We start from the raw sequence: 144179 nt of genomic DNA, 5'->3' as shown, positions 1-144179 counted from the left end.
AAGTGGAACTCCACATTTCTGATCAATTTTAAATTAAAGAAATCACTAGTAAAGCAGTGCAACCAAAATGAAAGCCAGTATGCCGATTCCTCAAAAAATTAAAAACAGAACCAGCTATGATCTGATCAAGTAATCTTACCTCTGGGCAAATACCTAAAAGAAACAAAAGAATTCCTTGAAGAGTTACTTATTTGCACACCCCTGCTCACAGGAACATCATTCACAACAGCAGAGACAAGTGCAATTCAAATGTCCATCAGATGAACAGATAAGCAAAATGCACTATCTGTACACTGACATACACAACAGAATATGTACACCAATGGACACACACACCCCAATATACACATCAGAATACTACTGTCTTCTTAAAAATGAAATACCAGTCTTTTCCCACTGTTTTTGACATTCCATATTACACACACACACAAACACACACACACAGACACACACATTTAGAGGAAAGGGAGAAAGGGAGTAAGTGGATACAGTGTTGGGACTCTCAATTATGAAATCCTGAGTTCGATTTCTGGCACAGAATGTGCCAGAATGATGCCCCAGCTCTCTATCACTCACTTACTGATGGATAAATAGATCTTTCAGAAAATCTATACCAAAAAATTCTATCATGTGATACAAAAATGGATGAACCTTCAAGATGCAATGTGAATTAAGCCAGTCACAAACACATGACTCCATAGAATGATGGTTATCATGAGGCTAACTGGAAGAAACAATTACTATTTAACATTATGCAATATTCTTTTTAAAAGTTCTAAAGATCTATTTTGAAGCAATGTGAAAACACTTTACATCACCGTATGCTTAAAACTGAGTAGGATAGTGTGAGGTGTTTTTCACAAAAGAAATAATTACAAAGCAAAATTTGCAGTACAAAATGCAACCAACAGCAATCCATAGCTTTACTCACTATACTAGTGTAGGAAACATTCAGAACATTAAGAATCCAGTGTTCCAGTCAACTATAACATGAGAAAGCTTTTCCTCCTAGGCATTCTATTCAAACATGTTAACACATTTCACTCAGTCTCAAACTGATAACTCCAAAACTGTCACAAAAACCTACTGCTGGTCAACACAAACTACAAATATTCTCAGTGAAGGAAAAGGCTAAATTTATTCAACATAGTGTCAGTAAGCGCTTTCCACTTTTCATGCTATTATTTTAAACACTTAAATTAAGAAACCACACTTTCTAGCCAAAACCACTAATACTTCATTCTTAACCTACTCTTTAATCTCACTGACTTAAAGTTAGCTGTTTTTTTGTGTGCTTAAAGTGCATCTACCAGACTGCACTTGACTATAGTTAATGGCTTAGTCTTTCCCTTTCATTGGAAAAACCACTGTTGTAGTAAAATTTACTTAGTGCTCTTGACTGCCACCTCCCAGATTCAAAGGAGGTCTCGAAACTTTACATCAGGCTCAACCTGACGCTGTTGACTGGCTACAGAAGAAGGGCAAACGCTCGAAGAAGAAGTGCTTCCATCTTCCCTTCATCCTCAAACCATTTGTTCTCGTCTTGAGTTTCTTGTTTCTTTTCCTTTAGTTTCCCATTCTCTTCTCCCACCAGTGTATCCTACTTACAGGACACATCCCATTCTTTATAGAGATGATCCACTAGGAGTGAGTGAGTGTCTTCAACTCCCACTCATCGGCATCAATTCTTATGTCTGAGTTTATACTTTAAAATTCCTACCTTTACTATAAAACATTAAGTTAAAATATTGCAAGGCAGCCCTTCATTTGACCCAGGAACAAAGCCTGCAATTTAAAATTCATTCTGACCCTCAAAATACTTGCCACTGTATTTAGATTAAAATTCAAACCCACAGAAATAGGCTCTCAGCAGGAAGGCGTTGCAAGATCTGACCCCTAACATGCCTGACCAAATAGATATGCCCAGACTCTCAGGGAGACTTTCCAGACTCCAAGAGCTCTACAGTCCCTGCACCATCCATTTCCCCCCACCTTAAGGTGTTTGCACAATTCCCTCCATGTTGAAAATACACCGCTCTCAAATTTAAAGCCAGTCTTCATTTGTTTGATTCCCCTTGTTCATCTTTCCCTTATCAGTAATTTCTAAGAGGCAGAAGGGAAAGGGGAGGACATATCACTAAACATCTTTCAAAATGGTGTGCGCCACACATGGCAAAGCAGTCTCTTTTTTTAAAGTTCTGTTAGTGTTCTGTGAAAGAACAACCAACCAGACCACCACTCAGCTCTGGCACACAGTGGTGGCAGGGGTTGAACCTGAGGCCTCAAGCATTTAAGTTCTGTACTCTAAAACCTGTAGTTTCTAATCATTACTATTTTTTTCTTTCAATACAGCACTAGAGACGAACTCAAGGCCTTAGGCATGTGTCATATTCAGAGCAGCCTCCCAGGCCCAATGTATTAATTTTTATTTAGACAAAAAAAGAGCTAGCTAAGCATCACTGCACCAACACTATCCATGAATCTCCACCCCACTGCCACCCAAGATGCTCTAATGAGGTGGAGTGGATCAAACCCAGAAGCTCTAGAACAGTAAGACCAGCCAGGTGGCCTGTCTCCACAGGCCCACACTCCCATCAAATCTTTGGGAAAAAGTGAGTGCTTATTACCTCAAATATAGATTACAGCCTATAATTACCTAAGAGATCTCACCTGCATCCATTTATTCCCACTGCATCTTCCTACAAATCATTCTTGTACAATGATGCCAATAATACATCTCCCTAAAACAAGATAAGAAACCAAAGCTATACTTGTTGGTATGCTTCTAGTTCTGCTTCTGGGATCCCTTCTGTTACACTGCTTGAAGTTGTGGTCTATTTACATGGTCATTCTGTTACATTGGTTTGGTCACTCCCCCTGCCTCCAGGAGATTTTGGTTGAGTCCTTGGCTTTTAGAGCTTCTTGTTTCTCCCCGGCCCCTATCCTAGGTACTTCCTTGGTTCCTGACGCTGAGGCAGGAGAGAGATAGAGGAGCACATTGTGTGGTATTAAGTTGTTGGACTGCTTGCCCGCTCGTAAATAAAGATTAAACTGTGCTCTCAGCTCAGCCATGAGTTTCTGGTCATCTATGTCTCCCACCTGTGAAGCCAGCCCGGCGAAAACGACATATACTAGTCCTCTCATGATTTTATCATGTCCTCTAATGAACTTCATTTTCCTCTTACTCAAACTATACACACACACACACACACACACACACACACACACCAAGTCACAGAGTAATATAGTATCTTATACTTTTCAGTCTACTATTATACCTACCTCCTTCAAACTGCTTTCTAAATGTCCAGTTCTCAGTATTATGTTGGTTCAGTGTTGTTTACATTTACCTTCTTCTGAATAATGCAAAAACAGAGGTCTAAGAATTTAACTGTAATCTAACAGATAAACTGCTTTCATTCCTACTAGACTGTTACTAAGTGTCAATAGGCATCTGTAGTCAAGAAGGTCATTTACTTTAAACCATTATGCACTAACAGATACTGATAAAAAAAAAGTCAGAAAGTTCTAATTCCTCTGACTCTGAGAAATAATCCACATTACCTGAAACATGTTGTCATCTCTGCTGCTGCTGCTCTGCTTAGAGGATGACAGAGCTCTTGAGGTTTCACCAGTCTTCTGCTTCTTTACAGGCTTCTCTGGAGTAACCTTTTTCCTCTTTAGCTTAGAAGAATGTGAATATTAAGAAAGAATAGTGTTAGAATTTGCATACAAATTAAAACATACCTCGAGGCAAAAGATTCCATAAATTTAGAATTAAAGAATCAAATGACAAAATATTAAGGAAGGATAAAAACATTCACAAGCAATTTTCTATAAAACTAGTATCTTATCTATTAGTTCAAACTGTTCTCAGACCCTAACAAAAATACTTCAAACAATAGCTGGTATGAGTAAGACTTGTCATTTTATACATCAAAATCTCACATGATTTCTTTGAAAGAAAAAGAAGGGGGGTGGTGGTAACCTATTGCTTTTGAATTGGAACCATAGCTACACTAACTCAGTTATTTGTTTTTCACAGAGACAATATACTGATCAGGAAGAAAATCACTGTTACATTTCTCTGTTGTAAATACTTATACCACAAGTGATTTGAATTTTTCTTTTCTTTTTTTTTTTCCTCCAGGGTTATTGCTGGGCTCGGTGCCTGCACCATGAATCCACCGCTCCTGGAGGCCATTTTTCCCCCTTTTGGTTGCCCTAGTTGTTGCAGCCTTGTTGCGGTTATCATTGCCATTGTTGACGTTGCTTTGTTGTTGGATAGGACAGAGAGAAATGGAGAGAGGAGGGGAAGACAGAGAGAGAGGGGAGAGAAAGATAGACACCTGCAGACCTGCTTCACCGCCTGTGAAGCGACTCCCCTGCAGGTGGGGAGCCGGGGGCTCGAACCGGGATCCTGACGCTGGTCCCTGCGCTTTGCGCCACATGCGCTTAACCCACTGCGCCACCGCCCAACCCCCTGAATTTAATTTTTCTGACAGAATTTATGAGTAGGTAACAAAAGCAACAAACCTATTTTCTAGCAGATGCCAGAAATAAATAACTCAAACACTTCATAATAATATAAAGAAAAAAAAATCAAAGCAATGCTATAAAAGCAGTTTTGGGTAAAAAAAAAAAAAATCTCAAAGAGCCAATAATTATCTATGAAAACTAATAGTTTCTAACCCAAACAGCAGAGGGCAGTCATGTTCTTTAGCAAAAAGTACAGACTAGTTGTAATCTTCCTAAATTACAAGACTCTGGGTGAAATACAATGTACAGATGGAAAATGGATTCTGTGATGTAAGTACCTAACAAGACTAACAACAGTATTTGGACATAGGAAAATTAACAGCTCAGTAAGCAGGAAACAGTGATTCTTTACATCAAACACTGGATAGTCCCTCTAGACTGGTGCATGCCTCATGAACAAAAGTGAATTAAAATTTGTCAATTGAAAGCATTCAAATGGTGCAATATGTAAAAAGTCAAAGATTTTATTTCATGAGAGAAGCCAGACTACTTCTGCATACGCAGTATGAAGAGTCAAACCCTGAGTCCTGAGTATGCATGTCCTGCAACTAGGGAAAGTCTCAAGTTGCTGGAAGGCATTTCTTTCTGGAGCACTGCTAAGTATACTTTGAGGACTTATTTCAAGGGGACATTATATTCTGCACTTCCCTATAAAGGTTCACTTCCAAAGTTCTCATTTAAATTCTCTCTTTAAACAGCGTTGCTAAACTTACAGGCAATTAAGTAAAAGCTTTCTAGCAAGAACGGACAGTTATTCACAGGAGAAACCCGCACTGTGCCGTGAGGCACTTGGTTAAGCAGAATGCATCCATATCAGCAATGGTTGTCACCTAGTACTGAAAAAGTCATATTCTAACAAAATAGGCAGTTTCATGTGACTCATAAAACACTGGGTATTAGACTAACCACAAGGGGCAGAGAAAATGTTTATCTACACTTGAAACTTATACTTTTAAGTCATTCTAGTGGAATGTTAGCAAAATGTTGACATCTATATCCCAAGGAATTCAGGTAACCTAGTCCGACCTCTACACACAATCACTACACAAATTAGAGTGATTTCTAATTTCACAAACAGTGGCTCTGCTACCACTCTAATGCTATTCCTCCAGAGTGTACGGTAGTACTGCAGCTTTGGGGTTTGTAAAAATTTTTAACAGGAGACTTGTTAAAGTCTGCCCTCCAATCAGGTTGAGGCCTTTCAGAGTGTAAACAATAAGCACCAGGTACTTCATTCAGTCAAGGTGTCCAGGGATCACCCACACTTTCAGAAACACCTGTCCAGGCTCTCACTTTAAGATTCTCACATGCCTTGCAGTCCTCTGAAACAAGATGTAGGTGATACTAACTGAACTAGGTAGCAATGAAATGAGTTGGTACAGGAAGTCACCTTTTTGTCAACTTCGCTATCAGAATCACTGCCAGAAGAGCTTGAAGAAACAAGTTCCTTTGATTTAGGCATTCTGGAAGAAAAATGCAGTATGTAAATCATTATTTGCATACTATTCTATCACCTTCAACTTCACTCTTCCACAAATAAAAAAATCCAGCATGTTCCATGGTTTATTCTACCATTTGTGTGATACTGAGTTGCTGTTACACTACATAAAGCTGAAGATATAAAGGGGGAAAAGGGGCCAGGCAGTGGCACACCTGGTTTAGCACACACAGGTTCAAACTCCTGATCCTAACCTGCTTCATGAGTGGTGAAGCAGGGCTGCAGGTGTCTGTCTCCCTCCCCATCTATCTCCTCCTCCCTCTCAATTTCTGTCTCCATTCAAAATTAAAATAAAATAAAGGGAAAAGACAAATCACTGTGTGAGTGAGAGACCAATGCACTGCTCAGTTACATGTAGTCTTAGGGATAGAACCCAGGACCTCGGGAAAACAAAACACTGCTACCCACTGAATCACATCCCTAGCTCCGCTTAAAGTTAGTATCTGCTTTTCCAAGTTGAAAACAAAACATGCAGAGTGAGTTCTGTGCCTGAGAAGCAAATATCACACATCTCACACTCCCACACTTAAATCTTTCTCAAGCCAATGAATTATTTTATACCTCATTTTAGCAGAATTAAATGTTTATGGGGAGTGCAACATGCAAGGAGGCAGCTGAGAGCAATCACTGTTAAAACCTGGAATATGAATATTCTTCTCTGTACAGCTTTACAATTCTCACTCATGATACATAACACAACCAGCCACGACAGGAACTGGGCTAAGCATTTAAAAAACAAGAGTAATAACTGTATTTCAAAGCTGCTGGTATCTAATTAATTCTACCACTTCAACAATATTTCTTGTAATTCAGTAGTTTTTAATTATTTTTGGCTCCCTGGCCATGCCACCAAAATCACAGGTGCTAGTTCAGAGTCAACAATGTTACATGTAATTCGCAATTCATTGCAATTTACACTATCAGGAACGTAACTAAATGGTGAACAATCTGCAAAATATTTTTCAAGTTCCTCCCATGGCTCTTGTTCAAGAGAACCCCCATCCATAGAGGTTTCCCTGTGTCTGCAGCTTTACAGCGATAAGCCCTGTTTTTTAAAAAGCCCAAACCCCCTATTTCTAGGAATTCAAAGGTATGCAGTTCCTAGGAATGAAGGCAAGACCCTTATTAAAACAAGTATCTTTTTAAAATTTTTATTGGAGGATTGATTTTTACAGTCAACAGTAAATACAGTAATTCGCACATATGTAATATTTCTGTTTTCCACACAACAGTACACCCCCCACTAGGTCCTCTGCCATCCTGTTCCAGGACCTGAACTGCCCCCAACCGCCCCAGAGCATTTTACTCAGGTGCAGCACACCAAACCCGGTCCAGGTTCTGCTCTGTGTAAAACAAGTATCTTATCCTCTCATCTCTATCTCAGAAGAGATAGTCCTGTTAATTTCTGTATGTCCTAAGTGGCCCAAAAGATACAACACAACAGAGTAAGTGAGGGGAAAAAGGCTTCATTTCCTCCTCAATAAATGAAAAATATTCTAGCTCTGGAAACTAGGCTGCATCAGCACTGCTATGAGTGTGTCCCACAGCAGGAGGCCAAGGTGAAAATCGGCCGCCCTCCTGCCGCTGAATTCAAGCAGCTCAAACCCTGTGGATCTTGGAACCTAGCAAAATGCAGAGGGTGGCAAGAGCCTCCACAGCCGCTTTTTCCACTTTAGTTTTGTTACTCCTCCGCCGCCCCCCCCCCATCAATTTGCTTTTCTCTTTACTGCTGGCTAATAATACCAGGAAACATTCTTTCAAGGTAATTAAACTGAACACAGCCTATTTTCCGCTCTTAAAAAAAAAACAAAAAAAAACGGTCAAGCATAACTCTGCCATCTGTTAACCAGAGGCGCCTGGGGCCGAAGATCATTTCCAAGAGCCACTTCGCGTTTAGCCCAAAGACCCATTCACTAAATTAAGGAAAGGAAGGAAGGAAGGAAAGAAGGAGAGGAGAGAAAAAAGGGTCACTATAGTCAACCTCTTTTGAGGGGGAGGGATTGCGTGTTTACTTTTCTCTGAATGAGCCTTTGCTGTTGTTTAAAGAAATCTAAGAAATAAAAGGTGGGCAGGGGAAGTCATCTACTAATTGAGGCAGGAGACCGAGCAGGCAAATGCGAGCTGTGTGGACAGAAACCGGGAGCGAAACCGCAGCAGCTCAGGTCTTTGATGGGGGGCTGGGGGTGAGGGTGAAGGGGGGGGGGCGGGGGGTGGGAGAAGGTGGTGGGAGGGGGTGAGGGGGAAGGTGGGGGCGGGGGAGAAGGCGGGAGGCGGGGACGGCGGATCTAGCCGAGAACCGCGCTAGGCCCCAGGGGCCCCGACTTCGGGGCACGCGGGAGCGGCACCGAAGGCCGCGAGGGGAGGTCACGCGGCGGCGGGAGGCTGCTCGGAGCCCGAAGCGGCGCCGCGGCCCGGGACGGGGGCGCGGAAGGCGGGGAGCAGGGCAGGCCGGGTGTGGAGAGGAGGGCCTTGCACCAAGCGCCATTTTCTCCACTCGCGGCGCCCCCTCCCCCACCCCGAGCCTCCCCCACCTGAATCTCAGGACAGGCCCCGCGCGCGCCCCCGCCCTCCCCGCGGCCGCCGCGCCCGCCGTTTCCGCGCGGCGCGTGCACGGGGCCGGGACCGAGAAGAGAGCCCTGAGAGGCTGAGGCCGGCAGGGGGAGGCCGGGCCGGGTCGCACCGCCATTTCCCCACAGCCGTAGCCCAGGAAGGGCGGAGGGCCGAGGACCGCTCACGGCCGGGCTGGAGCCGGGGGCCCGGGGCCGGGGGTCCGGGGGGAGGGGGGGCGGGGTCCCGCTCACTCACGTTCCGCTCTTGCAGCCGAAGTGCTTCCAGCGCCCAGCCTCGCGAATGACAGGAGAGGAAGTGACGGCAACCTGGAGGCTCAGGCCCCGCCTGCTTTTAAACCGCGGTGGGTCACGTGACAGACCGTGGCCTCCCTTCTCAGACCCTTTCCAGGGCCTTAAAGGGACCGACCGTCAGTCGTCCCACAAGCTAGCCAGGAAAATGAGGACGCCAGGAAAAGAGGGAAGGGGAGAGGAGGAGAGATTAAGTAAATTGTTCTGTCCGAGACTGAAACTTGCTTGGCTGGTGCCCCAGGATGTCAGAACTGTGCTCTGCAGGCTGCTTTCTCCTGCTAGCTCACTGTCTCTTCTCTTAAAAAATTGAATGTAAGTAAATATTTTATTTTTAATTAGGTGAATGTAGTTTCAATCCCCAACACCACCATAAACCAGAGCTAAGTATTGTTCTGCTTTTAAAAAAATTGTTGTTAAATTAATAATAAAAAATAAAGTGAGGTGCAGGGAAGATTGGATCTGAGCTGAGTAAGAGAATGAATAAAATATGAATGAACACCATGATGATGTGCACTTATTCAGTAGATATTCCTCCTATTAAAATGAACAGCCCATTATTGAGGCAGATCAACATTGATGACCCATGTTCCCATAATTGATTCTTCCCCTTTACTCCCCAGTAGGTGAATCTGATTGGCACTATCCAAAGGAAGCAAACAGAAGTCACAAAATCTGGTTTGTGCAAGGACTCTGCAGAGACCTGGAAAGTGGCACAATGAACTAAGGCTTCAGCTCTGGTGCATATGGTCATTAGTTCAACGCCCAGCATCACGCCCAGCCAGAGTGATGCTTTGGTTCTCTCTTTGTCATTAATAAATAAATCTAGAAAGAGAAGAAAAGAAATTTATTCTTTGCAGAAGACCTGTGCCTAAATTGAGATTCTGAGGTAGTTCATAAAAGGGAAAAACGATCCAAACCTCCAGCAATCTGTTCTTTATAGCTAAAAGATTATTTGTATATATATATATATATATGAGAATCACTTTCCAATGGATGGGCTATTTTCTCCATTTTATAGATGAGGAAGCCTAGGTCACCAAGGTTAAGTAAATTGCAGGGAGTGAGTCAAGCCCTACCTTACCTAATTCAGTGCTCATGCTGAGCTAGGATGTGAACGCTAGCCCACTCCCACTTCATGCAGTGTCAGATCAGATGACTTTTTTTTTTTTGGTGTGCGGTGGAGTGAAAAAAAAAAAACATGGGGCTGAGAACTCACCAGGGGAGCCAGGCACTGGTGCACCTCGTTAAGCACACACATTACAGTGCCCAAGTACCCAGGTTCAAACCCCTGGTCCCCACCTGCAGAGGGATCATGAGAAGTGAAGCAGTGCTGCAGGTATCTCTCTCTTTCCCTCTTTATCTCCCCCTCTCTTCTCAGTTTTTCTGTCTCTATCTAACAAATAATAAATAAAAAGTAAAAAAAGAACTGATCTAGTAGAGTGCATATACTATACCATGTGCATGCCCCTCAGGGCACCTTGAATGGCCCTGGAGATCCATGGATGGTGGATTGTCAATGTAGTGTCTCTCCTCTCTGCCTCTTCCTCTTTCTCACCCTTTCCCATTCTAGAATGGAAGAATGAGAAAATTGGCCCTGGCTGGGAAAGGTCACCCAGCTGTAGCAGTTTGTAGCATCACATCACAACAATAAACAAACAAAATAATCCCCCCCCCTTTTTTTTTTTGCCATTCCAAAAATGGAGCAAACTATCTATGGCAGGGATGAGGAACCTTTTATCTGCCAAGGACCATTTGGATATTTATAACATCATTCATAGATCACTGGCTTGGGATCCACACAGTGGTTGAAAGCACATGTTATAATGTTCAAGGGCCCTGATTCAGGCCCCCAGCCATCACCTGCAAGGGGAGGAAAATTAGCACTTAATATCACTATGGAAAAAAAGATCCTAGATTTATGGAATTTTGAGTCTTGCCTGCAGCTCCCTGAGCAGAGCCAGACCAACTGATTGCAGTGGGCTGGACATTCCCCTTCCCTGATCTAAAGGAACAGTGCTCTAGTTACCCCTGAGTGATATCACTTGGGAAAGAAACCTGCTGGAATGCTAAAAATAATCTTGGACTGGAAAAAAAATAATTAAGACCAAGTTGTGGTTGCATAGATATACAAAAATGTAATATGTCAGTCAACATTAGTGCACTTTATTAGGTAAAAAAGACTTTATTAAAATAAATGTCTGGGCAGAGGAGATAGCAGAGACTCATACCTGAGGCTCCAAAGTCCCAGGTTCTAGCCCTCACAGCATCATAAGCCAGAACAGTACTCTGGTAAAAAATAATAATAATAAATAAATAAATCATTAAATCAATCAATAAATAAAATATTAAAAAGTATTTTATTTAAATAAACAAAATAAAATAAAATTGTTTTATTTCTTAACTATAACCTTTTAGTTAAATAAATATTAAATAAAAATATTTATTTTAATAAGAAACAGATGCAGAGAAAGAGACTAGAGCACAGCTCAGCTCTGGTTTATTGTAGTGCTAGGGACTAAACCTGGGACTTTGGAGCTTCAGGCATGAAAATCTTTTTACATACCCATTATGCTGTCTGTCTCCCCTACCCAAGATCCCTCCTAAGGAAATAAAATTCTAGAAGTAGCTTCTGGAAAGATTAAACTAAAGATAATTGTGGAAAAGTATTGTGAAATTGTTGTGAACAGAGGTTAAAGGATTATCAGGATTATTGTAACAAGATTGCTTTGTACAGAGAATTCTCACCAGCTCCACCTTAACAATAATATTCTTATTTTCCTTCTGGTGGTTTCCATATGGTGGTTTTATCTCCTGCTTTTAGAAAGAAAAAGGGAGGGAGAGTAGAGTGTCCTTCTCTAATCTGCTGCTTTCTTAACTCCTTAAGCTCCAAACATTTTTTTCTTTTTTTTTTAATTTTTTTTATTTAAGAAAGGATTAATTAACAAAACTATAGGGTAGGAGGGGTACAACTCCACACAATTCCCACCACCCAATCTCCATATCCCACCCCCTCCCCTGATAGCTTTCCCATTCTCTATCCCTCTGGGAGCATGGACCCAGGGTCATTGAGGGTTGCAGAAGATAGAAGGTCTGGCTTCTGTAATTGCTTCCCCGCTGAACATGGACGTTGACTGGTCAGTCCATACTCCCAGTCTGCCTCTCTTTCCCTAGTAGGGTATGTCTCTGGGGAAGCTGAGCTCCAGGACACATTGGTGGGGTCTTCAATCCAGGGAAGCCTGGCTAGCATCCTGATGGCATCTGGAACCTGGTGATTGAAAAGAGAGTTAACATACAAAGCCAAACAAATTGTTGAGCAATCATGGACCCAAAGCTTGGAATAGTAGAGAGGAAGTGTTAGGGAGGTACTCACTGCAAACTCTAGTGTACTTCTGCTTTCAGGTATATATTTTGCAGTAGTTTATGGATACATGTGAACATAAGCTCTCTCTCACAGAAACTGGTGTATATCTAGGTTTTGGGACTTTGTTAGAAAGTGAACGACCTGAGATGAAATTAGAGTGTACTATAAAAGGAAAGGTCTCACCAAAGTAATGAAGCTGAAGGGTTGTCATTCCACACGTGAAGTCTCTGGACACAGTCTGAGCTGAAGCATGTTGAGGTGGCAATCGTTGTGTTGGTTAGGTTGTGATCGGCGGATGCAATATTATTTGATATGGTTTGGGAGATGCATACGGGAAAGTGAGCCCTATCCAAGGGTTCCAGGACTGGGGGAAGTAGGGGCTCTATAGTGGAGATGTGAGGTTCCTGCTGTCTTAGGGTTCCAAAAGACAATCGATAGTTAATGTTATCATCACATTATTTGGTAATTGGGTTAACTTTGAAAAGTCCTTTTGTTATGGTTTGCTGTACAGTACCCAGTATCTTGTATATAGCTGTGCTATTTTTTTTTCATACTCACCTCACAAAATAACTTTGAGATATAATTTGGGGTGACGTACTTTGGTTTCCTTCAAAGCAGTCAATTCCATTTAAATGAGGAGAGCAACTGCTGTATCTCTATCCTTCCCCCAGTAACAGAACTTTTCATTGTCATTCATTAACCAGTGAGGGCCAGGAGATAGTTCAGCCAGTTGAACACTTGCACCTTACCATGTGCGAAGTTCCAGGTTTGAACTCCTGACACTACATGAGAGCACCATAACCCCAGGGCAAGCTCCATGGATGGTGGAGCAGTACTGTCTGTGTCCTGTCACTATCTCTAGCTCAGCTCCATCTAGAAATTTAAAACATGGACCCCAGAAACTGTGATGCCACATATATTCAAAGCCCTGTTGTCACTAATAAACAAACAAATAAATAAATGACTGGTGGTGTGACTCAGCAAGTATAGCACTTTTTTTGCAAACCCGAGAAATTTGTGTCAATCGGAAACACCACATATGAGTAGTGCTACAGTCCTCCCCACCTCAAAAGTTTTTTGGGTTTTTTTTTCTGTTTATTTTCCAACTCACCGAGTATCTCTTGTCAGGTCCTGAGATCACTGGCACCATAAAGGAGTACCAAAGACAGCACCAATGACCAAAAAAGGGGGGACTCCATAGGTGTTGGGATGGTGATTTAGTGTCCTCACTACTCTGTCTCTAGAAAAAAAATCAGGAGAATAATTGAACTGGGATTGCTCCTGGAGGTGGCACAGTGGACAAACCATTGGACTTTCAAGCATGGGGTCCTGAGTCTCTAGCCTCGAATGTACCAGAATGATTCTCTGGTTCTCTCTGTTCTGATAAATAAGTAAATTTAATTTTTTTTTAATTGTACTGGGAGGTGATTCAGAGGCACTACGCAAGTATGAGGGAACTGGGAGGAGTATCTGTGGTAGGTTTGGGTTTTATTTCTCTGAGTCTTGGAAGAACCCTAAAGGAAGTATGAATTCTCAGAAGCAAGGAAACCTGATACTTTGCATGTCAATTCTATGAGCTCAGTTCTCTTAGGTCAGCATATTCAGTGAAGCTTAGGAAGTCCTTAATCATAACTGATGCCCATTTTACTTTACTTTTCAGAGCTGAGTCCTTGATCATGTACAATGTCATTGTGTCCCCCAGCATTGTGGGCCTTCTAATGTGGCGTTAGTGTTCAAACTGGGCTGAGATCGATAGATTGATAGTAGATAGATAGAAAGAAAGGGAGGAAGAAGGAAGAAAGAGAAGGAAGAAGCAAGGAAGGAATGAGAAAATCTTGAGTTTAAGCCAGAATTGACTAAGATAAACTTTCTGCATGGTGACCCCCACGCACAACCAGAGGGAAAAAAAAAGCATGAAAGTCTCATTTCTCATGAACCAGTTTGCAAGCAGAGCTGTAACTGTAATATGCAAAAAGCAGAGAAGGAATAATTTGCCTCATTCCAAAGCAAAGCTAAAACAGGGAAACAGCACAGCACAAAGGGACGAGAATATAACTGCCTTCAGAAGGCACATGGGAGAAGAAATGTAGAGAGGATTCTGGAAGCCCTGGAAACAAAAACTGAGCATTAGTGCAGTGGACTCTCAAGCATGAGGACCCATGTTTAACCCCCAGCGTCATTTGTGCCAGAGTGAGTCTCTGATTCTCTCTCTTTCATCCTCTCTTATAAATAAGTAAATTCATCTTAAAAATTAAAATGAAAGAAAATTAAGGGGGTAGTGACTCTGGGTGTTTCAAGGCTCTGGGGGCCTTGAGGATGTGATTGCCACCAGGGCATATATGCAAAAAAGAAAGCAGGTGACAGGAAACCATGGGCATCTGTCCAGCGCAGAGATTCTGAAAGGAAAGTGTACAATGTTAGGGGGTGGATATCCCAAGGGGAGAGGTAGGAAGTATCTCTCTTCACAGGCATGAGGTACAGCCCTCAGACACACAAAAATGAGGAAGATTAAGGAGGAAAATAGATGATGCTTGATCATGCCTTAAAGAAAATGGAGAAAAGTTGTTTCCTTTCTCCCTCTCCTCCCTGCTAAGAAAGTTAGACTAGGCTTAGAGACTGAAAAGGAAAAACCCAGAGGGCCAGCAAAATAGCTCACCTGGGGGGGAGGGATAGCTCCTGGAATGGCACCTGCTCAGATATGGTCATGACCCAGATTTTAGCCCAGTTCCCCACAGCACTGAGAGAAGCTTCAGTGCCATGGTGTGTCTTTCTCTCTCTCTCCCTCTCCCTCCCCCTCCCCCTCCCCCTCCCCCTCCCCCTCTCCCTCCCCTCCCCCTCCCCCTCCCCTCCCCCTCCCCCCTCCCCCTCCCCCTCTCCCTCTCCTCCCTCTCCCTCCTCTCCCTCTCTCTGTCACATACACAGGTGCTCCCCTGTGATGCCAAAGCTTAAAGCCAATTTCCTGCACAGAAAAGTATGCTATATTAGATGAGCTATCTCTCAGCCTGAACATCATCATCTGATGGTGTATTACATCATCTGATAAGCTATTGACAGGTAGGGCAGCATAAGAAAGAGAGGTGAGGGGAGTCGAGCAGTGGCGCAGCTGATTAAGCACACAAGGCGCAAAGTGCAAGGACTGGAGTAAGGATCCCAGTTCGAGCTTCACAAGCAGTGAAGCAGGTCTGCAGGTGTCTGTCTTTCTCTTCCCCTCTCTGTCTTCCCCTCCTCTCTCCATTTCTCTCTCTCCTATCCAACAATGACGACGTCAATAACAACAATAGTAACTACAACAATAAAACAATAAGGGCAACAAAATGGAATAAATAAATAAAAAGAAAGAGAGGTGAATAGTAAGATGAAAAATTTATATATTTTAATTTTTATTTTACTTGGTAAGACAGAAGGAAACAGAGGGAAGGAGGAAATAGAGAGGCAGAGAAAGAGGGTCCAGGTGGTGGCGCACCTGCTTGAGCGCACATTATAATACCCAAGGACCCAGGTTTGAGCCCCGAGTCCCTACCTGCAGGGGGGAAGCTTGCAAGTGGTGAAGCAGTGCTGCAGGTGTCTCTCTGTCTCTCTCCCTATCACCCCTTCCCTCTTGATTTCTGACTGTCTCTATCCAATAAATAAAGATAATACCCCAAAAAAAAACTTTAAAAAAGAGAGAGAGAAAGACAGAGAAAGATGCCTGCAGCACTACTTAATTGCTCATAGTTTCCCCCACCCATCCCCACACTTCCAATAGTGGGGGCCCTGGGGGCTTGAACATGGTAACATGTGCACTCAACCAGGTATGCCAGCAGCCAACCCCAAAAGTTTATACTTTATAAGGGGAGAAGAGGGCCAGAGATAAGAGGCAAAGCCTCATCCTTGAAGGTAAGGGTATATTGGGCTGTTGTGGGTAGATATGGTGGCAGAGTGGGGAAGGCAGGCAGTGGTAGCAAGTGTCTGTCTATTGATATTGATAACAAGACCTTGGTTCTTCCTCTCCGCACATCTTTGGGTGATTGTCATATTCCTTATGTCTGCAAGATATGGGTGGGGTTCACAGGGCAGGGTGGGGGAGCCTTCATGTGTTTATTGAATGTGACTGTCAGTTGTTTGTCTTTTTCCTTGAAGAGGAAAGTCCATTTCCCTGACACAACATGCACGAATTAGCTTAAAAGCCTCCATCTTGGTTCATCTTGACCCTGTTCTAGTGACAGAGAAACACATATAATAGTGTGTATACTCTACAAGGTAGGCCACCATGTACCCCCTCTGATGAGCTTCTCTTAATACGCTCGGGGGAAAAATGGCCATGTCATTTCCTGTCATTCAGAAAAATGGCCTTTCACACCACTCTCTTCTTTAAACACCTGTTGTTCGAAAGCTGCCAGTTCACTCTTTCAGTTTCAAAAATTTAACTGTGATTAATGAACCAAAACAGGTGTTCAGAAGCTAGCCTCTCTATTTTTGTGTAGGTCTACTTTTTAGTAACCCCTAATATGGTCACTGTTGTCTCTCAGTGAGTTCCTCACGATTGCCAGGTGTAGGTGGCAAGAACATAAGAGCTTCTAGTTTTATAATTGTCCTGATCTCACCTGCTCAGATAGGACAATGCTGCATTGGGAGACTCAGGAAGAAGTACATCTCACTAGGCCAGACTGCATATAGACTCGAAGGAAAATGTTATCCTCCACACACAGAATAAGAAGGTAAAGAAAAAAAAAAACACTTTGCTATTTCTATACTAATTTTTTCGAAGTTTTAGGACTTTATGCACCACTCACAGGTTGACTTTTTCATTCTTTTCCTTTTAAGATAGACAGAGACATCACAATACCAGTTTTCCCCCAGAGTTAGGATACTCCCATGTGGTGCTGGGGTCTGAACCCAGGCTGTGTGCATGGCAAGTCTCGTGCCTCCTGAGTGAGTTATCTTTTTCGTTTCCTTCCTTCTTTTTTTAATTTTTTTATATCATCTGTAACATAAAACAATCCTCAGTGTTGAATCATCATGTAGTCTTCTGTATAACTCTGTATTCAAAATTCTCATCTTTCTTTTTCTTTCCTTTTTTCCTTTACTCCCCCCCCCCCCAATTTCCCAGGCTTTACAAACAAATCCAGGTAACTTTTTTAATGAGAAGTAAGTGGGTGGCAAAATAGCTCACTTTGTGCATTGCTTTGCCTCATGAGCACTCAGATTGGACCCTGGCTATCATGTTGGAGGAAGCTTCGATGTTAGGGTCTCTTTCATTCTCTCTCAGCTTCTGTCTGTGTCTCAATAAGTCAATCTGGAGTGGTGAAACCCCAGAGAGGACAAAAAAAAATATTCGAATAGGTGTTTGGGGAACTGGTGCAGCAGATAAAGCATTGGGCTCTCAAGTAAAAGATCATGGGTTCAATCCCCAGCAGCAGATATACCAGAGTGATGTCTGGTTCCCTCTCTCTCCTTCCCTCCCCTCCCCTCTCTCTTCCTATTTTTTTCACTATTAAATAAGTAAATGAAATCTTAAAAAATTCAAATAGAAAAATACTGAGGGAAAGGGGGGAAGGTATCACAGTGCCTAAACTGCCCCCCCCAAGTTCAGTGGGGACAGGACTTGAACCTGGGTTGAGTGCATAGTGAAGCAGGCTCCCTCCCAGGTGAACTATCTTGTCAGCCCTTTCCTCCCCCTCCTTTATCCTCTCTCTCATCCTTCCCTTCTCTTCCCCACTCCTCTCTTCTTCTTCACTAGAGCTCTATCTTATGATGGTGCTGGGGGTTGAATCTGTAGCTTCAGGCATTAAAGTCTTTTGCAGAATCTTTTTTTTTTATCTATCTCCTCATTTAGCTCCCTCATGTCTTTACTTTTGCAGAATCTTAATGTTATCTCCCTAGCCCTTTCACCTTACTTTTAATTATTTATATTATATTATATTATATTTATTTATTTATTAGATACAGCCATACATTGTATGGGTGGTAACGCAGTGTGTTAAGCGCACATGGCCCAAAGCACAAGGACTGGCATAAGGATCCTAGCTCCCCACCTTCGGGGTGGCGGATGTGACTTCACTAGTGGTGAAGCAGATCTGCAGGTGTCTCTCTTTCTCTCCACCTCTCTGTCTTCCCCTCCTCTCTCAATTTCTCTGTCCTCTGCAACAACAATGGCAACAATAACAGCAACAACAAGGACAACAAAATGGGAAAAATGGCCTCTAAGAGCAGTGGATTCATAGTGCAGGCACAGAGCCCCAGTGATAACCCTGGAGGCCAAAAACAAAAACTAAGAGGAAGGGGAGGAAAGAGAGACATGCACCTGCAGCACTAGTTCCCTGCAGGTGGGAACTAGGGGCTCAAATCTGGGTCCTTGTGCACTGTAGCATGTGCGTTCAACCAGGTGTGTCACCACCCTACATGTGTTGCTCTGTCTCCCTCTCAGTGTCCTCCTTCCCTCTCAATTTCTCTGTGTCCTATCAACTAATAAAAATAAAATTAAAAAAAGAGAAAAGAAAAATATGGCCACCAGGAGTTGTAGATTCATGGTGCTGGCACCAAGCACCAGTGATAATCCTAGTGGCAATAAAATAATAATAGTAATGATGATACTAATAATAATGATAACACTTTCCAGGACTGGAGAAAAAGCTCACCTGGTAAGTCACCTGTCTTATCACACACCCAACTCAAGATTGAACCCCAACACCACACAGGAATTGCTATGGCAGTGGAGGAAGCTCCACTATGTGGTGTCGCCTCTCCTGTATTTCTCTCTGTCCTCCTTTGTCTTTTTTTTTTTCTTTGAAAGAGAAAGAAATTAACTTGAGGGGAGGGGAGGCTGCAGGAGAGAGAGGCAAAGAGAGACACCTGCAGCACTGCTTCATTAATCATCTAGCTTCCTCCTGCAGGGCGTGCAAGATCTTAAACCATGGTTCTTGTGTTAGGTACACTCAACTGGGTGTGCTACAGCCTGGAGCACTCTCTTTGTTTTTCTATAGTGGCCCAGAATAGTGAGTTCAAACTTATGTAAGACATTGGTTTGATGAATGAATGAATATATAAATTGACATTTTTTAGGTCATTTATGCAATTTTCATAAATTCTTTAGTGTTAGAAGCCAGGCTTACTGGTTAGGCAAAATTGGAATTTTAATTTAATTATGGGAATGTCTTTGTGTCAAATCTATATAGTGGGTATTTTTTCTTTGTAGCATAATTAAGTGACATTATCTGATAATGTTGTGTCAAAGGTTTGCTGCTACACCCAAACAGAACTTGAAGTATACAGAAAGGATTACCTTCCATTTTGGACTGAGGGAGAAGGGATGTGGAACTAGGGGCCTGGAGATAGCTCACACAATGAGCTGGTGTCCTACCCAGTGTAATGTGCCAGGTTCAAGCCCAGATCCCACATAAGAACACCAAGGACTGTACCAAGGGAACTCCATGCCTCAGGTCTGAGGCATCTTTCCCTCCTACTCTTCTCTCTAAAATAAAACATGAAAATAGGGCAGGGGAAATAGCATAACGGTTGTGCAAACAGACTCTCCTGCCTGAGGCTCTGAGGTCTCAGGTCCAATCCCCCCATACCACCATAAGCCAGAATTTAGCAGTGTTGTAAAAATCAGTCAATCAAACAATCAGCCTTGGGTGGCCACTTATTGATGCTATCACATACATGTGAAACTTTGGGCTCACTCCCTGACAGGACACACATATGGAGCCAGAAAGTGCAACTCAACAGTGATTCTCCAAACGGAAGTGGTAAAGAGACACATAGATGTCTTAGCTAGTCCTCCTTTAGACCCTCTGGTGCCAAGTTTAGTGGGCACTCACCCCTCCAATCTGAGAAATCAGTGACTAATATATGTACTGAAGGCCTGCTATATGCAAGACACTGAAGTTAATTTTAGGAACAATAAAGTCTGAGTGGGAGTTGACATTACCCATAAAGCACCAGGCATGTACACACATGTGTTAGCTCACTGACTGGCCACATCAACCCCCAGGGGTGGTGTTTTATTCTTTTATTCCCACTGTACAGAGAAACCAGATTGACAAAAGGAGCTACCAAAGTTAATGGGAGGTGAGCAAAATAGCTCACCTAGATAGTGCACTTGCTTTGTCATGTCCACGAATGATTTTTCACATAGAAAGAATGGGGTGCTGGAGAAGAAACTACATCACCAAAGCTTCCTTCGATGTGGTAGGGACGGACTCAAACCTATTGAGACATGAACATAATTAGCATGCTGCTGATATCAGCCTGATTAGCAAAAGTATGGGATTACACAAACCTACAAGGGACTGTGGGTTTATAGGAAGTGATTTAAGCTAGAACCTGCCAGAAATAGTTCTCTTTTCCTGCTGCCCTTGCCTGCTCTCTATCTCCCCAGGCCCCGCCACCAGACCACTTCCCCCGAGACCTGAACATGTGTAGTGGAGCACTAGTATTAGCTATGGACTCATGGCTCCCAACATCATGACTAGCTGATCTTTGCCTATTTGCTGTACATAAATCCCCATGATGTAATTAACCTCCCATTTGCTAAACCCCAGAGAAAGCTGTGTGAAGCTTTTTATGTTTTAATCCCTGGGTCATGCACATGACAAAGCAGATGTACTATCCAGGTGAGCTATTTTGCCACTGTGGCATCTTTCCCTCTCTCAGTCTCTTTCTCTATCTAAAAAAGAAAAAGAGAAACCCAGAGCATTAGAACCCCAACAACAACAAATTATAAGTTAATGTATTGAGTTGATGTCCCACCCCCCAATAATATGTTCAGATCTTAGCTAGGAATACTTACAAATATATCATCATTTTGAAATCGATTGTATATGTAATCATGATGATATGAAGTCATATTAAATTCAGTTTCTGAAGAGCTAGAGTCTTTATAAAATGCCAAAGGAGTAGTTGAGGAGGCAGAGCAATGAGTAAAATCTTGGGTTCTCAAGCATGAGGTCCTGGGTTCAGTCCTTGGAAGCACATTCCCCAGAGAGATGTTTGACTCTCTTTCTCTCCCTCCTTCTATCCCTCTCATTAATAAGTAAATAAAATTCTTTGGATAAAAAAGGTGCCATGTTTCAAAGACTTGAAAAAAATCAAGGTAAACCAGCTCAATAAAATTAAAAAAAAATTGCAAAGGACAGGTGTCTGCATAAAGAAACTATGGGATATATACTTAATGGAAAACTACAATAAAAAAGATGATATTGTAGCCTTCTAGATAAAATGAATGGAACTGGAGATTATTATGACTAATGAAGTAACTAAGAAGGCGAAAGGCAACTACCAGGTGGTTTCACTCACCTGTAGATTATAGGGAGTTGAAACGTGTACTTGAAATAAAAAAGAGGAATAGCTAAACAGTCTCTAAGACTTTGTGAGAACTTTGAAAATTACAGGCAGATGCACAGAACTTGATGGTGGGTACAGTGTAGAACGATATCCCTGTAGCCTATAATCTTGTAAACCATTGTTAGATAACTAATAAAGGTAAAGTAACAATATAAAAGATAAGATAGAGATATTTCAGTGCAGAGGCAGAAAGACAACCAAGATAGAGGTTAGAATAAAACATCTAAAACTGCTGAACATCAAGGTTTGCTGGAAATCACAAGAAATTAGGATGAGGCCAGGAAGAATTCTTTACTGAAGCCAAAAGAGAGGAAAGGAAGGAGAGAGAGAGACTGACTCCAGGCACCCTACTTTTGAGCTTTTAAACTCCAGACAGAGTGCATTTTTTGCTGGCTTATATCATCCTGATTTAAGCCATTGCCTACGTTAGCATTAGGCACAAAAACACCTTCAAGTAGTTGGTGAGCAGCAGTGCTGGAGTTCATCTCCATCATCTGTGCTCCAAATGCTCTGCATAAACCATAGCCTGAGCTCTCAACGAAGGTTTTTTGCTGCCACCTATTTCCCAAAAGTTTTTTTTTCTTTTTTCTTTTTTTTTCCCCTTTCTTGTTGGAGAGTGGGCCCACTGCACAGGAAGTCCAAGCAGTTGTTTCCATGAAGTCTGAGTGGGTTGACCCCAGACTTCCCCACACACACACCTCCTGGTCGAGACAATGGCAGGTTACCCTGACCTCGTGAACTAATGACAAATGGCTTCTCCAGATGGGAGCTACCTTTCTGCACATTCCCCTCCTCTCCCCTTAAAGGCCAATAGGTGTAAGGATCCCAGTTGGAGCACCCGGCTCCTCACCTGCAGGGGAGTTGCTTCACAGGCAGTGAAGCAGGTCTGCAGGTGTCTATCTTTCTCTCCCCCTCTCTGTCTTCCCCTCCTCTCTCCATTTCTCTCTGTCCTATCTAATAACAATGACATCAGTAATAACTACAACAATAAAACAACAAGGACAACAAAAGGGAATAAATAAATAAATAAATAAATATTTTTTTAAAAGATGGGGAAAGAATAACAAAGGCCATGAATTACTGTACATTGTGTATGGCCAAACTTGAAAACCACCACAAACGTCCTATTACTCAACTGCCCCCCTCCGCCTCCCTCCTCTGAAGTGCCTGTAATTTACCCCCAAGGAAAACGGCATTGTGAGCTTGTGATCAAACCTTGTATGGTAACCTTTCACTTGTGATCAAATAGTTTGTAGGTCAAAATGTCACTATGCATTGTATTGCTTTGTGTTTGGGTTAATGATTACCTTAACCTTCTCCCTGTGCAATGGGTATATCTGCTTGCTTTCTCTCAATGAGTTGCCCTACTGAGGCTCTCCCACAGCTAACTGCTTGTCTCTCTGAGCACTTGCCCTTGCCACGTGGAGCTACCCCAAGACTCCCAGAGGGCTGCTCTGACCTTCGCCACCAGTGGCCAAGGGAGGCAGGGGGATGCATTGGATCGACCTTCCGGTGGTGCATCCCGTGAGTACCCATTCATTGGGGAAACTGACGATCCTTCCTAGCCGACTGAATCCACATGGATCCCAGTCACTTTCAAAGCCAGCAACAAGCAGCTCCTGAAGCTGTTGACTGGCTACGGAAGAAGGGCAAACGCTAGAAGAAGGGGGGCAGGGGACCCGGAGTGGCAGCCCATACTTTCCTTTCTTACTTTTATTTATTATTTTTATTGGGGGGGTTGATGGTTTCCAGTACAGTTGTTGACACATGGGTACAGATTCTCATCTCACCAAGACAGGTGTCTCTAAAACACTCATGCCCAAATTAGGTGCATCATCATGTACCAGAAACCAAAAGTCCTCCAACCCCTCTCTACTCTCCCTCCTCCAAGTCCTTTGCTTTGGTGCAATACACCATCAGTCAAAGTTTTACTCTGTTTCTCCTTTCTGTTCTCATTTCCTTAGTTCTGCCCATGAGTGAGATCATCCCATATTCATATTTCTATTTCTGTTTTACATCATTAATATGATCCTTCAAGCTCCATCCAAGATGAGGTGAAGAAGATGACTTCATCATTCTTTTTTTTCTATTTTTTAATGGATAGGAAAGAGATAAATTGAGAGGGGAGGGCAATAGAGAGGAAGAGAAACAGAGAAATACCTGAAGACTTAACTTCACTGTTCATGAAGCATCATCCCTGCAGGTAGGGACTCAAACCCTGGTCCTTATGCATAATAACATATATGCTTAACTAGGCATGCCACTGTCCATGAGTGAGATCATTCCATATGCATCCTTATCTTTCTGGCTTATCTCACTAACATGATTCCTTCAAGCTCCATCCAAGATGAGGTAAAGAGGGTGAATTCATCTTCTTTATAGCTGAGTTGTATTCCATTATGTATATATACCACAACTTTCTTAGCTACTCATCTGTTGTTGGACACTTAGACTGCTTCCAAGTTTGGGCTATTAAAATTGTGTTCCTCTGAAAATAGATATAAACATATGTCTTTGGATGAGTGTGTTTGTTTCTTTAGGATATAGCCCAGCAGCCAAATAAAGAATGAGAGAAAATCTTTTTATGACATACATCAGACTAAAGGTTAAGAACCAAAATATACAAAGAGTTCAACAAACTCAGGGAAAAAATCCAAAAGTGGGAGGAACATATGCTTAGAATATTCACCAAAGAAGTGATCCAACAGATGTATGAAAAATGATCAAAAATCACTGATTATCAGAGAAGTGTAAATAAAGACAACAGTGAAAAGACAACAGTGAAATACCACTTCACTCCCATAAGAATGTCATAATAGGGGGGCAGGTGGTAGCACAACAAGTTAAGCACAAGGATGGGTTCAAGGATCCTGGTTCGAGCTCCCAGCTCCCCCACCTGCATGGGGGGGGGTCACTTCACAAGTGGTGAAGCAGGTCTGCGAGTGTCTATCTTTCTCTCCCTCTCTGTCTTCCCCTCTTCTCTCAGTTTCTCTCTGTCCTATCCCACAACAGCAACAATAATAACAACGAGGACAACAAAATGGAAAAAATGGTCCAGGAGCAATGGATTCATAGTGCAAGCACCAAGCCCCAGCATTAATTCTGGAGGCAACAAAAAGGGGGGAGGGCACATAAAAGAACCCTCTTATACTGCTGGTGGGATTGTAAATTGGCTCAATCCCTGTGGAGAGCAGTCTGCAGAACTCTCAGAAAGCTAGAAATGGACCTTCCTGAAGTTTTTTAAGGCTGCTCCAATCTTCAAAAACTAAGTAGCTGACTGGGTTCAAGGTCAAGAGTTACAGGTGCCTAAAGTCTGCCTGATTTCAGGCATGCAGAGAATTAACAAACCAGGAGCTTTGAAGGGTCGTGGAAAGGATACTAAGGAGTCCAGTCCAGAGACCAACTGTGGGACTGATGAGAATGGGCTCAGGGGAAGTCATCTCACCTTTCTGGGTCTCACATTCCTGCTCCATCAGAATTGGGGTTGATATTCTACATGGTTCTAAAAGCCTGTACAACCAGTAGCTGGACCCCACCATGAGCTGTTTTCATTTTCACTTTTGGTCATTTTATTCTGATTGTTCATTTATTTAAAAAAAAAAAAAAAAAAAAAGACTGGGAAGGTAGTCCAGCAGTAGAAGGCAGGGTATGAAAGTGTGAGGTCCCGAGTTCAACCCCTGACACTGCATGTGCCAGAGTTATGCTCTGGTTCTCTCTCTCTTATCTTTTTATTGGCAGTAAGACTATCACTGGGGCTCAATGTCTGCACGCAAATCCATGGCTCACTTTTTCCTTCTACTCTTTTTTTTCTTTATTAATAGGACAGATAGAAATTGAGAAGGGAGGTAGGGAGGGAGAGAGAGCGAGACCTGCAGCACCTACTTCACAGCTCATGAAGTTATCCCCTCCCCCCCACTGCAGGTGAGGACTGAGGACTTGAACCTAGGTCCTTGAGCATGGTAATGTGTGCTCTTAATCGAGTGCACCACCAGCCCACCCCAATAAAGTAAATCTTTAAAGGATATTTTGCTGAAGAGATGGTCACACACACACATTTAAAGATTGTTTCCATGAGTCAATTCATTCTCAGACATAGAGAGTTTACGCAATGTACCTCTTTTGCTGTCAGAACAGCACACACTTGTTTTTCTAAACTGAGCAGCAAATGCTTTTAAGGAAGGACTCAAGCCGGAAGGATGCCCTTGTAGCCACAGCAGATACAAAAGAGAACTGGGCCGTTTTAAAGTAAGGGCAATGAAGCGTCCCCAGAGTAAGTATAGTACAGGGGTGAACCTTCTGAAACCACTGAACTGTGCAAAGTAACACAATTACTAAATGGGGCTGCTGTCCAGGATGATCTTCCTTTAAGAATGCAAAGTAGTGGGGGGAGGGGTGTGCCAGGCAGTGCCCCTCCAGACTGAGCACACACATTACCACCTGCAAGGACCCGACCTGCTCCCCACCCACAGTGGCGGGCTTCACAAGCAGTAGGTGTAGGTGTCTCTCTCTCCTCTCTATCTCTCCCTCCCCCTCAGTTTCTCTCAGTCTTATCAGATAGAATAGAAAGAAAAGGGGGGAGTGGCCACCAGGAGCAATGGAATTGTGTGGGCACTAAGCCCCAGCAATAACCCTGGTGGCAAAAAAATATAAAAAGAAAAAAAAACAAAGTTTGCAAAAATGCATCTGCTGCTACAGCTATGGAGCTGAACAGAATAACCAGGTCAAACCCACGAAAGGTGCAGCCTGTAGGATCTGACAGGCATAGAAAAGAGGCATTCTAGGCTCAGGAGTAGAATGAGGCTATTTTCACTTTGACTCATCTTTCTTTGTGTGTGCCCCCAAACTGCACTATTTCTAAAATGTTCTGAGGTGAAGAATTAATACAAGCAAGGAGCTTTCGAAGCACCTGCCCACACACTGATCCAGTTTCTTCTCTGGCAGTTAACAGTGGCTGCCAGCAGGGACACAGGTAGGTCAGTGAAGGTGGGAGTCATGCAGAAACTGCACCTCTGCCCACCAGTCCCCTTGAGATATCTTCTTGAGGTGGCAGTGGCCATGCCTACAGGCCCTCAGAACTGTATCTGCCTTGTGTGCTGTCAGATGCACTACCAGTATCATTATCAAAAGGATTAGCATTTTAAAGAGATGTATTTTATTTATTTGACAGAAACAGAGAAATTGAGATGGGAGGACTTTCTCTCTCTCTCTCTCTCACCTATTTATTATTGGATAGGGACAGAGAGAATTTGAGAGAAGAAGAGGAAATAGGGAAAGAGACAGAGAGACACCTACAGTCCTGTTTCACCACTAGTGAAGCTTTCCCCCTGCAGGTGGAGACCAGAAGCTTAAATGAGCTCCTTGTGTACTATAATGTGTGTGCTTTACCAGGTATGTCACTGGCTGGCCCCAGGACTTTCATTCTCTCTCCCCCTTCTTCTTAATTTCTTTTTATTTCTATCAAATAAATAAAATTTAAAATATGTTAAAAGAAGAAGGAGGAGAAGAAGAAAATGTTTTAGGCCAGGAGCTGGCACAAGGACCCCGGTTCAAGCCTCTGGTTCCTACAAGGAGGGGAAAAGCTTCATGAGTAGTGAAGCAGGTTCTGTGGGTGTCTCTCTGTCTCCTTTCCCTTTCCCTCTTGATTTCTGTTAAATAAATAGAAATAAAAGCCTATTAAGATAAAATGGGAGAGAAATAAAGAGGGAGAGAGAGAGAGAGAGACCTGCAGCACTGCTTCACTATTTGTGACGATTCCCTCCTGCTTGGACCCAGATCTAGTGCACTGTAACATATGCACTCAACCTTGTGCTCCACTGCCTGTCTCCCAGCACTGTTTTTTTTGTTTTGTTTTTTGTTTTTTAAGTTTTTTTAAAATTTATTTATTTGTTAATGGATAGAGACAGAGAGAAATTGAGAGAGAAGGAGAGATAGAGAGGAAGAGAGACAGACACCTGCAGACCTGCTTCACCACCTGTGAAGTGACTCCCCTGCAGGAGTCCCCTGCAGGTGGGGAGTGGGGGGCTTGAACCGGAATTCTCATGGGTCCTTGTGCTTTGCACCACGTGCGCTTAATCTGCTGCGCTACCGCCCAACTCCCATGTTTTTTTTTTTTTTGTTTTTTTTTTTTGGTATGAGAGAATCTTATTTCCTGAGCTAGGATAGGATTTTGTCTGTTTTGTTTTGCTCTTGTTGTAGCCACCTTTTTCCTTTTGTTTTTCTTTCTTTCCTTGATAGAGACAGAGAAATTATTATTATTATTATTATTATTATTAATTATTTTGGTTATAATGTTTTACTTTCACATACACTCTAGTTAAAAGAGCAAGAGTACCCATCAACAAACACAGAGATAAGTCTTTGGTTGGAAAATAGAGACAGAGAAATTGAGAGGGAAGGAGAAAGAAACCTGCAGCGCACTTCACTGTTCATGAAATTTTATTTGTGCAGGTCAGGACTAGGAGCTTGGACCCAGGGCCTTTCGAATACACTCTTCCAGGTGTGTTACCACCTAGCCAGATAGGTGTTTTTGTTTATGTGTTTTTTAAAAAACATTTATTTATAAGAGGGAGAGAACCAGAGAATCAATCTGGCACATGCATTGCTAGGGATCAAATTTAGGACCAGATGTTTGTGAGTTCAATGCTTTATCTATAACACCTCCCAGGCTGCAGATACAAAGTATTTGTGATTATACATCTCTTTCTTGCTTGCTTTTAATTTTTATTTATTTTTATTAGTGATTTAATATTGATTTATAAAATTATATGTTAACAAAGGTATAGATCCACTTCATTCCCACCATCAGGGTTCTGAATCTCCAGTCACCCCATTGTAAGCCACCACAGTTCCCCTAAGGTTATAGACATGGGCCAGCCATCATCTCTACAACTGTTTGTCTACATTTATACATAATTGCCCCATTTTTCTTCCTGATCCAATTCTCTCTTCCCCTCCCAGCCACTTATGACAACATTACTACCTCCATATGTCCCTTTCCTTTTCCTTCTCTCTCTCTGGGTGCTGATGGAGCTAGAGTTCAAAGCCCTCTTATCTTCTTATCCTAACACTTCTCCCCCACTGGAAGTATGATCAAAACTGTTTTGGGGGTGCAGAAGGTAGGAGCTCTGTCTTCTGTATGTTTTTATTCACTGGATGTGGATGTTGGCAGGTTGATCCTTATCCCCAGCCTGTTTCTATCCTTCCCCAGTGGGCCAGACCTCTGGAGGTTCTATGTCTCTCTCTCTCTCTAGCTTTCTCTCTCTCTCTCTGTCACACACACACACACACACACACACACACACACACACACACACACACACAGACACAATCACATTACCAACTGTTGAATAAGCTAGAAATGTGTCTTAAATTCAACAGGATTAGCCAATAAAATTCAGAAGCACTGAGTCCTAAGAGCAAAATGCTCAAGGCCTTTGAGATAGTAATTACTCATGCAAAGGAGAATTAAAGTGACTGTTAATCAGATCCGAGGTTTCCTTTTGAGTGGTGAAAGTGTTCTAAAGTCATGGTGATTGCTGTATGACTCACTGAACTGTGTACATAAGGGTAAAGCTTATGATGTGTGAATTGTCTCAACTCTTCACAAGATGATGAAAAGGCAGCCCATGTGCATTAGAGACACAGCAGCAGGCTTCAGGTATAGCCTAGCTAGCTAACCCTTCTGAACAGTCTGCTCCAAGCAGAGTCTTTCTGTCCTTTGCTTTTGTTCTCTTCTTTACTCTGTATAGTCCCTCCCCACCCCCAAAGGAGGAAGCATTGCCCCCCACCTCCATTTTACAGCCCAGGAAAAGGATTTAGAGGGTCCCTTGATTAAAATCAACCACACATGTACAGACACATTATGGAGAAATTAGCAGTTGCACCTATGTGTCAACAGCTGCACTGTAAACCATTAAACTTCCAGTAAAGCATATATATGATGCAGGCTATATATATATATATATATATATATATATATATATATATATGTATGTATGTATGTATGTATGTATATGTATATGTATATGTATATGTATATATATATATATATATATATATATATATATATATATTGCCTCCAGGGTTATTTCTGAGGCTCAGTGCCTGCACTATGAATCCACTGCTCCTGGAGGCTATTTTTCCCATTTTGTTGCGGTTGTTGTTGCACTTGTTGTAGTTGTTGTTGTTATTGTTGTCATAGCTGTTGTTGTTGTTGGATAGGACAGAGAGAAATCGAGAGAGGAGGGAAGAAGGAGAGGGGGAGAGAAAGATAGACACCTGCAGACCCGTTTCACCTCTTGCAAAGCGACCCCCAGTAGATGGGTAGCTGGGGACTCGAACTTGGATCCTTATGCCAGCTCTTGCGCTTTTTGCACTTTGCGCCATATGCGCTTAACCCGCTGTGCTACCACCCAGCCCCCAACAAAGCATATTTTTAAATCACAGAACTGGATGGTGGCTCACTCAGTTAAGCACACATGTTACCATGCTCAAAGACCCAGGTTCAACCTCCCAGTTCCTAGTTACACGAAGAAAACTCCACAGGCAGTGACAGTCTCTCTTTTCTTTCTCCCTCTTTATCTCACCCTTCGCTCCCAATTTTTCTCTGCTTCTGATGTTCATATATATTTTAAAATCACACATGTGAAATTAGACAGAATTATATGAAACCAGAATTTTATAGGCTATTTTGATATTTATGTATCAAATTCTTTCCAGCCAATCTAGCAAGTAATCATGTGTGTCCAAGTTCTTTTTTTAATTTTTATTTCTATTCCTTTTTTATAGAGACAGAGAGAAATTGAGAGAGAAAGAGAGATAGATACCTGTAATACTGCTCTACCATGTGAAACTTCTGGGGGCTTGGACCCAGAATGTGAATGGGAACATGTGCCCACAACCAAGTGTGCCACTGCCCAGCACCTCCCACCCTTCAGTCTTTTTAAAAGTATTTATTCCTTTAAACAGAGCACTGATCAGCACAGGATTATGATGATGCCAGAGACTGAACCTGAGACTTTCAAATCTTAAGCATGAAAATCCACTGTGTAAACCTCTCTGCTCTCTCCCGGGGCCTGCTGTCCAAGTTCTTAATTGTGCACATTAGGAAACCGCTCTGGTGACTGGGCAGTGGCATGCCTGGTAGAGCTTATATGTTATAGCATGTAAGGACCTGGGTTCAAGCCCCTACTCCCTACCTGCAGGGGAAAAGCTTCACAAGTAATGAAACAACACTACAGGTGTCTCTTTTTCTCTTTTCCTCTCTATCTCCCTCATCCCTCTCAATTTTTCTGTCTCTATACAATCAATAAACTAAAATAATCAATTTGAAATCAATTTAGAAAACCACTCTAGTGGGCTGGGAAGACAGCATAAAGATGATATAAAAGACTTTAATGCTTAATTCTCTAAGCATCTAAGTCCCTATGATTGATCCGCAGTACTACCTACCATAAGCCAGAGCTGAGCAGTCCTCTGATCTTCCTGTAATCTCTCTCATTAAAAAAATAAGTAAATAAAATATTAAAAATGTTACATATGTACGAACTTACTGTTAACTGTAAGCCATTAATCCCCCCAACAAAGAAAAAAATTAATAAAATAACAAATAATAAAATAAACATTTTTTAAAAAGCACAGAGTGTGGCACAGAGAACACCCTTGCATGTAAGCACCAACAGCCATAAAAAAACGAAAGAAAGAAAGAAAGAAAGAAAGGAAGGAAGAAAGAAAAGGAAAGAGAGGACCAGGCAGGTAGTCCAGCAGGTTAAGTGCACATGTCACGAAGCACAAGGACTAGCCTAAAGATCCTGGTTCGAGCCCTGGCTCCCCCACCTGCAGGGGGTCACTTTACAAGCGGTGAAGCAGGTCTGCAGGTGTCTGTCTTCTCCTCCTCTCTCGATTTCTCTTTGTCCTATCCAACAACAATGACAACGATAATAATAACAACAACAACGATAAACAACAAGGGCAACAAAAGGAAAAAAAAATGGCCTCCAGGAGCAGTGGATTCATAGTGCAGGCGATAACTGAGCCCCAGCGATAACCCTGGAGGCAAAAAAAAAAAAAAAAAACCACTCTGGCAAGATGACACAGAAAAAGCTGAGACAGTACACGTCCAATTCCCTGAACAATGATAGATAGCAGAAAGGGTTTTAATGAGTGAGAAATAAGATTATGTTGTGGGAAGCCACAAAGAAGTTGTCATCACCTACTACAGTACCTAACCCTGTTTATCTCTGACAATCTACTAGGTCTATTGAACTCAGCCTGCTGCCACAAACACACACACACACACACACACACACACACACACACACACACACACTTCATGGGGTGTAGACTCTACAAAAGCAATTCACTATTTGCTTTATAAGGATAACAATATTCCTTTCCTACTACTGCTATGACAAATTGCCATCAGCTTGATTGGTTAAATCAACACAGGCTTATTCTCTTACAGCTTGAGGTCAAACATCTAGAATCATTTCCACTGAACTAACGCCATGGTGTGTGAAGAAATGAGTCCTTCTGGAGGCTCAAAGGGGGAGAATGTCTTTCTTGGCCTCTAGTTCTTTGGCTCATGGCCCCTTCTTTATGTCTGTCCAATCTCTCCTTCCATCACCATCACATCCCATACTCCCAAAGGTAAATTTCCCTCTGCCTTTTTTTTAAATTAATGCTTTAATATTGATTTACAAAACCATAAGACAATAGGGGTATACTTCCACATAGTTTCGAACACCAGAGTTTTGTGTTGTCATTTCTTCCATCGGAAACTACAGCAGTTCTCCCAATGTCACAGATATGGATTGACTATCATTTATATATTCCATTTTTTTCCTACAGTCCTGCCTTCTTTTCTTTTTTTAATATTTATTTATTTATTCCCTTTTGTTGCCCTTGTTGTTTTATTGTTGTAATTATTGATGTCGTCATTGTTAGATAGGACAAAGAGAAATTGAGAGAAGACAGAGGGGGAAGAGAAATATAGACACCTGCAGACCTGCTTCACCACTTGTGAAGTGACCCCCCTACAGGTGGGGAACCAGGGGCTTGAACCGGAATCCTTACTCCGGTCCTTGCGCTTTGTGCCATGTGCACTTAACCCACTGCGCCACCATCCAACTCTTCCTTCTCTTCTTTTCTAAGTCACACCTATATCTAGTACTACTTCTGAGTGACCTTTCTCTTTTCCTCTTCTCTTTCAATGTCCTGATGAAATTGCGTAGGGTTCAGAACCCTTTGGTCATCTTCCCATAATATTTTTCCCCCTCTGGGTGTATGGACCATAATTCCTTTTGGAGTGCAGAAGGTGGGAGTTCTGACTTCTCTAATTGCTTCCCCGTTGGACATGGACATTGCCTTCTACCTTTCGTTTATAAGAACTCTTGTGACCACACTTAGGGCCCATCCAGATAATCTGGGGAGATTCCCCATCTCAAGATCCTTGATTTAATCACATCTGCAAGTTCCCTTTGCTAGAAAGATAAAAATCACAATTTTAGGAGTGAAGATGCAGATATCTTTGAAGGCCACTAACCAGCCTACCACAAGATTCTTTAGTGCAAGAGAAAAAGAATTACAAAATTGTGTCAAAGGTACATTCATACATTTCCCCAAGATAGCTATCAGTACATTTCAACCAAATAAATCTTTAGTTTATTCTATCATAAAGTCTTAGGTCCCCACCCAACGTCTTCTCATTAATTCACTCTCATTAATGTGTGTGAGCTACCTCCTGATCCAATTCAGGAAATTTCAGTGGCGATCATTAGATAGTTGATAATTTTTTAAGTACTAAACTATATGTGTATGTGTGTGTGTTTCTATGTATATATAAAGCTTTTTATTTCCTACTGCAACCTAGCTATAAGAGTTTGCTTTCTCTTAACTATTCAAGGACAACAGTAAAATGGATGATATTGGCATAGCTTCAGGGACCTTGGCATTATTTTGCAGGAAGCTCATAGGAAGGTAGGCAAGTGACTATGTTTGTTGTGTAGCTGGTGTCACAACAAATAATAAACTTGTCTAATAAACCCCTAGCTGCCTCTGCCACCAGAGAGGACATGCAGAACATATAAGGAGAGGCACCTGTCAGGACCACTGTCTCTATGTAGTTCCTGTGTCCTGTCTCCTGGCTTTCAGAGAAGCCAGCCTCCTTGGAAGACTTGTCATACCTATCTGTTTCCCCTCTTCCAGTCCTTCCCTACTCTGGCTCTACAGTGCTCTTCTCCCAGGAATATTCATTTAAATGACTTTAAGCTGACCTCTGAGCATTCTTCAATAACACACACACACACACACACACACACACACACACACACACACACACACCCTGCACCTACCCCTTCCTCATCTGTATGTTCTGCTCGTAAAAGAGAGGCACCATATTGGTCTTGGCTGTCTCTCCCATGAATGTGGTGGGTGGTGCTGAGGGTGGGGGTGAGGACTCTTCTAGCTTGCAGATTCCCCCACAAGAGTGGGAAAAAGAGACAGCAGCAAAATGGTGAATAAGCCGAAAGCTGCAAAAGGGAATGAAGATTTTTGTTTTGTTTTGTTTTGTTTTTGTTTTTTTCTTCAAGTCAGATAGCTGTAATGACTCCTAGAACTGTTTAAATCAGGCCTTCACTGTTCATTGTATTTTTTCCTGGGCCTCCTACTGTTTTTTTTTCCCCCCTATGGGAAGACAGGGACTGAGAGCATCTCAGCTCCATCAGCTGACAAATGGCAAACGCTAGAAGAAGAAGAAGGAGAAGGAGAAGGAGAAGGAGAAGGAGAAGGAGAAGGAGAAGGAGAAGGAGAAGGAGAAGGAGAAGGAGAAGAAGAAGAAGAAGAAGCTGAGAAATATCTACCACAGCACCAGAGCACACTGATGCAAAGGCAAGATATCTTTGGAGTGTGTGTGTGTGTGTGTGTGTGTGTGTGTGTGTGTGTGTGTGTGTACAGAAAGGAAGGAGAAAGATTTTTTTAAATTTTATTTTAAGCAGTTGGCTCACACAATCACTGCAGTTGCCAAGTCTGAACTCAGCAAGGCAGGCCAACAAGCTAAAAACCCAGGGGCCCAGGAAGGAGCTGATGTTGCAGTCTTGAACAAGAAGCAGATCATCTGCAGAATTCCTTCTTCCTCTGGGTAACTTCTGAAGGCCTTCATCTGATTGAAGGAGGCCCACCCACAGGTCAAAAAGGAAGTATTCTGTGTAAGTAGCCCAGGAGAACTCTTAATTCTTTAAAGACAAAGCTAAATGCGGTGTTCCTGCTTCCGAGAGCTGAAAGTGAAGATGAGGAACAATTCTGCTAGGACTGCAAGTAACAGTATTCTGGGCTAACTATGCACTGTGGCACTTGTCTAGCATTTCAAAGGTGCCCCTAGCAAGGCCTCTCCCTCCCTCAGATGGCCAGGCCAGTCCCTTGAAGGGTTGGACTTACAAGTGCATGCTTATTTCACCTTGCCTGATCAATAGGGAGAGCAAAGGCTTCAGAGCAGAGGGAGCTCAGCCAGGTCTTCCATTCTGGTCTGAGACATTTGGCAAAACACTAGGTTGCCCTATTCTTCTCCTTTAAGCTGGCTGCTCTGCTATCTGTCTAGCTCTCAGGGCTGGTGAAAGGACTGAGTGAAAGAAAACACATTAAGCACTTAGCACAGGGCCAGGCATGTAGGTTTTTTTTTTTTTTTTTTGTAAGCTTGGAGTTAAGATTTTTATCTTATAACCCTAAATGGACTAAAGAGTGAAGTCAGAAGTAGGCCTGCATTTTTTTCTTTACTAACAGTTAGCACAGTGCCAGGTGCCCAATATGAAAGAATGAACATTTGAAGTGTTAATGTGCAAAGCTTGCTTATGTGATGTCCTGGGTTTGAGATGTAGGACCACATATGCCAGACTAGTATTCAAGTTTCTCTCCCCCTTTTGTGCTCATTAATTTTGTTTTAGAGACAGATAAGGTTAAGAGGAAGAGAGGGAGAGAGGGAGAGAGGAGAGAGGGAGAGAGAAAGAGAGAGAGAGAGAGGGAGAGAGAGAGGGAGACAGAGAGGGAGAGAGAGAGGGAGAGAGAGAGGGAGAGAGAGAGACTACAGCATCAAAGCTTTCTTCAATACAGTGGGGATTGGGTTCAAACCTGGATCGCACACTAGGCAAAGGAGTGCACTAATCAAGTGAGCAATGTTGCTGGCTCTCCTTAAATAAATTAGTCAGACTTTTAAAAAGAACAGATGAAAACAATGCAAGCTACTTCACAATCTCTGAAATAATTACTATAAAAATGAGAATAAAAACATAAAATAGCAAGAATCAGAGATAGATAAGGGAAATTGGAGCCTTTCTTGGCAGGAATGTAAAATAGTGCAGCCTCTATTAATAACAGTGTGACAGCTCTTGACAATATTAAACATAAAACCACCACAATTCCACTTTGAGTATAAACCCCAAATAATTGAAATCAGGGACTCTAATGAATATTTATATAATCATATCTATAGCAACATGATTCCCAATAGCCATATGGTAGAAGAATAGGTAATGCCCAAGCCTTTAGAAATCAAAGGATAAGCAAAATGTGTGTGCGCGCGCACGCACACACACACACACACACACACACACACACACACTCATTAAACCTTTTTTAAATTCAGCTCTAGGGAATGAACTTGGGGTTTCCCACATAAGCAATACTGCTGTGTCACCTCCCAGACCCAATCTTTTCTTTTGAATTTGGAGGTGGGAAGGGAGAGGTGAGAGAGAGTGTGCGTGAGAAACACTGAAACTCTGATTCACCATCCATGTGGAGTTCCCCTGTGCCATCTATGCTATTCATACGTGGTGCCAGACCTGAAAACCCAGGGTTTCCCACATGATAAAGCACACATTCTACCAGGTGAGCTATCTCCTGGATCATAGAACCCCCACTTCCATGGAGCCTTTGGATCACCTAGTATAGAGTCACTTCATGGCATAGGAGAAGGAGTGTTCTTTCTACTCTTCTTCTTGAAATGCCCTCCTGGGAATTCAATTTACTACTTGTCGTTATAATGATGCAATTTCACGTGATGCATTGAGAATGTGAAAAAGAAAAAAAAAAAGAACAATCACCCGAGAGGATAAACAAACAGCTGCCAATCAAATTCCTTGCAAGATGCTAAAAACAAACTTTTTTTTCCCCTCAATCAGCCCCTTCACAGACATGGCACAGCCCTCCCAAATGTGCATGGGAGCATATGGAGAAGCTGAGAAGTGACAGTGACACTCTCTGCAAAATGGCAGAGAACTATCCAAAGGAGAACCCCAAGGCAATCCTGAGGCAGAGAGTAGAACTATAATTCACTGGCAGGTCTTCCTTCCCACCTATGAGCCAAACTTCTCGCACTTAAAAACACTTTCTGGCTCCTGACAGAGTCTTTATCCACCATGTGAATTTCAGATTGCTTCCCTTAAAAACGTTTTCCACACCCACCCACAGGCTCCAGGAAAACAAATTCAAGGATCTCTGCTCAATCAAGGCTAGTGTGGCTGATGTTTGCTAGGCTAGTGTAAAGAATTCTTCTAGTCCCCAAGGTCACCGACCTATATGGCACCAGGACCTGGGGATGAATTTCTAACAGCCTCAATAGGCTTCTAGGACTTGGTCTTTGAAAAGCAATGAAGCAAACCAAGTACCTGAAAATGGCAAACTATCAGTACAGCTGGAATATGCACACACATATAAACCATCAGTATAAGCTGAAGGCAATGTGCTGAGGTCTGACACCACCCCCCTCCCCACACACACACAGTAAGAACTTATCTCACTGAAACAGACTGAGAGGATGTGCTGAGAACAAACATAGCCCTCACCCCTTCACACAGGAAGATTTGCTCCTGCCTGCACTGGGCACATCTGACCAGAAAGATCTCTAAATGATCATAAATCCCGTGACACCAATGACCCTTCCCATGCCAGATATAGCCAATACAAGGCCCATCAGCCTGTCCCACACTGGGCTTCTCAGCTCCCCCCACAGCTAGGTTCTCTCCTGAGCTCCCCTGGCTACTTTAGCTGGGCTTCTTAAGCTCTCCCCTGGCTACTACATTAACCCTTTCCTTTGCCCGAGCTCCTGACTCTATTTACCTCATTTAGGATCTCATATTTCTAACAGTTGCTTCTAGAATCTTGGAGGGGCTATGGAGCTAGTTCATCTGTTGTCCTTTGTGTCACACTTTTCTAACATAAACTCCTTTCAAAATTATTATTAGTGGTAGAAGAGTTTCATGAATTGTCACCCCCTCTTTTTTGAGAGGTGGAGAAACTCTCCAAGTGCCAACAATAGACTCAACAAGGTTTGTCATCTGAGGCCCAAGTTCCTTTCTGCAGAGGCCTCCAGGGTTCTAGCTGGGGTGCAACGGACTCTGGATTTTTTTTTAAAAAACTCTTTAATTACCTTACATAGGTTGACTTTATTCTCTGTAGTTGTTTCTTTAACTCTTTGGTTGAGATGTGTGTCACCCAGTAGATTTTAGTATCCCCATATAGACTCACAAGGTTGCATAGCTATCACCGCTGATTTCAGAGCTTTGCATCACCCACAAAGGAAGCTCCATTCCCATTATCAGTCACTCCCTCCCTCCTCCACCCCCAGCCCTTGGTTGCCTGGGGTTCACTTTCCCCTACACCTACTCTCATTCTCAATATTCCATTTAAGTGAAACCATGTGTGGGCAGGTGAAGTAACTTAATGGTTATGCAAAAAGACTTTTATGCCTGAAGCTCCAAGTCAGGCTCAATCCTCTGCACCCCCATAAGCCAGAGCTGAGCAGTGCTCTGACAAATAACAATAACAATATAAAATGGAACTATGCGGGAATCAGGCGGTAGCGCAGAGGGTTAAGCGCACAGAGCGCAGAGGGTTAAGCACACGTGGTGCTAAGCTCAAGGACCGGAGTAAGAATACTGGTTCTAGCCCCAGCTCCCCACCTGCAAGGGGGTCGCTTCACACACGGTGAATCAGATCTGCAGGTGTCTGCTTTCTCTTCCCCTCTCTGTCTTCCCCTCCTCTCTCCATTTATCTCTGTCCTACCAACAACTACAACATCAATAACAACAACAATAATAACTATAATAATAAAACAAGGGCAACAAAAGGGGACAAATAAATAAATATATTTTTTAATGGAGCTATGCACTATGTGGTCTGTGACTCGTTTCTTTTGTTTTGCAAGGTGTTACCAAGCTTTGTCTGTGCTGTGGCACCTGCCAGCCTTTCATTTCTTCTCTCACTAAACCATACTACAGCGGTATGGTCACTTGATATTGTATTTATCCATTCACCACTTGATAGACATGCATCTTCATGTTTCTTGGATTTATAACTAGGCTTGCACTGGATAAATCATATTGTATTCAAACTCCTACAAATTCTTTTTATCATTATTATTTTCTTTTTTCTTTATCTTTTTTTTTAATAGGATGGAGATAATTAGGGAGACAAGAGAAAGAGACCTGTGGCACTGCTTCACCACTTGTGAAGCTTCTCTCCCTGCAAGTGGGAACCAGAGGCTTGAATACATATCCTTGAGCATGATAATATATGTGAGTAACTGGGTGCACCACTGCCCAGCCCCCTTTTTATCCTTTTATTGGGACATAATAGTTTACAGGACAGTTGTTGACATGTGGGAACAGTCTCTTACCTGCCTGTGATAGGTGTCTACACAACACTCCCACCACCAGCCCAAGTCCCTGTTTTACCATCAAGTACTGGGCACCCAATATTTTCCCCCATGCCTTATTAAGTCCAGAGTCCATTGCTACAATACACACTAGTTACTTAGTCTGGGGGTGCCAGGCGGTGGCGCACTGGGTTAAGTGCACAGTACATACTACTTAGTCAACGGGTAGCAGACAGAGCTACAGGAGAAGTTTTATTAAAGTAGACAAGTAGAGGAACAGTCATCAAGGGAGGTGACAGGCAGGCTAGTAAAGGATCAGCTGCTCAAGATTAGGCAGAACCTCATAGCTTCAATACTTTAATACTTCAATCCCAATAGTGGGATTTTTTGTTTTTTGGTTTTTGTTAAGAAGAAATGCTGCCAACTTACAGTGGTTATCTTTGGAATGCAGGAGGATGGGGACACAGAACTTTGGTGATGGGTGTGATTTTACAATCTTATAGTCCACTATTACTTTTTATTAATAAATAAAGAATAGGAGACAATAGAAGAAACTCCTATGGGGACCCTTTTTAATTATTATTATTTAATTTATTTATTTTTACTAGAGCAATGCTTAGCTCTGGTTCTGGTGGTACAGGGGATTGAACCAGGGACTTGGGAGCCTCAAGCATAAGAGTCTTTTTGCATAACCATTATACTACCTATCCCTGCTCCTCCTTTAAAAAATTTTTACTAGTGATTTCATAATTATTTACATAATTATAAGGATATAGGGGTATATTTTCATGCTGAATCCACCATCAAAGTTCTGCTTTTTGTTTTTTTCCAAAGTGATTAAGTTATTTACTCCCTTTTGTGAAATGAATTCCCAAGTCATGACAGTTGTCACCAAGGATGGCCATAGTTTATATGCCAAGTTTACTCTCGCATAATGTTAAATCTTCATAATGAAGACTTCTGTAGTTGACTCAGTTCTAAGTCAAGATTTCTTTGCTTTTATTATTTTTATCTTTATTTAATGGGAGAGAGAAATCAGAGTACTGTCTAGACAGAATTAGTACTAGGAAGTGAACTTGAGGTCTCAGGTTTGCAAAGCATTTGCTCTGTTTTCTAAGTCACCTCTTTAGCCAATGAAAGAAGCATTTACTTTATTTTTAATTATATTGGTGATTTAATAATTATTAACAAGATTGTAAGATAATAGGGATATACTTCCATACAGTTCCCACCACCAGAGTTCCATGTCCTATCCCCTCTATTGGAAACCTCTCTATTCTTTATCCCCCTGGTAGTATGGACCAATCTAATTCAAGATTTCTTATGTAAACCCTATGCACATAAGCCTAGGGTTTCCCTAACTTTCCCCTCAGACTATGACTCATTTTTTACTTTCTTGCTAGGACTGTTAGGAGAAGCAAGGGATTAACCTGGGCTTTCCCCAGCTCCCTCCTCTGTATTACCAGATGAGACTCATAATTATTATACAGATTCCAATCTACTTATATTAAGTTTTTAGGTAGAAACAGTGCAGAAGTGAAGTTAGAGTGAAGAGAAAGCCCAGTGATAGGGTCCTGAGGGCCTCGAAAGATTCCAAAAAGGGCTTCTCTGTCTGAGTGTCCTCTCCTCTTAAAACTTATATACGTCAAACCTGGGCCAACTTCCTTTTGGCCTGCTGAAATCACCAGGTGTGGTCACCTTACCAAAACTCCTCCCACAATGTACATCTTTTGTACTCAAGTTTCCATTTCCCATGTGTGCATGTGGGATGGGCCGTTAAGTATTGTTTACCAGTGTTCAGCTAGATGGTGCAGGTCCCCCCAGAAACAGCTTCATTGGTCATGAGTGGGTGGGGGAAAGAAGATCAACAGGAATGTAGATTGTACTTGGCTTCTGATCCCAAATATATTTTGTGCTGGGGAACTTGAAGTCTGCTGACTCAAGATTTCTCTGGCTGGGCTTATTTTCTCATGAAATGCTAATGCCATCAGCCCCTCAAAAAGCCATATTTACTCATGTATGCCACAACACCTTGGAACATCCTAAGTACTGGGGGTGATTAAAGGTGTCTTTGTTTCCATAAATGAAATCTCTTTGGGGAAAGCACCTAAGGATGGGAGCTGGTTGCCTGAGAAGCCAACCTTGTGGTTAGCAGGTTGAGCTTCCATTTTCACCCTCTGAACTCCTGGCAGGGGAGAGTGACTGGTGGTTGATTTCAGTCCACTAGGAGTTAGTATGTAATGAAGTTATGCATGTATTTATGTAATTAAGTCAGCATAAAACCCCCCAAAGAGGGACTTTTGAAAGTTTCCAGGATGGTAAGTACATGAAATTCAGGGAGATTGGTATTCCTGGAGGTAAGTTCCACGCTATCCTCTATATATTGTTGTTGTTAATTTCTTTATATTTATTTATTTATTGGATAGAGACAGCCAGGAATCTAGAGGGAAGGGGGTGATAGAGAGGGAGAGAGACAGAGAGACACCTGCAACACTGCTTCACCACTTGCAAAGCTTTCCCCCTGCAGGTGGGGTCTGGGGTCTCGAACCTTTGTACACTGTAACCTGTGTGCTCAACCAGGTACACCATCACCTGGTCCCTTCCCCTATAATTTGTTCCCTACACCTCTTCCATCTGTCTATTATTGAATTATCCATTATGGTAAATCAGTGATCTAATGAGAAAAATGGTTTCCTGAGTTCCAGAAGCTGTTTTACCAAGTTAATTGTACCAGGTTAGGGCATCCTGAGAAACTGATTAATAACCAGTTGGTCACAAAAACAGGAAGCACTGTGGTCTCTTCACTGTCTAACTGTGAATTCTTTCAGCAAAGATGAAATAAGAATTTCCAGATGCAGAATATAAAGACTGAATTTATTGGAAGGATAGAACAGAGGAGAAACAAACAAACAAAGCCCAGCTAGTCTTGAGGGTGAGAGTATTTTGCAGACACCTATCACAAGGAGATGAGAAATTGTATCCATTATCAACAACAATACTGTAAACCATTAACCCACAGATTAAATAATATGAAGAATGTAAAAAATAAAATAAGGTTTAAATTTTTAAAAAACTGCCCTTCTGAGAACAGCATGGAGCACATTGTCAGGTGGGCTTAAATAGAATTTCTAGGGCTAGGGAAGCAACATAGTGGTTATGCAAAAAATTTTCATGCCTGAGATCCTGAGGACCCAGGGTCAATCCTGGCACCACCATAAGCCAATGCTGAGCCGTACACTGCTCTCTCTATTTTTTTCTCAGTCAGCAAAAGTGCATACTTTTTAAAATGTGTCCAAGTGAACATTGATAGTAATCTCTGCTCTTAGTTTGTCAGATAGACACCTCAAGACTTCTTTCCCATCCACTGTTTTTTTTTGTTGATCCATAGACAATCAAACCATTTGATAACTCTCTTCTCCATATTTTTTATTACATTTCAAAAATGTATATATTGCTTAATAGCATCAGTTTTTCCTTGGCATTTTCTGGCTGTATTCATGTTGGGTGTCATGGAACACATTACCAATAATGTTTACCAACAAAGTAACACTCCAATCAAGAAATCAACAACTACAAAGACATATTCAGAATCCCTCACAGGGGATGATGTTTCTCTAATAGTGGTCAAAGTCACTTAGACCAGTAAAGGCTATATACATATTTTCTAGCCAAACGGCCAAATTCTGGATCATTAACATCAGGATAGACCCTTGTATTGTTTTCAACTCTAATAGCTATTGAAATAGAGTAATATACACATGCATTCCAGTGGATAAATAAATATATATAAGTATATATATATATAACGTTATATATATATTTAGAAATTCTGAAGATGTTTGGGTAGTTTGTCCTTGTTTCTGTTCTTTGGGCTAACTCAAACATGCCAGAGACCCTAAAAAGTCTCCTCTACCCCCCCCCCCCCCGTTCTTCTTCTTCCCTGGGTCCTGGGTCCTGGGTCCTGGGTCCTGGGTCTTTTTTGTTTTTATTTTTACCATCTGACTTGATCTTCTATTCTTTTTCTTTTCTTTTTTTCTTTTTTTTTTCCTCCACTTGGTTCTTGGTCTTTGTTACTGCTGTTGTTGACATTGGAAAGTGCAATGACTGATCCCTCTGTATTGGTCCTCTTTTGTGTGAATCATTTCTAAAAGAACCTCTTACATGGGAATTTTCACTCTCTGATACTTCAGACACTGAGGCACTATCATCATCATCATCAGAAAAAGAGCTGCATGCTCCATTTTCCATCCCTCTTATTTCTTTTACCATGTCTGGTATAATTACATTGGAAGAGTTTATAAAGAGTGCTGTGTATTGATGATATTTTTCCTCATGACTAGTGTAATACCTGTGGCTTGGTGAGGTTTTGAAGAGATCCCACTTGTAAATTGTTGAATTTTCAGGATATTATCATTGCTTTTCCTAGTTGATAAGAGAGAGCAAAACACAGCTGCTGCTACTCCATAGCCACACCTCTGGAAGTCCTGTATCTTTCTTTCTATCTTTCCCTCATTAAAATAAAATATTTTTAAAATAGTATTCCTGAACAATTTGAATTCATTTGAACCCTGTTCTTCTCCAGCTATCTTACTAACATAGTCTGGGGAATACCTCGTTTTTCTAGTTTCATGGTGTTTTTTTTTTTTTTTTTGCAAATGTAATTGTTCCTTTATTTTGTCTGTGGGGAAAACAAATCAACACCCTCCTCCCTCTAAAGAGTTTAAACATAAGAAGTCTGCCACAACTGCAAAAAAATAAATAAATAATTTACCATATATATCCTGTAACTCCACCGCCCCACATTATTAAAGCACCTAAGGGGTAATCATATGTCCTACAAACAAGTTTGGGGTTTCCCTTCTCCCTCTACTCATCAGAGAGGGGCAGCAGTTCCAAAGGTTTAGTTCTTCTTTCAGAGTCTTTCAGAACTGTGTAGAAGTTTGTCGTGTTTCTCCCATTAACGTTAGACCTGAAGAGAAAAGGGATTCCTGATTCACCTTTATTTGCTTGATCAAGTTTCTCTTCCCCTTTCCTCTCACAAGGAAAAAGTACTTTATCATATTATCAAGTATAAAGATTTTCAGGGGCCATGCAGTAGTGCCCCTGGTTAAGCCACACATTACAATGCACAAGGACCCAGGTTCAAACCCCTGGTCTCCACCTGCAAAGAGAAAAGCTAAAGGAGCAGTGAAGCAGGGCTGCAGGTGTCTCTCTGTCTCTTTCCCTCTCTTTCTTCTCCAAGGACCTATCAATAATGTTAAGAAACTGCTTACTATTTCCATGAAGGTGTATGAACTCCAGTCAAGTCTGAACACATATGGAATTTAAGTCTTGAGATAACCTCACAGATCTACAAAGGTTAACAACACAGACCGTATAGTTCTTTGGTGTTTGTTGATTTGCTTGCTGGTTTTTACCAGAGCTCAGCTCTGGTTTATGGTAGTGTGGGGATTGAACCTGGGGCCTTTGGTACCTCAGGCATGAAAGACTTTTTGTATAACCATTATGCTGTCACCCCAGCCCCTATCCAGTTCTTTGTCACTCAGAAAGGTTCCCCATCCAATTCAATAAGACTCTCACAATTTTCCTCCCTTTTCTTTTTTTTCCCTTTATTGGGGGGATTAATGGTTTACAGTCGACAGTAAAGTACAGTACATGGTACATGTGTAACATTTCTCAGTTTTTCACATAACACTCTAGCCCCCCACCTAGGTCCTCCCCCACCATCATGTTCCAGGATCTGAACCCCCACCATCCCAGAGTCCTTTGCTGCAATACACCAACTCCAGTCCAAGTTCTGCTTTCTGTTTTCCCTTCTGTTCTTATTTCTCAACTTCTATCTATGAGTGGGATCATCCCATATTCATCCTTCTCTTTCTGGCTTATCTCAGCTAACATGATTCCTTTAACCTCCATCCAAGATGAGATGAAGAAGGTAAATTCACTATTTCTAATAGCTAAGTAATATTCCATGTGTATATAGACCACAATTTCTCAACCACTCATCTGTTGTTGGACACCTGGGTTTCTTCCAGGTTTTGACTATTACAGATTGTGCTGCTATGAACGTAGGTATATGCAGATCTTTTTGAATGGGTGTGTTTGGTTCCTTAGGAAATATACTCAGGAGAGGAATTGCAGGGTCTTAGGGTAGGTCTACTTCTAGCCTTCTGAGGGTTCTCCAAACTGCTTTCCACAGGGGTTGGACCAATTTACATTCCCACCACCAGTACAAGAGGATTCCTTTGATCCCACAACCTCTGACCTCTCCAGCATTTGCTGCTGTTACCTTTTCTGATGTCTGACAGTCTCACAGGAGTGAAGTGTTATCTCATTGGTTTCTTTCTTTTCTTTTCTTTTCTTTTCTTTTCTTTTTTTTTTTGCATTTCTGAAAAATCAGTGACTTGGATATGCAATTATTTCTGCTAGGGTTATTGCTAGGGCTCTACTATACTTCCAAATTATTTTATGTATATTACTTACTTAGTTTGGATAGAGATATAAGTTGAGAGGGAAGGGGGAGATAGAGAGTGAGAGACCTCCTCAGAATGAGGAACTGACTGACACAAAAATAAGATGCAACCAGGGCAAGTTAACCATTGTAACTCTGGGGTCTCAAAACAAAAACGGGATGTATCTAGGGGCAAAATAACTTATCTAGATATAATGCAGCCACCTCAGCTATACCTCTACCCCCACCCAAATTACAATACCTCACCACCACCTTTCCTGCATACAAAGCCCCTCCCCTTATCCTCTGCCCCATTTTTACCCAGGTATAAATCTTCCTAGCCTATAAGGGGGGATACTGTCTGACTCCTTTGTCTGCTAGTCCCTCCTCAGATCTTAACTCAATAAACCTACCTTGGATCTCAGATATACATGTTTTTCTGTCTCTCTTCCTCTGTATCTCAACCCCAGATAACTTTTTCTATTGCAGAAGGAGAGAGACACCTGCAGCGCTGCTTTACCACTCATGAAGCTCCTCATCTCCCCCACCCCTACAGGTAGGGACCAGGGACAAGGACCCAGGTCCTTGCACATTGTGATCTGTGCACTTACTCAGGTGTGCCCCCACTTTTTTTAAAGAGCAAGTGAGGGACTCATAAAATAGCTCACTTGGATAATGTATTCCTTTGCCATGTGTGCAACCCTGGCCCCCACCACATTGAAGGAAGTTTCAATGCTGTGATCTCTTTCACTCTTTCTCTGCCCCTCTGTCTCTATCTAAAATAAAATGAAACAAAACAAAAGTATAGGGGGTGAGACAGAGAAGAAGCGACCACAGCACCACTCTACTGTTGGTATGCTTCTAGTTCTGCTGCTGGGATCTCTCTGTTACATTGCTTGACATTGTGGTCTATTTACATGGTCATTCTGTTACATTGGTTTGGTCTCACTCCCCCTGCCTCCGCTAGATTTGGTTTAGCCCTTGCTAGTTTCGCATTTTCCTTCTCACCGCCCCCTATCCCTACATACTTTCTGGGTTCCTGACTCTCCTGAGGAGAAAGATGGAGGAAAAAATTGTGTGGTGATTAGATTGGATTAGTTTCTTGAACTGTTAGCTCCTGAATAAAGAAATACTACTTCTCCGCTCAGCTGAGTGTCCCTGATCATCTGTTACCCACCAGTGAAGCCAGCCCAGAGAAAACGACACTCTACCACTTATAAAGCCTCCCCCACGTGGGTGCTCCTACATGGTGGCCAGGGACTCTAGTCCAAGTTTTTGCACATGGTGAAGAGTGTGCTCTGCCAGGTCCTACATTCATTTTCTGGTGCCACATTGGTAAAAAGACTAAACACAGATGAGCGTGGGAATTGAAGCAATGCATGGACATGAAGGAGAGGTGTGTCAGTAGCAGCCCACATGGTCAATGGATTAATTATGGACTCTACTGTGAGACTCAGAGTTCAATCTTGGGCATTCATTGCATGTGCCAGAGTAATGTATCTCTCCCATCTTTTTTTTTTTATTTATTTAAGAAAGTCAGAATGTATGGTGAAATCTGCACAGGCTACATGGAAAACTGGCAGGACTTCAACTCAAAACCAGTAAATAGGGATGGATAAGCCCTGCTTTCCCATGTGCTTGACCCAGATTTGTGCCCAACCCTCACCACAATGAAAGAAGCTTCAATGCTATGGTTTCTCTCTCTCTCTCTGTCTCTCTCTCTCTCCTTATCTGCCTCTCTATTTTAATAGTTTAAAAAAAAAGAAAAGGGGGCTGGGTGGTAGCACAGTGGGTTAAGCGGGCGTGGCACAAAAACACAAGGACCAGCTAAGTATCCTGCTCGAGTCCCTAGCTCCCCATCTGCAGGGGGGTCACTTCACAAGCAGTGAAGCAGGTATGCAGGTGTCTATCTTTCTCTCCCCCTCTCTGTCTTCCCCTCCTCTCTCCATTTCTCTCTGTCCTATCCAATAACAACAATAATAATAACCACAACAATGATAAAACAAAAAGGGAAAAAATAGTCTCCAGGAGCAGTGGATTCGTGGTGTAGACACCGAGCCCCAGCAATAACCCTGGAGGCAAAAAAAAGAAAAGAAAAGAAAAGAAGGAAAGGAAGAAAGAAAGAATGAAAGAAAGAAAGAAAGAAAGAAAGAAAGAAAGAAAGAAAAAAAGAAGCAGTCAGCAGAGACCCAGGAAGAGGCCTGTGGGGAGAGCTCACATTTCCCAAGTATACAGTCCCTGATTCAATCCCCAGCACCATACATCATGAAGCAGGGTCCCAGTGTCTCTTTCTGTCTCTATGCATTTTCTCCCACTCTTTCATAAAATAAATATTTTTAATTAATAATTGCTTTTCAAAGAATAATCACCAGAGCAGGGATAATCTAATTTTTCAAAATGTGCTGTTTGGCTTCCCCTGCCAAGGGAAGAGACTAAACTATGCAGATTCCTTTCTAAATGCGGTCAACCTTAGATTATCAGTGATCTGAGATATTCCTGTCCCCATATCAAGCTTTCTTCCCAACCACCCACCCCCAAACTAGAGCACTGCTAGGAGTTGAATCTGGGATCCTGGAACTTCAGGCATGAAAGTCTTTTTGTATAACCATTATACTATCTCCTGGGTCCTTCCTGTTGCCATATGAAAAACAAGACTAATGTTACATTGAATACTAAAATACTCCTACTAGCATGTCTAATTTGAACTCAAGATGACATAGCACTGGCTTTTGGAAAAAATACTAGTCTTCCCCTCTCAGCCTCCCCAGTGATGAAGTGCATCTTTCTTGAGAGCTTGTTTGGAGGTTTTAGCAGGGGAGCACAGCTACTCATATACCCTCGACGGAAGACTAGTCAGTCTCTATTCCGTGAAGGTCGTCCTCTTGACTAGCACACAGTTTTGGGAGGGACACACATGGAGTGGTGAGGGAGGAAGGGGACACCCGCCTAGCCAGCCAGATCAGCTGAATCAACCCTGGCGATCAGTTGGGTGACAGATGTCGCAGCCGGCTCACCCTCACATCCAAAGTATGACTTTCTTAAAGTTTCAGGGTCTTTGCAACCTGAAATATCTGCCTTAGAAAGACTGATTCATATAGAAGATATTCATCCTGTAATTAATTATGGAAACAGGATTTTCAAACATGTGTCAGGAATAATATATAATAAGTGGCCTGCTAGCAACAATGGCACCACAACCTTCTTCTTCCTAAGGGGGGTACTAAGATGGCGGGAGAGACCTACTGATGGTAACACACAAGCCCATGCACACTCCCCAGACTTTATTGTTCCCATACAGGGAATTTTCCTTCTCCATGCAAAACACAGCATGGGGCTGAGTCGTAACATCTGGGTTAAGTGCCCATAGTACCAAGAGTAAGGGTTTGAACCCATGGATCCCCACCTATAGGGGGGTTGCTTCACAAGCAGCGAAACAGATCTACAGGTGTCTATCTTTCCCTCTCCCTCTCTACCGCTTCTCTCTCAATTTCTCTGTATCCTACCCTAAAATGAGAAGAAGAAAAAAAAAGGTCACTAGGAGCAGTGGATTCATAGTGCAGGCACTGAGCCCCAGCAAAAACCCTAGAGACACACACACAAAAAAAAAGATAAAACACAGCAGAATTTGACCTGATGCCAATCCACATCCACTTGCTGGGAACCTGCTCCAGTGCTCCCCAGGGGGTACCTCCTTAATCCTCCACAACCAGCCAGTCTTTCTTGTTCACTCTCTAGTGAATTCTACCAGCTACTAGCAAGCTTACAAAGTTCAATTAGGTGACTCAAATTACAGCCACCACCTCTGCCCCTCCATCCCACCCCACTTCCTCTTCCCTTTCATTGTCACCATCTCTGAGGTAACAGTGAGTGACTTTTCTGCTTAAACCTCTGAGTTGGGCTGCAGCATCTCTGTTATTATCCCATCACGACCAGATGGAGTCTGTTTTTATAGAAAGCCTAACTTGGGGCCGGGCTGTTGAGCGCACATGTTACAATGTGCAAGGACCAGTTCGGAGCCCCCAGTCCCCACCTGCAGGGGGAAAGCTTTGTGAGTGGTGAAGCAGTGTTGCAGGTGTCTCTCTGTCTCTCTCCCTGTCACTCTTTTCCCTCTCAATTTCTGCTGTCCCTATCTAGTAAATAAATAAAGGTAATAATAATAAAAAAAATAGAAGGGCTAACTCCAGTCATGTAGGCAGAGGAGTGATGTTAGTGGTGGAAGATGGCAGGGACATTGACCAGGGCTGCCAAGGTGGATGGGAAAGTTATCAGAGGAATATCATTAAGATGGAAAATTGTAGAGGGCTGAGTGGTGGCGCATCTGGTTGAGCACACATGTTACAATGCAAAAGGACCTAGGTTCGAACTCCCAGTCCCCACCTGCAGAGGGAAAGCTTTGTGAATGGTGAAGCAGGGCTACAGGTGTCTCTCTGTCTCTCATCCTCTCTATCACCCCTTCCTTCTCGATTTCTGGCTGTCTCTATCCAATAAATAAATAAAGATAATTATTTAAAAAGATGGGAAATTGTTACATGTAACACAGTTTCAGATGCAATCCCTCCAGGTCTAAGGCAGCTCCTTGTAAAAGGATAGAGCAATAACAGTAACAGAAACTCCACTGAGAGCACACCCTGACCCATTAAATCCAAGAAAGGATCAACTGTTGACCATGTCGAAGAGTAACAATGAGATCTGGTAGCACTTTAACCACATAGTACCATGTACCATGTACATAGTACCATGTAACAATTTATTATTGATACTACATGTTGCATTATTGATACTACATGTACCATTATTGATACTACATGTTGTATGTACCATGCAACCACATCATATACAGTATCAGACCAAAGCAAAAATGTTCAAGTTAGTGCCCAACTGACCTTAACTGTACCATCCAATCCAACTAGAAGGAAAGCCCAATAGAGACCCTTGTCTAGGGAAGAGCTCGGCATCTCCACCTCTGGAGTTCATCTGCTTTGCATTCTAGAAGTAAACTATCATGAGACTTTCCTCTCTTTTTAAATAGTATCTTTATTTGGTGATTTAATAATGTAAAGGCTAAGGTTTCGGGGGTGGAGTGTCACATGGCAAACACCATTGAAGTTCTATGCCCACTCCCTCCTCCTTCCCTTAACCACCATAGTTCTCATAGGCTGACAGCTCAGTTATTTATTGCTGGGAAATTGTGCAGATGCAGTCACATCTGCCATGTTGTGCCCTCAGGGCACTGTTGATTCCCTGCAATAGTTGGAGTGCTTTGGTTACTCCTCCCCCTTCCCATTCTCACAAGAGTTATTATCCTACCCTGGAGTGCTATGGTTACTCTTCCCCCTTCCCATTCCCGCGAGAGTTATTATCCTACCCTGGAGTGCTATGGTTACTCCTCCCCCTTCCCATTCTCATGAGAGCTATTCCCATAAAAGCTCTTCTTCTTCCCCCCCTCACTCTCTTGCCGGCCCTTCACTTCAGTGGTTAGATGCAGGTAAGGTTGCTGCATGAGGCGGCCATTTTTGCTACCTCCACGTGGCCCAAGCTGCTTCTCTCTCACCCAACTCTGAGGTGCCAGCACAAATAAAGATTTGTGTTCCCTCTTCGCTCCAGATCTCCTCTCTCTCTTCTCCGTGGCACAGCTCAACAATTTATTATTGATTTTGGCTTTTGGTTGTGTGGGGTTTTTGTTTTGTTTTGTAATTTCATATGCTTTGTTTATCTGTATTCCACATATGAGCCAAACCATCCAGTTGTTGTCTTTTACCTCTTCACTTACTTCACTCAGCATAAACACCTTTAATTCCATCCATTTGTCCCAAAGAACACAACATCTTTTTTCTTAAATCCTTTTTATTTGTAGAGTAGTAGTCTACTAGGAAAAGATGTGTGTGTGTATTCACCATACCATAACTTTATTCTCTCTTTCTCTAGCCACCATGGTTATAACTGCATTCAGTAATTTTGCCTTCTGTGCTGGTACTCATGTGGGTGGCCTCGCAACAGAAGTAAGCCACTGGCTTTCCAGTCACAGATTCTAGTGATTGCATGATGCAGAAAGAAATGCCAGGAGAAATTCAGGTATGAACTTCCAACTTTATTCTGAAAAGGACAAGCTTATATAGCAAGTGGAACAAAGAACATTTTTCACACATGTCAGTAATCATAGTGTTTTCAAAAGGTCAGTACCCCCATGGCAGGAATTGATGAGATACCAAAAGGTCAAAGCAGTTAGTTACTATGAAGCAAGAGTTGTTAATTATCTAAAGGTATTAAGGAAAACATGGTGGTTAAACCAGTAGAGTGAGATAAAGCAGAGAAGGGCAGAGTTTGATGTAAGTCATGGTGATCAAAGAATCTGGGAAGTGAGGTGTGGGGGTCTCACTGTTAAGTTTCTGGCAAGGCAGAATGATAAAGTATACTTTGTATGTGATCAAAAGATGGTGAACTTATAGTGAAATAGTGAACTTTAAGTGAACTTTCAAGCAGGCAACCATTTGGTCTGCAGTGGGGGAATGTGTTAAGTGTGAGAGGTTGCAGGCCTCTGTGAAGCCTGGGAGACTGACAAGGGGAAACTGAGTCAGAACAGTGTTTCCCTCCAAGCTCTATCCTTGAAAGGGAGAGACTGACGGGTGGGGTGTCTTTTCAGACCTCCATCTCAAGGATGGGGGAGTCCCCCTATACTCTACCATGCTTTCACATGGTCCCACACTCCTGTGTTATTTCTGGGGCTCGGTGCTGGCACTATGAATCCATTGCTCCTGGTGGCCATTTTTTCCATTTTATATGATTTGAATAGCGATAGAGAGAAATTGAGGGGGGAGATAGATAGGGCAGGAGAAATAGCAACACCTGAAGCATTGTTTCACCACTTGTGAAGCTTCCTCCCTGCAGGTGAGGACTAGGGGTTTGAACCCAGGTCTTTGTGCATCGGAACATGTGTGCCCTACCAAGTAGGCACACCACCGTCTAATCTCAACTTCTCTATTTTCAGTAGAATTTTAAGGTCTACTGTCAATTTCAATTCTTTTCAAGCAGCCTGTTGGCTTTTCTGTTTCAGTTTCCTCTGCAATGAAGCTCAGATCAGTCACTATGTGTCACTTAATTCATCTAGGATGAACAGAAAAAATCCAACCTACTGAGGAGAACCCCAGTGCCAAAGTGAGAGAGGGGATAGAGGGAAGTTACTGAAAATGAGAGAAGATGCTACAGTCCTGGATTCTGGTTGTTTGTGTGCCAAAGCTTGAGCACCCTTGGGTTCTAGGAAATACCATAGTGCTTCTTGTTGGCATTTTATGCCTCTGTCAGAGTGACACTCTTTCTTCACTTAGAGTATCTCACTTATTCTGATGGAAGATCTCCTTGACAAGAAATTTTTTTCTTTTTATCTTTCCTCTTTCTTTTTTTGAATGTCCCAAGGACCTCACCTATTATTGTTCCATCACTGAGCAGCCTCCCCAACTGACCCAATTTTTAATTTTTTACTTCAAAAGAGAAATTAAAACAACTGTTCCACTATCAAGAGAGTTGCCAGGGGACAGGTGGTAGCACAACGGGTTATGCACACATGACACGAAGCACAAAGACCAGAGTAAGGATCCTGGTTCAAGCCCCTGGCTCCTCACCTGCAGGAGGATCACTTCACAAGCCGTGAAGCACATCTGCAGGTGTCAATCTTTCTTTCCCTTTTTCTGTCCCCCCTCCTCTTTCGATTTCTCTCTGTCTTATCCAACACCGCCACCAGTGGCAACAATCACAACAACAAGGGAAACAAAATGGCCTTCAAGAGCAGTGAATTCATAGTGCAATAGTGCAGGCACCAAGCCCCAGTGATAACCCTGGAGGCAAAAAAAAAAAAAAAAAAAAGAGTAAAGAGTTGCCTTGATGCTGTCCCTGTCATTACCATCTGGTGCCAGAGATCGAACTCATGTCCTCAGATGAATGAGGCATATGTGCTATTACTGAACCAATTCCCGGGTCTTAAAGGACTTTTCCTTCTTTTTTCTTTTTTTTATTTATAAAAAGGAAACATTGACAAAACCATAGGATAAGAGGGGTAAAACTCCACACAATTCCCACCATCAGAACTCTGTATCCCATCCCCCCCCCTTGATAGCTTTCCCATTCTCTAGCCCTCTGGGAGTATGAACCCAAGGTCCTTGTGGGATGCAGAAGGTGGAAGGTCTGGCTTCTGTAATTGCTTCCCTGCTGAACATGGGCATTGGCAAGTCAATACATACTCCCAATCTGTCTCTCTCTTTCCCTAGTAGGGTGGGGCTTTGGGAACCAGAGCTCTAGGACACACTGGTGGGGTTGTCTGTCCAGGGAAGTCTGGTTGGCATCATGTTAGCATCTGGAACCTGGCGGCTGAAAAGAGAGTTAACATACAAAGCCAAACAAATTGTTGACCAATCATGAACCTAAAGGCTGGAATAGTGTGGATGAAGAGTTGGGGGAGGGCAGTCCATCTTGTAGATATCTAGTAGGCATATTTTAGTTCTATTCCAAAGGGCCTATGGCTATACTAGTTTTTTGGTTTTTTTCCCAAGCCTGAAATCTGATATGCAGGTGGATCCAAGTTATTGTCTGGGCAGACAATGTCATGTCTGGAAAAGAAACAGAAAGCTGGATGAGAGAAGAGTGTAACTCCCTAATATGGGAAAGGTATATAAATATTGTTGACTGTAAACCCCATTGATTTGATTTGGTCTGGAGACCATCAGGAAATTTTCTTTCTTCCTTTAAATTCATATTTGTAACTCCATTCCTTAATGTCTGGTGCAAATATAAGTGAAGAAAAAGACAAATGGATGATTATACGCTGTCCTGAAAGAGCATGTGCTTCATAACCAAAATTGTTAAACATTGCCTAGGGTGCTTTGAGCAAATGCACACAAAAAGAGAAAGATGATAGACATCTTTTTTCTGTCCATGGGATGCAGTTAAATAACATTTGCTTTTGGGCATCAGGCAGTGGTACATTCAGCACCTAGTAGAACACATATTCAGATTCAAACTCCAGACCACCACCTGTAAGGAGAAAGCTTCAGAAGGGAAAGAGAAAGGAAGGAAGAAAAGAAGGAAGGAAGGAAAGAAGGGAGGAAAAGAAAGAGAGAGAGAAAGGGAGAAAGAGAAAAAGAAATGGCTGTCAGGAGTGGTGGATTTTTCATGCTATTACCAAACTCCAGCAATAAATGTAGTAAACTATGTGTGTATATATTTATACATATACATAATTTATATATTTTGTATATAATTATATATTAATTTCAATTTATAAAACATATATGTTATTTTTAAGATAGAGGCAGGAAGAAACCACAACACCAAAGTTTCCTGCAATGTGATGGGCACCAAGCTCAAACCTGTGCTGTGTGCATGGCAAAGCAGCACACTACCCAAGTGAGCTGTTTTACCTGCCTAAATAATATATCCTGCTACAAGGAACATGGTTGTGTTTTCATCACATGAATTGTGAGTTTGTGTGTGTGTGTGTCAGGAGTGGCAGCTAAGACTCACGACCCTCGTGACTCTCTAGAGACAAGGGCTCTACAGGACCCTGTTCTTCTCCCAGGTAGCTGCACTCCCACTCACCAGTCAGCATGTGACCAGCCTCATTTGCAACTGGACTTCAGGTGGGTGACCTGGTCTTGCCTCCTGTGACCTTCTGTGGCTTTTACGAAGAATCTTGGGGGAAAGCAAGTCCAAAGAACTGAAGAAATGAGATGGGGACAAACTCTTCTTGCTGCAAACAGGGCTTTGTGAAGATGGCATGCTCAGAGTCCTAAGAGTGACTCATTAGTGTGTTTTTTTTTTTTGAAAACAGGTAATGGTGCACCTGGTTGAGTGCATATGTTGCAATTCACAAGGACCTGGGTTCAAGTCCCCAGCCTCACCTGCAAGAGGAAACTTCGTGAATAGTGAAGCACTGCTGCAGATGTCTCTCTCTTTCTGTATATTCTCCCTTTTCTTTAAAACACTCTCTGTCTCAACCCTATAAATAATTAAATAGTTCATAACAATTAAGGAATTGTTTAATATTTTTAAAGCTACATCTACTACAAGGACTGCGTCTGCATGTGCAAAACCCCTGGGCATTCATGCTTGAAGGTCTTAAGCTAGAGGTTCAGGAGGTGATGCAGTGGATAAAGTGTTGGCTTCTTAAGTATAAGGTCACCATATTTGATCCCAGGAAAGGCAATATCAGAGTAATGCTTTTGTTCTCTTTCTCTCCCTCCTCCTATCTCTCTTTCACATTAATAAATAAAATATTTTTATTATTATTCTTTATTTATTGAATAGACACAGTCAGAAATCAAGGAGGAAAGGGGGGACAGAGAGGAAGAGAGACGGAAAGTCATTTGCAGCACTGCTTCACCATTCGCAAGGCTTCTCCCCTGCAGGCGAGGACAGGTGGCTTGTACCTGGGTCCTTAACACATGCACTCAACCAGGTGCACCACCACCCGGCCCCAATAAATAAAATCTTTGAAAAGAAAAAAGGAAAGGAGAGGGGAGTCGGGCTGTAGCGCAGCGGGTTAAGCGCAGGCGGCGCAAAGCACAAGGACCGGCATAAGGACCAGCATAAGGAACCCGGTTCGAACCCCGGCTCCCCACCTGCAGGGGATTCACTTCACAGGTGGTGAAGCAGGTCTGCAGGTGTCTATCTTTCTCTCCCCCTCTCTGTCTTCCCCTCCTCTCTCCATTTCTCTCTGTCCTATCCAACAATGACAACAACAATAATAACTACAACAATAAAACAACAAGGGCAACAAAAGGGAATAAATAAATAAAATAAATATTTAAAAAAAAAAGGAAAGGAGAAAGAAAGGAAGAAAACGAGAGAAAGCAAGGAAGGGCAAAAGTCCTTGCACGCTACTTACTATTTCACCAACTACCCAAACTTTATTTTTTAATTAATTTATTTATTTATTGCCTCCAGGGTTATCACTGGGGCTCAGTGCCTGCACTACAAATCGACTATTCCTGGTGGCCATCTTTTTTCCATTGTTGCTGCAGTGGTTGTTGGGTAGGACTGGGATAAATTGAGAGAGGAAGAGAGGACAAAGAAAGGGGTAGAAGAAGAGAGAGAGAGATACCTGCAGACCTGTTTTACAGCTTGTAAAGCAACTCCCTGCAGGTGGAGAGTTGAGGGGCTTAAACTGGAATCCTTGCACTGGTCCTTAAGCTAGTCCTTACACTTTGTACTAAGTGTACTTAACCCAGTGCACTACTGATTTTAAAGCCATGAAAGGAGACCTCATCAAAACGTTGAGCATAGTGAAGCAGAAAAAATGATAAGAGCTCAGGTGTGTAACTGTGGCAGGGTGAGCCATGACCTTGAAGAGAGAAGATATTTTAAGACTCTGCAAATCTCACTTTAAATAACAAAAAGGACTTTGCAGATGTGGGTCTTCAGTGACTGAATCACATGTGTGGGCCTTGACATAATCTAGTATATTGTGTCCTTGTGAGAGGAGGAGGAAAGAGGTTTGATACATAAACAAAAACTGTGTTGATGAAGTGAGGAAGGGGTCAGGGCCAAGGAAGGAATGCAGGAGAGTTTCAGTGCCAGAGAAGGCAAAAAAATAGATTCTTTCCCAGAGCTTCTAGAAGAAGCCAGCCCTGCCAACTGATGTCTAGTCTAGAAAACTGATTTCAAACATCCAGTTGGAAGCAAATGAATGTGTGTTGTTTTAAGCCAGCAATTTTGCAGTCATTTGTCTTAGCAGTCATTTGTCAACATCAGCCCAGCAGTCAGTCCAGCTCACTACTTTCTAGTTTTGGACTTCTGAGCCAGTGGCAATTAAAAAAAAAAAGCTTTCATTCTTCAGCCGTATTCAGTGAGGTTTGTTACTTGTACCATAGTATTTAATAGCTTCCTAAATACTAGTGGCAATTTTGGCTAGGGTATTAAAATATATTGACTCATCTCTTAATATATAAATGATTTTCTAAGACCTAGTTTCTCTTTTTTTTTATTTGATAGGACAGACAGAAATTGAAATTGAGAGGGATTGAGGAGATAGAGAGGGAAAGAAACAGAGAGACACCTATAGCACTGTTTTACCCCTCCTGAAACTTCCCTCTTGCAAATGAAGACCCAGGACTTAACCCGGGTCTGTGCAGATGGTGGTAACATGTGTGCTCAATGGAGTGTGCCACCACCCAGCCCAAACTTTTTTATTTCTTTATGAGAGAGAGAAAACCATAGAATCACTCTGGTACATGTGATTCAGGGACTCAAGCTCAAGACCTCATGCTCATGATGGGTCCAGTTCTTTATCTACTATGCTATATCCTGGGTCAAATAAAATTTCTCTTTTATCTTTAAAAAGAAAATGAAACCTTGTAAAGCTGTTTAAGTTGAATAGTTCCACCCACAAGCAGGCTTTGTCATTTCACATATTGGGTATCACCCACTTAAAAAAAACTGATAAAATTCATAGTGTGGGAGAGGAAAGAAATCATTCTGTACTCCTCTGGATTTTTCAAGGCTAGGCAAGTGATCATGAAGCAGATGAATTGGGGGGGGGGGAGAATAGAAACATTAATTAGGAGCTCTGTCCCTCCTGAGCACAGGGGAAAGATCCAGGGGTGTGGAAAACTCACCCTATAGTGCTCCCAGACGATGACTGAAAAATGTTAGCAGAAAACTATTGGGAGTGGAAGGAAAGCATGTGAGCTAGCTTACCCAGTGGAACATATGCCTTGCCAGAGTTCAAGATCCTAGGTTCAGCTTGTTGGGGACCCTGTGATTCATAATGCCTGGTTAGTTGTGTATATGTCTTATACACTTTATTAAAAACTGTGTATTAGAACCAGTCACGTCATCTGTTGTTCCTATCTCTGTTGTATTAGAACCAGTTGCTTCATCTGTTGTTCCTATCTCAACCTCCAAGGATGCTTGATCAACATCAAGGTAAACACAGATCTGTTCAAAAGGCCCTGCAGGCTAAAAAAAGTCTCACCTGATACCCCTGCACTATGCCTACATACTTAGGGTAAGGTCAGAATTACATCACAGCAGAATGTGATGTAAGGGGACCTGGTTATGGTGCACCCTGTTGAGTGCACATGTTACAATGAGCAAGGACCCAGGTTCAAGCCCCCAGTCCCTATCTACAGGAGGAAAGCTTCACAAGAAATGAAGTAGTGCTGCAGGTGTCTCTCTGTCTCTCTATCTATCGTTACTTCCTCTTGACTTCTCTGTCTAATAAATAAATAAAATATAAATATATTTTAAGAGAGAGGAGTATGAGAGAAAGAGCTATTCAGAGCATTGACCAGCTATGGCATATGTGAAGCCAAAAATCATACCTAGGGCCTCAGGCATGCAAATCCTGTGATCTATCTCTGAACTTTCTCCCCATCCCCAGTAGCTGTAGCTTTGAATTACTACTAGCATGAGTCTCACTGGTCTGCCATCTCTGTGGTGATGACCCAAGGTGGTCTGATACTATTATAAGAGAAAAGTAGCAAAGGGGAAGTGGAATAGGAGAAAGAAAAGGGTTCCATTCAGAAGGCCACACTTCTAACCCTGGGGTCAGGCTCAGAACCCAGCCACAGGGCCATGCCTATGTGCCAGGAATACTGGCAATCTGCATTCCAGTGAGCCTGAGAAGGGAGGGCATATGAGAAGGAGAGGGTGCTGGAGAAGGGTTACTAGAAGAGGCCTGTTTTCCAGAGTCCTCCTAACAGATTACATGAGCATCAGTGAAGATCGAGAAAGACTGGTATCTCAGAGAAAGGCCGTTAATCAGTCTTATAGGTGAAGCTAAATGCAGGCCACATCTCCTCCTATCTACTGTTTGGCCTATGATTTATTTCCACCAGGGTTGTCACTGGGGCTCTGTAGGCACAGATTATGCTATTCCTGTGGATGCTTTCTTATTTGGCTAGAGAAGAGAGAAAGAGAGAGAGAAAGAGAGAGAGAAAGAGAGAGAGAGAGAGAGAGAATAGCACTGTTCCACAGCTCATAAAGCTTCCCCCATGCAGGTGTTCCCATACAGTGGCAGGGAGCCCAAGCCCAGGTCCTCATACATGGTAGACTATGTTCTCTACCAACTGAACTATCTTCCAGTCCCTTCCAGTCCCTAATATTTCTATTCAGTGCTGGGGCCTCATACTTGCATAGTACCACCTTCCTGGCTTTTCTTTTTATTCTTTCTTTCTTACTTATTTACTTTCCTTTCGTTTTATCTTTTTAATTGACACCAAGGTTATCACTGGGCTTCATGCCTGCATGTTAGGCCCACTGCTCCTGGTAGCTCTTTTGTCTTTTATTATTATTTTTTTATTTGATAGGACAGAGATAAATTGAGAGGGAGGAGGGAAAGAGAGAGAGGGGGAGAGAGCAAGAGGGAGAGAGAGAGAGAGAGAACTGGAAAACCATTTCACTGACCCTGAAGTTTTTCTTCTGCAGGTGGGGAGTGAGCAAGGTGCTTGAACCTGGGTCTTTGTGCATGGTAACAAGTGTGCTCAACTAGGTGTGCCATGACCCAACCCCATTTTTATTTTCTTGAAAGAAAGAGGAGAGAAAAAGAGACAAAGAGAGAGAGGGAGACATGGCACTGCTCTACTATCCATGAAACTAAATACTGTGCCAGCCCAGACCCAGGGCTTCACATATACCAAAGCCTACACTTTACTGGGGGAGCTCTCCCTCCTTCCATCCCCCACCCAGTTTTGTTTTGGTTTGTGGTAGCAGCAAAAACCTGCAATATGTAAGAAAACAACTTGTGCTGATGCTCTTGCTCCCTTCCCCCATTTCATACACACACACACACACACTCCCCTCACCCCCAGCCAAGAGTACTTCTCTGGAACATCGGTGTTCAGGGAACACACTTCAAGCAATGCATTGCTCTTCCAGAAAGCAAAGTCAAACAGTTAGGCTCCAAAGTCATACTGCTAGATGCAGCAGAAGCTGCACAGTTTATTTCTCCCGTGAGAGCCCTCACACCCCCTCCCCACTCCTCTAAGTGCTTTACCAAGGGGTAAAGCAGCTGGACTCATTCTATTGCTGCCTTGACTGGTGGGTATGTTTTAAGGGTTCCTAGCTGTGGAGGCTGGAGCACTGGGCTCAGCAAGTGCAAAGCCGTTTTCAATGCCATTTCAGGCTTCACTGTGCTATCTGGGGCCAGAGTGAATGCTGGTTGCCATGGCACCACTCTAAGTTCTGTCTGAGCTGACACACTGTCACACGCGCAGCTCCCATGCACCAGGCCACATCCATCTCTTCCTGCTGTTTGCCTGACACTTTGAGCTCTGCACCCGAAATAGACAAAGCAACAAGAACAGGCAGATGCCCTTCCTGTCTGCATTTGAACTAGGAAATGAGATCTCAAGAGATTGGTTCTGCTCCTGGTTGTCTATCTTGAGGCTGGGGATCAGTCCTTTCATCTCTGTATGCCTTGGATACCTAATACTGTCCAGTGAAAGAGAAGAAATCCAAGATCTCTGAGGTCTCCTGATGTAACATTTAATTCTGTGTGCTGAGCAGAGCAGAGCAGAGCATCAACATCAAAATGCAAGTGAGGCAATTCCTGTCAACTATTGCTGAGTCCCCTCCTGCACCTCAGGGCTGTTCCAGCTAGGCAATAAGCCAGGTCCCTGGCAAGATGCCCATTCCTACAGGTCCCTCCTGAATTACTAGAGGGACTGAGCTTGGATGGAGTCACTATTTGTCTTGGAAAGGATTTCTTCTAAGGGGATAACCTTGGTACAATGCCCAGGACTTTGGTCCCAATGACTGTTAACCCTCTGCCCTGAAGAAAGTCAATCTCAAAACTAGAGAAAGGAACACCAGTGAGGCAGGGGAGCAGCATCCCATGGGATGGAAAGAGCTGAGAGGAAGCAGCACTGATAGTTTTCCCATCATCACCACCACCACCACCAAAGTGTAACTGGGTGCACTGCAAAGGGAATGCAAAAGAATCATCTTGAACTTTTCTGATGAGGTTAATTTAGCCCTCACCTGCTGATTACAGGGATGGGAGTCCCCTCCTTCAAGCTTCTTTCTGCACCCCATCCCCAATTATCTCTGGAAAGTCCCACAGGGAATGTCATGGAAGTCCACAAAACAAGCCAGTGGCCTGAGTACTGGGGATATAACATAATAGTTATGAAAAAAAAAAACCTTTCATACTTGAGGCTCCAAAGTCCCAGGTTCAGTCTCTAGGTTTACCATAAACCAAAGTTGAGCAGTGCTCTGGTCTCTTTTTGGATCTTTCTCTCTGCATGCCTTTCTTTGAAATATATATATATATATATATATATATATATATATATATATATATATATATATATATATAAATAGATAGATGGACTGAGAAACACCCATGGGATTAGGTGGTCCTGACATAAACTAAACATATCATAGGAGAAAAGAAAAGTCTAGCATCTGAACAATGATCACCATCAGTGATAACCAGCCTTCACAGTGTTGATACTAAATTATTTTTTCTGCTCTGGGATTCCATGTAGAGTTCCATATTACATCATTTGTCATGTTTCCAAGGTCCTCTTCAGTCTGTGATAATTCCTTCCTCTCACCCATTTCTTTTGATCTTCATTCTCTTTTATTTTTTTTCTTTTTACATTGTTGTTGTTGTCTTGGTGCCCAGCTACCATGCACTTCACCTCTCCTGGACTGATTTTCACTCAGAGAGACAGAGGGGAAGAGACATTGCAACACTGGATCTATTGTGTCCCCACCCTACCACGAGACTCTAGTGTGGCACACAGCAAGGCGCTCTGCCCAGACTCGCTCTGTCTCCTGCCTGACTTTGACCCTCTTGGAGAGGTGCTTGTGGAATGTCTCTATATCTCAGTCTCAGTACATTGGACAAAGAGCCTTTCATCATCCTCTCCCCCATCAAAAAGGTCTCCTTTTCTATTCTTTATTTCAGTAATGGGACCATCACATGTCCTGGTGGGAAAGGAAATGTTTTCTCTCTCTAGGCCATTTTTTTAACTTTTTTTTTCTCTAGATTTTGTTTGTTTATTTACTTACTTATGAGAGAGATCGGCAAATAAAGAGAACTAGACATCACTCTGGTATATGCACTGCTGAGGATCAAATTTAGGCCCTCAGGCTTAAAAATCCAACACTTTATCCACCTCCTAAACCACTCCTTTTTTTCTTTTCTTTTTTTTTTTCTTTTTTTTTTCTTTTTTTTTTTTCTTTTGTTCATTTCTGTGGCTTCACCACTGGTTCAGATATGCATACAGAGAAGGCAAAAGACATCAGAGTATCAAAGCCTCTACCAGCATGGGGTAGGTTGGGGACAGGTTCAGATCTGGATTACACACATGGCAGTACACTATCCTATTGTGCTATTTGCCAGCTCTTCCTGTATCTAACAATGAAGCTGAAACAAGACAGATTAACAAAAGAAAAGCTTAATACATTTAAACTAATTGAAAACAATTTGTTACTTGTTTGTTACTTGTTGACTATAGAACCTCAGATTGGAACACTAATATGGTTATATACTTCCTAAAAAGGGGTAATACATTTGTGAAGGAGGGGTGACCAATCAAACCTTTACATTTAGGCCCAATTTAGAAAGGAATTTTGCAGGTTTATTTACACATGCAGACATAAACTTGGAAATCCTAGTCTGGGGATGATAAGGCTGTCTCCCACCTCCAAGTGTGGGGGTGGGGGGGGTGGGGAAGAGATTTATTTCCTCCTTTTAGGAAGACAAACTAATGGGTCAGGAACCATTCTGAGATCTGCCACTTCTCAGTTGCCTTCACAGCAATAGCAGGGCACTTTGGCAAATTCTGGAGCAACCTGCTTTGGGGCCTGCCATCTTCCAAACTGGAAAACTGGTCCAGAAAATATGTACCCCAATTTCTTCTGCTGTTAAATCTTTTTAGAGATAGAAGGTAGTTAGATATAGATAGATGATAGATAGATAGATAGATAGATAGATAGATAGATAGATAGATAGATAGATAGATAGATAGATAAGCACACCACCAAAGTTTTCTCCAACGTAATGGAGGCCAGGCTCAAACCTGAGTTGAGCACATATCAAAGCAGCACACTATCTAAGTGAGCTATTTCCCCAAACCTCTGCTGTTAAAATTTCACCCATTGTATAAGCCTATTTGCTCTCAGTTGCCCCAAATAACATACTTTCTCTCATCCTCTGTCCTCTGCACTATTATGGTCTCTCCAGGCAGGGGCCACTCTCTACAGTTGTTTATTAGGGTGACTCCTTTTTTTTGGGGGGGGGAGTAACTTCTATTTTAAACAGCAGGAATTTGTATGTTCCATGGGATTTCTGGTTTGGGATTTTTTTTGTTTGTTTTTTAACAAGGCAAATGGCTTTATTTGAGAAAGCTGGATTACAAGGATTTAAGAGTTGGCATTGGGGCCCTTCTTCTTTACAAAGGTAGGCACGACATTAACAAAGTGGCAGTTATGCTATATCCACCTCTTGGCCCAGCCAGTCTTCTCCTTTTTCTCCTTCTCCTCCACCTCTTCCTCCTCCTCTTCCTCCTTCTCCTGTTTGGCCACCTTAGGAGTCTGATCTCTTACTTTCCCAGTACAGGCCAGGGAACCATGGGCTTTACCTCCCAGCATGTGGCCAGCTACTTCCAGTGTGGTCAGAGCTTCCACCACACATTGGCTCAGGATGGCCTTATCCTCCAGGGGTGTGCCCACCAGGATCAGGACCTAGTCTTCCAGGGTGATGCCCTCCAACAAGGCTACATGAGCATTGATCTGGGTGACAGTCTCCTGGCTGGTCACCTTAAGGGTGTGGAGCTCTTGGGCATGAACAGCTGCATGTCGTTGACTAGAGTGCTGACCTGGCTGCAGCTAACTCAAAGGTAGAGTGCAAAAAGACTTCCCATGGAACTTGTGCACATTGGCTGAAACCAGGACAAGTCCCAGGCTTCACCAGAAATCACTCACCCTAAGAAAAGAAAAACATTCAGTGAAAGCTTCCAGTGAGAGAAAAACAAAGAATCACCTACAGAGGAAAACCCATAAGGTTTACAGCAGATGTCTCCACACAAACACTACAAGCCAGAAGAGAATGGCAAGATATCTATCGAGTGCTCAATGAGAAAGGTTTTCAACCAAGAATAATATATCCTTCTAGACTGTCATTCAGACTAGATGGAGGCATCAAGACCTTCTCAGACAAGCAACAGTTGAAGGAATGAACTATCACCAAGCCTGCCCTGAAAGAAGTTCTGAAAGGTCTTCTATAAACAGACCATCATAAATAGGACATATATCAGAACATTCTAAAACTCTACAAGAATGGCGTTAAAATATATTCAATCTTTGATATCAATAAATGTCAATGGCTTGAATTCACCTACTAAAAGACACAGAGTAGGAAGATGGATCAGAAAATACAACCCAACAGTATGCTGTCTACAGGAAACCCACCTAACTCAACAAGACAAACACAGACTTAAAGTGAAAGGATGGAAAACTATCATACAGGCCAATGGCCCACAAAAAAGGGTAGGAACAGCTATTCTCATACCTGACACGATAGACTTTAAAATAGATAAGATTAAAAAAGATAAGAATGGACACTACTTAATGCTTAGAGGATCAGTCTATGAAGAGGACTTAACAATTACTAACATCTATGCACCCAATGAGAAGCCATCTAAATACATCAAATGTCTACTGAAAGAGCTACAGCAATATATTACCAGCAACACAGTCATAGTAGGGGACTTCAACACCCCACTCTCTCAACTTGATACACAGAAAAACCTCAGGAATATAGCAAGAAGCTTTTGGAAATCATCAGGAAATACAGTAAGGTGTCAGGCTACAAAATTAACATTCAAAAGTCAGTGGCATTCCTCTATGCAAACACTAAGCTAGAAGAAATTGAAATCCAGAAATCAATTCCTTTTACTATAGCAACAAAAACAATAAAATATCTAGGAGTAAACCTAACCAAAGAAGTGAAAGACTTGTATACTGAAAATTATGAATCATTACTCAAGGAAATTGAAAAAGACACAAAGAAGTGGAAAGATATTCCATGTTCATGGGTTGGTAGAATTAGTGTCATCAAAATAAATATACTACCCAGAGCCATATACAAATTTAATGCTATCCTCATCAAGATCCCAAGCACATTTTTTAGGAGAATAGAACAAATGCTACAAATCTTTATCTGGAACCAGAAAAGAACTAGAATTGCCAAAACAATCTTGAAAAAAAGAACAGAACTGGAGGCATCACACTCCCAGATCTCAAATTAGATTATAGGTCCATTGTCATCAAAACTGCTTGGTACTGGAACATGAATAGACGCACTGACCAGTGGAATAGAATTGAGAGCCCAGAAGTGAGCCCCCACACCTATGGACATCTAATCTTTGACAAAGGGGCTCAGACTATTAAATGGGGAAAGCAGAGTCTCTTCAACAAATGGTATTGGAAACAATGGGTTGAAACATGCAGAAGAATGAAACTGAACCACTGTATTTCACCAAATACAAAAGAAAATTCCAAGTGGATCAAGGACTTGGATGTTAGACCACAAACTATCAGATACTTAGAAGAAAATATTGCCAGAACTCTTTTCTGCATACATTTTAAAGACATCTTCAATGAAACGAATCCAATTACAAAGAAGACTAAGGCAAGTATAAACCTATGGGACTACATCAAATTAAAAAGCTTCTTCACAGCAAAAGACACCACTACCCAAATCAAGAGACCCCTCACAGAATGGGAGAAGATCTTTACATGCCACACATCAGACAAGAGTTTAATAACCAACATACATAAAGAGTTTGCCAAACTCAACAACAAGACAACAAATAACCCCATCCAAAAATGGGGGGAGGACATGGACAGAATATTCACCACAGAAGAGATCCAAAAGGCTGAGAAACACATGAAAAAATGCTCCAAGTCTCTGATTGTCAGAGAAATGCAAATCAAGACAACAACGAGATACCACTTCACTCCTGTGAGAATGTCATACATCAGAAAAGGTAACAGCAGCAAATGCTGGAGAGGTTGTGGGGTCAAAGGAACCCTCCTACACTGCTGGTGGGTATGTCTATAAGTCCAACCTCTGTGGAGAACAGTCTGGAGAACTCTCAGAAGGCTAGACATGGACCCACCCTATGATCCTGCAATTCCTCTCCTGGGGATATATACTAAGGAACCCAACATATCCATCCAAAAAGATCTGTGTACACATATGTTTTTGGCAGCACAATTTGTAATAGCCAAAACCTGGAAGCAACCCAGGTGTCCAACAACAGATGAGTGGCTGAGCAAGTTGTGGTATATATACACAGTGGAATACTACTCAGCTGTTAAAAATGGTGACTTCATCGTTTTCAGCTGATCTTGGATGGACCTTGAAAAAATCATGTTGAGTGAAATAAGTCAGAAACAGAAGGATGAATATGGGATGATATCACTCTCAGGCCGAAGTTGAAAAACAAGATCAGAAAAGAAAACACAAATAGAACCTGAAATGGAATTGGCATATCACACCAAAGTAAAAGACTCTGGGGTGGGAGTGGGTGGGTGGGTGGGGAGAATACAGATCCAAGAAGGATTCAGAGGACCTGGTGGGGGTTGTATTGTTATATGGGAAACTGGGGAATGTTATGCATGTACAAACTATTGTACTTACTGTTGAATGTAAAACATTAATTCCCCCCCAAAAAAAAGAAAAGAAAAAAAAAGAGAAAGAAAGCTTCCAGTGACAAGGAAAGTCTAATTTTTAGAATCCATGTGTTTCAGGGCTGGGCGACGGTGCACTCAGTAGAGTGCACACTTTGCCACAGTATACCAGAAGTCTTTTGGCTGCTTATGTTACTCCAAGTTGATCAAGATGATGTGTCAGTCAGCCAGGAAAACCCTCAGAGTCTCATCAACATGTGATTAGTGTGTGTGATATTAGGGGGATTGAACTTTCATATATATAGGGGGGGGAGGAGAGGGAGAGGGAGAAGGAGAGGGAGAGGGAGAGGGAGAGGGAGAGGGAGAGGGAGAGGGAGAGGGAGAGATAGAGAGCAGCATCAGAACTTCCTTCAGTGCAGTGGGGGCTGGCCTTGAAACTGGGTCTCATATATGACAAAGCATCACAGTTTCCAAGTACACCAACCCTTGTTTTTTGTTTTGTTTTTGCTTAATTTTGCACAAAAGAATAGTCATGTGCAACAAAGCTTTCTGGCATATTTATCTATCTTTATTACAGTTTTCTGGATTGCTTGGATGGGCATTATTTCAAGTTATTTCTTGTTTTTTAATTAATATTATTTTATCTTCATTTATTAATTGGATAGAGACACCCAGAAATCAAGAGGGCAGGGGCTTATACAGAAGCAGAGAGACAAAGAGACACCTGCAACACTGTTTCACCGCTCACAAAGCTTTCCTCATGCAGGTGGGGATTGGGGGCTCAAACCTGGATTCCTGTGTATTGTAACATGTGCACTCAACCTGGTATGCCACCACCCCCCCCTCAAGTTACTTCAAAAGCTTTTTTTCTTCTTTTGAATGTTTCTTTTATTATTATTATTATTATTTATTTTATTTATAAAAGGGAAAACACTGACAAAACCATAGGATAAGAGGGTACAACTTTGTACAATTCCCAGCACCAGAACTACATATCCCATCCCCTCCCCTTGATAGCTTTCCTATTATCTAACCTCCTGGGAGTATGGACCCAAGGTCATTGTGGGATGCTGAAAGTGGAAGTTCTGGCTTCTGTAATTGCTTCCAAACTGAACATGGGCATTGACAGTTCGATCCATATTCCTAGCTTGCCTCTCTCTTTCCCTAATGGGTTCTGGGGAATCAGAGCTCCAGGAAACATTGGTGGGGTTGTCTATCCAGGGAGGTCTGGTCAGCATCATGCTAGCATCTGGAACCTGGTGGCTGAAAAGAGAATTAACATATAAAGCCAAACAAATTGTTGACTAATCATGAACTGAAAGGCTGGAGTAGTGCAGATGAAGAGTGTGGGGCAGGGGTTCCGTTTTGTAAATATCTAGTAGGCGTATATTAGTTAAATTCCAAAGGGCCTATGGCTATACTAGGTTTTTTTGGTTTTGTTTTGTTGTTGTTGTTGTTGTTGTTTCCCGAGCCTGAAATCTGATATACCGGTGGATACAAGTTATTGTCTGGGGAGATGATGTCATAGCTGGAAAAGGACCAAAAAGCTGGATCAGGGAAAAGAGTAGCTTCCAAATATGGGAAAGGTGTATAAATATTGTTGACTTCAAACCCCATCAATTTAATGTGATCTGGGGCTCATATTCAGCTTAGGAGCCTATGTGACCTCTGCATCCTATAGATCTGAACTCACATTCTGTGGTCATGTGTAGGAATGTTACAAGCTGCCCAATATCAGGGCCCATCTTCCTCAGGTGTAGCATAGGGTATGTTATGTTGTTCAGCCTCCCTTCAGAGGAACATTCTCTACCATTGTTGATCCAAGTTGGGGGCAAGGTCCTATAAGGGCCCACAAAGGGGTCTGTTTTCTTGGTCCTGATAGAGATGACTGGTAACAATGGAGAGAGAGATCTATTCTAGGTCTAGGCCCATCATGTCTGTTTGAGAATCTCAGGACTCCCCAAATAGGGCCCCAGCTGATGGGTGGCCTGATAGTGACTAGAGTCATCCTAGTAGGGCACCAAAGTAAAAACCCTGGCTTGAGGGTTAGGGTGGATGTTCAGCTTCATGGGGTGGGGATGGGGGAGGGGAAAAGGGTGGGGATACGGGATGGGACACAGTCTGTTGGTGGTGGGAATGGTGTTTATGTACACTCCTATAAATTTGTAGTCATATAAATCACTAAGTAATGTAAGAGGGGAAAAACTGATTGAATGTCTCAAACCTTTTAAAGCACAGACTGAGTCTTTTTAATACATAGGCTGAGTCTTTGATATGTTGACCCTCTTAAAAGTTTAGTCCAGGGAGAACAGAAGCAACTGGTGGCATAGCTATATACAAATAATGTCAAAGGACATAAAATATGGTGATGGTGTGTATGACAAGCAAATCCTAACAAAGGATTTTTCAAAGTTAACCCAATTGCCAAACAATGTGATTATAGCAATAACTATTGTCTTCTTAAACCCTAAGACAGCAGGAACCTCCAGCTTCCTCTATAGAGCCTATATTTCTCCCAGTCCTGGAACCTCTGGGGTGGGGCTTACTTTCCTGCATGCTTCTCTTAAGTCATACCAAATGATATTGCATCTGCCAATCCCAGCCTAATCAATGCAATGAGTAGTACCACCTTAGCATGCTTCACTTCAGACTGTGTACAGAGACGCCAGGTATGGAATATCAACCCTTTACCCTCATTACTTGCGTGAGACCTTTACTTTCATGGTATTCTCTAATTCCATTCCAGGAGGTTCACTTCCTAACAAAGTTCCAAAACCTAGATATAAACCAGATCCTGTAAGATAGAGCATATGTTCACATGTATCCATAAATTAGGGCAAAAATACACAATAGTCTGTAGTGAGTCAGTATCAAATTCATAATGAAATAGTGTCTACTTAAATTAGGTAACCTCCTTACCTGCTTCCTATTACAGTTCTCTCACTCACTCCAAAGCTAACGTTATCAAAGCAAGGACTGCAAAAGCTGAATAAGGGCAAGAGACTGGCATACTTTAAGGATGACTCTTTAGTCACTATCAGGCTACCCAATCAGCTGGGGCCCTAATCGGGGAATCCTGAGATTCCCAAATAGATTTGATGGGCCTAGACCTGGAATAAATCCCTCTCTCCATTGTTATCAGTCATTTCTATAAGGAACAACACAATAGACCCCTTTGTGGGCCCACATAGAACCTTGCCCTCAACTTGGATCAACAATGGTAGATTATGTTCCATCCTCCAAAGGGAGGATGGACAACATACTCTATGCTACACCTGAGGAAGGTGGGTCGATATTGGGGCAGCTTGGAACATTCCTACTCAGAACCACAGAATGTGAGTTCAGATCTAGAAGGATGCAGAGATCACATTGGCTCCTAAGCTGAATATGGGCCCCAGATCACATCAAACCAGTGGGGTTTACAGTCAACAGTATTTATACCCCTTTCCCATTTTAGGGAGCTACTCTCTTCCCTCATCCAGCTTTCTGTTCCTTTTTCCACCCATGACATCATCTCCCCAAACAATAACCTGGATCCACCTGCATATGAGATTTCAGGCTCAGGGGCAAAAAGAAGAAGGAAAAAAAAAAAAAACTAGTATAGCCATAGGCCCTTCGGAATTTAACTAAAATATGACTACTAGCTATCTACAAAAACGGAACCCCTGCCCCACACTCTTCATCTGCACTCTCCAGCCTTTCAGTTCATGATTAGTCAACAATTTGTTTGGCTTTGTATGTTAACTCTCTTTTCAGCCACCAGGTTTCAGATGCTAGCATGATGCTGACCAGACCTCCCTGGACAGACAACCCCACCAATGTGTCCTGGAGCTCCGATTTCCCAGAGCCCTTCCCCACTAGGGAAAGAGAGAGACAGGCTGGAAGTATGGATTGACCTGTCAATGCCCATGTTCAGCGAGGAAGCAATTACAGAAGCCAGACCTTCAGCCTTCCGCATTCCACAATGACCTTGGGTCCATACTCCCAGAGGGTTAAAGAATAGGAAAGCTATCAGGGGATGGGATGGGATACAGGGTTCTGGTGGTGGGTTGTGTGAAATTGTACCCCTCTTATCCTATGGTTTTGTCAGTGTTTCCTTTTTATAAATAAAAAATGTAAAATAAAAAGGGGTCATCCTTAAAGTATGCCAGTCTCTTGCCATTATTCAGCTTTTGCAGTCCTTGCTTTGATAAGGTTATATCTGGAGTGAGTGAGGGAAGTGTAATAGGAAGTTGGTGAGGAAGGTATCTAAGTCTAAGTAGACACTATTTCATTATGAACTTCATACTGACTCACTGCAGACTATTGTGTACTTTTGCTTTCAGATATAGAAGAGGAAAGCCAAACCCTTGGGTCAAAGCTACCATATAACTGCTGAAATCCTCTAAAACTGCATTCTAGGGCTAAGGAGACAGTGTAGTGATTCTGCCAAAGATTTTAATGCCTGAGGTTCCAGGCTCCTAGGTTCAAGCCCCAGCACCACCATAAGCCAGAGATGAGTAGTGCTCTGGTGTTTCTCTCAGTATCTCTCTCATTAAAATAAAGTACATAAAAAATATTTTTAAAAAAATACATTCCAGGATCCTTGTTTCATGGCCTCAAAATCCATCCTGAGAAGCTTCATTTGGGGCCTTTCATAGCATAAATAAGCAGGCTGGCAAGATAACTCATCCGAGAAAGTGCCTGTGAGTGGTCCAGGTCACAGTCCTGCCCCCACAGCAATGAGAGATGCATCAGTGCTCTGGTCTCTCTCTCTCTCTCTCTCATCCTCTATCCATCTATCTGAAAAAAGTCAGCATATAGTGGTGAAACATCAAGACAAAAAAAGCATGCAATGTGTTATAGATGCATAGATCTACTGCTTCTCTCAAAGATGTGGGGACTACGTGAGGGCTGGGTCTATAGAACCCCAGGACTGGTCACCACCAGCTGTAAGCAATCTCATCTGCTTAATCCAGCAGGCAGGCAATGATCCCTTCCTGTGATGGTTTCCTGCCTTATTTCACACCTTGCTTTCCTCCACCCCAGGCCATGTGGTATTTCAATTTTGGTGACTGGCATAGAGACATTGAAGTAAGACATGAAGCTATTCCTACTCCAAACATAGGGCTACCTCCCAGGCTCTCTTTACATCTAAAGACATGTGTACCCTTTTCTGAGGCTGGTCAGGCTCCAGAAGCCTACCAGAGTTTAGATAATCATATACATACATACATACATACATAAGTATGTATATATAATATATATGTATGTATATGTATGTGTAAAATATATAGTATATTTTACATATATTTTACATTTTATATATGTGTATAATTTATTTATTTAAAAATAGGAGGAGAGAGAGAAAGAACCAGACATCACTCTAGTACATGTGCTTCCAGGGATTGAACTCAGAGCCTCAAGCTCAAGAGTCCAGTGCCTTATCTACTGTACCACCTCCTGGATCACAGGAAATCCTTTTTGTAGTTATTGATGGAACTGATCACCTTGAATTTTGCTTTCCAATTTAATCCAACCCAGTGTGTTCAAAAAAAATTTTTATCTCATGGCACAGTTTAACCCATGTGGCCTCTTACTCATGCACCCAGACAGCATGCTCCCAGACATGCCAAGGCCTACTATGACTTTGGGATGTTGTCTATGACATTGTTTTTCTGGTTGATGTGTCCTTTTAACGTAACCACATAGCTGGAGAGGTAACTAAAGCATGTCTTACAAACTTGGAACCCCAAGTTTAATCCCTTTGCCATTAGTCAGCAGTGTTGTCTTCTCTCTATCTTCCACTGAATAAATCAATATATACCTTAAATGGGACCAGGTAGTTGTATACCTGGTAGGGTGCACAGGTTACCATGCAGGAGGATCTAGGTTCAAGCCCCCTGGTCCCCACAGGTAGGGTAGAAGTTTCATGAAATGTGGAGAAGGGCTTCTTGTATCTCTTTCTCTGTGTCCACCACTACTACCACCATCTTTTACCTGCTATCAAAAAAGAACAAAGAAGTAGACCTACCCCTATGGTCCTGCAATTCCTCTCCTATGAATTTAGCCTAAGGAACCCAACATACCTATCCACAAAGATCTGTGAATACCTATGTTCATAGCAGCACAATATGTAATAGCCAGAACCTGGAAGCAACCCAGATGTCCAACAACAGATGATCTTAAAGAAAAAAATGTCATGGGATGGGCACACAGATCACCATGCACAAGGATCCAGTTTCAAGCCTCCACTCCTCTGCAGGAGGGCCTGCAGGTGTCTGTCTTTCTCTTGTCCTCTCCATCTCCCCTTCTCCTCTTAATTTCTTTCTGTCCTGTCAAATAAAATAGAAAGAAAAAAATGGGGGTGGAATGGCTGATGGGAGCTATGGATTCATAGTGCTGGCTCTGAGCTCCAACAATAACCCGGTGGCAAAAAAAAAAAAAAAAAAAGAAAGAAAAGAAAAAGAAAAAGAAAAAAAGAAAGGAAGGAAGGAAGAAAAACAAAGAAAGAGAAAAAAATATCAAAGCCCAGAAACATTTGGGAACATGCTAAGTTCCCAATTTGGGAACTTGCCAAACCTTGCTCACTGCCCCCCCCCCCACACATCCTCCTATCAGCTGTAAGTGGCCTGACCCAAATGTCACCTTCCACAGAAACTTTCACTTGACTGCACCACAGGTATATTTAATGACGTCCTAGTCCCTTGTTCCCACACAGCTCTTAATACAAGAAATCAACACTTGGTATTCATGGACTTAATATTCCTTATTTAGTGGATTCAAAAATTACTCTATAGGGAGTCGGGTGGTAGTGCAGCGGGTTAAGTGCAGGTGGTGCCAAACACAAGGACCGGAGTAAGGATTCCAGTTCGAGCCCCCAGCTCCCCACCTGCAGGGGAGTCAATTCACAGGTGGTGAAGCAGATCTGCAGGTGTCTATCTCTCCCCCTCCGTCTTCCCCTCCTCTCCATTTCTCTCTGTCTTATCCAACAATGATGACATCAACAACAACAATAATAACTACAACAATAAAACAACAAGGGCCTTCCCTGGATTGAAGACCCCACCAATGTGTCCTGGAGCTCAGCTTCCCCAGAGACACACCCTACTAGGGAAAGAGAGAGGCAGACTGGGAGTATGGACCGACCAATCAATGCCCATGTTCAGCGGGGAAGCAATTACAGAAGCCAGACCTTCTACCTTCTGCAACCCTCAATGACCCTGGGTCCATGCTCCCAGAGGGATAGAGAATGGGAAAGCTATCAGGGGAGGGGGTGGGATATGGAGATTGGGTGGTGGGAATTGTGTGGAGTTGTACCCCTCCTACTCTATGGTTTTGTTAATTAATCCTTTCTTAAATAAAAAAAAAATTTTTTAAAGGGCAACAAAAGGGAATAAATAAATAAATATTTCTAAAAATTACTCTATAAAGTGAATCTACGAAGTGTCATCACCTGTCATTTTGCCAGAGCACAATAGGAACCATCCTCTCTGAAGATCTGAAGAATGAAAGTGAGTCACCTCCTCTTGGAAGCCTTTTCTGATACTCTATCCCACTCAGTCACAGTCCTGTGGTCCCTTGAATCAGTTGGAATACTTCCCAACTCTCCTTGAAAGTCAGAATAACAATATCTAATGACTTGCCACAATCAAGAGTCTGAAGATGGCTGGTTCCAGGTTTGCTTTCCTCCTCCAGAATGTCAGAGCTCTGGGCTGGGAGCTTCTGCAATTCTGTTAGCCATGTCTACACCGACACATGAAAACAGGAGCTCCCAGCAGTCCCTTCTCACAGAGATCCACTCCAAGTTAGATGATACCCTTCTTACCTACTCCCTATTATAAGTCTAAGCCTATCATATCTACATGGTAATCCCAGGAATCCCTGACTACTGTCCCAGGCAAAGTGACCCTTGGAAAATACCTAAAATAAGGGAATCGTGCAGTAGCGCAACGGGTTAAATGCATGTGGCACAAAGCGCAAGGAATGGATAAGGAAAATACCTAAAATAGACTTCCTAACTTCTTCCAACAAGAAAACCACAAATTTCATCTGCTATACTTTCACCTTTAGGTTCCTGATTATTAAACAATTTGCTCTGCTTTATATCTTAATACTTTTCAGCCACCAAGTTACAGATGCTACCGTGACACCATCCTGGCTTCCCTGGGCAGATGACCTCACCAGTGTGTCCTGGAACCCCACCTCCCCAGAGCCCTACCCTACTAAGGAAAGATAGAAACAGGCTTAGGGTATAAATCGACCTGTCAATGTCTATGTCCAATGGAGAAGCAATTACAGAAACCAGACCTTCCACCTTCTGTACCCATAAAGATCTTTGGTCCATACTTCCAGAGGGATAAAGAATAGAGAAATTTCCAATAGAGGGGAGGAGATATGAAACTCTGGTGGTGGGAATTATGTGGAATTGTACCCACTCTTATACCACAATCTTGTTAATAATCATTAAATCAATAATACATTTTTTTAAGTTATATATTTTGTAAAGTTATATTTAAGACAAAAATAAAGGAAGAGGGAGTTAGAGGAATCACTCTGAAGGGTACTTCAGCAAGTCATATACACACATATGTATAGATGTGAAACTATTTTCAAAAAATTTCATAATGTTGTAAACCAATATTAAGTTTATTTTAAGTATGAAAATTATACATAGATATTTAGCTATAGACTCAGCCCATATCAGTGACTTGGGAAAACTACTGCAGTTTCCAATAGAGGGGATGGGACACAAAACTCTGGTGGTAAGAACTGTATGGAACTATACCCCTATTATCTTACAGTTTTATAAATCAATATTAAATAATTAATTAAAATATTTTTTAAAAGCATAAACATTTTTAAAAGAAATACTAATTCAGAGCTGGAGAGAATGACCACTGGGCAGAGGAGATGTCTGACTATGTGTTCAGCCAAGGCTCAAACCCTCGGTTGACAGCGAAGATATCGGGACACCAGGGGAAGTTCTAGTACTTTTGTTTGTCTATCTGTATAAATGCAAAAACAGCCCTAGAGGAGTGAAGTCACACAATAACAAGGCCCCAGTTCTGGAAAAGAAAAGAAAGGATAGAAGGCAGGAAGAGAAGAAAGAAAGAAAGGAAGAGGAGAGAAAGAAAGAGAGAGAGAGAGAAAGGGAGAGAGGGAGCAAACAAATTCTTAGGCCTCACCCAGATCCACTAAAACAGAAACTAAGGGTAAGGCCTAGGAGTCACTGTTTTTAAAAGCCCTCTGTGTGACGCTGATGCATAAAGAAATTTGAGAATCATCACTTTGATTGACCCTGGCTGGTCCCAAGTTCTTGGGAAGGGCCCCACCTTATCTCCTAGAATAAAATTAGAATTCCTGGTACAGGATGGCAGAGGACCTAGTGAGGGTTGTATTGTGTGGAAAACTGAGAAATGTTATGCATGTATAAACTATTGTATTTACTGTCTACTGTAAAACATTAATCCCTCAATAAAGAAATTTCTTTTAGAAATTAGAATTCCATGAAAGGAAGAGGAAGAGAAGGGTATGTTGGGTGGGACATTACCTTTCTATTATTCCAATTCAAAGCATCACTAGTTTCTTTTTAAAAAAATATTCATTTGTTTATTTATAAGAGGGGGAAAACCAGCCAAACAAACAAAAAAAAAAAACAGAGCATCACTCTTATACATGTATACCAGGTATTAAACTCAGGGCTTCATTTTTGAGAGTCCTTATCCATTGTCATCCCCACTCCAACCTGGGAAGCTCACTAGTTTCACTATGTATCAGTCAGTTTTGTTTGCGTGCCTTACTACCCACATCTGCCTTTTCTTTCTTTTTTTTTTTTAAATGGGTAAGGATACACAGATGTCTGTCTTTGCTTCTTTTTAACAGAAAGCCAAAACACATATTTCTTAAGAGCTTGATTTACATCTTTTATTAGTGTTTCTCTCCCTGGTACAATAGAACACTGGGCAAACAATAATGTGGTCTCTCTTATCTAATTGCCCATACCCTTAACAGTTGCTTCTAGCTGCCTTCCACTCAGAAAATATTCTCACATCAGTTCATGTCAGGGAGCCAGGAACTGCCTCTTACAGAAGGATCTGAGAAAAATTATTTGTGAGTGGGAAAGTTGGCTTTTCCTACTGTGTGTTGGAACCTGGATGCATATTCGTTTTAGCCCTGGGGTGTCCTGGGAGAATACAATAGCCCAGAACTGAACATGAAGCTTGTTTAGCTGAGTGCTAGCTGCTAATGGCTGTGCTGGTAATCTTTCTGGGAGGCAGATGTGTGTGTGTGTGTGTGTGTGTGTGTGTGTGTGTGTGTGTGTGTGTGTGTGTGTGTGTGTGTGGTCAGGCAGGACTTGGAATTGAACCTGTGAGCTTAGTCCACAGTGAAACTGTGTTGGAGACCAGAGCACAGCAGCTTCCCTCACTTCTCTGTTTCTCCCATTCAGCAGTGACCTTGACAAGCCCCTTGAATTTGCTGAAGTCACTTGCTTTGGGTAGGACCCTTTTGGTGGCAGGTGCCATCAAATCCAATACGAAGTGTTAATAATAATAGCAATAATAATGATAATGAAGGGAAAGGGGGACTGACACACATAACTAAAACATCCTGAGGTAGGTCCATTTGGCTGCAGCTGAATCCAGTTGCTCAGCCAAGATCATCAGGAAACTTTTATCTCCATCACTCAACTGGATTACATGGAGTTGGCTTCATTCTTGGACAGGCTTTCACAATGGCTCAAAACAACAGTCCATCCTTTTGGCAGCCACAGTGGGATGCAGTTCCTGCTCACTGAAGGGAGAAGAAAAGTCTTCAGGGAGAAAATCTGTCACCCCTAAGCTGTTTGTGGCAAAAACTTCTTTTTATAGGAGGGGCTCAAAAATCAGGAAAAGACCACCTTTGACTGAGATATCTCTTACATATAAGCATGTTAAGGGTGTTTTCCAGGGAAGGTCTAGTTGACAAACAAGTTCAGCCTCAAACCTGTACTCCTTGGTTTCATTGTGTCTTGTCTTGTCTTGTCTTGTCTTTTCCCTTCCCTTCCCTTTTCTTTCTTTCTTTCTTTCTTTCTTTCTTTCTTTCTTTCTTTCTTTCTTTCTTTCTTTCTCTCTTTCTTTCTTCCTTCCTTCCTTCCTTCCTCCCTTCCTTTCTTTCTTTCTTTCTTTCTTTCTTTCTTTCTTTCTTTCTTTCTTTCTCACTTTCTTTCTTTGGGGGTAATATGCCTACCTAACGCCCTCTGTTCTTCCTAATGCTTTCTCTACCAATGAAGCTATTTGAAGAAGGAATTTAAGACCACACCATGAGTAACTCCTTGGGTCTTTCCCACATGTCTAGGAGGTAGATACATTATTAATTTTCCCTGGTGTATTGCACCAAAGTAAAAGACTTAAGTGGGGGAGGGGGAAGAGTTCAGGTCCTGGAACAGGATGGCAGAGGACCTAGTGGGGGTTGTATTATTATGTGAAAATCTGAGAAATGTTATGCATGTACAAACTATTGTATTTACTGTTGACTGTAAAACATTAATCCTCTAATAAAGAAAAGATAATAATTTCCCCCTTACTTTTTCTCATATTAATTGGTCTCCTTCTTGTTTGCCCAATCTCTGGAGAGCCCAGAGGAATATAGGATGATTTCTTCTGTGTCCTGACCTAACTAACTCGCATGCAATCCAGGTAAAAGAATTGGGACTGATTGTTTAGGTTGATAGAAGTCTCCAACTAAAATGGTGCTGGGTCAGGTGAGGGTCAGTCTCTCTCTGACCACATGGACTGAGAGTGGGGAAAGGTATCTCCTCTCCTCCCCAAAATAAACACTGTTACCATAGGAGGAAACAGAGAAGGGAAACTCCATAGATGCCCAGTCTGTATGGCTTCTTCTTTTGAGTCTGAAAGTAGCATTTCATAAAAGAGGCACCCACATACATGCAGAGCTGGGTATCATTTTCCAAAACAATACAGAAAATGAATTGCCTCCCAAAGTCAAACAGTACAGACTCTTTGCCACCATTTTGGAATAGTTCCCAGGCCTACTCAGCTTGGACTAAGGGGAAGGGGGAGTGGTGTAGAGGCAGCGACCTCTCTCTGTAATTTAATCCTCTAGATCATCTGCCCTGAGCATTCAGCTCAGAGAACACCCTCCTCTCCCCCCAAGGTTTCTTGGCCTGCCAGGCTGTTTTTTGTAATCAACATTGAACATCTGTGATATTTCAAATGTGACAGAAAAGATTTTTTTTTTCCCTTAACCCTTCTTCCCCCTGGGGCTGAATACAAAATAGATGAGAATAACAAAATGGTGCAGGCATGTTTCCTAATGTAATAACCTAAAGATCTGTTAAACTAGGGGAAAAAACTAGACAACCCCTCACCCCATGACTCCCCAGGGCAGACCACCACAGAGGCCCCTGCTCCCTTGCTCCCTTCTTCCACTTCTCCTTCTCCTCCTCCTCCTTCTTTCTTCTTCCCCCCCCCCCCAGCACTTTGATCCCTCTAGGAAAAAACTTGATGAAGCTGAAGGACTGCATTGAAATGGGGGGGAGAAAGCAAGAGGGATGAGGGAAAGAAAAACCACAGAGGAAAGTAGAGGAGACAAAAGTTCAGGAGTGGGGAAGCTGGACAATGACTTCATATTTTCCCATCTGCACGTGGATGGTGAGGCTATATATAGAGATACAGTCTGGTTGCGAACAACAAATAACACTCAACACTTAAACAACTAGGAGAAATTCTAAGATTGTTAGATAAAGAGAGGATTACAAAAGCTGGATAAGGGCAAGAGACTGGCTCACTTAATAATGGCATTTTTTGTGGCCCAGGAAGTGGCGCAATGAATAAAGCATTGGATTAAGCATTGGATTCTCAACCATGAGGTCGATCCTGAGTTTGATCCCCAGCAGCACATGTGCCACAGTGATGTCTGGTTCTTTCTCTCCTCCTATCTTTCTCATGAATAAATAAATAAATTCTTTAAAATAATAATAATGGAGTTTTTAAAAACAATATCACACTACCCCATCATCTGGGGCCCTAGTCAGGGAATCCTTAGATTCCCACACAAATTGATGGGCCTAGACCTCTAATGGATCCCTCTCTCCACCATCACTGGTCACATCCATCAGGAAGGTCATCATAAGCCCTCCTATGGGCCCTCCCAGGACCTTGCTTTCACCATAAAGCAGCAAAGGTAGAGACTGCACCACTCTTCAATATAACTATATATGGGCCCTAGATTAGGTAGATAAAGTATAGTTAATTTCACTCAGATTTTTTTCAATAATTGGAGCTACTCTCTGCTCTAATCCAGCTTTCTAGTCCTTTTCTGCTATGACACCATCTTCTCAGGCAATATTTTTGTCCGACTTCATGTTAGCCTATCAAACTCAAACAAAAAACTTCGATGGTCAAAGGCCCCTAAGGAACATGCCTAGAATGAACTTCTTAGCTTCTTTCTGCCCTAAGATCCCTGTTCTCATCTACTGTACTCCTACTTTTTGTTTTCTGTTCACTAATCATTTTATTCTGCTTTGTATCTTGCTGGCCTTCAACCACCAAGTTGCAGATGCTATCAAGAGTCCATCCTGACTTCCCTGAGCAGATGACCTTAGCAATGTGTGTCCCTACCCCACTAGGGAAAGATAGAAGCAGGCTGGGGGTAAGGATTGACCTACCAATGCCCATGTCCATGTGGAGAAGTAATTACAAAAGCCAGAACTCCCACCTTCTGCACCCCAAAAACCATTTTGACCCATACTCCAAGTGGGGAAGAAATGATAGGAGGAAAATGACCAGAAAGCTCCGAACTTTAACTCCATCAGGACCTGGAGAGAGAAAGGAGGGGAAAAGGGCAGGGCATTTGGATGTAGTGATAGTTTTATATGTGTGCCTTGGAAAAGAAGAGAAGATGATACTTTAAAAAAATGGGAAAGTATATATATATATAGACAGATAGTTGTAGAAATAATAGTTAACCTATATCTGCAACCTTGGGAGAACTGTTGTAGCTTATAAGAGAGGGATCCAGAACTCTGGTGGTAGGGTGCAGAGTTGTACCCCTGTTCTCTTGTAATTTTGTAAATCATTATTAAATCACTAATAAGAGAGGAAGAGAGAGAGAGAGAGAGTCTTTAAACTGATGATGACAATGACTCAGGGAGTAGAATAGTGGCTAAAGTGTTGAATTCTCAAGCATTGGATCCTAAGTTCAATTCCTGCAAGGCATGTGCCAGAGTGATGCTCTGATGTGCTCCTTCTCTCTCCTTCATTTTTTTTCAGTAATTAATAAATATTTTAAAAGTAAATACACTGATGGCAGCATGCAGTCCCTGGCCCTTCCTCTCTACAACCTTGATTGGGAGTAAGGGAATAAACTCCAGGGCAAAAAGCCCAGAAAGAAGCAACCAGGCTGAAACTGTTCTGAATTTTTTCTTTTGAAAATTGTAAGGATTTTGTTTGTTTATTGGTGAGAGAGGGAGGAGGAGAAAAGAGAGAAAGAGAACCAGACATCACCAGTGGTACATCTGCTGCTAGAGATCCATCTCAGGACCTCATGCTTGAGAGGCCAACACTGTGCATCTCCTGGACCTCCTGGACTCTTCAAACCATTCTAAGCTGAGGTTCCACACCAATAAGTAAAACCAAGAAGGAAGCTATACATCTGGGGACCCTTCCTCCCAGACAGTTACTTCCTTTCCAACATAACAGGAAGCAGAAAGGGTCCCATGTGTCCTTAAATACAGAAAAGTTCAAGGAGGGTGCTGTAACTCAGCAGTAGAACTTTCACTACTTTCTATGTATGAGATCCTCGGTTTGTCCCCATACAAGGCCAACAGCAAAAAGGTCACAAGTATACAACACTGTGTAGTGCATCATGAAAAGGGCTATTTTGCTGATTTAAAAATCTCTAGTGAATTCACCTCTCAAACAAATTGAGTTCTTCTTTTCTCTTGCAACATTAGATCTCCTTTACATCTATCCTTACAAAGTCTTTTTTGGGGGCCAGGTGGTGGCACACCACACATCACAATGCACAAGGACCTAAGTTCAAGCCCTTGGTCCCCATCTGCAGGGGGAAAGCTTCACAACTGGTGGAGCAGGGCTGTAGGTGCCTCTCTGTCTCCCCTTCCTCCTCAATTTCTCTCTGTCTCTGCCCAATAATAAATAAATAAAAATATTTTTTAAAAAGAAATCACAAAAAAGTCTTTTTTTCTTTTCTTACTCAGATGAAAAAAAATTAATTGCTGCCAAGGTTATTGCTTGAGCTCAGGGCTTCATCTTTAAGATAAATCCACCACTCCCAGTGGCCTTTCTTTCTTTTTTTTTTTTTTAGATAGAGACAAAGAAAAATTGAGAGAGGAGGGGATAATTGAGAGGAATAGAGGGGCCGGTTGTGGCACACCTGGTTGAGCAAACATGTTACAATACACAAGACCTAGGTTCAAGCCCCCAGTTGCCACCTGCAGGAAGAAAGCTGTGTGAGTGGTGAAGCAGTGCTGTGGGTGTTTCTCTGTCTCCCCCATCCCTCTTGATTTCTATAGTCTCTATCCAATAAATAAATAAAGAGAATTTTTAAAAATTAAAAAAGAGAGAGGATTGGAGAAAGAGACATCTACAGTACTTCTATGCCATTCATAAAGATTCCCCCCTGCAGGTGGAGACCAGGGACTTGAACCAAGGTCCTTGTGCATGGTAACGTGTGCTATGCTAGGTACACCATCACCTGAGCCCTTACAGAGCCTTTTTCAAGCAACTAGTCAGTGTTCCCAGCAGTTAAGTGGAAACTAGCATCTCTATTTTGGTGTTGCTTCCCCTGTGACCACTATCTTCTCCCTACAGACCCCATTAAGGACTCATTAGGTTTTCTTCCTCCTCTCCTCACTGCAATTACGTCTTCTGTCTTTTGAGCCAGTGTAGATAAGGGTTGTGATGGCTGATAAGAGTCCTATCTACCTGGTTCATGCAGAAAATGTACTAAGTGGACATCATCAAAAGGAAGGTATTAAAAAAAGAAAGAAAGAAAGAAAGAAAAGGTGCCAAACAGGACTCACCCAGTAGAGTGCTCATGTTACTATGTGTAAGAAAGGACTGGGGTTCAAACCCTAGGCCACCACATGGGAATATGTGTAGGAAGGGAAGCTTCACAAGTGGTGGAACAGAGCTGTCGTGTCTCTCCTTCTGTCTCCATCCTCTATCTAGATGAAAGAAAAAAAAATGACCATTGGAAGTGGTAAACTTTAGCAAGCAGTGAGCCCCAGCAATAACCCTGGTGGCAAACAGCAACAGAAATGTAGTGGAACCCAGGATCTTTCTACTCTAGGCACCAACAAGCACTAGGGCTGAGCAGTGTTTGCATCAAAAATAAAGGGAGAGGTATTTCTGAGAGTACTGTGGAGAGAACCAGCTTTAGAAATAAGACCTCGGTCCAGCATATTTTTCCACCAATAACCTCCCTGCTGCCACCACCAGCCACTCAGCATCTCTGACCATTATGCTCTGCAGTCCCAGGGCATGCTACCACATAGCAGGCATTTTAGATTTCTTTATTGTCACTTCCAGCAGATAGTGCCTTATTCTTATCCATCAGCCTCCAAAGACAATCTTTTTTTTTAATTTACTTTTTATTTAAGAAAGGATAAATTAACAAAACCATAGGGTAGGAGGGGTACAACTCCACACAATTCCCACCACTCAATCTCCATATCCCACCCCCTCCCCTGATAGCTTTCCCATTCTCTATCCCTCTGGGAGCATGGACCCAGAGTCGTTGTGGGTTGCAGAAGGTGGAAGGTCTGGCTTCTGTAATTGCTTCCCTCTGAACATGGAAGTTGACTGGTCTGTCCATACTCCCAGTCTGCCTCTCTCTTTCCCTAGTAGGGTGGGTCTGTGAGGAAGCAGAGCTCCAAGACACATTGGTGGGGTCTTCAGTCCAGGGAAGCCTGGCCGGCATCCTGATGACATCTGGAACCTGGTGGCTGAAAAGAGAGTTAACATACAAAGCCAAAAAAATTGTTGAGCAATCATGGACCCAAAGGATGGAATAGTGGAGAGGAAGTGTTAGGGGGGTACTCACTGCAAACTCTAGTGTACTTCTGCTTTCAGGTATATATTTTGCACTAGTTTATGGCTAAGTGTGAACATATGCTCTCTCTCAGAGAACCTGGTCTATATCTAGGTTTTGGGACTTTGTTAGAAAGTGATCCACCTGGGATGGAATTAGAGAATACTATGAAAGGAAAGGTCTCACCCGAGTAATGAAGCTGAAGGGTTGTCATTCCACATGTGAAGTCTTTAGACACAGTCTGAGCTGAAGCATGTTGAGGTGGCAATCGTTGCGTTGATTAGGTTGCGATCGGCAGATGAAATATTATTTGATATGGATTTGGAGAGGCATGCGGGAAAGTGGGCCCTATCCTAAGGTTCCAGGACTGGAGGAAATATAGGCTCTATAGTGGAGATGTGAGGTTCTTGCTGTCTTAGGGTTCAAAAAGATAATGGATAGTTAATGTTATCATCACATTATTTGATAATTGGGTTAACTTTGAAAAGTCCTTTTGTTAGAGTTTGCTGTATAGTACCTAGTATCTTGTATGTAGCTGTGCCATTGGTTGCTTCTGATCTACTTGGTCTAGGCTTTTGAGAGAGTCCACATATCAAATACACAGCCTATATATTAAAAAGATTCAGTCTGTGTTTTAAAAACTTCGAGACATACAATTAATTTTCCCCCTCTCCTATTAATTAACTAGTGATTTATATGACTACACTTTACTACGAGTGTACATAAACGCCATTCCCACCACCAAAAGACTATGTCCCATCCCACCCACCCACCCCCACCCCGCAAAGGCCCAGGAAGCTGCATGTCTACCCCTCACCACAGGGTTTTCACTTTGGTGCCCTACTTTCAATTTAGTCAGATCCTGCTTTTCATTTCCCTTTCAGATCTTCTTTCTCAACTTCGGTTGATGAGTGGGATCATCCCATACTCATCTTTATCTTTCTGACTTAGCTCACTTAACATAATTCCTTCTCGCTCTGTCCAAGATGGGTCAGAGAAGGTGGGTTCATTGTTCTTGATAGCTGTATAGTATTCCATTGTGTATATATACCACAGTTTTCTCAGCCACTCATCTGTTGTTGGGCACCTGGGTTGCTTCCAGGTTTTAGCTATTATGAATTTTGCTGCTATGAACATAGGAGTACACACCTCTTTCCAAAGACAATCTTTTTACAGGTGGAATAAAGTACTTTAGGTGACATTGGTGGCTTTTTCTTCTCTCTCTCTCTCTCTTTTTAGTTTAGTTTAGTTTTGGCTTTTCTAAGAGAAAGGGGTGGGCAGGGGGAGTGAAGGCCTATAGCACTGAAGCTTCCTTCAATGCAGTGGAGGCCAGGCTCAAACCTAGGCTAAGTACACAGCAAAACAGTGTACTGTCCAAGTGAGTTTTTCACTAGCCCTTAATAGCTTTTTCATTTTAATATATTATTTATTTATTATTTATTGAATATAGACAGAGAGAAGTCAGGACACCTGCAGCACTGTTTCACCACTTGTGAGGCTTCCCCCACTCCCCTGCAGATGGGGACCAAGGGCTTGAACCTGGACCCTTGTGCACTGTAACATGTATACTGAACCAGATGTGCCACCATACAGCCCCTCATGGATTTTTCCAATTCATACAAAGATGCTCATTGAGCTAGCATCAACCATGCCCAGAATGTTGGACACTAAACCATGGAAATATCACACCATGGTATGAATCAACCTACCAACATTTACATCCAGAAGAGAAGCAATTACAGAAGCCAGAATTCCTACCATGTGCACACCATAAAGAATTGTAGTCTATATTCTCAGAGGTGTAAATGATAGAGGAAGATGACCAGAGGCTTCTGATTATACCAGGATCCAAAGCATTTGTCACTAGGAATCTTGTTTTTATACTATCACTGAAAGGGAAGCAAACATCTGGAAAACACCAGAGGAAACCAGGCACTGTTTCTCTTATCTCAGAGAGAAGAAGAAAAAAATACAACTGAAAGTAGTGATATGTGTAGGGGTGACTTAGAAAAGAAGTAGTGGAGAGGTTGTGGGGACAAAGGAACCCTCCTGCACTATTGGAGGGAATATACATTTGTCCAACCCCTGTAGAGAGCAGTCTGGAGACTCTCAGAAGGCTAGAAGTGGACCTACCCTATGACCCTGCAATTCCTCTCCTGGGAATATATCCTAAGGAACTAAATATATCCATCCACAAAGATCTGTGTATACTCATGTTCACAGCAGCACAATTTGTAATAGCCAAACCTGGAAGTAACCCAGGTGTCCAACAACAGATGAGTGACTGAGCAAGTTGTGGTATATATACACAATGGAATACTACTCAGCTACTAAAAATGGTTAAATTACCTTCTTCACCTCATCTTGGATGAAGCCTGAAGGAATCATGTTAAGTGAGATAAGCCAGAAATAAAATAATGAATATGGGATGATCCCACTCATAGACAGAAGTTATAAAATAAGGGACAACAAAGCAGACTTGGACTGGAGTTGGTGTATTGCACCAAAGTAAAAGACTCTGGTGTTGCAGGGAGGGTTCAGGTCCTGGAACATGATGGCAGAGGAGGACCTAGTGGGGGTTGATCTGTTATGTGGAAAACTGAGAAATGTTATACATGTACAAACTACTGTATTTTATTGTCAACTATAAACCATTAATCCCTCAATAAAGAAAAAGGGAAAGAAGTGAAGGCAAGACCACAGGAAAAAATAGAAAAATATATATAGAGAGAGAGAGATTTCTAGATATAAAGTCAACCCATGGGAGTCGGGCTGTAGTGCAGCGGGTTAAGCACAGGTGGTGCAAAGCACAAGGACCAGTGTAAGGATCCCGGTTCGAGCCCTGGCTCCCCACCTGCAGGGGAATCGCTTCACAGGCGGTGAAGCAGGTCTGCAGGTGTCTATCTTTCTCTCCCCCTCTCTGTCTTCCCCTCCTCTCTCCAATTCTCTCTGTCTTATCCAACAACAATAAAACAAGGGCAACAAAAGGGAATAAATAAATAAAATAAATATTTTTTTAAAAAGTCAACCCATGTCTTTGACTTTGGGAGAACTACTTCAGTTTTCAGTGGAGGAGATGGGGACACCGAACTTTGGCGGTAGCAACAATGTGGAATTATACCCTTACATCTTGTAATTTTGTAAATCAACATTAAATGGTAATTAAAAAAAACATTAAAAATAAGAAAAAATACCATCCTATGGTTCTTCTAGAAGAAACAAAAATTGTCTTCAGTGGCTCTTTCCAGAAGACACAACTTCCCTGCCCTCAGGCAGGCATTCATGTCCACTCAAGTGAGCCATCCAGGGAAGCCTGGGCACACAGAAGTCTGGTAATAACAATCTCCATGTTGGGTGTGTGGAGAGTAGTATGCTGTGAAGAAAGCTACAGAGCCAATGCCTGGGATTTGCAGTGGCCAACTGGCCTGAGGCTTGCAATGGTTATTGCTCCCTCTTCCTTCTTGCTGCTGAAATTCCCTTCCCACCCCAACTCCTCCAAGGCTCTGCTTTTAAAACAGATCTTCTAGGCAAAAAGATTATTTTATTTTATTATTTATTTTGCCTCTAGGGTTATCGCTGGGGCTCGATGCCTGCACTACAAACCACTGCTCCTGGAGGTTATTTTTTCCCTTTTGTTGCCTTGTTGGTTATCGTTTTTTGTTGTTATTATTATTATTGTCATTGCTGTCATTGTTGTTGGATAGGACAGAGAGAAATCCAGAGAGGAGGAGAAGATAGAGAGAGGGAGAGAAAGAGAGACACCTGCAGACCTGTTTCACCTCTTTTGAAGAGACTCCCCCTCTGCAGATGGGGAGCTGGGGACTCAAACCGGGATCCTTAAGCCGATCTTTGCACTTTGAGCCATGTGCTCTTAACCCTCTGCGCTACTGCCGGCCCCCCGCAATAAGATTTTTGTACTGGAGGTTCCTGGTTCAAAAACTCTGGTGCCACATGAACCAGAATGGTACTCTGGCTTCACTCTCTGTCCTTTTCTCTGTCTTATGTTAAACTTTTTCTTTCTCATCTATAATAAATAAAATACATCTTTAAAAATGGTGGGGGGGGGGGAGTCGGGCTGTAGCGCAGCGGGTTAAGCGCAGGTGGCGCTAAGCTCAAGGACTAGCGTCAGGATCCCGGTTCGAACCCCCAGCTCCCCACCTGCAGGCAGGTCCCTTCACAAGCGGTGAAGCAGGTCTGCATGTGTCTGTCTTTCTCTCCCCCTCTCTGTCTTCCCCTCCTCTCTCCATTTCTCTCTGTCCTATCCAACAACAACGACATCAATAATAAAACAACAAGGGCAACAAAAGGGAATAAATAAAAATTAAAAATTTGAAAAATTAAAAAAAAAAAAAAGGTGGTGGGGTGGTTTCCTGGGGAGACAGCATAATAGGCTGTGCAGTCCCAGGTTAAGCCTGAGCTGAGCAGTGCTCTGGTCTTTCTCTCTGTATCTCTCTCATTAAAATAAATAATTGAGGGGAGTCGGGCTGTAGCGCAGCAGGTTAAGCGCAGGTGGCGCAAAGCACAAGGACGGGCATAAGGATCCCGGTTCGAACCCCGGCTCCCCACCTGCAGGGGAGTCGCTTCACAGGCGTGAAGCAGGTCTGCAGGTGTCTATCTTTCTCTCCTCCTCTCTGTCTTCCCCTCCTCTCTCCATTTCTCTCTGTCCTATCCAACAATGACAACAACAATAATAACTACAACAATAAAAAACCAACAAGGGCAACAAAAGGGAATAAATAAATAAATAAAATAAAATAAAATTTAAAAAATAAATAAATAAATAAATAATTGTCACTCCAAAAAGAACTTTGATCCATACTCCCAGAGGGGTATAAATGTTAGGGGAAGATGACTATAGCACTTTGAAACCCAATTCCTTACTCTTGTCCTTGTGCTTCACACCACGGGCGTTTAACCTGCTGCGCTACTGCCCAAATCCCGTGAAACCCAATTCCATCAGGATTCAGAGAGAGAAGAGGAAAAAAAGGAAAGACATTCAGAAGTAGTAATAGGCGTAGCTATGACTTTAAAAAGAAGAGAAGGCAGGACCACAGGAAAAAAATGGGAAAAAATATAGATAGACAGACAGACAGATAGATAGATATATGATAGGCAGATAGTTACAGAAATAATAATCAACCCATATCTGTGACCTTGGGAGAACCACTGAAGTTCCCAATGGAGGGAATGGGGACACAGAGCTCTGGTGGTGGAAACAGTGTCGAATTGCACCCCTCTTATTTTGTAATCTTGTAAATCACAAACAAACAAAGTATTAAAAAAAAAAAAAAGGTTCTGCTGAGGCCAAAGAACTAGCTCACTGGGTAGAGTGTGACCTTGCTGTGAATTTATTTGAACATCTGCACCATGTGAGAGAATTATTGCATTGGGAGAAGTTCTAGTATTGTGGTCTCTTTGTCTCTTTTCACCCGCCCCCCAGTATAAAAACAAGTTGGCCAGGACATGGTGAAATCATACAAGCATAAGCTCTGCAAAATAAATGTTAGTAAAAACAATAATAATGGCTCTGTCAGTGCTATTTAAGGTAACCAAGATATGGAAGCCACCCAACTGGCCAACAGCTGATAAGTGAATAAAGAAGGTGTGCTGTACCCACACAAAAGAATATCACTCAGCTCTACAGAAAGATCCAATCTTGAAATCTTGGCATTTTGCAATAATGTGAGTAGAGTTCGAGGGTTTGTACTAAGCAAAATAAGTCATCAGAAGAAAGACAAATACTGGCTGACCTTATCCAAATGTGGACTATAAAGAAACTCAGCAAGGGAATAGACAAACCCAACACCTGGGTAGCCCAGGAGATGGCACTGTGGCTAGAGCTCTGAGGTTGGAAGCATGAGGTCCTGGGTTTGATTCCCTGCAACACATGTGCCAGAGTGATGTTCTTGTTCCTCTCTCTCTCTCTCTCTCTCTCTCTCTCTCTCTCTATATATATATATATATATATATATATATACCCTTCTGTTCTATCTTTCATTGATTAATAAAGAAATAAATCTTCAGCGTAAGGATCCCGGTTTGAGCCTCCGGCAGCTCCCCAGCTGCTGGGAAGTCACTTCACAGGCAGTGAAGCAGGTCTGCAGGTGTCTATCTTTCTCTCCCCCTCCTCTCTCCATTTCTTTCTGTCCTATCTAACAATGACAATATCAATAACAACAACAATAATAACTAACAGCAACAATAAAAAACAACAAGGGCAACAAAAGGAAAAAGAAAGAAGGAAAGAAAGAAAGATCTTTTAGGAAATATCCCTTGCTATATAGTTCCTTATGATTTGGTGCCTCAGTCATTACAGTCTTTTTATATAATCATTATGCTCTTTCTTCACTTCTAGTTCTTTATGCTATGCATTGTGCTAGTTGAAAGCCATGTGGTGGACTGGGGAAATGGCATAATGGTTATACAAAAGATTTTCATGCTTAAGGCTCTGCAGTCCCAGGTTCAGTCTCCAATACCACTATAAACCAGAGCTGAACAGTGCTCTGGTTTAAAATTAATTGTGAGTCGGGCAGTAGCGCAGCCGGTTAAGCGTAGGTGGCACAAAGTGCAAGGACCTGCATGTAAATATCTCAGTTCAAGCCCCAGGCTCCCCACCTGCAGGGGAGTTGCTTCACAAGCAATGAAGCAGGTCTGCAGGTGCCTCTCTATCTTCCCCTCCTCTCTCCATTTCTCTCTGTCCTATTCAACAATGACGACATTAGTAATAACTACAATAAAATAAGACAACAAAAGGGAATAAATAAATATTTAAAATTAATTTAATTAATTAGGAAAGCCATGTGGCACTTACAGGGTTTCATTCCTTTCTTCAGGCTGCATGTAAATGCAAACAGAGCTCCTGGTGTAAATAATCTGAGCACACAGATTAACAATCTACCGCTCCCCAAACTGGGTGCATCATCGGAATGAAAGTAAAGAACAAGAATGGAAGAGAAGCAGAAAGACAGGGCAGCTCCTGGATTACAGGAACAGGTGTGCCAGAAGAAAGCCATGACCTTGAGTGTTCATGGAGGGTCTAAATCTCAGGAGGAAACCCAGTCCTGCAGAGGGTGCAAACCAAGCAAGTGATGGCACAGCTGCTGACTGTCACAGGTTTGTAAGCAGAATGGAAACCCCCAGCCCAAGTAGATGTATAGTAGAGAGCTGATCACTCTCAGGTTGGCAGGCTGAAGCCCACATTCACATCAGGTCCACCAGCCAGGGAGATGGCTCAGACACTATAGAGCCCAGCATTTGTCTATGTGAGGTCACAAGTTCAATCCTTGACATTGCATATGCCAGAATGATGCAGTGCTTTGGTTTCTTTTTGTCTTTCTCTCTCTTGTAAAATCAGGGTCTCATTTATACACAATTTTACCACCCCTGGCCATAATTTGCGCTATTGCTGTTTGAACACACAGACTTCAGTATACTAACTCAAGTCAACTTCCAGGGAACATTAGTCCCTTATACAGGTGGAAGTGGGGGAGGGTGGGAAAGCCAGAAGATGGGTTTGGGGTTAGAAAGGGGTGGAAGGCCTCCAAATCTTCTTGCCTCTAGGATCAGAGCTCCTCAAACATTCCCTAGAGCAAAGCCCTTAATGGGTCTTTGTTACTTTAAGAGAGCAAGGCCTTCAGGAAGGGGCTACCCTCTGAGGCTGTGTTTTTGTTCCCAGATTCAATTTCAGAATATTAATGGCAGGATTTAAGTTCAACCCAATTTATCACTTCCTGTCCTCTCCCCTCCCTCCAGTACCCAGAGTCTTATAAGAAAGCCCAGAAGCCCAGACTCAGATGTTTTGGGGGCTTTCATTTTCTTCCTCTTTTTCAAAAAAATATATATTTTAATGTTTTAATTTGTTTGTTTGTTTGTTTGTTTGTTTTGGATAAAGACAAATCAATTGAGAGGGAAGAGGAGATAGAAAGAAGAGAGAAATCTGTAGCACTTCATCACTCATCACTGCTCATAAAGCTTCCCCTCCCCTCCGCCCCCCCCACCCCCCTCCACAGGTAGAAAGAGGCTTGAACTTGGGCCCTTATGCATGGTAATGTGGGTACTCAGCCAGGTGAAACCAAAGGAGACTTTTCATGCTCTCTCTCTCTCTCTCTCTCTCTCTCTCATAAAAACAAGCAAATAAATCTTTTTTAAAAAATACACACCATGGGACAGTAAAGTAGTTCACTTGGTTAGTGTACTGCTCTACCATGTATACAGCCCAGATTCAAGCCTAACTCTCACTGCATTGGCTGAAGCTTCTGTGCTGTGGTCTCTTTCACTTTCTCTCTATCTCTTTGTCTCCATTTCTGTACCTTTCTATCTGAAACAATCATCCCAGAGCAATGAAGTCTGTCAGTGATGACAAAAAAAAAACAAGTGGGGAGGAGGGGAGGAAGGGGAAGAAGAAGAGAGACAGATAGACAGATATCATAAACAAAGTAATCACTTCAGATCAATTTGCCCCCCACACCCCACCTCCCACACACACACCCCACAGGGATTGATGAGGAGGTAGCCTTTATCTTTAGTGCACAGATCAGGAAACAAATGGTCCTCAAAAATCCAGAGAGAGAAAGAGGCACTGTTTACCTTCTGGGCGATATTTGCTCTGTCAACAATCTTGAAGAAGCTATGCAGACAAAAGACATTGTAAACAGGAACAATCACCATGGGAGACCGGTTCCCAGCATTCTGTCCATATGACAGAGGCAGAGGACTCCATGAAGAAGAAAATGGGCCCAGCGAGTCTGTGGAGAAGCTAATGTCAAACTACAGCTCCATCCCAGGATGCAGGGAATCATAAACTGGTACTTTTGTCATCTCTCAGATTCCAAGACCAAGTTAGAGGATTTCTCCTGGTGAGTTCATTTAAACTGTTTTAAAGTAATTCATTAATTTTTATTTGAAAAGAAAAATTGAGAGGGGAAGGAGAAAGAGAGAAAGACCTCTAGACCTGCTTGTGAAGTGTCTCCCCTACAGGTTGGGACTAGGGGCCTTGAACCTGGGTCCTTGAACATAGTAAAGTATGTACTCAAGAGCAGCAGAGACAGCATAGTGGTTATGCAAAAGACTTTCATGCCTGAGGCTAATTTCAGGTTCAATCCTTAAAACCACCATAAACCAAATATGAACAGTGCTTCTCTCTCCCTCTCTCTCTCTCTCTCTCTCTCTCTCTCTCTCACACACACACACACACACACACACACACACACACACATACTGAAAAGCAACAAATAAAATACTTTTTAAAAAATATGCAGTCCTAGTGAGGGTTGTATTGTTATATGGAAAACTGAGAAATGTTATGCATGTACAAACTATTGTATTTACTGTCGAATGTAAAACATTAATTCCCCAATAAATAAATTTTAAAAATATGCAGTCAAGCAGTTATGCCACCACAGGGCCCCTTCCTGACAAGTTTTAAGACTCCTTTGGGAGTGGGGGGGTGGGAAGAAAGTATTAATAGCACAAGATGCTAGTGAAACTGTTGCAGGACAAGGTACTGCTCAGAAAATAGCAGTGGTTACAGGAGTGGCTTTGGAAAGGTAGAGGCTTGGGTTTTAAAAGCTTCAATCTGGGAAAGTGCTCTCTCTCTCTTCTCTCTCTCTCTCTCTCTCTCTCTCTGCCAGACCAACATGTAAGTGTTAAATTGGTCCTTTTTACCATCTCTCTCTCTCTCTCTCTCTCTCTCTCTCTATCTCTCTCATGCCCCAACATGTGAATGTTCTCAATTTTCCCAAATAAAAGCTTAAATTGCCTGATTAATCATGCTCTCTTCTCAATTCTTTGTTGAGATAATGCCTGGCAAACTTTTTTAATGTGGGAACAAATGCCGGTTTTTCCTTTCCCACCATAATAAAACCACCCAACATATACTTGACCTTAAAGCTAAATTTTTAGTGTGGGTTGAATTATTATGTGGAAAACTGAGAAATGATATGCATGTACAAACTATATTTACTGTCAACTGTAAACCATCAATCCCCCAATAAAGAAACTGAAAGAAAAACAATAAATTTAATTTTTTGCAGAATGTTCTGTTGCAGCCTCCTGCCATACAATAATTAACAGATCTCCTCCCAATCTTTTCTTTCCTGCTATTGTCACTAAGATTGTTTTTTCCAGGTGGTAAGCCTTGTTCTGTCTTCCTCAGGCCCCTCATTCTGATATCACCATCCAAATGGAAGAGCAACTTCGAAGCCTTCTGCTTGACCAAAGAGAGGAAGCAAATAAATGCCACCTCACACATTCAAGGTCTCACACATTCAAGGCCTCACACATTCCTAAACTCTTTCCTCCTCCCTTTCTCTTGTCCTGATTAGAGTGCCCTGAGAATGAACAGAAGGTCAGAGCTGGCAAAATACTCCTGTCTCTGTCTTGACCAGTCTGGTGTAATTCCACACCTTCTCTTCCCAAATTCCTACACCAGGGTATTGCTGGCTTCTGACCCTTTGTTTGGTAACACTATCATTACAGTGTAAATATTAAGATTTAGGTAGACAATAGGGATGCTGGGGTTGGGTTGTGGCACACCCCTTAGAGTGTACATGTGACAGTGCATAAGGATCTAGGTCCAAGTCCCCAGTCCTCACCTGCAGACAGAAGCTTCACAAGTGGTGAAGCAGTGCTGCAGGTCTCTCTCTCTCTCTTTCTCTCTCTCTCTCCCTTTCTCCCCTTCTTCCTCTCAGTTTATCTCTGTTTCTATCTAAAACTAAATTAAATTAATTTTTTTAAGTGGGCATTGGCCTAAGCTGCAAAGGTGGATGGGAAAACTATCATGAGAGTTATTAAGATTACCAGCCCAGGTGCATGAGAAAGTTCTTGAAATTAGTTGTACAGCATCAGGAAAAATTTTTCCAGGTCTATGATGGCAGACTTCTTTCCCCCCACTCTAAAAAAACAGACTAGAAATGATCCAGTTAGGCTTGAGCAACTTTTTACTGCTGATTGTGTTGAAAACCATAGGATCTTACCTGGCCAGGGCCAACCACACTGAAGCCTGATAATACTACCTGGCAGCAGGTCATTCATGAAGGACCATGACAACATCTGTGAACTATAGTGACATAAGACCAGACCAGTCTATGGCTGCCCACTCAGCTCTAGCAACCAGTCAGACTTTGGAGGAGAAAAGGGAGTGCCATGGGGTTGGGGGGATAGCATAATGGTTATACAAAGGTCTTCTATACCCAGGGATCAGAGGCCTTAAATTCAAGCCCCAGCACCATCATAAGCCAGAGCTGAGCAGCACTCTGGTCTCTCTCTCCCAATATCCTTCTCTCTCTCTCTTTTTTAAAAAATGTCCTTATTTTTATTTTTATTAGTGCTGTAATAATGATTAACAAGATTTTAAGATAACAGGGGTACAATCCATACCATTAGAGTTTTCACTACCAGAGTTCTATATCCCATCCGCTCCACTAGAAGCTTTCTTTCTCTGTCCCTCCCTCTCTATGTCCTCCTCCTCTCTCAATTTCTCTCTGTCTCTATCTAATAATAAATAAAGAAATTTTTTTTAAAAAAAAGCTAGTCTCTCTTTAAAAAAAACATGTTTGTTTTTTTTTAATGAAGAGCTATAAGGAGAGCCCTATATGACCGCCTTGTCTGTTGGGGAATGTGGCCACTCTCTACTGCCTACTTCCCATTCTGGAAGCATGTTATTTTGTTCTTTATGTTATCACTTTCTTTTTAAAAAAGTTTTTTAAATGCACTGTCTCTTTGAAAAATCTCTGCTGTGGGCTGGGGAGACAGCAGAATAGTTATGCAAAAGACTCACATGCCTGAGGCTTGAAGGCCCCAGGGAAGTGACTCAGCTGGTAGAGTATGGGACATGTATATCTGAGGTCCCCTGTTCAGTCCTCAGTACTGCATGTACTGGAGTGGTGCTCTGTGTCTCTTACTCTCACTCTGTCTCTTGTGAAGCTCTCTATCATATATATAAATAAAATAAATCTTCAGAAATAAATAAACTCTGCTAACCTGGAAGTCTGTTTTCTCCATTTCTCAGCTTGTCTTCAGTTAATTCTCAATAATAAACTCTATTTACCCACCATTGTATGCCCCTGGAATTCTCTCTAAAATAGGGAAACAAGGACCTTCACCCATGAGGAAGACTCCCTGCAAGTCTGAGATGAGACTAGCCATATAAGGCATGTCAAATAGAGGCTGAGCTAAGGTTTGGGAGTGGGTAGGTTGCAATGACCTCAACTGTTGAAGAGAATTTCTAGAAGGTCAGCCAGCTTAGCCTCTATGTGGTACAGGAAATAACAGCCCCCAAACTAGAGAACAAACAGAGCAGAATGTAAACCTCCCCAATCCTGGTAAAAGAAAAATAAAATGGGGAATGTCAGAAATGAGACAGACTGGAGACTGCATAGTGGTTATAGAGAAAGATCTTCGTGCCTGAGGCACTAAAGCTTCCCTGATTCAAACCCCAGTACCTCCAGAAGCCAGAGTTTAGCAGTGCTCTGGTAAAAAAAAAAAAAAAAAAAAAAAAAGAGGTAGAGCAAGGAGGGAAGAGGGTAAAGGAAAAGCAAGCTTTGTTGGCTTCGTACAAAGGCACAAGGAAATATTGCCTAAAATTATTGGGTTGATGGAAAAGTCATGACACATTTTTGCATAGTAAAACAGAAAAAAATAGATCATAACTGTTCCCAAAACTCAATATTACAAATGGGGAGGGGGATTTAAGTCCAATGTTTAATGTTAAACCATAACCAATTATCTAAGAATAATCATATACCCCCTCTGGGAGAGCAGTGTGAGCAACCTAAGTCCTTTATCATTCACAACAGGAAGTCAAGAGATAATGTCTAAAATTGATAAACCAAGATACATCAGAGTAAACAGAGTATCTAGAGAGAGATGAGATTATCTACAAACTGAAACCAAGTGACTGCCTCGGGGTAGTGGTGAATATTTCTGGTAAACAAGAACAGGTGCATAACTTTTTAGAATCTGATTTTTTTTAATCATATGTCTACAATGCCTTGTTTACTCTGTTAAATAATTATAAGGGCTGGGGAGATAGCATAATGGTTATGCCAATGACTTTCATGCCTGAAGCTTGAAGGTTTATTCCCCTGTATTACCATAAGTCAGATTGCAGCAGTGCTCTGGTATCTTGTTCTCTCTCTCTCTCTCTCTCTCTCTTTCAATGTGCGTGTGTGTGTGTGTTTCCCTCTGTATCTCTCTCATTAAAATAAAATAAGATATATTATATAATTATAATATTATGAAGTCACTCACTTGGATAGTGCACTGCTTTGCAATGTATATGACCCATGTTCAAGCCTGGCTTCCACTACATTGGAGGGAATCTCTCACATGCTACCTATCTCCATCTCTTTGTCTCTGTGTCTCTCTGAAAAAAGTCACCCTGGCTAGGTGAAAATAAAATTAAAATAATTTTAAGAATTATAGATGGGATTATACTTGTCTCTATTTTCTTCCTGTGTAGTTCCATGAATCAAATGTCTCTTATGCTTCTTTTCTTGTAAGCTCCTTTTCTTATACTTCTGGTAAGACTCATTATCTAATTATTTCTTCCCAGTTTTGTAAGACTGCTCAGTGTATCAAATACCTTTAAAGTTGAACCAAGTGCTTGAGGCCCAAATGAGAAATTTCCAGCCCCTATATTGATTTGCTTATTATGTGTCCACACATACAATTATTCATTCAGTACATATTCTGCATCCATGTAAAATAATGGTGTTTAACATATTAAAACATTGACTCCAGCACAGGACACACTATTGGCTTCTGTCCTTACTGACTTTTCATATATACATGTGTATATATAAAAATGCTTGTGTATATATACAAATGCAAAAGAAGGGGCAAAATGCATATATACTTGTTGGTATGCATGAGACCCCTTCTGTTTCATTTGGTTTAAATCCCCCCTGCTTAACACTATTTTAATTTACATAACCACTGTGAACAAGTTCCACCCTCCCTCCAGGGCATTTGTGGTTCAGTGATAGGATTCTCGCCTGCTCCACCCCCTCCTTGTCACACCCTGATCCCTTCTTTGTCACACCCTGATTTTCACCAGTCACTTTTCTCTCCACCCTCTCTATGTCACATCCTGTTTCCACCCTACATGGGAAGTATATATAAAGACAGCATTGTGAGTTTTAGACTACTTTACCTTGAGTTTAGCTTAGCTCGTCTTAGATTGTGCTGCGTCCTGCATGAATAAAGAGATACTGCCTACAGCTCAACTATGAGTCCCTGGTCGTCTGTTACCTGCCTGTGAAGCCAGCCCGGCGAAAACAACCTAACCCGTCAAAAACAACATATGGCGCCCAACGTGGGGCCAGACCTGCGCAACTCCCAGATAAGTGAAGACTTTGCCTACCTATGCACTATGGTCTTCTCTTTTACTTACAAAGAGGTTTGCCAAAGCCTCTACTGTTTCATTATGAGACAGTTTCTCTGTCTCTGGAACATTTTACTCTGGGCCACACTTCGGTTCCCTCACCGGGAACTTTGGTTTCTTATGACTGGGATCATAGAGCTTGGGAGATGCACGGAGATTTCTCCTTGGACTTTCTGGATTCCCTCTCTCATGTTTCCCGAGGAAAAGGACTACATTTCGCTCCAGGCCATAATTTCATTCTTTATGACCGTGATCGTAGACCTTGGGACATGCATGGGGATTTCCCCTGGGACTTTCTGGACTTCTTCTCGCTTGTTTCCCATGGAGAAGGACTACTCTAATTTGAAGAACATTCTCGAGTACCCTGGCAGTTCCCAAGTATGGAGACACGTGATTAGTTCTACTCTCCTGATTGGATTCTTTCTTCGTTGGGAAGACACTTTTAAAAATGGGTGCCTGAAGCAATCCAGCAGGAACAGTCCGAAGCACCCTAAATGGAATTTCGAGGAGCTTTTTGAACTAGGTCGCCCTCCGGGGATTCTTAATCCTACATGGTGAGATCTTGATAATCTGGTTCAAGTTGCGTTTCATAAGAGAATGATTTGAATGACTGAATTTTTGTTTGACATTGACTTAAAAAAAAAAATGCTGGACACAGCCATGATTTCTAGAGACATCCAGAAACAATCCAAAAAATTGATTTTTTTCCTCCTTTGATTTCTCTTTTACGTCTTGACATGAATCTGAAACATTTAATCCTGGAAACCGTATGAGTTATGGGTGGGGCAGATAGTGCAATGATTATGTTAATTATTCTCATGCCTGAGGCTTTTAACTGTGGTTCTTCTGTTTACCTTTCCACGTTTTATTGAGTTTAAACTGTTTCAACAACCTTAAAATCATACTAGAAAAGACTTCCAATTATAATGGAGTTATCAATTATAGTAAACTTTTAATCTGCTACAAGTTTTGTTTGACAAGTAAGTGAATTTCAGCTGTCAAGTATTCACATGAAAAAGCATCTACTCAAATGGAATTCCTGGAAATCCATTTGGATCCGGTTCTCTGACATCGCCCCCGGAAACCAATGATGAGACCTGGCACGACCTGAAGAAACAGATTCACAGACTCCAAAGATCACTCTCTACAGAAAAGCAGAATTCAGGTGGCCGACATTCCCCATCGAGACAGACATACAGCGTTTCATCCCTTGGCATTTTCTTCTGTGGTCAGCTACTTTGGACTGACACCTCCATCGGACTTACTGGTACACACTGCTGTGTTTCTCAAAGACTAACTTCAGCCAGTTGCCTTGAAACTTTATAGACCATGTCCCCTCGCCTGCAGGCTCTGTCCCAGAGGCAGAAAGCTCCCCCTCCTTATTAGGTTATGCCCACAGAGGCATGAAGCGCCCCAAGAGGCAAGAGATGCCCACAGAGGCAGGAAACGCCCTTTGAGGCAAGAGATGCCCCCAGAGGCATGAAGCATTCCCAGAGGCAAGAAATGCCCTTTGAGGCAAGAGATGCCCCCAGAGGCATGAAGCATTCCCAGAGACAAGAAATGTCCTTTCGCCTGCTAGGCCTTAACCTTTGAGGCAAGAAAAGCTCCCCTTGGCATCACACTGGTTATTGCTGCTCGCCTATTTTGTTTTCCATGTTATATGCCAGTTCTTTTGAAAACGCCTGTACGATATACGTTTCTGTTCACCCCATAATGGCCATTAGTTAAAAAGAAAGAGGGAATTGTTGGTATGCATGAGACCCCTTCTGTTTCATTTGGTTTAAATCCCCCCTGCTTAACACTATTTTAATTTACATAACCACTGTGAACAAGTTCCACCCTCCCTCCAGGGCATTTGTGGTTCAGTGATAGGATTCTCGCCTGCTCCACCCCCTCCTTGTCACACCCTGATCCCTTCTTTGTCACACCCTGATTTTCACCAGTCACTTTTCTCTCCACCCTCTCTATGTCACATCCTGTTTCCACCCTACATGGGAAGTATATATAAAGACAGCATTGTGAGTTTTAGACTACTTTACCTTGAGTTTAGCTTAGCTCGTCTTAGATTGTGCTGCGTCCTGCATGAATAAAGAGATACTGCCTACAGCTCAACTATGAGTCCCTGGTCATCTGTTACCTGCCTGTGAAGCCAGCCCGGCGAAAACAACCTAACCCGTCAAAAACAACATATACTATATTTATATGTGCATGTATCATAAACATCATGTTATATGTCATAGCATAATGGTTATGTTAAAAGACTTTCGTGCCCAAAACTTCAAGGCCCCAGGTTCAATTTCTGGCATCACCATAAGCCAGAGCCAAGAAGTGCTCTGGTTGAAAATCAGTCAATCTTTAAAATGAGAGAGAGAGAGAGAATGAGAAAGAGAGAGAGAGAGGGAGAGAATTAATTTAGGGAACTCCTGGAGGCAGGGCTACAGAGCAGCAGCAGCTATGCTTCTCTCCTCTCCTCTCCCAGGTCAACTAGGAATATCATAGGAGGTCACCTGGGACCTAAAGGGGGTTGGATAACATACTCTATCTACCATCTGAAGAAGATGGGTCCTGAAATTGGTGCAACTCGGAATGTTCCTACTCATGACCACAGAATGCGAGTTTGGACCTACAGTGATGTAGAGGTTACATAGTCTCCTATACTGAACATGGGCCCAAGATTGAATCGATGGGATTTACAGTCAACAGTATTTATACACTTTTCCCATATTTGGGAGATACTCTCTTCCCTGATCCAGCTTTCTAGCCATTTCTCCAGCCATGACATCATCTCCCCAGACAATAGCTTATCCACCTGCATATCAGATGTTAGGCTCGGGCAAAAACTAATAACATCATGGGCCCTTTGGAATATACCTAAAATAGATCTATTAACTATTTCCAAAATAGAGACCCCAAATCTTCATCTGCAATATTCCAGCCTTTAAGTTCATGATTAGTCAACAATTTATAGAGCTTTATATGTTAACTCTTTTTTCAACCATCAGGTTCCTGATGCTACCATGATGCCAACTGTACTCCTCTGGGCAGACGACCCCATCAATGTGTCCTGGAGCTCTGCTTCCCCAGAGCTCTCTTTCTGCTCCCAGCTGTCCTTCTTTCCCTAACCCACTAGGGAAAGAGAGAGACAGGCTGGGAGTATGGATCGACCTGCCAATGACCACATTCAGTGGGGAAGCAATGACAGAAGCCAGACTTCCCACCTTCTGTACCCCATAATGGCCTTGGGTCCATACTCCCAGAGAGTTAAAGAATAGGAAAGCTATTAGGGGAAGGGGATGAGATATGGGATTCTGGTGGTGGGAATTGTACCCTTCTTATCCTATGGTCTTGTCAGTGTTTCCATCTTGTAAATTAATTAATTAATTTTTTTTTGTAAAAAAAAAAAAGAAGAGAAACTCACAAATTAATAACAACCTGAAGTCACAAGAGGCATGGCTGTGAAGATCCATGATAACATGCAAGTGAGCTAGAGCATGAATATCTCCTGAGATTTTCATACCTATGAATGTCTTATATATAATCTCTTGGAGTGACGTATTATAACAAAGCCAAGGACTCTGGGGAAGGGACAGGATGAACTGACAAACTGACATGGGAGTCCTGTGTGTCTCCTAGATAGCAATCAAGGGGAGAGGAGAGGTTGTGTCTAGGTGTTAAAAACTATACTGTATACCACTAGATAAAAGTGAAAATGCATCAAGAGTTTGCTCACTATGGATAATAAGTCCATTGCCATCATTCATGAAAAGAGAAAAAAGGTTTATTTACATGTCATACAATATAGGAAAGGAGTCCTTATGTTTCTCAAATCACTCCAAACCTCACTATGTCTGTGCTGCCTTAATATCATCCTGGTGGCTCTGGGTAGAATATTCATTTTATTCTTCCAGTCCATGAGCATGGGATACTTTTCCACTTCTTTGTATCATTTTCTATTGCCTTGAATAGTGACTCATAGTTTTCAGTATACAAGTATCACTTCTTTGGTTAGACTTACTCTTAAGATATTTTATTGGTTTTTGCTGCTATAGTGAATGGGAGTAATTTTTAGATATCTTCTTCTTCTGACTTAGTGTTTGTGTAAAGGAATGTCATAGATTTTTATATGATAATTTTGTTGCCTGACATATTATTGTTTTACCTAATAATTTTCAATAGCTTTCTTCTGGATTCTTTAGGTATTTCTTTTTTTTCCTTTTTGTCTTATTTTTTCTTTATATATATATATTTTTAAATTACAGAATTACATGTCGACAGGGGTTTGAATCCACACCATTCCCACCACCAGAGTTCTGAATCTTCACTCTCTCCACTGCAATCCATCACAGTTCCCTAAAGTTTTAGACATGGGCCAATCATCTTCTCTACAACTATCTGTCCACATTTATACAAAGTTACCCCTTCTTTTCCTGATTCAGTCTTCTCCTTCCCTCTAAACCACTCATGACATCAAAGCTATTTCCATATGTCCCTCTCTTTTTCTTTCTCTCTCTTTCTGGGTGCTGATGGAGCTGGAGTGCAGAGTCTCCTTATCTTCATCCTATCACTTCTCCCCTGCTGGGAATATGGATCAAGGTTGTTTATGGGGAGCATAAGGTAGGAGTTCTGGCTTCTGTAGCTGCTTCTCCACTGAGCATGGGCATTGACAGGTTGATCCATACCCCCAGCCTGTTTCTATATTTCCCTAGTGGACCAGAGCACTGGAGACGTGAGGGTCCAGGACACATTGGTGAGACCATCTGCCCAGAGAAATTTGGGTGGAGTCATGGTAGCATCTGCAGCCTGGTATCTGGAAGGTGGCATGACCTAAGTTGAGACAAGATGGTTAATGAGCAGGAACCAGAAAGTAGGATTAGAGCAAATAAGATTAGGTATTTTAGGGTAGAAGAAAGCTAGGGAAACCATTTCAGGCATGTTCCTGGGGGCATACAACTATAATAGTTTTGCTTGAGTTTGGTAACTAACCTGTGGTTGGATGAGAACATTGTCTGGGAGAATGGTGTCAGAGTGGAGCACCAGATTTGAAGAGTTGTGTAGGTTGGCTTCTCAGGCTGGTATCTCAGGTTACAGTCCACAGTAGGATTTTAATAGCAGCATCATGTGGAGTGGTAGCTCCAGTAGTGATTTGGTTAAAGTTGACAGAATTGGTATGGTGGTAAGGAATCATAGAAAAGGAATTTCAAGAAGTATGGGCATATCCTAAAGGTACCAGGACTAGGAGAAACGCAGGTCTTAAAGTGGATGCAAGGGGTTTCTTAGTCTTAGAGAAAGTTAAAATATCAATAATTAATTATTATAGCCAGGTTAGTTGGGGGGGCTAAGTATCTGTGTAATTATACTTAACTTTACTATGACCTGAATGCTTCTAGTGGTATCTGAAGCTCCTTGTATTTTAAATACATATAAGGTCAAAAGGTCTTGACCTATCTGGCCTAAAACTGTAATTGATTTATATGTTTTCATAGCTTTATTTTCTGATACATTTTTAGAGATCCATGAACAACTAATCCCCTTATCAGAGTATGATCATTTTGCAAATCTAAGATAAATATTAGCAAGAGCTAGTATTTGTGCTTAGGGCTATAGTCTAGGGAGTTGGGGAACTTGAGATATTAAATCTATCCATCCCTCTCATATGTCGTATTGCTATTGATAGGACTAAATAGTAATAAGACTAGAATTTCACATCTTCCCCACCACCAAAAGACTGTGCCCTCCCCCTCCCCCCAGGCAACCACAATAATTTTCTCATTTTAAATATGGATTGTGTTGTGTCTGGTTGTTTTATGTATGTGTGTTCAGTTCTCTGAATTCCACATATGAGTGAGACCATCCTATAATTTTCCTTTACCTCCTTGCTTATTTCACTAAGCATAATGTTCTCAAGTTTCGTCCATTTTATCCCAAAGGACATAAAATCATCTTTTTTATTGCTGAGTAATATTCCATTGAGTATATGTCCCATAACTTTTTTAACCAATCATCTGTGGAGGGACATTTTGGTTGCTTCCAAATTTTTGCTATTGTAGATAATGTGGCTATGAACATAGGGGTGTATATATTCCTTCAAATTAGTGATATTATCTCTTTTGGATAGATGCCTAGGAGTGGGATTGCTGGGTTGTAAGGTATTTCCATCTGTATTTGCTTAAGGATTCTCCATACTGTTCTGCATAATGGTTGTATCATTTTGCATTACCACCAGCAGTGTACTAGAGTTCCTTTCTCTCCACATCCTTTCCAACATTTATCTTCTCCTGTTTTGTTCATGAAAGCCATTCTTACAGGTGTGAAGTTGTATCTCAGTGTGGTTTTAATTTGTATTTCTCTGGTGATGAGTGAATTAGAACATTTCTGCATAAGTCTGTGGGCCATGCGTATCCTGATGCTACCATGATGCCAATTGTACTCCTCTGGGCAGATGACCCCATCAATGTGTCCTGGAGCTCTGCTTCCCCAGAGCTGTCTCTCCGCCCACTTTTTATTGGGTTGTTCTTTTTCTTTTTTTGCTGAGCCAAATGAGTTCTATATAGATGTTTGATATCAATTGTCTGTCTGAAGTATGATGTGCGAATATGTTCTCCCATTTGCTGGGTTTCCTGTTTATCTTTATGGAGTTTTCTGTTGATGTACGGAAGCTTTTTATTTAATATAGTCCCACTTGTTCAGTCTTGCTTTTGTTTCCTTTGCCCATGGGGTGAAGTCTTCAAATATGTCTTTAGTGTTGTCCTGAAATGTTTCACTGATATATTCTTCTATGTATTTTATACTTTCAGGTCTGATATTCAGATCTTTAATCCATTTTGAGTTAATTTTGGTGTATGGTGTTAATTGGTGGTCTAGTTTTATTTTTCTACATGTGGCTCTCCAATTTTGCCAACACCATTTGTTAAAGAGACTTTCTTTTCCCCAATGGGCAGATTTGGCCCCTTTGTCATATATAAGGTATCTGTATATGTATGGACTGGGTTATGGACTCTCTATCCTATTCCATTGGTCCATATGACCATTTTTGTTCCAGTACCACACTGTTTTGATTACTACTGCTTTGGAGTATAACCTAAAGTTGAGTATTGTGATGCCTCCATTTTTCTTCTTTTTCCTTAGGAGTTTTTTGCTATTCGTGGTTTTTTTAGATTTCCACACAAGTTTTTTAATAATCTGTTTAATTTCCTTGAACTATATCATTGAGATTTTAATAGGGATTGCATTGAATCTATAGATTGCTTTTGGAAAAATTGCCATTTTAATGATATTTATTCTCCCAATCCATGAACAGGGGATGTTCTTCCACTTCTTTGTGTCATCCTCTATTTATTTTAACAGTGTCTTATAGTTTTCCTTAAAAAGATCCTTTTCATCCTTTGTTAGATTTATTCCTAAATATTTGATCTTCTTGGGTTCAATTGTGAATGGTATTGCTTCCTTCATTTTCATTTCTTCTGACCTGTCTTTTGCATAAATAAATACCATGGATTTATGGGTATTGATTTTATAGCCTACTACTTTACTGAACTTACTGATGACTTCCAGTAGTTTCTTGGCAGAGTTTCTGGGGTCTTCTAGGTATATCAACATATCATCTGCAAATAATATATAACCTTTCCAATTTGTATCCTTTGATATCTCTTTCTTGTCTGATTGCTATGGCAAGGATTTCTAGGACTATGTTGAATAAAAATGATGTGAGTGGGCACCCTTGTCTAGTTCCTGATTTTAGGGGAAAAGCTTTCAATTTTTCCCCATTGACTATAACATTAGCCATGGGTTTGTCATATATAGCCTTTATCATGTTAAGAAATTTTCCTTCCACTCCCAGTTTATAGAGAGCCTTTATAATAAATGGGTATTGTACCTTGTTGAATGCTTCTTCTGCATTGCTTGATAGAATCATGTGATTTTTATCTTTTATTTTTATCTTTCCTTTTATTAATATTGTGGATTGTGTTTATTGACTTATGGATATTAAATCATCCCTGTTTCCCAGGGATGAATCCTACTTGATCTTGGTGGATTATTCTCTTAATATATTGTTGTATTTAATTAGCCAAGATTTTGTTGAGGATCTCTGCCTCGATATTCATCAGGGATATAGGTCTATAGTTTTCTTTTTTGGTGAGGTCCTTTTCTGATTTGTAAATATTAAAATATGTGATCAGAGTGATGTTAGCCTCATGTTAGCCTCATATGATCAAAGTGATGTTAGCCTCATGAATGTACTTGGGAGTGTTCCCTCTTCTATTTTCTGGAAGAGTTTGAGGAAGATGGGTGTTAGTTCTTTGAATGTTTTGTAAAATTCATTAGTATAGTGATCATGACCCGGGCTTTTGTTCTTGGGTAGACTATTGATTACTGTTTCAATTTCTTTACTAGTGAGTGGCCTGTTAAGTTTATCTACTTCCTCTTATGTCAAGGTTGGTAGTGTGCCGGGCTAGCGTGGGGGTGCCTCTTCCAAGGCATGTACTCTCTGGGTTGGAGAGAACACGACTGGAGCCAGCCTGGGCTCCTACTCACTCAGCGATGTGAGAGAGATGACTCAGGAACAGATCTGTGGTGGGAGGTAATTCAATTCTTTCTTGGTCAGAGAGCCAAGCCTTTTAAAGGTCAGACCTGGATGTGGCAAGTTGGAAACAGAAATGACTAGGAAAGGGGTGGAGAAAGGCAAAGGGGCAGGTGTTGTTGGTGTGGTCTTTGCTTTCTACTTATTTGAATCTGCTGTAGTGGGTGGGGGAATGGGTGTTTTGGGCTACCTTGTGGGCTGAGTTTTGTCTTTGTCTTAAACTCAGACTGAGGGAAAAAAAGTGAACAGAACCCTGAGTCAAAAATTGAGAGGTTTTAAGCTCCAATTTTTTTTTCTTCAGGAAAGTCTGCATTACTGCCTAAGATGGCATGGGTGGGTGCCGAGTGCCATCGGCCCAGAGTTCTTGTTTCGACCAACTGTGTCTTCCAATTCAATCCTATTTCCCCAGCACATGCTGGCACCCACCTGAGGCTGTGGACTTTTTTTTTTTCAGCTGTAAATTATGTGTCCAATTCGGTCTCTTGTTGTGTTTAATAGTTGTATCGGGGACAGCGAAGGTCTGATTGCAGCTACTCCATAAACCACACCTACCGGAAGTCCTCTCCTTTAGGTTTTTCTATGTATACTATCATATTATCTACAAATAGCATACCCTCCTCATCTACTTCCTATTTCACTTCCCTCAATAACTCTAAGTCCAACCATGTCAAATAAAGTAACTATAAAAGCTAGATCAAAGCAAGAGGCCGGCACACTCTAATGATGGCTTTTTTGGTCACTGCCAGGCCACCCCATCATTGGAGTCCCTAGTAAGGGAATCCTGGCATTCCTGTTACAGGGTAACTTGGGGGTAATGGAAGGCTGATGCTTGCTTCCCTCTGTTCCCAAAGTTCATCACTCATTTTTTTAAAACAAAGAATTGAAGAGCATGATTATTCCAGTAAATTAAACTTTTATTGAAAACAAAATATATTAGGGAGAGAGAGAGGTAGACAGAAAGAAAGAAAGAAAGAAAGAAAGAAAGAAAAAAAGAAAGAAAGGGAAAAAGAAAGAAAGAAAGAAAGAAAGAGAGAAAGAAAGAAAGAAAGAAAGAAAGAAAGAAAGAAAGAAAGAAAGAAAGGAAGGAAATCTCTCCTTAGGCTCCTCGCTGTCCACGAGCCACATGTGTTTTCACTCACAGGTGACTTGGTGGGCTCCCAAAGTAGTCCCAATCTCATCTTGTTGCACTCTCAGGTGATCTTTATTCTTTAGAGAAGTTTCTCAACTGGGTAGAGCTAGAGGTCTGAGCAGAGTTGTGGTCTCTGGATACTCTGGTGATTTAGTAGGTTCCCAAAGTATTTCTAATCCTGTCTTGTTGTGATCCCAAGTGGTCTCCTTTCACTTTTTCCATTTTTGTGTATGTTGATACCAGGAATTCTGGGAAATGGAGTTTTTCTATATCAGGCTATACATCTTAATTCTTTAGGATCATGAAACAAAGGTAACAGCCTTGTAGTGACCTATTTGTAGTGATATATAATAGGTATAGAAATGTCCAAGGTGCTCAGACTATTAAATTGGGGAAGGGGAGTCTCTTCAAAAAATGTTGTTGGAAAAAATGGGCTGACACATGCAGAAGAATGAAATTGAATCACTATATTTCACCAAATACAAAAGTAAATTTCAAGTGGATCAAGGACTTAGATGTTATACCACAAACTATCAGATATTTAGAGGAAAATATTGGCAGATCTCTTTTTGGCATAAATGTTAAAGACATCTCAATGAAACAAATCCAGTTACAAAGAAGACTAAGGCAAGCATAAACCAATGGGACTACATCAAATTAAAAAGCTTCTGCACAGCAAAAGAAACAAATACCCAAACCAAGAAACCCCTCAAAGAATGGAGAAGATCTTTACATGCCATACATCAGACAAAAGTTCAAAAGCAAAAATATATAAAAAGCTTGCCAAATTCAACAACAAGAAAACAGATTACCTCATCCAAAAATGGGGAGAGGGAATGGACAGAATATCCACCACAGAAGAGATCCAAAAGGCCAAGAAACATGAAAAAATGCTCCAAGTCATTGATTGTCAGAGAAAAGCAAATAAAGACAACAATGAGATACCACTTCACTCTTGTGAGAATGTCATACATCAGAAAAAGTAGCAGCAACAAATTCTGGAGTGGTTATGGGGTCAAAGGAACCCTCCTGCACTGCTGGTGGGAATGTAAATTGGTCCAATCTCTGTGGAGAGCAATCTGGAGAACTCTCAGAAGGCTAGAAATCGGCCTACTCTATGATCCTACAATTCCTCTCCTGGGGATATATCCTAAGGAATCCAACACACCCATCCAAAAAGATTTGTGAATACCCATGTTCATAGCAGCACAATTTGTAGTAGTCAAAACCTGGAAGCAACCCAGGTGTCCAACAACAAATGAGTGCTTGAGCAAGTTGTGGTATACATACACAATGGAATAGTACTTAACTATTAAAAATGGTAATTTCACCATTTTCAGCCCATCTTGGTTGTGTTTTCTTGTTTTTTTTTTTAATTTTTTTTTAATATTTATTTTATTTATTTATTCCCTTTTGTTGCCCTTGTTGTTTTATTGTTGTTGTTGTTGGATAGGACAGAGAGAAATGGAGAGAGGAGGGGAAGACAGAGAGGAGGAGAGAAAGACAGACACCTGCAGACCTGCTTCACCACCTGTGAAGCGACTCCCCTGCAGGTGGGGAGCCGGGGTTCGAACCGGGATCCTTATGCCGGTCCTTGTGCTTTGCGCCACCTGCGCTTAACCCGCTGCGCTACAGCCCGACTCCCCTCAGCCCATTTTGGATGGAGCTTGAAGAAATCACGTTAAGTGAAATAAGTCAGAAAAAGAAGGATGAATATGGGATGATCTCACTCTCAGGCAGAAGTTGAAAAACAAGATCAGAAGAGAAATCACAAGTAGAACCTGAACTGGAGTTAGTGTATTGCACCAAAGTGAAAGACTCTGGGGTGGGGGGGTGGGGGGGTACAGGTCCTGGAAAAGGATGACAGAGGGCCTAGTGGGGGTTTATTGTTCTGTGAAAAACTAAGAAATGTTATGCATGTACAAACTATTATATTTACTGTCAAATGTAAACATTAATCCCCCAATAAAGGGAGAAAAAAACTATTTCCTGGCAAACTCTTCACTTTTAGTGAGAAAAAAAATAAAAAGAAATGTCTATGGGTGACATGTCTCCCATTTCACTTCACCACGCCAAGAAGTTTACTCATGTCATGTGTGTTTGTTAGAAATGAACAAGGAAGGGGGCTGGGCGGTAGCGCAGTGGGTTAAGCACACATGGCACAAAGTGCAAGGACCAGCATTAGGATCCTGGTTATAGCCCCCAGCTCCCCACCTGCAGGGGAGTCACTTCACAGGCAGTGAAGTAGGTCTGCAGGTGTCTGTCTTTCTCTCCCCCTCTGTCTTCCCCTTCTCTCTCTATTTCTCTCTGTCCTATCCAACAACAACAATAATAATAACGATAATAATAATAATTTCTCTCTGTCCTATCCAACAACAACAATAATAAACAACAAGAGCAACAAAAGGGGAAAAATGGCCTCCAGGAGCAGTGGATTAGTAGTGCAGGCACTGAGCCCCAGCAATAACCCTGGAGGCAAAAAAAGAAAAAAAAGAAAAAAAGAAGAAAAGAAAGAAAGGAAGGAAGGAAGGAAGGAAGGAAGGAAGAAGTGAACAAGGAAATTCATCAAAAAGTGGCGATTCAGGGATCCAAATTCTAATTCAATAGGTTAAATGCAGCCCAGAGAACTAGCTGTCTCCTCTCTCTCTCTCTTTTTCTTTCTTTCTTGTCTTCCTTCCTCCGGGCATTGGCCCTTAGGCCCCCTTCCGGACCCAGGGCCAGCCTCCTGCAACACAGTTAATGATACATTCCTGCCCCCCCTCCCCTAACTCCCTCTGTCCCCAGGCAAGCCAAGGGAGGATGCCATGCATTGGTGACCTCACTCAGTCAGTTGGGACAGAGGTCTATTTATAAGCTAGAGAAGACAAATTGGCATGAGAGAAGTTTACCTCACTGGGACAATCTTAAAGTAACCAGGCACTTGTCCATGACGGATAATGCAAGAATGTTTCCTGAATGGCACAGTATCTCTTTGTTATTTTTACTTATTTCTTAAAAATACATTTCATTTGTTTATTTTGATAAAAGAAAAAAGATAGAGATACCTGAGCACTGATCAACTCTGTTATAGGGTAGTGCTAGGGATTGAACCTGGGACCTCAGAGCCTCAGGCATAACCATTATGCTGCCTCTCCAGTGTGACTCATTATCTCTTAAGGGTAAAAGACCCAGTCTAGGTTAGAGGAAACAAAATAAGAGGAAAAGGCCCAGCATTTTGCACAGGGGAGAGGGAACGTCTTACTAAAGCTGATTCTAGGCCCTTGAGGACTGGAACCCAGGAGGCAGTGTGAGGTAGGAAACATCTCTGTAGGTCATACCTGGGAAGATCAAAAGAAGTCTTCATATTTCTATGAAGATCCATCTTCCTGTTTCCGATTTCACCCCACAAAATAAAATAGGCCAATAAAAAAGTGCTGGAATGTAGCTTCTAGGAATTTCTGTCTTTCTTTGTTCTTTTGGTTAAGGGTAAGAGTATTTTTTTGTGATGTAATTGTAGCTGAGCAAGAAGAGATGAAAAATTATTAAGAAGTTCTAGTCAGTACCTACTAATGTCTATTATTGTTAAGAAAAGAGCTTTAGTTTACATCTATTAGTTTTAAAACTCTAAATTAAAAAGGAGTTCTAATTTGGTCTTCAAACACTTTAAGGGAGAAAAAACCCCTCTAATTTATAAGTATTAGTTAAGAAAGAAACTCTAGGGGGCCAGGTGGTGGTGTACCCAGTTCAGTGCATACATTACCATGCACAGGGACAGGAATCCAAGCCCCCGGTCCTCACCTGCAGAGGGAGAAGCTTCACAAGTAGTGAAACAGTGTTGTATTTGTCTCTCTTTCCCTTTCTCTCCATCTCTATTCCCCTCCTTTCAATTTGTCTCTATCAAAAAAAAAAAAAACACAAAAGAAATAGAGATGGGGGGGGGGCTCTAGTTAGACCCTTTATGCATATTCCACACTGAAAAACACCCAGATTTACAGGATGGGCTTTTGGCATATGACAGACACTGAAAATCTGACCTGCATGTAGGAGACAGCACAGTGGTTATGCTACAAGGCTTTCATATCTGAGGTTTAATCAGGTTTAATCCCAATCAACACCATAAACCAGAGTTGAGCAGTGTGCAGTATGCTGGTAGGTAGGTAGGTAGGTAGGAAGGCAGGCAGACAGACAAGCAAGCACATAAATAAATAAATGCAGACCTGACAAAATAGCTCTCTTGTGTAGTGTGCTACTTTGCCTTGTGCACGACTCAAATTCAAGCCCCGCTTCCACCACACTGTAAAATCTCTCTACCTAATTTTATTTATTTATTTATTTTAAAAGGAGACATTAGCAAAACCATAGGATAAGAGGGGTACAACTCCACACAGTTCCCACCACCAGAACTCTGTGGTTCTCCCACCACCCATCTCCTCCCCTGATAGCTTTCCTATTCTTTATCCCTTTGGGAGTATGGACCCAAGGTCATTGTGGGGTGCAGAAGGTGGATGCCTAACGTTTTTTATCAGAAGAAAAAAAAAATTTAAAAAGAGAGAATTAAAAGCATTTTGCCAACGCATTGCCTCAACAAACCTGGTTTTTTAACAATAGCAGTATGGAAGACCTAGTAGTCAAAAAAAAAAAAAGACATCATTCATCTGGACAACTGAACACTAGTTTCTATGGCTTCCGGAAAGAGGTCAAAGTGCCCCATCCCCCACCCCTTCACACTCCTCCCCGGCAAGCAGTCATTCACAGCCTGCTTCCTCCTAGAGTTTTAGGTCACTGCCCGAAACCTGTGCGCTCTCTGGTGGTTTGAAGGTAAACTACAACTTACTGCAGCAGAAGAATAAAAATCGATTTTTACATTCTTGCATTTGACTACGAGTAACGCCCACTCAGAAATTTGACAGGGACAGAATTGCAGGCACAAAAGCCTCCTTAAAGGTGCATGGGGATTGTTTGACAGAAAAGAATATCATAGCTGGGGTGGCAAGGAAGACTAACTAAACAGATGGGGAACATAAAAGGGTTATTTTAGTCAATACCTATAGGGCTGGGGAGACAGCATAATGGTTATGCAAAGAGGCTTTCATGCCTGAAGCATCAAACGTCCCAAGTTCAATTTCCAGCACCACCATAGGTCAGAGTTGAGCAGTTCTGGAGTAAAAAACAAACAAACAAAAAAAGTGTGTGTGTGTGTGTGTGTGTGTGTGTGTGTGTGTGTGCGCGCTATATGTAAAAAAATATATATATTTTAAAGTACCAATGAAGATCCTGTATATGGAACCTTACTGTCTGTCTCTTACCCCTCACTTGGGGAAAGGGAGAGGGGGAAAATATTGTTCATAAAGAGTCGTCTCACTAATACCTTTTTTTTCCCAAAACACAAAATAAGAATAAAATGACATGTGTAAAAGCCTGTGGAACTAGAAAAACTAGAGAGACACCCCCCATTCTATTTTTGCATTCTGTGTAACAGCGGTGAGAAGAGGGCTCAAAGAAATTCAGCAGTTTTAAAAAACCTATTTAAAATGACATGCCTGGCAGAGCACACGTTGCCATATATAAGGACTGGGGGTGGGGTGGGGGTGAAGTTCCCAGTCCCCACCTGCAAGGGGAAGTTTCAAAAGTGATGGAACTATGCTAGAGGAGACTTTCTCTCCCCACCCCACCCCCATTTCTCTCTGTCTCTGCTAGAAAGGAAGGAAGACAGAGAGAGATAGATGATTGCCAGGAGCAATAAAGTCATCACTCAGGCACTTGATGGGAAGAAAAATAAATAAAATTCCTACTTAAGCCCACCTGACAGTGGGCTCCATGCTGCTCCTCAGCAGGGCAGCTGACTTCTCTCTTATTCTGTCTTTCCAATAAATTCATTATTTTACTTTGTTTAAGTTTTAAATTTATTTTTATTTATAAGATGGAAATATTGACAAGACCATAGGATAAGAGGGGTACAATTCCACACAATTCCCCCCACCAGAACTCCATATCCAATCCCCTTCCTTGATAGCTTTCCTATTCTTTATCCTTCTGGGAATATGGACCCAGGATCATGATGGGGTGCAGAAGGTGGAGCTCCGGCTTCTGTACCTGCTTCCCCACTGAATATGAACATTGGCAGGTCAACCCATATTTCCAGCCTGTCTCTCTCTTTCCCTAATGGGGCAGGGCTCTAAGGAGGCAGGGCTCTAGGACATGTTGGTGGGGTCGTCTGCCCAGGGAAGTCCAATTGGTATCATGGTAGCATCTGGAACCTGGTGGCTGAAAAAGCATTAAGATATAAAGCAGAGCAAATTGTTGACTAATCATGAACCTAAAGGCAATAATATTGCAGATGAATATTTGGGGTATCCGTTTTGGAAAAAGCTAGTAGGTCTATTTTAGATATATTCCAAGGGGCTATGACTTTACTAGTTTTTGCCTGAGCCTGACAGCTAACACACAGGTGGACCCAAGTTACTGTCTGGGAAGATGGTGTCATAGTTGGAAAAAGGACTAGAAAGCTGGATCAGGGAAGAGAGTAGTTCCCAAATATGCGGAAAGTGTATAAATATTGTTAATAGTAAACTCCATGGATTTGATCTAGAGCCCATAGTCAGCACAGGAGCCTATGTAACCTCTGCATCCCTGTAGGTCTGAGCTTGCACTCTGTGGTCACAGTTAGGAACATTCAAGGCTGCACTAATTTCAGGACCCATCTTCCTCAGGTGATAGATAGGTAGAATATATTGTCCAACCTCCCTTCAGAGAATGGAACATTCCCTATCATTGTTGATGCACACTGAAGGCAAAGTCTTATAGGGGTCTGCAAAAGGGCCCATTGCCAGGATAGCCTGAGGGTGCTTCTTCCTTAGCAAGTGCTCTCTGGGTTGGAGAGAACTCAACTGAAGCCAATCTAGGCTGCTGTGTGGGAGAGGGATCAGGAACTCGTGCCAAACTAACTTTGCAGGAGATACACTCTGGAACTCTGGGAGCCGGAAAGCAATTCCAAGTGTTTTTACTCAGAAAAGCAGCTTGTATATATACTAGCCAAGCAGCGTGGAAACAGGGTGTGACATAGAGACGGTGGAGTGAAAAGACAGTGGTGGAGATCAGGGTGACTACGAGAGGGGGCAAAGCAAAAAGACATCGTGAACCAGTGGGGATTAAACCAATGCCCTGCAGGCATGCCGGTGCTAAATTAAGCAGGAATAGAGACAGAAGCTTTAAGCTGGGGGAGCTGGCATACTACCCAACAGCCCATTATGTTGTTCCTCATGGAGATGACCAGTGACAGTGGAGAGAGCAATCTGTTAGAGGTCTAGGCTCTTGTCTGTGTGGGAATCCCAGGACTCCCTGATTAGGGCCCCACGTGATGGGGTGACCTGGTACTGACTAAGGACTCATCATTATGGGGCCAGGCAGTGGTGCACCTGGTTGAGTGCTCAAATTAAAGTGCACAAGGACCCAGGTTCAAGCCTCTAGTCCCCACCCACAGGGGGATAGCTTCAGGAGTGGTGAAGCAGGGCTGCAGGTGTCTCTCTGTCTCTCTCCATCTCTATCTCCTCTTCCCCTCTCAATTTCTCTCTGTCTCTATCCAATAATAAATAAATTTAAATGTTTTTTTAAATAATAAGTAGGGAGTTGGGTGGTAGTGCAGCGGGTTAAGCATCGGTGACACAAAACGCAAGGATCGTCGTAAGGATCCTGGTTCAAGCCCCCGGCTCCCCAGCTGTAGGGGAATCACCTCACAAGTGGTGAAGCAGATCTGCAGGTGTCTATCTTCTTGCCCCCTCTTTGTCTTCCCTTCCTCTCTCCATGTCCTATCCAAAAACAACGCATTAATAACAACAATAATAACTACAACAATAAAAAAAATAAGGGCAACAAATTTTTTTAATTTTTAAGTAATAATAATAAATAAAGAGTCATCATTAAAGTATGCCCGTCTCTTGCCCTTATTCAGCTTTTATAGTCCTTACTTGTCTGACATGGTTAGCTTTGGAATGATTGGAGGACATTTAATATGAGATAGGTGAGGAGGCTATCTAGGTCTAAGTAGAAACTATTTCATTAGGTACTTTATGGTGTCTTTTTAGGTCTTTTACTTACTTGTTTCATTTATTGATTCACTGAAAACTATTGTGCATTTTTGCTTTAAGGTATACTTTTTCCCTAACTTATGGATACATATGAACATCTGCCCTATCTCATGGGCCCTGGTATATATCTACGTTTTGAGGTTTTGAAGAAAAGCACCACCCAAAATGGAATTAATGAGTCCTATGAGCTAGGAAAGGTCTCACCAGAATGATAAAGCTAAAGGGTTGACATTCCATGCCTGATGTCTTTAGACACAGTCTGAAGTGAAGCATGCCAAGATGATACTGGTTGCATTGATTAGGTTGGGATAAGCAGATGCAGTATCAGTTGGTATGACTTCAGAGAAGCATGCAGGAAAGTGAGCCCCACCCTAGAGGTTCCAGGACTGGGAGAAATATGGGCTTTATAGAGAATGGGGAAGGTTCCTGCTGTCTTAGAGTTTACAAAGGCAATAGATAGCTATTACTATAACCAAATTATTTAGTAATTGGGTTAACTTTGAAAATCCCATTGTTAGGATTTGCTGTATCATACAAGACCTCACCATAATTTATATCTTTTTATGCTCTTTGCATAAAGCTGTATCTTATAAAGTAGCGCCACCAGTTGCTTCTGTTCTCCCTTCCCTAAGTTTTTAGAGATTTAATATTTTAAGACTTTTCTTTTTTTCTTTTTTAATTTTATTTATTTATTATTGGATAGAAACAGAGAGAAATTGAGAGGGGGAGAGAAGGTAGAGAGGGAGAGAGACACCTGCAACTCTACTTCACCATTCATGAAGTTTTCCCCTGCAGGTAGGGACCAGGGGCTTTGAACCCAGATTCTTGAACACTTTAGTGTGTACATTTAATCAGGTGTGCCACTGCCTGGCCCCTGTAGATTAAATATTTCAAAGAACATGTCATTATTAGAAATGTATTAACAATTTGAGACCACTGTTAAAATTCAATCTGATTACAAATTTGAAGTCTTAAGTGCTTAGATTGAAGGGACATATACTCAGACCAATGGTCTATGCATCAAAAAGTTTGAGACATTCAATCCATTTTTCCCCTCTCATATTAATTAAATAGTGATTTATGAGACTAAAAGTTAATAGAAGTGTATAATAACACCATTCTCACCACCAAAGGTTCATCATTGCCCCCCCACACCCTCCCAAGAAGCTGACCATCTACCCTCACCTTCCACCCAGAGATTTTTAGCACCCTACTCCAAACTCAGTCAGATTCTGCTTTGAGTTTCCCTTTCTGTTCTTCTTTCTCAAACTCTGTTTATGAGTGGGATCAACCCATACTCATCTTTATCTTTCTGTCTTATCTCACTTAACATAATTTCTCCTAGCTCCTTTTGTTTTCTAGATAGAGATAGAGAAGAAGAAGGAGAAGGAGAAGGAGAAGGAGAAGGAGAAGGAGAAACCACAGCACAGAGGCTGAGCTCGAACCCAGGCCATGCACGTGATAAAGCAGTGCATTAGCCAAGTGGGCTATTTCATTGGCCCTAAGAAATTCATTCCTTACTTGTCACATCTGGAAATTTTTTTATTGCAATTTCATGGAAATAACCAATGGTTTGTTGGCCACAGAGGCAGACACGCATAGCTTAAATATTTTAGCATGTTCTTATTTCACAGACAAGGGCGTCTAGTAACCCATCAAAACATGGCGCTGAGCCAGATTGAGCCACCAGTGCAGGACACAGAAAACACTACCCCAGGCTCAACCTTGATCTTCCTGCTCTACAAGCTCCTACACTTTAATTTCAGCACTGCCTGTCCAGTTTCACTCCCCTCCTTTTTGGTGTCTGCTTGTCCAACCCAGAATTTGCTCCCAGGGAGAGAATCTGCAATCACCCTGGGTTTCCTGGTTTCTGTACGACACGCCAACCCCACTATCCTACTACTGGGGAAAACCTCAAACTCGTAGCAGCCTCAAGCTTCCTAAAGGGAGTAGTCTCTCACCAGAACTTTACTCATATAAGAGATTTCTTATATTTTTTTAAAATCATATTTTATGTTTATATAAAAATAAACATAATCTTAATAAAAACATTAATTTTATTTTTTCATTTATAAATTACTAGATACTTTTGAGTGGCAGAACAAGGGCCTCATACCTGTGCAATTTCACCTCCCCATGCTGCTTTTTCCTTCAGATACAGAGACAAAGAAAGAAGAGAAAGAAACAACAGTACTGGAGCTTCCACCAATGCCAAAGCATGTTGCATATGTTGCCAGGGTAAGTCGTGCACTCTACCCAGTAAGCTATCTCTCTGGCCCCTATGCTGGTGTGTGTGTGTGTGTGTGTGTGTGTGTGTGTGTGTGTGTGTGTGTGTGTGCTGTATACACTACACATATATGTGTATTCGTGTATATGTATATACCCAAAAAAGTCATTGTTACTATTTTGGTACTGTGGCATAAGTTCATAAATATAACTTTTGCCAGGTTGACAGACTAAACAGTTAAGTTGAACAAAAATACAATCACACAATCAAAACCTCCTCAGGGTGGGTAAAAGGTTACCGATGGAAACTTCCCCAGGACACTAAGGAATGCTGTTCACCTTTATTAAGAGCTTCAATAGAGAAGTGTCCCACCATCAGGGCCTGGCAGTGGAGCACTCAGTTAGGCACACAGTTACCATGTGCAAGGACCTGGATTTGGGCCAACGCACCCCACCTGCAGTGGGGACATTTCATGAGTGGTGAAGCAGATCTGCAGGTGTCTCTCTTTCTCTCTCTCTCTCTTTGTCTCCCTCTCCTCTCTCAGTTTCTCTCTGTCCTCTCCAATAAAACAGAAAGAAGCAAAAAAGGGAAAGTGGGAATGGCTGCTGGAAGAAGTGCATTTGTAGTGCTAGCACCAAGCCCCAATGATAACTATGGAGACAATTAAGAAATTTAATTAAGAGAAAGAGAGAGAAGCTTCCATTCATCCACCACAGGCTGTGGGCCACTGCTAATGAAGGGTTTCATAGAATGGAACCCTGTCTCCAGACATGAGATAAAGCAGAAAAAGCAATCTTCTTCAACAATTCTAAAAGAATGTAGCATTGAAAATTATAGGCACTCAGTCAGCAGTTGTCCCCTGAGAGGCTCACCACCACCTCCTTTGGTGGCTATTTCTTGTTTATTCTAATCTAATAAATGTTCATTTATCTTTTCTGTAATTGTGTCTGCTACCTGCTCAGTTGTTAATCTCTGGTCCTCTGCATGTTCCACCATCATCACTAGCCAAACCACATAATTTTGCTACATCATTTGGCATGTTTTCCAGAATTTTCGACATGTGTCTACTTTATTCTTTAAAGGTGTGGATCTTATTGCTTTGATGCTTTAATTTTATTTGTTTATTTTGAATAAAGTCAAAGGGACATTGAGAGGGAAGACGAGAGACACCTGCAGCACTGCTTCTGAAGCTTCTACTACTTCTGAAACTGCCCCCCTTCTGGAGACAGGGACCAAATACTTGAACCCAAATCTTTGTGCATTGTAACATATATGTTCTACCAGGTATGCCACCACTTAGCACTTCTATATGTATTTATACAAGTATATAAAGAGAAATGTAAAGTTTTGTGAAGCTGTGGATATTTTGAGAGGCCAAATAGCATTATCTAGTGTGTATCTTCTTATACAGCTTGAGTTTTTTCAAATTAAGTTTTATTGATTCACCATCATTTTTTATTTTATTTATTTATTCCCTTTTGTTGCCCTTGTTGTTTTATTGTTGTAGTTATTATTGTTGCTGTCGTCGTTGTTGGATAGGACAGAGAGAAATGGAGAGAGGAGGGGAAGACAGAGAGGAGGAGAGAAAGACAGACACCTGCAGACCTGCTTCACCACCTGTGAAGCGACTTCCCTGCAGGTGGGGAGCCGGGGCTCGAACCGGGATCCTTATGCCGGTCCTTGTGCTTTGCGCCACCTGCGCTTAACCCGCTGCGCTACAGCCCGACTCCTCTGATTCACCATCATTTTATTGGAAGTATAACTTTACGCCTCTATAGGTGTATGTGCTTTACCCATCCACCACGAAAATCCTAGTGCCATCACAGTATTAAATTGACTCCCTTAAGACAGGCAATATAACTCACTTAGATAGTGCAACTAATTTGTCTTAGGCACAACCTAGGTTCAAGCCCAACCCCCACTGCACAAAAGGAAACATCAGTGCTGTGGTGTCTTTCTCGCTATCTGTCTTTTTATCTGAAAAAAATATAAGCCTAGAGCAGTGAAGCCCAGTAATGACAAAAAACTAAAAAAAAAAAAAAAAAAAAATTGATTTTCTCTACCCACTTCCTCTCCCCTTCACCTTTCTCCTCTAGTAACAAGCATTGCTTTCAGAGTCTAGGACTTACTTTTCTTGTAATTTTTTTGGTTCCTTTTCTATGTTTATTTATATTCCATATATGAGAGAAACCACTGATGATTCACCTCAAGTTCCATGTATGCTGTCACAAAAGGCAAGATTTCATTTTATTGAGCATATGCTACAGGGCAGGGGAGATAAAATAATGGTTATTATGCAAAGACTCCTGTTCAGTTCCCAGCACCACCAGCTGATCGGAGCTCTGGTCTTAGTGTCTCTCTCTCTCTCATTCTCATTCTCACTCTCACTCTCTTTCGTGAATTCTCTCATTAAAATAAAATGAATAAAATCTTTTTAAAGAAAGAAGTAAAACCATCTTTATTTGTAAATGGCATATCATATACAGAAAACCCTCAATACTCCATCAAAGTTGTCAAAATTAATAAACTAATTCAGCAAAGTTGCAGGTGCAAAATCAGTACATACACAAAACTCTAAGATATCTAAGTGGGATGTTCCTGCTGTCTTATGGTTTAAGAAGACAATAGATAGTTATTGCTATAATCAAATTATTTGGCAATTGGGATAACTTTGAAAAGCCTATTATTAGGATTTGCAGTCTCATACATGACATCACCATAATTTATGTCTTTTGATATTATTTATATATAGCCGTGTCTTATAAAGTAATGCTACTGGTTGCTTCTTTTCTCTCTGGTCTAAGCTTTTAGGAGAGTCAACATTTCAAAGAATATTACTCTTCTTTATCAACTTCTGCACTTGATCTTAGCCAAAAGGCCGAGAAGCGATCAACTTCTGTTTATGAGTGGAATCATCCCATACTCATCTTTGTCTTTCTGACTTAGCTCACTTAACATAATTCCTTCTAGCTCCATCCAAAACAGGTCAGAGAAGGTGGGTTCTTTGTTCTTAATAGCTGCATAGTATTCCATTGTGTATGTATACCACAGCTTTCTCAGCTGTTGTTGGGCACCTGGGTTGCTTCCAGGTTTTGGCTATTACAAATTGTGCTGCTAAGAACATAGGTATACACAAATCTTTTTGGATGGGTGTTATGGTGTCCTCGGAGTACATCCCTAGGAGAGGAATTACTGGGTCATATAGAAGGTCCATGTTTAGCCCTGTGAGTGTCCTCCAGACTGGAGGTTGGACCAATTTACATTCCCATCAGCAGTGCGGGAGGGTTCCTTTGTCCCCACATCCTCTCCAGCATTTGTTGCTGCTGTCATTTTTTGATGTATGCCATTCTCACAGGGGTGAGGTGGTATCTCAATGTTGTATTTATTTGCATTTCTCCGGCAATAAGTGACCTGGAGCAATTTTTCATGTGTTTGTTAGCCTTTTGGATCTCTTCTGTAGTGTATATTCTATTCATATCCTCGGGTAAGACCTTTCCTTTTTCATAGGATTCTCTACTTCTGTTTCAGGTGGTTCACTTCCTAACAAAGTCCCAAAACCTAGATATAGACCAGTTCCCATGAGATAGGGCATATGTACACATGTATCCATGAATTAGGGCAAAATATATACCTGAAAGCAAAAGTGCACAATAGTCTGTGGTCAATTAATATATGCAGCAAGCAAGTAGAAAGACCTAAAAAGATACCATAAAGTGCCCAATGAAATTGTTTCTACTGTGGTCCGGGAGGTGGCGCAGTGATAAAGCTTTGGACTCTCAAGCATGAGGTCCCAAGTTCGATCCCTGGCAGCACATGTGCCAGAGTGATGTCTGGTTCTTTCTCTCTCTCCTCCTGTCTTTCTCATAAATAAGTAAAATCTAAAAAAAAAAAAAAAAAAAAAAAATCTAAAAAAAAAAAAGAAATTGTTTCTACTTAGACTTAGATACCCTCTTCACCTACTTCCTATTAAATTTCCATCAATCACTCCAAAGCTAACGTTATCAAAGTAAGGACTGCAAAAGTTGAATAAGGGCAAGAGGCTGGCATACTTTAATGATGACTCTTTAGTCACTATCAGGCCACACATCAGCTGGCACCCTAGTCAGGGAGCCCTGAGATTCCCAAACAGACATGATGGGCCTAGACCTCGAATGAATCCCTCTATCCATTGTTACTGATCATCTCCATCAGGAACAACACAATAAACCCCTTTGTGGGCCCCCATAGGACCTAGCCCTCAACTTGGATCAATAACGGTAGAAAATGTTCCATCCTCCAAAGGAGGCTGGACAACATCCTCTATGCTACACCTGAGGAAGATGGGTCCTGATATTGAGGCAGCTTGCAATGTTCCTACTCATGACCACAGAATGTGAGCTCAGATCTACAGAGGTTACATAGTCTCCTAAGCTGAATATGGGACCTAGATCAGATAAAGTTGATGGGGTTTACAGTTAAAAATATTTATACACATTTCCTATATTTGGGAGTTACTCTCTTCCCTGATCCAGATTTCTAGCCCTTTTTCCAGCCATGACATCATCTTCCCAGGTAATAACTCGGGTCCACCTATATCAGATGTCAGGCTCAGGAATAAAAAGCAAACTAGTATAGTCATGGGCTCTATGGAATATAACTAAAATAGGCCTACTAGCTATATACAAAATGGAGACCCCCAAATATTCATCTACAGTATTCTTGCCTTTAGGTTCATGATTAGTCAACTATTTGTTTGGCTTTATATGTTAACTCTTCTTTCAGCCACCAGGTTCCAGATGCTAGCATGATGTCAACCGTACTTCAAGGCAGACGACCCCACAAATGTGTCCTGGAGCTCCACTTCCCCAAAATCCTGCCCTACTGGGGAAAGAGAGAGACAGGCTGGGAGGATGGATTGACCTGCCAACACCCATGTTCAGCGGGGAAACAATTACAGAAGCCAGACCGTCCACCTTCTGCATCCCATAATGACCCTGGGTGCATACTCCCAGAGGGTTAAAGAATAGGAAAGCTATGGGGGAGGGGAGGGAATACAGACTTCTGGTGGTGGGAATTGTGTGGAGTTATACCCCTCTTACACTGTGATTTTTGTCAGTGTTTCCTTTTTATAAATAGAATTTTTTTTTCAAAAGAGGCTTGCATTAGACCTAGCTAAAGAAGGTCACCCCTTAACCAATGTAGGGTGTAATTGTGAAATTCTTTCAAATAGAACAGAAAAGCCTGGGAGAAGCAAGTGTTATTTATGGGTTATTCTAGCCAAATACCCTCTTGTTGATGTTTACTGGAATGAGTGATAGTTTTTTTTAAGACCTCAGACACAGAAGGTGACAGAGTAGATAAAGCACTGGACTTCTAAGCAAGAGATCCCAAGTTTTATTCCCAGAACCATATGTGCCAGAGTGATGCTCTGGTTTTCGCTCTATTCTCTTTTCATCATAAATACACCTTATAATAATAAAAAAAAATAACAAAACCTCAGACACTCAATTTGTTCAATAATAAGACTCTAATATGTTTATTTTTACATGTACTATTGTGTTTTTATTTTAGAAAGAAAATCAGAGATCCACTCTGATATCTGTATTGTTGGGGATCAAACTTGAGACCTCAAATATAAGTAAGTTCTATATTCTACCACTGAGCCAGTGGCTGAGCTGGTGGTACCAGCATTGAACCTGGGACCACTGAACTTCTGGTATGAAAATCATTTGCGTAACTATTATGTTATCTCCTTGCCCTTCAATGTTGTTAAAATTTTCGGAAGGCTCTTGCCGGCCTGGCTTGCATCACGGCGGGTAACAGAGATGCGGAGACAACGGCTGGGCAGGGAAGCTGTATTTCTTTATTCAGGAACAACGATTCATAAACTAAGACAAACTAATCACCAAACAGAACTCCGCTGTCTCTTTGCGGTGACACAGGCACTCTCCCTTACTCTCGAACTCAGGAACCGTCTCTTACTCTGGAACTCAGGAACCCAGGAACTCTGTCACTGGGGAACTCAGGAACTCTAGGACTCAGGAACGCTCTCTCTGGGTTCCCTTGGGCGGGGCCAAGCAGGCCCGCGAAATCAACAGGACTCATCCAATTCTCTTGGGGGGGGGGGGGCTAGAACAAACCAATGTAAAGCATACGACAATTCCCCCTTTTCTTTTTAACTAAATGACTGTAGTATCAAGGGTGTGGGGTGAACAGAAACATATATAACAAAAACCAGCATGTTGCCAAGGGAAGGCCTGAGGGGGCCATATCTGAAAAAAAAAACATTTCTTGCCTCTGGGGGGCTACTTGCCTCGACGGGCAATTGCATGGGGGCGGGGAACGGCCTAGGGTCCCACAGGCAGCTGGCTGCAACTTACTTACTATGAAACAAAACTTGTTATTAGCATATCTACTGCACGATCCAACGTTTCTAATAGAGAAGGAATTTGAGACTTTTACATATCAACAACGTCTTTTAACCTTTTGTTACACCCATTCAAGATGGAGACACACCCTAGGTGTGGGCCGGAGAGGAAACCTCAGGCATGAGAATAATTAGCATAGCCATTGTGCGATCTACCATTTCTAATAGAGAAGGTAGTGTTTTACATATCAACAAGTCTATTTAACCTTTTGTTTAGACTAACTTAGTTAAAATATATTGATTGTTAACTAATTTTTACCTCAGACTTTAAATGTAAGTTAATTTTTATCTTTATGAGAATTACGTTGAAAACCTTTTTCATTTAACTTTGACTAGTAAGAATTTAGCCTTAAAGCTACTGTTTACCAAACTTTAAACATACACATAAACATGGTCATTAATACACAAGGAGAGAAACCTTTGTTACGAAGACATGTCATTTTAAACACGAATTTAAATCTGTACTGTCTTAGTTGTTGGGGGGGGGGGGGTTTCACCATCCGGAGGTGGCTTCTCGCGCAGCTTCACTTTTAGGAATTGCAGGTTGCGATCTCTGCACAAATCTCTGCATAGATAGTTATGATTACCAGAATCAGTAGAGGAATCTGTTTCCAGCCATACCAAAAAACAAGTCATTCCATGTCAACTCTCTGGAGTCCACAACCCATAAACAAACCTCATCCAGAATCCCATGGAGAGCTGTGTTAGTAAGCCGTGCATTTCATACTCCCAGAAGAAAAAAGTCTCCTCCTCCACCATATTTCACTATGCATAAAGATAAACTCAAAATGGATCTAAGACTTAGATTATAAACCAGAAACCACAAAATAATAGAAAAAAATCATCAGCAGAGTACTACATGATCTCTGCTTTGGAAATTTCTTTGGCAACTAGAGCCCAACAGCAGGGAAAACAAAAGCAAAAATAAATCACTGGAACTACATCAAACTGAAAGGCTTCTGCACAGCAAGAGAAACCATTACCAAACCAGTCTAGGAAATGAAAAAGATAGTTACATGTCTTAGTAGACAAAGGAATAATACCAAGATATATATAGGTTAAGCACATAGTACTAAGCTCAAGGACCCATGCAAGGATCCCAGTTTGAGGCCCTCTGTCCCCCACCCTGGCTTCCCACCTGCAGGGGCCGTTGTGGGGAAGCAGGTCTGCAAGTGTCTATCTTTCCCCCTCTCTGTCTTCCATTCCTCTCTCAATTTCTGTCTGTCCTATCCAACAACAACAATAATGGGGGGGGGGGAAATGGCCATGAGGAGCAGTGGATTTGTAGTGAGGGCACCGGGCCTCAATGATAACCCTGGAGACAAAAAAAGAAAAGAAAAGAAAGAAAGGAATGGAGGAAGGAAGGAAGGAAGGAAGGAGAAAGAAGAAAGAGAGAAAGAAAGAAAGAAAGAAAGAAAGAAAGAAAGAAAGAGAAATAAAAAAAATAAAGATACAGATACATAAGGTGGGGAGGTAACATAATGGTTATGCAAAGAGACTCTTTTGCCTGAGGCTCCAAAGCTATAGGTACAGATACAGGTACAGATACAGGAGGCCAAGTACAACTGGTTGAGCACACAGTGCACAGGAACCCAGGTTCAAAGCCCCCATTCCCACCTGTAGGGGGGAAGCTTCACAAGTGATGAAACTGCTGTAGGTGTCTCTCTTTCAGTCTCCTTCTCCCTCTCAATTTCTTGCTGTCTTTAAAATAAATAAATTAATTAAAATATTTTTAAATGATACAGATACATATATGGGTGGGCAGTAGTGAACAAGTTCTTTACCAAAGAAAATATTCAAGTAACCAACAGGCACATGAAAAAATATTCAAAATTACTGATTATTAGAGAAGTATAAATCAATACAATAAGCTATTACTTCACCCCTTAGAGAATGGTATATATAATAAAAAAACAAAAGACAAAAAAAAAACGGTGGGGAGGATGTGAAGAGAAAGGAACCAAAGTACCCAACAACGACTGATTAAAGAAGTTGTGGTACACAATCCATAACAGAATGCTATGCAGCTGTGAGATTTTTCTTCTTTTTACTAGAACATGGAAGGAATTTCGGGGAATCATAGCAAGTGAAATAAGCCAGAAGAATAAATACTAGATAATCTTACTCATAGATAAACCCCAAGAAACACAGCAAAGGGCAATACAGGATGAATCCTCAGTGGACGGTGGTCTGTCACAGCAGATTTGGGGTCTGAGATAAGGGAAGAGAAGAGCACTAAGAGGAGGTTGAGGACCTAAGGACCTTTGGTGAAACAGGATGATAGGATGATCATTTAATAGAGGGTGAGAGGTATGGACACCTGTCTTGGGGAAATGTGATAATGCACCTTCATGACAACAAAATTCCTGTAACTCAACATTTTCTCAATAAAGTGACACCTCAATAAAATCTTCTCCATTGGAGGGTGACATTTGAGACATTCCTGCCTTCTTGAAAGCTACCATATTTATTTGTTTGCCTTTATTTTTGGTTGTTGTTGAGGAAATGCTGATTGATAACACTGCATATGTTTTTTTTAAGTTCTTTTTAAATTTTTTAATTTAGTTTCCCTTTTGTTGCCCTTGTTTTTTTTTACTTTTTATTGTTGTTGCAGTTATTATTGTTGTTATTGATGTCATTGTTGTTAAATAAGACAGAGAGAAACGGAGAGAGGAGGGGATGATAGACAGCGGGGAGACAAAGATAGACACCTGCAGACCTGCTTCACCGCACGTGAAGCGACTCCCCTGCAGATGGGGAGCTGGGGGTTTGAACCGGGATCCTTACGCCAGTCCTTGCACTTCGCACCATGTGAGCTTAACGCACTGTGCTACCACCCAACTCCCTGCATATGTTTTAAAGACAAATTTCACAACTCTTCAGAACAGATACCAGGAGGGTGGAAGGTGGGACACCTAGTTAAGTGCACATGTTACCATGCTCAAGGACCCAAGTTTGAACCTTAGCTCACCACCTGCAGGGGAGAGGCTTCACGTGTGGTGAAGCAAGTACTTCAGGTATCTTTATGTCTCTTTCCTTTTATGTCTCTCTAGCCATCCCTTATAATTTCTATTAGATCAAATAAAGGGGGGAAATGTCTTCCAGGAGCAGTGGATTCACCATACAGGCACCAAATCCCAGCAATAAAAAAATTTTTTTTAAAAAGAAAGAAAGAAAGAAAGAAAAGAAAAAGAAAAAGAAAGGCTCTTTGTCATCTGCTCTTCCTCAAAGCCTTTCTTTAATGCTTCATATATTTAAGGCTGTGTCTTCTAATTTCAGGCTTTGAATGGCTTCCTTTTGTCATGTCTTTCTCTGCAGTAGTAGACTATGGGAAGCAGTATTCCCCTTTTGTCCCTGCCTATTAGGAAAGGTTTAAATAGGTTAGTTAGCTACTAATATCTGTTCACCTGCTTCTCAAAATTGTGCAGGGCTGGTATCTTCTTGGACCTGAACGACTGCATCTCCATTCATCTTTTGTTTCCCATCATAGACATTTGTTTTCTACACAATTCTTTGTCATTTATTGAGTCCCAGGGAAACACACATGAAATCAATGAGTCCCAGGTACTTTCCAAACAAATAAGTTTTGAGATGATCTTCCTAAATCAAATAATTCTATCCTGGGGATAGGTAGTGTATAGGGCGGGGGTTATTCACTCAAGTTAGAAGACAGCTTACGTGTTAGAGCACACACTCCATGTACAGTGGCCTGGGTTCAAGCTCCTGTCGCCAACTGGCAGCACCATGCATTCATTATATCAGGAACATTCCACAATTATTTTTATCTATTTTTTGTATTGTTATTTTCAGATGGAGACAGAGAAGAAAAGAGAGTGAAAGAGACCACAGCACCAGAGTTTCCTTCAATGCACAGGAGTGAGGAATGGGTGGGTGGCTGGGTCCAAATCTGGGTGGCACACATGGCAAAGCAGTGCACTATCCAAGAGAAATACTTCACAGGCTCATGGATTGGTCCATGAATGCTGATGTAGGTGTTGTAGTCTCTCTCTCCCTCTTCCTTTCTCCCTCTCCCTCCCTCCCTCCCTGTCTTGCTCTCTCTCTCCCTCTCTGTCTCTATCTGAAATTTAAAAAAAAAAAAATGTGCCAGGAGCAGTAAGATCACATATGTATGGGGTCACAGCAGAAAAAAACACAATAGTTAGAAGTGGACATTTAAAAATTGTTTTGGGGAAGTTGGGCGGTAGCGCCGCATGTCAAGTGCACGTGGCACAAAGTGCAAGGACCAGCATAAGGATCCCGGTTCAAGTCCCTGGCTACCCACCTGCAGGGGAGTCACTTCACAAGCGGTGAAGCAGGTCTGCAGGTGTTTATCTTTCTTTCCCCCTCTCTGCCTTTCCCTCCTCTCTCCATCTCTCTGTCCTATCCAGCAACGACAACATCAAGAACTACAACAATAAAATGACAAGGGCAACAAATTGAATAAATAAATAAATAAATAAATAAATAAATAAATAGAAATTGTTTTTGTTCAAGCTGAGAACCCTGGAGTCAAAGACAGATTAGCAGAGAAAGACAAGCAGTTGAATAACACATATATTTATACATATTCATGAGAGAGACCCAGGGGAAAAATGAGGACCTTATCAAGGGAGCTTTAGAATTCAGAATAAACAGGAACCAGGTGGTGGCACAGCGGGTTAAGTGCACATGGCGGAAAGCACACCACCAGCATTAGGATCTGGGTTGAGCTCCCGGCTCCCCACCTGCAGGGGGGTCGCTTCACAGGTGGTGAAGCAGGTCTGCAGATATCTGTTTTTCTCTCTCCCTCTCTGTCTTCCCCTCCTCTCTGAATTTCTCTCTGTCCTGTCCAACAACAACAACAGCATTGGGAAAAATGGCCTCCATGCACCAAGCCCCAGCAATAACCCTGGAGACAAAGGGGGGCGGGACTACTTGGTGCCACACTCCTGAGCTCTGATGCCAAAGGCCTGAAGTAGGGCCAGCAGATTTGCACTTTTAGCCCTCCCTTCCACCTGCAGCAGGGACACTTCACAAACGGTGAAGCAGCTCTTCAGGTGTCTATCTATCCCTCCTTCTCAATTTCTCTCTGTCCTATCAAATAAGTGGGAAAAAATGGCCACTAGTAGTGGATTCATAGTGCTAGCACCAAGACCCAGCCATAACCCTGAAGGCAAGAAGATAGATAGGTAGGTAGGTGGAGAGAGAGAGAGAGAGAGAGAGAGAGAGAGAGAGAGAGAGAGAGACCTGCAGTCCTACTTCATCACTCCTGAAGCTTTCTCCTTGAAGGGACCCCCCTCCCATGGACTTGAACCTGGGACCTTGCACATTATAATGTCTGTGCTTAACCAAGTGTGCTTAACCTGGCGCCTATATCCCTTTTTTTCTTTAGTCCTGCCTTTGCTTCCTCTCTAAGTCACACCTATACCTATCACTACTTCTGAGTGTCCTTCCTTTTTTTCCTCTTCTCAGATAAGAAAAACAGTGCCTTTACCCCTCTGGGAGTATGGACCAAAGTTATTTTTGGGGTGCAGAAGGTGCTAGTTCTGGCTTCTGTAGTTGCTTCTCTGATGAACATAGACACTGGTGGGTCAATCCAGCAGAGTCAGAGAGTTAGCCTGTTTCTATCTTTCCCTAATAGGTTAGGGCTCCGGAAAGGTGAAGTTCAGGAAACATTGGTGAGGTAATCTGTGCAGGGAGGTCAGGATGAATCATAGTAGCATCTAGAATTTGCTGCCAAAATACAAGACAGTATAAAATGTTTAATCAACAGAAACCAAAACAATAAGAATAGAGCAGATGAGAATAGGGACCCAAGAATGAAAGGGAGCTAAGAAGTCTATTTTAGGTATGTTCCCAGGAGCCCAGGATTTTAATAATCTTTGCTTGAGCTTGATAGCTATCATGGGGGTGGACTAGAAATTTTGTCTGGGGAGATGGTGTCAGAGTTGAGAATAGAAATAAGAAGCAGGATTATAGCAGAGAGTAGGTCCCAAACTTGAAGAAAATACCACATCACTCTGACCTTGAGTCCATATATATTCATATTTAGTGTAAGAGCCTTCTCCTTCTGTCTGCCTCATGTGAAATTCTCTCTCTCTCTTTCTCTCTCTCTCTCTCTTCTCTCTCTCCCTCTCTCTCTCCTTCATGTAATAAATAAAACAAATATTTTTTAAAAAGTAGTCTATGGCCAGCACGTATGTTACTGATCAACATGGTTGGCTGTGACCTCTAACCCATAGATAGGCAAAAGTAATCCAAGGGGTTCTTTTATCTCCCAGCAGGTGTAAGAAAAATGACCACATTTCACCCGTGCTTCACCTATCCAAGAGCAATAAACAAAAACAAACAAAAAACCACCTTGGCCCTGTGCTTCCTACACAGGCAACAAAGTCCAATGCTGGCAGCCCTGGTTGTGCCAGGAGCCCAGTCTCTCCAGGTGTTCTTTCTGTTGTTAATGCCAACCGTGTCCTATTGTCAAAGATGCCAAGTTGTAGGGTTTTAGGCAGCAAGTATACTGCAATCCTTTATCCTCGCTTCAAACTTATCCAACTGAAAAGTCAAAAACAGACTACAGGTTTGCTTTTTTTTTTCGTTTTTTCTGAAAAGACTATGAATTCAATCCTAGTTTATAGCATTCCAGCCTATAATTAGACAGAGTGGGTTAAATGACAAGCATTTTCACTCAATCCCAGATCATTCTAGATGAAAAGAACAGCCAGAGTGTGTTTGAAAACTGCACTCTCCCTGATGCTCAACAAAAAAGAAGCAAAGTGGGGCCAGATGGTGGCGCACCAGGTTAAGTGCACAAGGACACAGGTGTTCAAGCCCCTGGTTCCCACCTGCAGGGGGAAAACTTCATGAATGGTGAAGCAGGGCAGAGAGAGAGAGAGAGAGAGAACCTACAGCACTGCTCCACCACTTCTGAAACTTCTCACCTGCAGGTAGGGAACAGGCACCTAATCCAGTTCCTCTAACACATAGATATGTTTGCCCTACCATATACAATACTGCCCATTCCTTAGATTTCTCCCTCTCTCTCTCTCATATTTGTCAACCATTTGTATTTCCTCCTCTGAAAACTGTTGACTCCCTTTCTCCATATTCATTCATTCATTCAACCATTATTGTTTCCTTATTCATTTGTAATCATTCTTCATATATTATGGATGTTACATTTTTATTGTTATATATCTGGCAATTATTCTCTCTAATCTTTTGCTTTCCCTTTTTTAATTAAGATTCTATTTTTCTTTTCTTATTTATTTATTTATTCCCTTTCATTGTCCTTGCTGATTTATTGTTGTAGTTTTTTTTAAGTTTTTTTAAATTTATTTATTCCCTTTTGCTGTCCTTGTTGCTATTATTATTGTTGTCTGTCTTCGTTGTTGGATAGGACAGAGAGAAATGGAGAGAGTAGAGGAAAACAGAGAGGAGGAGAGAAAGACACCTGCAGCCCTACTTCACCGCTTGTGAAGCAACGCTCCTGCAGGTGGAGAGCCAGAGGCTCGAACCAGGATCCTTCCGCAGGTCCTTGTGCTTTGCGCCAGCGCTACCCCCAACTCCCTATTGTTGTAGTTATTGTTGTTGTTGTTGATGTCGTTGTTGGATAGAACAGAAAGAAATGGAGAGAGGAGGGGAATACAAAGAGGAGGAGAGAAAGATAGACACCTGCAGACCTGCTTCACTGCTTGTGACTCCCCTGCAGGTGGGAGAGCTGGAACCGAGATCCTTACGCTGATCCTTGTGCTTTGTGCCACCTGCACTTAACCCACTGCACTACACCCCCTACTCCCTATTTTTCTTTTCTTAAAGAAGTATTTGTTTTTTATGAGAGGAAGAGAGAGAGAAAAAGAAATCAGAGTTCATTTTATGGTAATGCTGGGGGTTTGAATCTGAGACCTCTCTGGCCTCAAGCATATATAGCTTGGGTTTTGTTTTTTTTTTTTTTTGAGTGCACATCTTTTTTTATTATTTATTTACAAAAGGAGACATTAACAAAACCATAGGATAAGAGGGGTACAACTCCACACAATTCCCACCACCAGATATCCATATCCCATCCCCTCCCCTGATAGCTTTCCTATTCTTTATCCCTCTGGGAGTATGGACCCAGGGTCATTGTGGGGTGCAGAAGGTGGAAGGTCTGGCTTCTGTAATTGCTTCCCTGCTGAACATGGGTGTTGACTCATTGATTCATATTCCCAGTCTGCCTCTCTCTTTCCCTAGTAGGGGGAACCTCTGGGGAAGCAGAGCTCCAGGACATATTGGTGGGGTTGTTTGTCTATGGAAGTCTGGTTGACATCATACTAGCATCTGAAGCCTGGTGGCTGAAAAGAGAGTTAGCATACAAAGCCAAACAAATAGTTGAACAATCATGGGCCTAACGGCTGGAATAGTGCAGATGATGTGGTCCTCCATTTTGTAGATAGCTAGTAGGCATATTTTAGTTATATTCCAAAGGGCCTGTGGCTATACTAGTTTTTTGTTTGTTTGTTTGTTTGTTTGTTTGTTTTGTTTTTTCCCTGAGCCTGAAATCTGATATGCAGGTGGATCCAAGTTACTGTCTGGGGAGATGATGCCATGGCTGGAAAAAGGACAGAAAGCTAGATCAGGGAATAGAGTAGCTCCCTAGTATTGGAAAGGGGTATAAATATTGTTGAGTGTAAACACCAGTTTGATTTGGTCTGGGGCCCATATTCAGCTTAGGAGCCTATATGACCACTGTATCCCTGTAGATCTGAGCTCACATTCTGTGGTCATGAGTAGGAATGTTCCAAGCTGCCCCAATGGACCCATCTTCCTCAGGTGTAGCATAGAGTATGTTGTCCATCCTCCCTTCAGGGGATGGAACATTCTCTACTGTTGTTGATCCAAGTTGAAGGCAAGGTACTATAGGGGGCCCACACAGGGGTCTATTTTGTTGTTCCTGATAGAGATGACTGATAACAATGGAGAGAGGTATTTATTCGAGGTCTAGGCCCATCATGTCTGTTTGGGAATCTCAGTACTCCCCGAGTAGGGTGCCAGCTGATGGGTGGCCTGATAGTGACTTAAAGCTTGTGTTTTATCATCTGTGCCCTATTTCTGTTGATTGATTTTATTTTTTAGACATAATGCTATTGCCCACTTATTAGATCTCAGTATAGTACAAACATATATGTGGAAATAAACTACCCTTTTTTTCTAATTAAAATTTAATTTGTAATAACTTTAGGGGGCTGAAGTACTTAACTAAGGGACTTTAGCCTTCTTGTCACATCTGTGTTTATTGCTTCAGAGAGGAGCTGGATGAGAATCCAGGGTTAGAAGCTCTCATCTCCCCCTTAGAGATTAGTTAATATATTGCTTGCTTTTCTACCTTTTCTTTATCTCTTTCTTTCTTCCTTTCTTTCTTTCATTCTTTCTTGCTTGTTTGCTTGACCAATTGCTTTTTTAAATTTTTCCTGCCACCAGTTTTATGGCTACATAAATATGGTGCCTGCATGACAACTTCTCTGTTTCTGGGTGAAAAAAAAATTTTTTTTTTCTGATAGAGGGTTACAGAGAAAGGGGGTGAGAGACAGAGAGAGAGAAAGAGGAAAGATACTTGTAGCACTACTCCACTGCTCTTGAAACTCCTTGCTCCTGCCCCTGCCCCTGCGGTAGGGAACAGGAGCTTGAGCTCAGGTTCTTGCCCATGATAGCATGTATCCTCTACCGGGTACACCACCAACTGGTCCCCAATTGCTTGCCATTTTAAGTTTAGCCTGTATCTTTGGTAATGTAATCAAATAGAAGAGATTTCATTTTCATGTTTAACTTAATTGTCATGTGTCTTCTAATCATGGTCTTTGTTTTGACTCTCCTGTTTTCCATGGCAACCCTCTCCAAGGCTTCATAGTGTTATTTCTACTTAGCTAAAGTTACTAGGAAAGAAATGTTTCTATGATAGATAGATAGATAGATAGATAGATAGATAGATAGATAGATAGATATGCAGACAGATAAATGTAGAGTTAAAGATAGAAAAAGATACAGATGCAGTTATATGAGGTCCAGGAAGTGATACAGTGGCTAAAGCACTCAACTCTCAAGCAGGAGGTCCTAAGTTTGACCTGCAACAGCTTATGTACCAGAGTGATGTTCTGCTTCTCTCTCTCTCTCTCTTTTCTTATCTCTTTCATTAATAAAAACATTATTTTACCAAAAAAAAAAAAATACAGAGGATTGGGGAGCTAGCACAATGGTTATGCAAAAAGACTCTCATGCCTGAGCCTCTGAGGTCACATGTTCAGTCCCTAGCACTACCATAAGCCAGAGCTGAGCAGTGCTCTGGTTAAATAATAATAATCATGATAATAATATTAAATTAAATTAAAAGAAGAAAATATATATCCAGGTGTTAACTGCAAATTGAAAACAGAGAGCAGACAAGAAATATCCCAGGAACAGATCTCTAATGCACAGGCCAAAGACCTCCAGACACAAGCTTTGCAAATATTACCTTAAATTTGTTTAACAGTTTAGTAGGGAAGACTGGCCATATTGACCATTGGTACCAGAGAGACAAACTGACCTCTCCCTCCCTAACGAACAGATATTCCTTTCCCAACCTCCTTTCTTCCACCACCCTCTTCTGCATAAACCTTAAGTCTCAGCTTGAGAGCAAAAGAGCTTTTGGTGACATGAATCAATCCATGAGCTAACACCTGAAAGTCAGCCTGTTTACTTCTCATCAATCTTTGTCTCATATTAAATAGCAGTTTTTAGGCAGCAAGAGCAGAATCTTGGTGTTCTGTAGCAGTAGCACAGGGGATTTATTTTCATGAGGTTGCCAGATTTTACTTATGGTGTTCTTGTTTGTTTGTTTTTGCTTTTGCTTCCCATCAGGGCTTCACTGGGGCTTTGCACTTATGAGATTCCACCACAACTTTAAATGTCTGTTTGTTTGTTTCCAGACAGAGAGTGAGGGAAACAGAAGGAGAGTCGGAGAAAGAGAGACAACACAGCATCACTCCATTATTCACAGTGCTTCCCTTTGCATGGTGTTCCCATCTGGTGATGTGGGTTCAAACCCAGATATTAAAACATGACATAGTGTGTGTTCTACCTGGCAAGCTATCTCCTGGCTTCAAATTTTACTTTTATTTTTACTTAAATGCTTTGATATCTTGTTTCTCCCCCCCCTTTTTGTTGCCCTTGTTGTTTTATTGTTGTTGTGGTTATTACTGTTGTTATTGGTGTCATTGTTGTTGGATAGGATAAAGAGAAATCAAGAGAAGCAGGGAAGACAGAGAGGGGGAAAAAAAGATAGACACCTGCAGACCTGATTCAAGGTTTGTGAAGCGACCCCCTGCAGGTGGGGATTCAGGGGCTGGAACTGGGATCCTTGAATGGGTCCTTGTGCTTTGCCTCATGTGCACTTAACCTGCTGTGCCTGATCCCATTTCTTTTTTTAATGACTTATTTACTTATTTATTTATGAAAGACAGAGAGAACCAGAGCAATACTCTATCACATATGATACCAGGGATCAGACTCAAGACCTCATGCTTAAGAGTCCAACACTTTATCCTCTGTGATACCTCACAGACTGTATCTTTATTTATACATATCTCTATAGGCCATTTCATACTTCTACATATATACATTTGTTATTATCATTAATTTTTTACCAGAACACAGCTCAGCTCTGACTTTTGGTGGTACATAGAGACCAGGAGAAATAGAAAGGAAAAACAGAGATAGAAAGGGAGAAGCCTGGGAGTCAGGTGGTAATGCAGCAGGTTAAGCACAGGTGGCGTAAAGCAAAATACAAGAACCGGCATAAGGATCCTGGTTGGAGCCCCTGGCTCCCCACCTGCAGGGGAGTCACTTCACAAGCAGTGAAGCGGGTCTGCAAGTGTCAATCTTTCTCTCCCCCTCTCTGTCTTCCCCTCCTCTCTCCATTTCTTTCTGTTCTATCCAACAATGACATCAATAAAAACAATAAAACAAGGGCAACAAAAAGGAATAAATAAATATTAAAAAATTTTAAAAAAGAAAGGGAGAAGCCTGTAGCACTGCTTCACCACTTGCAGCGCTTCCTTCTTGCAGGTAGGGACCAAGGACTTGAACCCAGGTCCTTACACATTATAACATGTGCATTGGACTAGGGGAACCACCTATTGAACCCCCTATGTCTTCACTTTTGTGGACCATGTACAAAAGCACTACTCTACCATCTCTGGAGTTCTGACTCACTTTTTTTTATTAACTTCATCTGACAGAGACAACTAGAGATTGAAAGAGAAGGGACTGGTAGAGAGGGAGAGAGAAAGAAAGATGCCTGTAGACCTTCTTCACCACTTGTGAAGTTATCCCCCTGCAGATGGGGACCAGAAGCTTGAATCCAGGTCCTTGCACATTGTAGTATGTGTACTCAACCAGGTGTGCTACCACCCAGCCTCCTGATTCATTTTGATTTTGTCCTCATGTGGTGCTTGGGCTTCAACTAGGTCTTCATTCAAGAAAAGTATACCATCCACCTCTAAGTTACCTTCCAAGACCCCTTGAGTCTTAAAACAGGTATACTTTTTTTTTTCCAGAACCAAGGTCTCATGCATGTTCAGTTTCACTGCTTTTCACCCCCTTTGCCTCTGATAGACACACAGAGAGATAGCACAGAACAAAAGCTTCCCCCCATGCCATGGCATTTCCCATGTAGTACAGGGTTCAAACCTGGAATGCATGCATAGCAAAGTATTCACCATATTCAATGAGCTATCTTGGGGTCAACTAGGAATACCAAAGGAGATTACCTGGGACCACAACAAGGCAGGGCTAGAACAACTTCAGGAACCCACTAAATCACCGGTAAATGCAAACACATGTGGCTTGTGACAGCAAGGAGCCTAAGGAGAGATTGAGCAGATGGTAACAGTCCAGCAGTTTACCAGTTGAGGCACCACCTCCAGTCTGTTTTACCAACAAAAAAAGACTGCTGAAGGGAGGAGAGAACTCCCCTAAGACTCATCAAATGTAACTGTGAGTCTCCATTGCTGCTACCCTCAGAGGCTGGAGCAGCAGGGAGGAGGTCTTGTGCTGACATCTGGGAACAGAGACCTGACCGGGAAACTCAGGAGAAGAGCTACACCTCGGTGGCCTAGCAGTGGGGCTGTATAGTGGGAGTCTTTCCACATTGCTCTCCTGATGAGAACATGGTGAATAATTGCCTCAGAACCTACAGACTATAAACAGGACTTGTTTAGAAACTCACAGGGTCCAGCAGTGCTGCCCAGCCTGGTAGGGAAGTTGAATTGAGCCTGGAGCTTTGGATCCTTGGGATGTGAGAGTCTCATAACCACTGTGCTATCTCTTCCCCACCCTGCTGTATCTCTTGGTCAGGAGTGAGTGATTAAGCTAAGAAGCCTACTAATAATTTAAAAGCCCTGAAGCTCCCATATCCTACAGGAAAGAAAAAGAACAAAAGAGGCTTTAACAGCCACTGTGCTCCAACTCGGGGATTGAAATAATATTGAAACAACTGTTAATTTCCACAACTGTGAACTCTTTAAGTACCTTACTTAGACACAAGTCAATCCAGGCAAGAGTGATCAGTAATTAGAAAAGTACTGAGAGAGGGACCTCATAACATATTATATAGAATGGTTAAACCAACAAGAAGAAATATTGGAGAAATGAACCAGGACAAGAGTCCAGCTAAAAGACCCCCAAAGGTTGAAGCACAAAATAATGAAGTTAACATCCAAACACTAGTTAAGGAAATAATCATAGCAATGAGTAAGAGTTTGAAAGAATTGTCATCAGAAATGCAGAAACAACAAATAAGACTCTGGAAGAAAACACTAATTATCCCAACGAGCTACCTTTTTTTTAAAGATTGATTTTACTGATTCACTGGAAAGAATGAGAGAGAGAGGGAGAGAGAGAGAGAGATAGAGAGAGAGACCAGAGCATTACTCTGATACATGCAATACCAAGGACTGAACCTAGGATGTCATAGTGCACAGGTCAGTGGTTTATCAACTACATCACCTCCTGGGCTGCCCAGTGAGCTAGCCCTCTGGTCCCCAGTTTCTATCTCCACAAAGAGGTTATACAGACACAGCTTTGGTAAGTTTCCATCAAATGGAAATATCAGTTACATGGAATCTTCATTCCCACACTGTCAGGTACACTGAGTTACTATTATGCTTAACTATAAACAACAGTCACTGAAAACCCAAATTCCTAATTTCCAAGCAAGAAAAAACTTACCTATAATTTTATTCACCTGTGGTTTGTCTTTTCCACCAGGACTATCACTGGGACTCAATGCCTATATGACTCCACTGCTCCCCGTGGCCGACTTTTCTTTCTTTCTTTTAGATAGAAGATGAGAGATAGAGCTAGAGAAAGAGAGACATAGAGAGAAGAGACACCACAGCACCATCCCACTGCTCATGAATCTTCCCATGGAGATACTTCCAGGTGGTAATCCCGGCCTCGAACCCTTTTCCTTGTTCATGGTAACTGATGTGCTATACTGAGTGAGCGACCTGCCAGCTCCCCTGACCTGAAATTTCAAACAAATCTGAAAAAGGCCCAGGTGCATCAGTAGAATAGCAAGATGGTCATGCAAAAGGCTTTCATGCCTGAGGCTCCAAGGTCCCTAGTTCAATCCTCAGCACTGTCTAAGGTCAGAACTGAACAGTGCTTGGTGAAAGAGGAGGAGGAGGAGGGGAGGAAGCAGCAATAATTTTATGGGGGGGCAGGCAGTGGTGCACCAGGTTGAGCCCACATGCTACAATGCACAAGGACCTGGGTTCAAACCCCCAGTCCCCACCTGCAGCAGGAAAGCTTCAAGAGTGGTGAAGAAAGTCTGCAGGCATCTCTCTGTCTCTCTCCCTATCTCCCCCATCCCTCTCAATTTCTTTCTGTCTCTATTGAATCAATAAAAGAATAAGATTTTCAAAAGATTCAGATGCTTTTCCCCCGCCCCCCACCCCCATGGCTGTATTTCACACCAGGGGTGTGAGCTTACATTCTTGTGTGTTGCAAAATTCTACCTCCTTAAATTTTCCACCTTGTAACTTTCTACCAAGGACAGAAGTTCCATGGTCCTGTCATTTGAGTCATCTTTAGCCTAGGGGTGAAAATCAAGGAGGTTCAAATTTTAGCCCTAAGGGTAAAAAGACTAAAACAAATCAAGGTTTGTGTTATCAAAGTCACAATAGCAAAGCAGCAACCTTCATCCTAGCTTTCTGCTGAGACTTGGCGCTTCTGACTCACGCCGTCTCCATGGTAACCCACTAGCACTTCCAAACAGCTCTGGAAGGCATCCCTGGGGGAGGCTGGGCTATTGCTCCTCTGCTGACTCCTGCTACAGAGTGCCACAGACAGCCAAGGCTCTGCACTGGGATTCTGTCAGGCCTCTGCCTGTGTCACATTTACAGGCTCCATTCTTTCTTCTTTAATATGAGACACTTTACAAATGTATAGGCCATCCTCTTGCTAATCTCTGCATTGGTCTAATTTGAGAGTGTGTGGTTAGAGCATGCACAGTCATTATTTTATTTGACTCATCGTTATTTTATTAATTAATTTATTCATTTATTTATTAAGCAGAGCTCAGCTCTTCTCAGCTGTGGCTATTATAGTGGTGCTGGGGATTGAATCTGGGACCTCCGAACCTCAGCCATGAAAGTCTTTTTGTATAACCACTATGCTTCAGCCCTTGCACCATTTATTTATTTATTTATTTATTTATTTATTTATTAGAATCAGACCATCACTCTGGCACATATAATGCCAGAGATTAGACTTGGGACCTTATACTTGAGAACCCAACACTATATCCCCTGTACCAACTCCTGGGCCCTTTTCTGACATACAGAGAGAGAGAGAGACCAGAAGACCACTTTGCAAATTTATATGGTGCAAGGATTCAACCCAGGGCTTTGTCCATGAAAGGCACTAAGCCACCTCCCTAGTCAATGAGTCTTATTTTAAAAACATGTTAATTTATTTGTCACCAAGGTTATCACTGGGCTTGGTACCTTCACAACAACTCCACTGTTTCCCAGATGCCATTTTTTTTTGTTGTGTTTGTTTTGTTTGCTTGTTTGTTTTTATATAGAGGGTTAAAGAAAGATAAGGAGAGAATGATGAAGGAGAGACACCTACATCACTGCTCCGCTGCTCACGAAGCTCCACCTCCTGCATCTCCTCCTCCCCCTCCTTCCCCATTATAATGTGAAACCAGAGACTTGAACCTGAGTCTTTCTGCATTCACTAGTGTTATCACTGGGAATTGGTGCCTGCACGACAAATCCACCATTCTCAGCAGCTTTTCTTTTTGATAGAGAGAGAAATTGAGAGGGGAGAGGGAGGGAGAGAGAGAGAGGCTACAGCACTGCTTCACTGATCATGAAGCTTTCCCTTTGTATGTAAGGACTGGGGTTTAAACCAGGTCTTTGTGTGTTGTAGCATGTGCACTCAACCAGGTGAGCCTCCATCCAGACCTTATATATATTTTAATATGTTATTTATTTGTTTATTCATTTATTGGATAGAGACCAAGAGAAATTGAGAAAGTGGGGAGAGAGAGAGAGAGACACCTGCAGCAATGCTTTGCCACTCATGAAACTTTCCCCCACAGGGGACCAGGAACTTAAACCTAGATCCTTGTGCATTGAAACATATGCACTCTACTGGGTGCACCACCACTTGGGCCCTCCCAGGCCCTATATTTATTTATTAACAGAAGACAAAAAGAGAACCAGAGCATTACTATGGTATCTGTGATGCCAGGAAATTCACGGTTTGGTTTGGGTCTGGATTTTATGTTCATTTGCCACCAGGGCTATTGCTGGGACCCAGTGTGTTCAGGACTCTACTATTCCTGGATGACTTTTTTTTTCTTTCTTCTTGATATAAGATGGTACACAAAGAGCAATAGAGAGGGAAAAGCAAAGCACTGGGCAGTGATGTATCCAGTTAAGCATATAAATTACCCTGCTTGAGGACCCAGGTTCAAGCTTCTGTTCCTCATTCTCAGGGACAGTGGGCAGTGGGCAGCAGTCAGCAGGGGAGGGGGCACCTTCCCAAGTGGTGGATCAGTTCTGTAGGTGTCTATCTTTCTCTCTCCCTCTCTGTCTTTCTCTCCCTTCTCAATTTATCTCTGTTCTATCAAATAGAAAAGAAAGAAAGAAAGAAAGAAAGAAAGAAAGAAAGAAAGAAAGAAAGAAAGAAAGAAAGAAAAAGAAAGGGAGGAAGGAAGGAAGGAAGAAAGAAAGAGAGAGAGAGAGAGAAGAAAGAAAGGAAAGAAGGAAGAAAAAAAGGGGGAGGGGAGAATGGCTGCCAGGAGTAGAGGATTCATTGTGTTGGCACCAAACCCCAGCTAACTGGACAATAACCTTGGTGACAATAAAATAGATAAATAAATAAATGTAATAGGGAAAGACAGCAAAGGAGAGACATGACAGCACTGCTCTAATGCTCCTGAAGCTTCCTCCCTGGAGGAGCTCCCATGGGGTGACCCAGGACTCAAGCCCAGATACTCATGCATGGTAAAGTGTGTGATCTAGCAGATAAGCCACCTGACAGTCCCCATAATGCCTTTTAAAAAAGACATTTACTAGAGTCGGGCACCAAAGTAAAAACCCTGGGTTGAGGGTGGATGTTAGGGTTCATGAGGGGAAGGGGGGGAATGAGACACATTCTGTTGGTGGTGGGAATGGTGTTTGTGTCCATTCCTATTAATTTGTGGTCATATAAATCACTATTTAATTAATATGAGAGGGAAAATTGATTGAGTGTCTCAAACTTTTTAATGCACAGACCATAGGCTGAGTCTTCGATATGTTGAATCTCTTAAAAGCTTAAACCAGGGAGAACGGAAGCAACCAGTGGCACAGCTATCTACAAATAATGTCAAATAACATAAATTATGGTGATGTTGTGTATGATACAGCAAATCCTAACAAAGGAATATTTCAAAGTTAACCCAAATGCCAAATAATGTGATTATAGCAATAACTTTCTATTGCCTTCTTAAACCCTGAGACAGCAGGAACTTCCTGCTTCCTCTATAGAGCCTATATTTCTTTTTTTAATTTCTTTTTTTATTTGTTTTTTATTTAAAAAAGGATAAATTAACAAAACCATAGGGTAGGAGGGGTACAACTCCACACAATTCTGACCACCCAATATCCATATCCCATCCCATCCCCAATAGCTTTCCCATTCTCTATCCCTCTGGGAGCATGGACCCAGGGTCATTGTGGGTTGCAGAAGGTCTGGCTTCTGTAATTGCTTCCCCGCTGAACATGGGCGTTGACTGGTCGGTCCATACTCCCAGTCTGCCTCTCTCTTCCCCTAGTAGGGTGGGTCTCTGGGGAAGCAGAGCTCCGGGACACATTGGTGGGGTCTTCAATCCAGGGAAGCCTGGCCAGCATCCTGATGGCATCTGGAACCTGGTGGCTGAAAAGAGAGTTAACATACAAAGCCAAACAAATTGTTGAGCAATCATGGACCCAAAGGTTGGAATAGTGGAGAGGAAGTGTTGGGAGGGTACTCACTGCAATCTTTAGTGAACTTGTGCTTTCAAGTATATATTTTGCACTAGTTTATGGATATGTGTGAACATATACTTTCTCTCAGAGAACCTGTTCTATATCTAGGTTTTGGGACTTTGTTAGAAAGTGATCCACCTGGGATGGAATTAGAGAATACTATGAAAGGAAAGGTCTCACCCGAGTAATGAAGCTGAAGGGTTGTCATTCCACATGTGAAGTCTCTGGACACAGTCTGAGGTGAAGCATGTTGAGGTGGCAATCGTTGCGTTGATTAGGTTGCGATCGGCAGATGAAATATTATTTGATATGGATTGGGAGAGGCATGCAGAAAAGTGGGCCCTATCCTAAGGTTCCAGGACTGGGGGAAATATAGGCTCTATAGTGGAGATGTGAGGTTCCTGCTGTCTTAGGGTTCAAAAGGACAATCGATAGTTAATGTTATCATCACATTATTTGGTAATTGGGTTAACTTTGAAAAGTCCTTTTGTTAGGGTTTGCTGTATAGTACCCAGTATCTTGTATATAGCTGT

At 41.9% G+C, this 144179-nt stretch overlaps 1 protein-coding gene, 1 long non-coding RNA gene and 1 pseudogene across 2 annotated transcripts in view; 1 reads left to right on the top strand and 2 right to left on the bottom strand.

Annotated features, from left to right (window-relative positions):
- Positions 1-8947, bottom strand: part of SUB1 (SUB1 regulator of transcription) — an 11042-nt gene extending 2095 nt beyond the window's left edge. Inside the window, exons 1-3 of the mRNA XM_007530504.3 lie at positions 8843-8947; positions 5930-6002; positions 3565-3684 (exon numbers count right to left, since the gene is read on the bottom strand). Of these exons, the coding sequence (XP_007530566.1) occupies positions 3565-3684; positions 5930-6001 (192 nt within the window). The 5' untranslated portion in view covers position 6002; positions 8843-8947. The remainder of the gene's footprint in view (positions 1-3564; positions 3685-5929; positions 6003-8842) is intronic.
- A 72-nt stretch (positions 8948-9019) lies between these two features.
- On the top strand, positions 9020-9717 carry LOC132538598 (uncharacterized). The gene is made up of 2 exons (XR_009549940.1): positions 9020-9207; positions 9516-9717. It is a non-coding gene; the product is annotated as an uncharacterized LOC132538598 (long non-coding RNA).
- A 54193-nt stretch (positions 9718-63910) lies between these two features.
- On the bottom strand, positions 63911-141319 carry LOC132538657 (ubiquitin-like FUBI-ribosomal protein eS30 fusion protein; annotated as a pseudogene).
- Positions 141320-144179: the final 2860 nt, after the last annotated feature.

This window comes from Erinaceus europaeus, chromosome 5 (assembly GCF_950295315.1).
Source record: "Erinaceus europaeus chromosome 5, mEriEur2.1, whole genome shotgun sequence".
NCBI lineage: Eukaryota > Metazoa > Chordata > Mammalia > Eulipotyphla > Erinaceidae > Erinaceus > Erinaceus europaeus.
The sequence above is the reverse complement of the archived record's forward strand: the minus strand, read 5'-3'. Positions and strand labels throughout refer to the sequence as shown.